This window comes from Camelina sativa, chromosome 16, assembly GCF_030686135.1.
Source record: "Camelina sativa cultivar CO46 ecotype springtype chromosome 16, ASM3068613v1".
NCBI lineage: Eukaryota > Viridiplantae > Streptophyta > Magnoliopsida > Brassicales > Brassicaceae > Camelina > Camelina sativa.
In genome coordinates this window covers 18,167,168-18,289,063 of record NC_141895.1, presented here as the reverse complement: position 1 = coordinate 18,289,063, position 121,896 = coordinate 18,167,168, and the positions used below count along the sequence as shown (strand labels likewise).

At 36.5% G+C, this 121,896-nt stretch overlaps 15 protein-coding genes, 2 long non-coding RNA genes and 5 pseudogenes across 29 annotated transcripts; 14 read left to right on the top strand and 8 right to left on the bottom strand.

Annotated features, from left to right (window-relative positions):
• Positions 1 to 414: 414 nt before the first annotated feature.
• On the bottom strand, positions 415 to 3,426 carry LOC104750611 (uncharacterized). Of its 2 annotated transcripts, none has more exons than XM_010472433.3 (2): positions 3,053 to 3,426; positions 415 to 1,848 (listed from the first exon to the last, which is right to left on the bottom strand). In XM_010472433.3, exon 2 carries the CDS (start codon positions 1,830 to 1,832, stop codon positions 828 to 830), a length of 1,005 nt encoding a protein of 334 aa, XP_010470735.2. In that variant the 5' UTR covers positions 1,833 to 1,848; positions 3,053 to 3,426; the 3' UTR covers positions 415 to 827. The 2 variants fall into 2 exon arrangements, with proteins under 2 accessions (XP_010470735.2, XP_010470736.2); XM_010472434.3 differs by lacking the exon at positions 3,053 to 3,426 and adding an exon at positions 2,345 to 2,483.
• A 5,592-nt stretch (positions 3,427 to 9,018) lies between these two features.
• Positions 9,019 to 10,974, top strand: LOC104750610 (putative WRKY transcription factor 9). The gene is made up of 5 exons (XM_019238028.2): positions 9,019 to 9,432; positions 9,521 to 9,655; positions 9,745 to 10,035; positions 10,116 to 10,229; positions 10,504 to 10,974. The coding sequence occupies exons 1-5, from the start codon at positions 9,226 to 9,228 to the stop codon at positions 10,813 to 10,815; spliced, it is 1,059 nt and encodes a 352-aa protein (XP_019093573.1). The 5' UTR covers positions 9,019 to 9,225; the 3' UTR covers positions 10,816 to 10,974.
• A 114-nt stretch (positions 10,975 to 11,088) lies between these two features.
• On the bottom strand, positions 11,089 to 14,314 carry LOC104750609 (uncharacterized). The gene is made up of 8 exons (XM_087492170.1): positions 13,369 to 14,314; positions 13,152 to 13,251; positions 12,735 to 12,791; positions 12,477 to 12,594; positions 12,132 to 12,214; positions 11,983 to 12,044; positions 11,852 to 11,909; positions 11,089 to 11,454 (listed from the first exon to the last, which is right to left on the bottom strand). Exons 1-8 carry the CDS (start codon positions 13,629 to 13,631, stop codon positions 11,392 to 11,394), a joined length of 804 nt encoding a protein of 267 aa, XP_087348296.1. The 5' UTR covers positions 13,632 to 14,314; the 3' UTR covers positions 11,089 to 11,391.
• Positions 14,315 to 18,584: 4,270 nt separating this feature from the next.
• LOC109129509 (uncharacterized) lies at positions 18,585 to 21,090 on the top strand. Its single transcript, XM_087492731.1, has 11 exons — positions 18,585 to 18,644; positions 19,308 to 19,396; positions 19,503 to 19,566; positions 19,667 to 19,746; positions 19,838 to 19,964; positions 20,211 to 20,311; positions 20,414 to 20,453; positions 20,539 to 20,579; positions 20,663 to 20,765; positions 20,890 to 20,925; positions 21,046 to 21,090. The coding sequence occupies exons 1-11, from the start codon at positions 18,585 to 18,587 to the stop codon at positions 21,088 to 21,090; spliced, it is 786 nt and encodes a 261-aa protein (XP_087348857.1).
• A 1,612-nt stretch (positions 21,091 to 22,702) lies between these two features.
• On the top strand, positions 22,703 to 26,164 carry LOC104750607 (conserved oligomeric Golgi complex subunit 5). The gene is made up of 3 exons (XM_010472431.3): positions 22,703 to 23,975; positions 24,293 to 24,766; positions 24,966 to 26,164. The coding sequence occupies exons 1-3, from the start codon at positions 22,881 to 22,883 to the stop codon at positions 25,884 to 25,886; spliced, it is 2,490 nt and encodes an 829-aa protein (XP_010470733.2). The 5' UTR covers positions 22,703 to 22,880; the 3' UTR covers positions 25,887 to 26,164.
• Positions 26,165 to 26,400: 236 nt separating this feature from the next.
• On the bottom strand, positions 26,401 to 26,925 carry LOC109129714 (uncharacterized). Its single transcript, XM_019238503.2, has one exon. The coding sequence runs from the start codon at positions 26,779 to 26,781 to the stop codon at positions 26,578 to 26,580; it is 204 nt and encodes a 67-aa protein (XP_019094048.1). The 5' UTR covers positions 26,782 to 26,925; the 3' UTR covers positions 26,401 to 26,577.
• A 1,463-nt stretch (positions 26,926 to 28,388) lies between these two features.
• On the top strand, positions 28,389 to 29,922 carry LOC147925700 (uncharacterized). The gene is made up of 2 exons (XR_015583391.1): positions 28,389 to 28,841; positions 29,427 to 29,922. It is a non-coding gene; the product is annotated as an uncharacterized LOC147925700 (long non-coding RNA).
• A 2,588-nt stretch (positions 29,923 to 32,510) lies between these two features.
• Positions 32,511 to 33,787, top strand: LOC104750606 (uncharacterized). Its single transcript, XM_087490044.1, has 2 exons — positions 32,511 to 32,723; positions 33,356 to 33,787. Exon 2 carries the CDS (start codon positions 33,369 to 33,371, stop codon positions 33,627 to 33,629), a length of 261 nt encoding a protein of 86 aa, XP_087346170.1. The 5' UTR covers positions 32,511 to 32,723; positions 33,356 to 33,368; the 3' UTR covers positions 33,630 to 33,787.
• Positions 33,788 to 37,013: 3,226 nt separating this feature from the next.
• Positions 37,014 to 38,153, top strand: LOC109129508 (uncharacterized). The gene has a single exon (XM_019237770.1). The coding sequence runs from the start codon at positions 37,014 to 37,016 to the stop codon at positions 38,151 to 38,153; it is 1,140 nt and encodes a 379-aa protein (XP_019093315.1).
• Positions 38,154 to 39,552: 1,399 nt separating this feature from the next.
• LOC147925699 (uncharacterized) lies at positions 39,553 to 41,820 on the bottom strand (annotated as a pseudogene).
• Positions 41,821 to 42,416: 596 nt separating this feature from the next.
• LOC104750605 (BTB/POZ domain-containing protein At1g67900) lies at positions 42,417 to 48,015 on the bottom strand. 3 transcript variants are annotated; one of them, XM_087489887.1, is made up of 6 exons: positions 47,661 to 48,012; positions 47,507 to 47,584; positions 44,621 to 44,813; positions 44,467 to 44,536; positions 43,146 to 44,390; positions 42,417 to 43,064 (listed from the first exon to the last, which is right to left on the bottom strand). In XM_087489887.1, the coding sequence occupies exons 3-6, from the start codon at positions 44,677 to 44,679 to the stop codon at positions 42,546 to 42,548; spliced, it is 1,893 nt and encodes a 630-aa protein (XP_087346013.1). In that variant the 5' UTR covers positions 44,680 to 44,813; positions 47,507 to 47,584; positions 47,661 to 48,012; the 3' UTR covers positions 42,417 to 42,545. The 3 variants fall into 3 exon arrangements, with proteins under 3 accessions (XP_087346013.1, XP_010470731.2, XP_010470730.2); XM_010472429.3 differs by lacking the exon at positions 47,507 to 47,584 and having other exon boundaries at positions 47,661 to 48,015; XM_010472428.3 differs by lacking the exons at positions 47,507 to 47,584; positions 47,661 to 48,012 and adding an exon at positions 45,267 to 45,628.
• A 10,748-nt stretch (positions 48,016 to 58,763) lies between these two features.
• LOC147925698 (uncharacterized) lies at positions 58,764 to 62,551 on the top strand (annotated as a pseudogene).
• Positions 62,552 to 64,155: 1,604 nt separating this feature from the next.
• Positions 64,156 to 65,624, bottom strand: LOC104750604 (uncharacterized). 2 transcript variants are annotated; one of them, XR_015583502.1, is made up of 4 exons: positions 65,154 to 65,624; positions 64,562 to 64,629; positions 64,438 to 64,475; positions 64,156 to 64,327 (listed from the first exon to the last, which is right to left on the bottom strand). It is a non-coding gene; the product is annotated as an uncharacterized LOC104750604 (long non-coding RNA). The 2 variants fall into 2 exon arrangements; XR_761679.3 differs by having other exon boundaries at positions 64,438 to 64,472; positions 65,154 to 65,623.
• A 2,976-nt stretch (positions 65,625 to 68,600) lies between these two features.
• Positions 68,601 to 70,207, top strand: LOC104750602 (uncharacterized). 6 transcript variants are annotated; one of them, XR_015583499.1, is made up of 6 exons: positions 68,608 to 68,912; positions 68,994 to 69,150; positions 69,459 to 69,521; positions 69,625 to 69,683; positions 69,782 to 69,872; positions 69,967 to 70,207. XR_015583499.1 is itself a non-coding variant. In XM_087489886.1 (4 exons), exons 1-4 carry the CDS (start codon positions 68,776 to 68,778, stop codon positions 69,999 to 70,001), a joined length of 420 nt encoding a protein of 139 aa, XP_087346012.1. In that variant the 5' UTR covers positions 68,601 to 68,775; the 3' UTR covers positions 70,002 to 70,207. The 6 variants fall into 6 exon arrangements, 2 of the variants coding, with proteins under 2 accessions (XP_087346012.1, XP_087346011.1); XR_015583498.1 differs by having other exon boundaries at positions 69,964 to 70,207; XR_015583501.1 differs by having other exon boundaries at positions 68,609 to 68,912; positions 69,471 to 69,521.
• A 311-nt stretch (positions 70,208 to 70,518) lies between these two features.
• On the bottom strand, positions 70,519 to 71,460 carry LOC104753675 (agamous-like MADS-box protein AGL103 pseudogene; annotated as a pseudogene). Its single transcript, XR_015585488.1, has one exon. The product of XR_015585488.1 is annotated as an agamous-like MADS-box protein AGL103 pseudogene (transcript).
• A 217-nt stretch (positions 71,461 to 71,677) lies between these two features.
• Positions 71,678 to 77,603, bottom strand: LOC104701408 (uncharacterized). Of its 2 annotated transcripts, none has more exons than XM_087489883.1 (13): positions 76,926 to 77,603; positions 76,224 to 76,674; positions 75,517 to 76,135; positions 75,338 to 75,378; positions 75,144 to 75,212; positions 74,795 to 74,895; positions 74,608 to 74,686; positions 74,377 to 74,475; positions 73,857 to 73,922; positions 73,708 to 73,757; positions 73,529 to 73,610; positions 72,973 to 73,067; positions 71,678 to 72,198 (listed from the first exon to the last, which is right to left on the bottom strand). In XM_087489883.1, the coding sequence occupies exons 1-13, from the start codon at positions 77,324 to 77,326 to the stop codon at positions 72,069 to 72,071; spliced, it is 2,283 nt and encodes a 760-aa protein (XP_087346009.1). In that variant the 5' UTR covers positions 77,327 to 77,603; the 3' UTR covers positions 71,678 to 72,068. The 2 variants fall into 2 exon arrangements, with proteins under 2 accessions (XP_087346009.1, XP_087346010.1); XM_087489884.1 differs by having other exon boundaries at positions 77,017 to 77,560.
• A 1,601-nt stretch (positions 77,604 to 79,204) lies between these two features.
• On the top strand, positions 79,205 to 81,211 carry LOC104750600 (uncharacterized). Its single transcript, XM_010472420.2, has 2 exons — positions 79,205 to 79,730; positions 79,940 to 81,211. Exons 1-2 carry the CDS (start codon positions 79,659 to 79,661, stop codon positions 81,056 to 81,058), a joined length of 1,191 nt encoding a protein of 396 aa, XP_010470722.2. The 5' UTR covers positions 79,205 to 79,658; the 3' UTR covers positions 81,059 to 81,211.
• A 1,526-nt stretch (positions 81,212 to 82,737) lies between these two features.
• Positions 82,738 to 84,095, top strand: LOC104750599 (uncharacterized; annotated as a pseudogene). Its single transcript, XR_015583495.1, has 2 exons — positions 82,738 to 83,136; positions 83,447 to 84,095. The product of XR_015583495.1 is annotated as an uncharacterized LOC104750599 (transcript).
• A 6,588-nt stretch (positions 84,096 to 90,683) lies between these two features.
• LOC147925697 (uncharacterized) lies at positions 90,684 to 93,533 on the top strand (annotated as a pseudogene).
• Positions 93,534 to 100,549: 7,016 nt separating this feature from the next.
• On the top strand, positions 100,550 to 101,440 carry LOC104753672 (uncharacterized). The gene is made up of 3 exons (XM_087492728.1): positions 100,550 to 100,609; positions 100,726 to 100,962; positions 101,081 to 101,440. The coding sequence occupies exons 1-3, from the start codon at positions 100,550 to 100,552 to the stop codon at positions 101,438 to 101,440; spliced, it is 657 nt and encodes a 218-aa protein (XP_087348854.1).
• Positions 101,441 to 103,705: 2,265 nt separating this feature from the next.
• LOC104750598 (uncharacterized) lies at positions 103,706 to 105,918 on the top strand. Its single transcript, XM_010472418.3, has 2 exons — positions 103,706 to 104,166; positions 104,504 to 105,918. The coding sequence occupies exons 1-2, from the start codon at positions 103,765 to 103,767 to the stop codon at positions 104,978 to 104,980; spliced, it is 879 nt and encodes a 292-aa protein (XP_010470720.1). The 5' UTR covers positions 103,706 to 103,764; the 3' UTR covers positions 104,981 to 105,918.
• On the top strand, positions 104,996 to 105,918 carry LOC104753671 (uncharacterized). The gene has a single exon (XM_010475891.2). It carries the CDS (start codon positions 104,996 to 104,998, stop codon positions 105,773 to 105,775), a length of 780 nt encoding a protein of 259 aa, XP_010474193.1. The 3' UTR covers positions 105,776 to 105,918.
• Positions 105,919 to 121,896: the final 15,978 nt, after the last annotated feature.

Genomic DNA, 121,896 nt, shown 5'->3' with positions numbered 1-121,896 from the left:
ACAGTCACCCTCCTCCTTCCATTAATCCATTTATTGGTTCTGTAATTTGCCCAAAGAATGGGGACACGACAAACCTCGATAGCGACCAGTAAAAAGTTAAGAGAACGATAGAGTGAAGACATAGTAAGAGTGATGCCCCCACCATTTTGTTTATTGACATTTTCCGCTTCGCCATTTGCTTCTCTCCCACCAAAATAAAAACCAAACGGAGTGAAGATTCCTCAAATCCTAACCCGACCCAAACTCTAGTATCAAGCGGACTAAAGCATCCGAAATAGTTAAACTTAAATCACACACTAGCACCAAGATAAGATCATGTTATAAAGAGAAACAATGAGAAACCAAACACATGTTTAGTTGGTAGTCTTAGAAGCTTACACCAACGATACAAGGTAAGTCTCGAAACCAACAAACAAAAGCAAACAGATTTCATTCAACTAAGGGCACATGGAACTTATAAACAGACAGAAGGAAACATCCACCATTCCATAATTCGTGAACAGACCTCATTGGTCATCATCACTAGTTATGCTTATTCACAAGGATAGATATATGTGAAATTTTTCTACCCAGAAAGTTACATCAGAATACAGTAAAAAACATGGGATTGCAAGCCTGCTTCTCTGGCCATTAAAAGAGCACATGAAAACAAATTCGAGTCACATTCCCAAATTCTCCAATGGTGAAAGCAGAAAGGCAAAAAGCCTTTTTTTGTGTGTGTTTGTTTTGAACTTACGGAAACTACATTTGTACCTAACCATACCATAAAACTTACCTGAAACCCAGAATGAGACAAAGGGTTTTGTTTTGAAGTAGTGTAATCTCTCTCATCTAGGAGGAAGACCTGTGTTCTGATTAGCTTCTCTATCTCTACGTCTTCTACCTGAACGTCCCAGCAGAATGCGTCCTTGTCGCCTCATTCGACTTGCCAAAGAGTTACTGTTACTATGCCTCTCTTCTTCCCCCTCTTCCTCCTCTTCTCCGGAGAAATTCAGCTCACTTGTTCCGTGGTTAATTGTAGTCGAGTCATTCGAATCTGAATCAGAGCGCCTTAACTGATTCCCTGGTGCCCCAAAAGCATGCAACAAAAGGAAAACATTCACAAGATTCCTACCAATTCCAGCATCGATCCCACCATGATCATCACCCTCATCTGAATCTGAACCGTCAGCATTGTTCCTTTCTATCACGTAATCCCCAAACACCATTGAACCAGGCATGGTCGACCTAATCGTGCTCATAACATCATCTCTGTCATGCTCAATCTCAAGCCGTCTCCAATTCTGCTCCACATCAGGATCCACTTCACGCGGCTTTGCAGTAGGGTGGTCCATTTTCATGTGTTTCCTCAGCTCTTTGAAGGTTCCAGCAAACACACAGTTCTCCTGCATACAGATCCTCTTCTTAAGATTCAAAAAGTCACGAGCAGGCTGTACAATTGTCCAACCTTTCACCTGGCCTCTACAAAGTGGGCATGTGAGATTCCCAAGCTCAGATTTATTGATCTGATGGTGACTCGATGACTTTAGCTTAGCTGACGCTTTCTTGTACTGATCTAAGCAATTGGAATACCGGAAACTGGTTCCACACATGTAAGGACGACATCCCTTGTCATGTGATGAGCAGAGGAGAAGAACAGCGTTGTGCGGACACTCCATGCAAACCGAGCATATAACATTCTCCCAGTCCCTCTTCTCTAGACACTTTGAACAATCTTCTGCAAACATGTTCCTTCCCACAAGCCGATTAGAAGATGGAAGTTTGTATGGCCTTGCTCTAGCCCTGAAGCGTCGCAAAGGAAGCCTGCGTCTTGTCCTCCTAGCTTTGGCCATAATCTCAAATTCAAACCTGTACAAATACTAAAAAGATTAGGAAAAAAATATATGGATACAAAAGTTTGTAACAATACAAGGAGATATCTCTTTATGAAATATGCCGCACTCTGATTTAGGAATTAGGTAACAATGATGCTTCTTGAATATAGCCAGCTACATATGCATTTATAACAGATATTTCACAATCTCGCATCAATGGCAAAGAAAACCCATAAATTTTTACAGAATCACAACGAATCAACAGGCATTGATGTTGACAGCAGTAACAATATCAACCTATTCCTCGGAATAAATGTATTCAGTATATAGTCACTCAAACAAAGATGGCTAGATGACAGTTACTGAATTCATATATCACTGGATTTGCATTATGAACAAACCATCTATGGAAATACAAATGCAATGCAATCTAATGAAACTGAAATCAAAGTATGGTAATTCAAATAGATAGAGATAACACAATGACTAGACCAAAACGACAAAGAGATCAAATAATCGAAGCAATATACCTCACTACTCCCAAGATAACACAATAACTAGACTCTCAGCAACCAATTCCAAAACTCATAGGACAAAAAAAAAGCAGATGAAGAGACGAAGTCGCATCTCAACAAATACAAGTTAATAAGATCACATAAAGTGCAATATAAAAAAAAAAAAAAATAAATAAAGATGTGCCTACATGTTACAAGACAACCAAAAGGAACATGCTTCACCGAACAACTCACGCGACATGACAGTGAATCAATTATTAAACAAAGGAGAAACCTTAGAATCTAATCTAATCTAATCCACATGGAGCAAAGACCTTTGACACATCTCAGATCCAGAGAAACTTATATAAAAATATAAGCAGGGTTAAAACAAAAAATATAGAAATGTTCTCATAACACCGATCCTTATTTCCCAAGAAATAAAAAAAAATTGAAATACCCAAATGGATCCTGACAAGTTCTATTATACAATTCCAACGAATTTTCAACGACCCCATGAACCAAATCCGAAATCGGAAAAAAAGTCATAGCTACAAACAAAATCCGAAATTTCCAGCAACCCTCTTTTAAGTTCGAATTCGAAACTCCCAAAATTTACATAACATCTCGATAATCTAACACGAACCCACCAAAATCCGTCGAGAGAAACACCAACCCAGATCGCTAATTAGACGAAAAGAGTAGAAACGAAGACAAGGAATACGAACACACGGAAGACTTCACCTTTTATTAGAGATTAGGGTTTCGAAACACAGCGTAAGAAGACGAAGAGGCTTGAATCGATCGAGCGAGAGAGGTAAGGTAAGGGTAAGGGTAAGGGTCAACGAAGAGGTAGAGAGAGGGACGAGGAAGACGAGTGGGAGTGCGAGATTCGCGTGGAAGCGTCTCCACAGGCTCCACCAAAGCTCTCGAATCGGAGTTTCTCTTTCCTCACGTCACGTGTAGTGGAGCTAAAGTATCCACGCGTCCTTAAAAGTGCGTAAGACTGACGCGCTCACCCAAAGGTTTTAAAAAGGCCTTCTAAAGGCCCTTGATAATTTGGGCCTAACATCGAATCATACAAATTCCCAACTTTTATCTATACTTTAAAGTTCATCGATCACCTCTTTCAAGTTTCACCAATACTTTTGAATACCTTTCCATTTCAATTTAAACAAACGCCATATTCCATGGTTTAGATTTCGGTATTGCTTGTAGCTCCCCTAATACGAGATACGTTTTGTGAAAGTGATGATTTATGTTTGAGAGTAAGGTTCCATTGTATAAATTATAGATGAGTAAGTGGTAGTATCTTATGAAGTTAGAAATTTGATTTTTTTTTTTTTAAAGAATTATGAGAAGATTCATCATTTAAAAGAGACATTTTTCATTTCATGTTAGTTTCTTTTTCTTTTAAATTAACAGAATAAAAATTAGGATTTAAAAATAAATCTATAGTAATGTATAATAAGCAAAACCAACCTTGAATTTTTTGGCCTCAATGGAGTCTCAACCCCATGAACTGATGATGCACAACCACCATAATTGAATCACTTAACTAAAGAGATTCAAAGAAATGTGGCCGCAATCAAAATGATATTATTAGCAGCTGAAAGCCTATACTTCACCAACTTAGACCAAGGCTGACTCTATGTCAATTCATGAAATTCAAAATCATATCATTATAATCTAAGTTATTAGTCAATCAAATTTCTTATCAGCTTTAAAGCGGGATTTGATTTGGTATTTGTTGATAAAAATATAGTTTAGGAAGAGCATATTTCTGAGTGTTCGAAAAAAGTCTGTAATAACAAAGGCGTACGTATGTTACGGTTAACCGCGACACTTGGGTAAATTTTTTAGATTAATGTTATTACATAAATTTTTAAGTATGCCCTTGCTAAAATATTCTTTATTGCCCCCATTACTCTATTTTCATCTTAGATACACGTTTTTGTGTTGTATATAAAATATCATAAATATACAATATAAAAACTTAATTTTGTTTATATTTCATTTGTTAACAAGCCCATATTCTATTAATAAAGTAAAATTTTATTACTTATGTTAAGTTGACAAAATTAATCAAATGTTTTAACTGACATAATTTAAAAAAATAATAATAATTTAATATTATTATCCCGGATAAAATATTTTTTTGGATCCACCACTCTGTAGTAGTAATATATAATAGATTTATTGAGTTTGATGTGAAGTTCACGAAACTTAACAATTAGTACGATAGGAAAAATACTGTACAATAGACTTAAATGGTACTAAGTTCATATTGGTCTATCAAATCTCCATTCGAAGAGCATCTCCATCGGTGAACCCTACAAAATTGAGATTCTATATTGATTTTATTAATATTTTAATATAATATTATTATCTAATTTAATTAATTATTTTTGTTTGTAAATTAAGGAATCAGATGGTGACAGATAAGCAAGAGAGAGTTTGGAATTGTCTCACTATCGATCGATACAATTTATTATTTGAGATGAATTTATTTTTCATCCAATTTTTTTCATCTAAAAGTACAACCATTTGAAAGTTGTATCGTCTTTTGTTCGACATCTCTCTCGTAGTAAGTCTCCTCCTTTGTTTCTCTCACACTCTGATTGACTCTATATGGTACTTCAGTAGTCTTGGCTTTGTATATGATGGAATACCACAAGTGCAACGCGGCATATCCATACCAGTTCAATGGCGGCGGTTTCCACCTGCTTACATTAGAGGCGACACCGTTACAAAAATACTTTTACTAATCTCTGCCTTGAGCTCAGGTTTCTGTATAGATTAATGATATTTTACATAAATGTTTAAGTATGCCCCTGCTAAAATATTCTTTATTGTCCTCATTATTCTATTTTCATCTTAGATACACGTTTTTGTGTTGTGTATAATATTAAAATATCATAAACAACAGAAAAATTTAATTTTGTTTGTATTTCATTTGTTAACAAGCCCATATTCTATTAATAAAACAAAATTTTATTACTTATGTTAAGTTGACAAAATTAATCAAATATTTTAAGTGACATAATTTTTTTTTTAAAAAGAAAAAATTAATTAAATATTATTATCGTGGATAAAAAAGTTTTTTTTTTTGGATCCACCACTATATAGTAATATATAATAGATTTATTGAGTTTGATGTGAAGTTCACGAAACTTAACAATTAGTACGAGAGGAAAAATACTGTACAATAAACGTAAATGGTACTAAATTCATATTGGTCTATAAATCTTCATTGGAATTTTAACTCCCCCCGACCGCCACCTCTTAGTGGGCTCCTTGTCCAATCTCAGTCCATGGGTTCATCTTCCTTAATGGGTCTCACGTCCTCTCACTAGGCCCGTGAACCCATCCATATCCGACGGCCGGTTTGCTACGTCTGGGATGCTTTAAAGACTTTGTTATCGTCCCTACAAATCACCACATGATCTTTCCCTTTGTTTTGTACTCACTCATACAGTTCCGACAGTCACTTCCCGGAAGGTCACCCATCCTAAGACTACTCCAACATAAGCACACTTAACTGTGGAGTTCTCTCAGGATCCTTGACCGAGATAAGTGCACTTTGGTGACATAGGTGGCCAAATCAATTCTTTTAAACATCTCTGTATGTCCCTGAAACAGGGGTGTCACATTTCACCCCCACTAACAGATCACAACGTCCTCGTTGCGCACCAAGACTATCACCCCCGATGGTGTGAGCCCACTCGACTGGGTTCGGCTCTGATACCATTTGTAACGCCCTGACCGCCACCTCTAAGTGGGCTCCATGTCCAATCTCAGTCCATGGGCCCACTTTCCTTAATGGGCCTAACGTCCTCTCACTAGGCCCGTGAACCCATCCATATCCGACGGTCGGTTTGCTACGTCTGGGATACTTTAAAGACTTGTTATCGTCCCTACAAATCACCACATGATCTTTCCCTGTGTTTTGTCCTCACTCGCACAGTTCCGACAGCCATTTCCCAGAAAGTTACCCATCCTAATACTACTCCAGCATAAGCATGCTTAACTGTGAAGTTCTCTCAAGACCTTTGACCAAAAAGATAAGTGCGTTTTTAGTGACATATGTGGCCAAATCAATTCTTTTAAACCTCTCCGCATATTCTTGAAACCGATGTATGACACGAATAAATGAATATGGCTATTATTATCTATCACGTTCTAAGTGATGCAATTTTTCAAATGGTTGTATTTTTAGATGAAAAAAATTGGATGAAAAATAGATTCATCTCAAATAAGAAATTGTAAACTCAATTATGTACTCATCTCTTTCATCTACAATGGGATGAATAAAAAAAAAGAAAAATAAGAAAGGTGTTTCTCAACTGAACAAAAGATAAACAAGATAGACTATTTGTTTCTATCTTTTTCATCAATTTGTTTCTATCTCATCCCTTTGAGAGTTTACGTACTATTTGCAGTAAAAAACAATGGATTTAACAACTTCTACATTTCAATTCGGGGATGAATAAATAAAGAATTTGTTGTAACATCATTAGAATGCAGCAATAAAGAAAAAAGAGAGGAGATTACGGTATTAATTGGTGTAAAAACAAAAAAATGGTGTAAAGAATCTAAAGCTATGGGATTTCAATTAAAAGTTGACTTAGGGACACAAAGACAGATCGATGTACAATGAGGAGAAGAAAAACTTACAAAGGGACGAAGCGAGAGACATGTATTTGACCTTTTTTCTTGTTTGTAAAATATAAAATTTGAACGGGCGATATGGCTGCGGCGCCGCTTGCTCTCCTAATTTGTCCCACGTCTCCTCTGCCAAAATTCTATTTCTTTACGACATTTTCTTCTATATTATCAACAAAAAGGTTCTTTTGGCAAGATAAGTAGTAACGTAAAAGTATGCATGTTGCACAAAAGAGAATAAAAAGTATGCTTAGTTTTTTGATACATGCATAACTAACTGACTTCTACCATAATATTATTTCAGATATACATTTTTCATATAGGACTAAATACTAATATATAGATTAGATGATTTAAAACAGTCATCTAAGATATAATGGAGGTGCAGAGCATGTAATTCAAGAAAATCGAGATATGTATTAATATTTAATATATCCGAACAGAACTAGAAAAGATTATCATATGTACACAGTCTATATAGATATGCCTAAGTTAATATTTATGTAAAAAAAATTAAGATTATAATAGTCACGAGTTTGATTCGGTGATGTAGAGATGGCTATCTAATCTTTTTACCCAATATGTAGGCTAAAACTTTTGTTAAGAAAAAGAAAAAAAAAAAACTGATTATAAAATGAACGTGTGAGTATGAAAATAATTAAAGTTGTCAGTCTTCTAGTTGACTATTTTAAGATCCGATCCCAAGGCAAAGTATCTTGTTCTCCTGGGTTTTTTCGTACGAATTTAAAAATTAATAATGTGAATTTCACGTTAAGATATAAAAAAAATAAATAAACAAACATGTCACATAGGGAGACCTCTTCTTAAACGCACTTAACTAATGACATGGCTTTCATATTCGTTGTATACTATAGTTTCCGACGTTCTCGCCATCAAATTATGGACCGACACGTACATAAGATTAAAAGAATCTATCAAACTTCATCAAACGAAAAAATCGAAAACAATAGAAATGAATGAATATATTAGGTCAGCTAGTAGGATAAATAAAATTAGGTATCTCTCTTGAAGACGAATTGTTGACATATCTATTGGACAGGTTAAAATTTGTGGGATTGTTCAGTCTAACCTTTGAACGTATAGATGTTTCACCAAACTAATTAAACCTACTATGCTAATATACTATACAGAAAATTACGACTTACATTGCACTCTACTGAACATTTTTCGCCAAACATAAGCTCTTAGGTTTAGCATGGGGCAACTATTACCAAACTAAGCTAAATCCACATCAATTTGCGCAACCATATTTATTAAATTTATAAAACCTATATGAATTTCTACGTAGATCTGCCACTGACTGGTTGCTCATCAAAAGTTCGAACAATTCGTTATTAGTTTTCCTAGCGTGGATATGGAGCAGCTGGGAGGGCTGCGCTTATGTAATTAAACTTTGGCGGATACACAACGTCATGGTGTTTATTTCGTCAATTACTACAATAAGCTTTTTTTTGTTCTTTTTAACTTTCAATCTCATCACAATACCAATTTGACTTTAAGAAGATATCTATTGAAAATTTCAAAACAGCTTCAAAAAAAAAAATTCAAGGTACAGTAGAAAGAATGCATATTATATAATAAGCTATCTCGTTATAAAGATTTTGGATGCTTAGATTGTTTTTTTTTTTATTGGTATTTCATCTTTAAATAACTCTAATTCGCAGAGATTATATATTCCATCTAGTAAGTAACAAAAACATCAATATTAAAAATACAAAGGTCGATGGTCTTCTGTATTTCACATGTTACCATCCATGTGACGGGAAATTTCGGGGACCCTAATGCCCAATATACTGAAATTACAAAACAAAAAAAAATGATATGAATTGTTAAAAACTGGATCTAATTATCTTAATATTCTTATGATCACTTAATAAACAAACTATATAAGAGAAGGCCAGGGAGGAATATATATATATATGTATACACTTTTCTATGACTACTAGGATGGTAACCAAAGTCATGATTCCATCGTAACTCCGGTTTAAGTGCTTTAAAGACCAAAATCAATCCTTTTATGAAGTAACATGGATTAGTTTCTTCTTAAAGATAAAAACTGATTATTTAAAGAAAGTCAAAGCTAGCTTTAGAGATGCGTACTATAGTGAATAATACAAATAGTAAACGAACGATATATTCTGATGAGAAAATGGGATTTGACTTTAGCAAATCAAAATCCAAAGCTAGCTAACAGACAAATTAAGAGTTTAGATTAATTTGCAACTCCACTGATGGGCATCGATCTTTCTCTCAAGTTCGAGGCCGAGGAAAAGGACAAAGATGAAGAAGGATCAAAATATAACTGCAATGAGAATAAAGAAGACGAAGAACATGATGCTAGTGGCGGTGATGAAGATGAACAAATGGTGAAAGAAGACGAAGAAGAAGATTCTTGTTTAGGTTCAAGAACCCGGGAAGAAGAGAACGAACGTGAAGAGGTACGTACGTACCTATACGTATGTATCTTATATATCCATCCGAATTTTTTTGTGTGCAAATATGTTAACATCTATGGATGGAGATCAGATCTTGCAGCTACAGATCCAGATGGAAAGTGTGAAAGAAGAGAATACTAGGCTGAGGAAGCTTGTGGAGCAGACTCTTGAAGATTATCGTCATCTGGAGATGAAATTCCCGGTTATCGATCAAACCAAGAAGATGGTGAGAGAATCTTACGTCTCATCCACGTTACATTAGTGGTAATAAATTGATATTTAACATGAATAATTTGATTGGTTTCTTTAACCTAGGGTCTTGAAACGTTCCTTGGAACAAAAGGCAAATGGTGTGTGGATATAACAAGTAAGGCTCGAAAAAGAGGACCTGAGATATGTCCATCCGTGGAAAGAGAGTTAGGGCTTTCGCTATCTCTACAGAAAAAGCAGAAACAAAAAGAGAGCAAAGAAGCTGTTCAGTCTCATCATCATCAGCAAAGTTACAACAATAGCAGCTTAGATATGAACGCGCCACGTATCATATCATCTTCTCAAGGGAATAGAAAAGCCAGGGTGTCTGTGAGGGCGAGATGTGAGACCGCAACGGTTCGTGTCTTTATCTCTTATCTTGCTCTCAATTTAGATATTGGTAACATGATCTTTTAATAAGAAAGATGAGTGTGTAGATGAATGATGGATGCCAATGGAGAAAGTACGGTCAGAAAACCGCAAAAGGGAATCCATGTCCACGAGCTTATTACCGATGCACCGTGGCTCCAGGATGTCCCGTTAGGAAACAGGTACGAATACGATGTGTGAAAAGTGCAATTGCACATACCCTCAAAGATACATTCTATATTCTTTTGTTTGGGGACCATTTTAGATCAAGTTATTCACAATTATATATGTAGTATTTTATTGATCTTCCAACTCAAAATCAGTTTGTAACAAGTGAATTCGCCTTTATATTAATTTATGTCCAATGTAAAAGTCATAGCATGTCATAACTACATTTGAATGAAATGAAATATGTATATAGTTAAATAGTTAATTATGACTTGTTGCATTGTGAAGGTGCAAAGGTGTTTAGAAGACATGTCAATACTGATAACAACCTACGAAGGAACACATAACCATCCACTTCCGGTGGGAGCAACAGCCATGGCATCTACTGCCTCCACTTCTCCATTCTTGTTACTCGATTCCAGCGACAACCTCTCTCATCCTTCCTATTATCAAACTCCATCAATCATAGACTCATCTTTGATCACATACCCACAAAATAGCACCACTAACAAGCGAACCATACGAAGCTTGAACTTTGATGGTCCATCTAGAGGAGATCATGTTTCATCTCCCCAAAACCAATTAAATTGGATGATGTAGAGTTCCCATGTCTCTCAATCGTCAACTATGCTTATTCCTTTGGTTCCATTATTTTACTATTAATTCAAGTCATAATGGATTCTTTGCCTATTTCTTGTTCTTGTTTCTTAACATTTGTGTTTGGTACATAGAAATTGAAGGTTTGAGACTGTTTTAATTCTTTCTAATGTTAGTAACGGTGGTTGAGCATGTTAAAAAGAAACGTGCACCAAAATAACACACCAAAAAGATCAAAAGATTAAAGATGCAAACCTCAACACGCTCTTCTCTATCTTTGCAATAGAATCCTTTTTATACATATCGTTGAGAAATCGTCCAAGACATTAATTGAACTAAATTGATCTAATAGAAACCTAGTTAAAGAGGGTTTTTAGTTTGGAACCTAATTGAACCCATCCATTCTTTATATTATGTCCTGTTTCAACATCCGACGCAGCATTAATAAATATCGTTGATGTTACGAAAGAATAACATTTCTACAAACTTCGCAACATGTGATGAGCTTTTTTTTGTGTCTCCTCCAGCTTCTTCAAGATAATTTACAGATAATTAAGGAAACCAGATGATTTCCTTATGTCACCCCAAAGGCTCCTGCTTCGAATGGAAGCCATCACTTTGCATTGAGTTGAATGACAACACCTGGTACAAATCAAGGAAACCAAAGTCAAGGTCAGGTAAAACTAACAGCACGGGTACACGAACCTAACCAAAACCCATTGAAAAAAAGACATGAAAATGACTAAACCTACTCAACTATTAGGAAGCTATTATTCTTAGGCTCTTTGTACTCTTAATAGACTAATCTTTTCAAACAAAAACATTGAAAAAAGTGGTCTTAAGACACTCAGGTAATTAGGAGCACAATAATTCTATACTTTGAGCCTTTAGACCAGAGATCTGGGGTTAGAAGTCGAACTACAGTAAGGTCAAAAGTAAACAAGCAAAAGGGTGATGTGCACATTTTGACAATTAACACAATTTGACTGGTAATGCAAAAGTGAGCAGCCTATTAACTTATCAAAGTTGAATTACTCACCGAGAGATCATCATTGATTGTGGGCAATGGTGGCATCAAGCAAGGCATATTATTCATGCTGCCAAATCAAAGATATCAGTACACCAAGCTCCACCCAGGTTACAGAAAATGTTAAAAAAATATCAACTTACTCATCTTGGATGGTGATAAGGTTGTTCCTTGCCTGACGAAAGAGATCTAGGTTATCCTCTACCTGTGTGCAATTATCAGGACAGAGCGCTTTTAGCAAGAAGCCAATACCACATTTGCATTCCTTTGAACAATGTAATCTAGAACTTACCTTATACGAGGAGAGATTAACTCTAATTTGACTAAAAGCTCGTACATTCTGGTCTAAGAGATTTCTTGCATAACCACTTAAATCTGAGACAGAAAAATGAAAGAATCAGTAAGGAAAAATAGGCAAGACTAAAGTTTACTGCCACTTCAACCAAAATCCATATGCAAGAGAGCTTAAAGGAATCATCTTTACAAGGTAAGAGGATCAGAGAGAGGACTTCAATAAAGTGTCACGATATAAACATACAGCAGGCGTTATACTCCTTTACTAGATGTATGTCATAAAAAAAGACCTGGAGTAGGCAAATTCGGATGGAAATCTCTCAGATAAAAGATAGAAGTTAACCTTCACATGTAATTTGTTTACTGGAGCTTGTAGAGGGCATTGAGAAAGGGTACGAAGCCATGTTATGAGGCAAAACAGAGGGTATGCTCGACTTAGAAGACGATTCCACCTGCTTGTCCTGAAGAAATATAAATCTTTTTAGAAAGCACCTTAGGACTAAAAACCTCAATTTATCAAAAGATATCAAAGTCGCTTTCAATTGTTGTTCAAAAGTCTCACTCATCAAAATTGAGCAAATGGAAAAAAACAACAACATACCTTGCTGGAACTTGTTCTTCTTCCACAATTTAATTCTTCTGATTTTCTTCTCTTTCTCTGCGCAAAAAAAAAAACATTCAGTATATCAAAACTCCAACTTCAAAGACTGTTATCTCCCATAGTCTCATCCCAAGAACTCAAGTAATACAACTCAAACGACAACCAAAAATTCCACAAAACCATTTCATTCTGTCTAGTGTAGTTTCAGTTTAGGAATCTATGTATGCTCTATTACATGTATGAAATGGAACATATAGAAACTGTTCCCCGAGTGTCATTTTTCTTTGATACACACATATAATAGCATGGTGTAAGCTTAGAACTACATGACTGCAGCAAAATGGTCACAACAAAGCTACAAAAACCGTGGAACGAAAAATTAAAAATGGCCAGATATGTGAACAAAGAGAAGCTTACTGTCATCCATCTACACCGCAAAGCCACATCTCGAACGCTTTTGTTAGGCAAAGTACTAGCAATCTTAATATACTTCATGATATTTGGCTTATCCTTGTACCTGCAATAAACAGAATCAATCCTTCAGGTCATATCAAAAATTCAACAACAAAAAAATATCTCAGCTTCCCTCACAGGACACAAAAAGCCAAAAAAAAAAAAAAAAAAAGAGGCTCACTTCTCAAGGCCATCCTCCAATTTGTATTGTTCTTCAGTTGACCATTCACTAACCATGGAAGTATCAAGCTTGGGACCAGAAACTAAATCAAGAGGATTCGAAGAACTTCCAGGAGAAGTAGCAGCATTGATCATACTCATCCCCAAGTAAGGACCCATAGGAATCATCTCAGAAGAGTTGTTAGTTTGGAAATTAAAAGCGTGACGGCTCATCATAGAACTCAAAGACTCGAACCCAGAATTAGATCGAGTAGCCATCCACATAATCAAACCCTATAAACCCCTTCACACCATCTAAACCCAAATTTTCCAACTTTAAAAAACAAAAGATTGTAACTTTAACAATCAAATCCAAAACACCCCAAACCCTCCTTTTATCAGATATTAAAAAAGATACAAACTTTGAGCAAGTGAATCATCTTACGCCATGGAAGAGAGCCAAACAAAGCTTGAAACTTCTTCACCTTCTCAATCCCAAGTCTTTTATTTTGTTTGTTTGTTAATTTCAAACGAAGAAACCAAAAATTTGATCTTTTGTTTACCAAATCACAGCTTTTTTTTTTTTTTAAGTTTGTGGAATTGCTTTTGGGTTTTTTTTTGTTTTTTCTCTTCTCCTCTATGTATTTGACAGCAGCCTTCTCAGCTTCTATGCCAATGGAGGATGTTTTTTTTTTAGACAAATAATAGAAAAAAAAAAAAAAAACTTTATGACTTTTCACCAAATTTCATGGAGAAAAATACTATAAACCTACTTATAAAAGATAAACTCAAATTAAAATCTACAAGATTTACTATTTTCCAACACTAAAGGAATAAAATTGTATGTAAAATGAGAAAAACAAAAGAGGATTTTTTTTTTTTTTTTTTTAACTGTAAAGCAATAAATGGGAATACAAATAAAGATTCTCTTCCTAATTGAAGGGGAGATAAGACTAAAGAACATATTCATATTTTTTTTTCAATTGTTTGGAATTTATTACAAAATTGGAAAAAAAAATGAGAAGTAAATAAAAATAAGAGATGGTTGGCAGATCGTGGAATTTAGTAAACAGTGCGAATCCCAATAATAAAGCATTTGATGCCTTTTCTTCTTATACCTTACCTTTTTTATTCCCCAAAGTTTTTTTTTAGTATCAAGTAGACATAAATTTTTTTGTATTTATGGTTATTAATAATGGCAATGTATGTCCTCGTTGTCGAAAGCACAAAATATTTGAATTTGATTCATGTTTTTAATTTTTTTTTTTGTTTATAAGGCAAAATTAATCTTAGGATCCCAATAATTGTGGGATAAACTGATCCGTTCGTACAATGCTTTTACAATTATATGCGACTATAGAAAATAATTGGAGTCAATATGTTATGTACGTATTAAAAAGCCAACGCAATTGGAGTCTTCGGGTCGAGTCAGTTGGAAACCTCGGTTTAAGAATTATTAATTTTGCGCATAGTGAACCAAAGTTTTGCGTGAAAAAAACTATAAGTTTTAAAAAAAAGACTAGAAAATAAAAGCATATAAATTTCTAGTAATCTATACTATTAAATGGGAATCATACTTAAGAATTAAAAAAAAAAACATAACATATATTCATGTTGTCAAACAGACCCATTTACTTATATTAAAAAAACAAAGTTAAACTTTCCTAAAACAATGGTAACAACTATTAAAGAAATAAATGATTAAATTTTTTATAATTGGTTATAGATTTTGTATATATATTTTGATAAGGATATAAATCATAAATAATTAATTTTGAATATATTAAGTTTTCCAAATATATTTCTAAATTAAATATTAAACTAATGATTTTCTCCTTAAATTTAATTAGAACATACCGTCACTATAAAAAAAACTAAAGCCAACAAAATTACAAAATGAAATTTAAAATATTATAAGAAAAACGAAATTATTTCTATTAATAATTGCTTGAATTTCTATAGTTATTAAAATTTTATAAAATAATAAGAGATTTCCGCAATTAATAACATACCAAAAATGTAACTTATTATTTAACAAGATTTCCATAACAAATTAATCTAATTAATTTTGAATAGTATTTTTAAAAATAACTTAACTTAAATTTAAATAGATTATTTATTTTAAGAAATCTTGAAATAAAATCAGTAATTATTTACCAAATTTCTAAAATTTAGGAATTATTTCTAAAACTAACCTTATATATTTACTTTCATTGGTTTAATAGGAAATCTAGACAATTAATTCAAAATCCAAATCGAATTATCCATATAGATTCAAACATATTGTATATGCATTAACTGAACACTAAATAAGTTTTTAAAAGATTTTATATAGATTTTTTAGTTTTAAACGTAAAGGTAAAAATGTTTACTCTTTCGAGCTTATAAATAGAGTAATCAACCTAACATTCACATATCATATACACCACTCTAGCACTATTTCTGTTTGTAACTTTGTATCTCTTTGTTTCTGCAAAAAAAAAAAACAAAAAAGTGTCTATGTATTAAGTTTATGATTTATGATTCTATGTCCAAATTATGATTTATGGTTCTTATGATTTGTTAAATTTATAATTTTCTGTTGTGTATATAAGCATATACAAATGAAGATCTTTTTCGAAAGCATATATTTTTCTACTGTATATAAGGGAGGATTGTGGTATGAACGTGTGTTCATCCAATTGACATAGCATCTGCAAAACAAAAAAATTACATTTAATTGCTTAACAAAAGTCCACATTTTTTATATGAACCCAGTAAGTCACAAAATACTATATTAGTGTTTGTTTTCTTCAGTTTTTCTATAGATTTATTTAAGAAACCTTTGTAGGAAATTCTTATTAGAGTATGTAGTTGAGCTTTGCATTAACATTAATTAACTTTCGAAACCGGCAAGGGGTACCTATACATAAACTATATAAGTACAATTAATCTTCCATGACTATATTGTAATCAGCTGTATGTATTAAATTATATTATTTTTTATATTTATTTTTTTTTGTTAAAAAATTTATATTATTTTCTTATTTTTCCAAATATATGATGTTAAGAGTCATTATTAAAATGACACTATAACTTGGGATGTATATGGAAAAGAAAACAAAAAACACACATGGCAGTAAAATTTTATAACATTAGCACCTTGAAATTTTTCTATAGACTTTTAAGTCATGGTTACCTTGAATTTCTAACGAAATTTTCAAGGTAACGATGACTCATAGTATAAAAATTTCTAATCCAAATCATAAAGTACTGATTAGAATTCAAACACCCAAATATTCATAAATCAAAATGACAAAATTTTGTGTTAATGATGTTATACTATATAAATATGTTTACACATACTAAATAAATAATTCTTACTATTTTCAATTGAACTAGCATAAATTCAAAATAAAATAAAAATAAAAATACATAAAATGTGTTCTGTAACAGTTAAAAATATTTATAAAAAAACATAATCTAATATAGGTGAAACATATACTCCCTCCATTTCAAAATAATGTATAGGATGTTTTAACTAAAAAGAAGTCTTTACTTTTAACAAGTTCAACCCATCAAAAACAATACTGCATAATATAAAATACTAAACTAATCTAAAAGTTGTATAGAAACTTGAAAACCTCCTATATTATGAAACAAAAAACTTCTCTAAAACATCTTATATTTTGAAACGGAGGGAGTATAAAATATTAAGAATAAAGAAGTCAATTAATTTTGTAATATTTTTATTAAAACATATGACATATAGATATACTATGAATTATATTTATGTTTATTTCATACGGGAGTTCGAGAATTTATGTATTCGTCCGGTCCCCTCCCGTTTTCAATCGGAAATTTGTCCCATATCCGGAATGTCCCATATTGGGAATGCTTTCTGTTATGCAACGAAAATTTGAGAACGGGTGTAGGACATAATGGAACATGACAAAACGAAAAGAGAGTTACGACCATCCCTAATTATTTGTATATGTTTCAAACAGGTTTTCATCGCTGTTAGAGGTTATATATCCAATTTGATAGTTCACAAATTTTATAGAATCTAACCAATCATTTATTTGATTTAGTTTGTTACCAGTCCCACCGTTATGTTGTTCCAAATTTTTAGATACTGGTGAAATCATTATTATTTTAAATTTTCAAACATTAATAAACCAAACCAAATATCAAATTAAAATCCCAATTAGTATAAGTTTGATTATATATACAAAATTAATTTTTTTTATAAACATAATCTCGTACGTACGTGCGTGTCCCAACCTAGTTTATCTTTAATTTCAAATATATATGTTCATTTTTTTGCCGCTGTGAATTTTTATATGATCTCAAATTTGAATGAACAAAATTCATTTATCAATCGAAATAGTGATGATTACTAATTAAATAAGACATAAAACCATATAAACGATCGAATACATGGAGTAATAAAAGTTTATAACTATGTTTATAGGTCATGTCAAATAAATTTTCCCAACATCACCAAAATAATATATTGTTGACACGATTTATATATTGTTTGAAGTCACATGAAACCGAAAACCGTTTTCGTTCATATAATCCCGTTAGCTAGGGACCGATTGGGCGGTAGAGACATCACACTATAGAGAACCGGCGAAGAAGCTAGAATTTAAGTGCATTGATTATATATACAAGATTGCACCCAAAAGAAAGCTCTTTGTATGATGATTATGGTAGAGATGATCGTATAATCCGAGATCCAGATAGTAAGGAATGGGAATATACGAAGAAAATCTATCTACAAGGAAAAAACGTGAAGCTTGACTTAAACGTTAACACTCGCTTGTGTGATTTCACCATTAAAAGGAGATTTTAGAGAGGTGGTTTCCTAGTTTACTTGTGTTACCTAGAGAGATAGCATAGAGAGAGAACCTATCGACTGTATAGAAAGTGATAACAAGAATATAACCAAAACCATTAAAATAAAATAGAACTATGTTTATAGGTCATGTCAGATTATATCATGCACTCACGATTGATTTAGCCGTAAAATCAACTCTCCAAGATAATTAGAATTGGAAACAGAGAACGTTTTGATCATTATAGCCAAGCAATAATAGTATATCCTACCGCCTTAACCTTTTGCTTCCTTGTAGATACGGATGTGGCTCTGAAGAGGATCAAAATAATGAGGAAGCAGAGGTATACAAATATATCACTTCCTTGTGTCCTATTTTTGCAACACAATTTATCAGCAAAATGGATTAGTTTATATCTATGTTCTTGGTTGCTCTTGCAGTTGCGGAAGGAAGTCGTGAGATTACGAAACCTGCTCAGGTATGTATGCCTCTTTTACTACAATTCAGAATCATTCAGGTTTCATGTGTATGAACTTTGACATTTCTTCATTCATATATATACTCTTAGGAGAATGAGTGGTTTAGACGACGATGCGACTTTCACTGAGCTGCGAGCACTTGAAAGTTGTCTAAAGGATGTCAGGGTCATTGTGGCGGAAAAAAGGTGAGGAAACTTGTTCATTTAGGGAAGAATGTAATTAACTTCCTTCTCCTCCTGTTATTTTAAAAGGCTCAAAATATCTTGTTTGACTATGTATTCTAGAATAAGGCAAAGCTAATTGAAGATCAAAGGCTGCTCAAACAGGTCAAAAAGTTTTTAACTCGTAAAAGTTACCTAGTGTCGTTTCTTATTCAATTTCCCTGTAACATTCTTGGTTTGTGAATCTTTGAGGAGCCGATCAGTTTTGTTTACCCTTTCCAGTCTAAAATTAAAATGTAGGAGTAAGACAGTCAATGTTGAGTGTATTTTTTTCTTGTTCTAAATAGATAGACTCCATGTTGTTCATTCAACGTTTGAACCTTTCTTACATCTTTTCGCAGTTTTTTTCTTTTCTTTTCTTCTTCTTGGCTTCTTAAGCTTCCCCCCCCCCCCTGCATTTAGATACTTTACATAAATCGCAAACCCTATGGTTTCTTGCAGAAGAAGGAAACAGAGGATGAGAATGATGGTCCAAGGAGAGGGGTTTCAAGGAGATGGCCCAGAGGGGTTTCGGCTCCCTCTAGGAGCAGGTAATAATATCTTAAATCCTTTTATATATCTCTCAGACTCTGTGAGAGATGATTCTCTTTTTACTGTGACATCTTGCTTAAACCAATCGTACGTGTAAATGTACAGCTCTGAAGATAAAAGACAGGAGGAAGAACAAGATGAAGAAAAAATACCGAAGGAGGAAGCACAAGTGCGTCCATTATTATACTCTCTTTCAAGTCCTCTCTCTTCTTCTTGCCTCAGAGACAGAGATTATATATTTAAAATGCATGCTCATGTTTTTTTTGCAGCTGAGAATGGAGAGGAGATTCGAGAGACTAAAGTCTGAATCCTTGCAGAGCAAAAATGAGAGATTGTGGCTTTTCAAGGAGTAATAATAATAACTCATTACCATATTTCCAACTTATTGCTCTCTATACTTTTTCATTTTGGGGTTTCATTTTCTTTGTTCATCCTCACAGGCATATGAATTGTAGAGAGATCGAAAATATGAATTCCTACGTCGACCTGTGCTCACTTGAAACTGAGATAATACGTGCTTTGATTGATGTGAGGGACCAAATGAAGAGACCAGGACAGGAAAAAGAGGTATAGATTTATCAATATCAACCTCCCAATCCTTGAGATATAAAATCCATATTTCCGCCTTAGACCGATCGATCAAACTCATTGCACACACTCTCTCTTTCTAGACTCTTGCAACTGATTCCTTGTTTAGATTCTTGTTTTATAAATTTGCAAGTCGGATCTAAATGATCAAATGGCTCTTTTTGGCTGTCACACACAAGAGGACACTTAACTTAAAAGAAGCATAACATTTCATTCTTCCATTAGGCTGTGGAAGAGAAGATGAAGCCGCAGAGGAGGCGAAGAGATGTGACGAAGCAACACGTGAGAGTGCTCTGCGATTTCTGCGGATCATCCAGCAGTAAAAGGTAGTTCTCACAATAACATAACATTTTCACGAACAATGGTTCTGTTTTCTAGGGTTTTCTTGTGTTGAATTACTTCTTTCATGCATTGTGATCTCTTTCTAGATATGAACAATTTCCACACAAACAAGAAGTTGAATTACTGGTTCGTTTTCAAAGTCATGAACCTTATTCTTATATCTTTCTCGGGGTTTTTTTTTTGCTCACATCATTGTTCTTCTTACACCTAGTCTTTGGAGAGTGAACTCAAGAGATTATGGCTTCTGACCAGGTAATATACATACAGAACTTGTCCCGTTTCTTGTTTCTGATGATCCATGTTCATATTATCTTTCCTTTTTTATGCATTCCTAGGAGAATGACTGGTAATGATTTGGACGGTTTGAATTTCGCTGAGCTTCAATCACAACAATCCCAACTAAGGGAAGCCTTGCCCATTGTGAGGAACCAACTAAAGGTTAATAACACAAATTTTTATTTATGGGAAAACAGAATTATATTAGCTTACTTCTTTCTCCTATGACTTAGTGAAAAAATATATTGTCATTCTCAAACACCTTGTTATTTTATGACATGAGAAGATAAAGCTGGAAGAGGAAGAAACGCTGCACAAACAGGTAAAATATTTTATACAGTCCATTAGTTAGGACTTCGTCTTTGTTTTTTCGTCCCCTTATAGATTCATGTTTGATCTTGCATTGTTCTCCAAATTTGAATGACTGGTAATATTTTTGCAGAAGAGGGAAGCATGGGATAAGGATGAAGCTGCGATGAGAAGGTAATCTCCTAGCAAAAGAAATAAGTAAAACAATTTGGTTAGAACAATTTGTATATGTATTAGGTAATCTCTGATTGCCAGTCAAATCTGCGTAGGATCGATGAGGATTTCAGGACTTTGCATCCCTCATTTCACTATTTATAGTCTTACTTAATTTTGTTATTTATTGGCGTATCCTTTGTTTTGGACTCGACGAGTCTCGTTAGTTTTGAATAAAGTAAACATTGTTTTCCTTCCAAAATCTTATATGTATTAAACTTTAGTCGATCGTGGGGATGACATGTTAACATTTTACTTATAATCTTATTATGCATAGTTAAAGTATGAATCGTATAATGTCAATACAACTGGTCCAATCGTTTTTGCGGTTCAACAAAACAACGAACACCGGACAAATGTAATAAGAGATAGACGATTGTTTAACTATTATTTTTTTAAATTATAGTTACATATAGAGAAATATCCTAAAATACCACTAAAACAAGTTTTATAGACAACTATAGCATACATTCTATAAATATCCAAAAATAGTACTATTTAACATATTAAAATATTTAAAATTAATTTTAGAATTATTTTTTTAGGTTTGGTTCTCAATTTCACATTTAGGATATAGTTTTGATGGGTAGCCGGATAGGGTTTAATATTTTAAATTTAGGATTTAATTTTGAAAGATTAATTGATACTATTTAAATTTTTTTAGAAATGTTGTGCTAAGTTTGAAAAAAACTTATTTTGGTACTATTTTAGAGAATCTTATATATATATATATATATAAATTTATTTTTAAGTTTATATAATTATATTTTGGTTGTTAATTTTGAGACTTGACCCTAGTATACCGCTAGATAGTTTTTTTTACATGATCTTAATTTAATCAATTTAATATTATATATGTATTATGTAATATTCTCATATTAATAAAACAAACAAATGAAATGATGAATTATCTAATAAAATGTTCAGATGTTAAAAAAAAAAGAAATGATAGAATTATCCGTATTAACTCGCTATTTGACCCATCCATAATAAATTATTATCAATCTAGAATTGGATATCTTTTGAAATTGTCAACATGTAAATCATCAAAGGTTTGCATTCTAGAATTTACCTGTGTTGTACCATAAGCCAATTTTTTTTCTTTAACAATTATTAATCTTTAAGAAACTATTGCTTATCAATTTAGTAATCCATCTTACCATTTTAAAATTCCATACCCAATAATATATAGATTTAAAACTTGTAATTAAAAATGAAAAACAGAAATTAATTTTGTTCAGATATTTTAGGAAAACATTTATTTCTATATCTGATTTTTGCTTATTTCAAATTTTTTAAAAATGTCTTAATTACAATCGCATGAGATGGAAATAGTGTTCAATTCCAAATATTTTTTTGTCAAAATTGCTGTCAAAATGTTAATATAGATGAAGAAAGATTTTTTTTAAAGGGTACCCGTTCCGTCGCATTTAATTTTAAGCTTTTTCAAAGTTTTAATTTCTAATGCCAAAAAAATACTACAGCAATAATAAAATCTACTATATCGAAGTTATTGATGGGTCTGGGTTCGGGCCTAGGCCCACCTACATCATCCGAAATAATAATGGTTCGTCGATAACCAACAAAATATCACAGACAGACCGGTTCTTCTTTCAGAGTTTTTTTTTTTTTTTTTTTTTTTTTGTGTTTCAGAGAATTTAACTTTGAAAAAATGAGAGTATCGTCGTCGCTTTGATCTGCTACTAAAATCGCCATTTGCAAAATTCAAAACCTTGTAGAAGAGATTCAAAAAAAATGGCACTACCTCCTTCGTCTCCTTCATCATCTCCATCTCTTCAACGTCTCTCCACCTTCAAAAACCCTCCTCCTTCTTCACTCTCCTCCGGCGCACCACCGCCGCAACAACCACCGTCTTCTTCGCCGCTCGATTCTTTCGCCACCGATCGAATCCTCTCCCCGTTTCTCTCCTCTTCCTTCTCCTCCGCAACTTTCTCGTCCGAAGCTCTCGCTTCTGGATCTCCCGCTTCCACCGCCGAGCGTCTCCACCAAGCCATCGCCCTCCTCGATGCTCAGCTCCGTAATGACGTCATCTCTCGTCACCCTGAATTGCTCGCTCAGCTCTCTTCTCTTTCCCACGCCGATATCTCTCTCTCTTCTCTCCGATCCTCTGTCTCTTCACTCCAATCTTCAATTCGCCGTGTTAGATCCGATCTATCTGAACCGGTCCGGTCGATCCGATCCAAATCCGTTCAGCTATCTAATCTTCACTCCGCTGCTGAGTTGCTCTCTCACTCCGTTCGCACGCTTCGTCTCTCTAAGAAGCTTCGAGATCTAACGGATTCCCCCGATCCAGATAAGATCGATCTCACCAAAGCTGCGCAGCTTCATTTCGAGATCTTAACCATGTGTAAAGAGTACGATCTCTTCGGCATTGATGTTATTGATGAGGAAATCAAGTTTGTTACTGAGATTGGTGAGAAATTGAGGTCTGAGGCTATGAAGGTGTTGGAGAGAGGCATGGAAGGGTTGAATCAAGCTGAGGTTGGGACTGGTCTGCAAGTTTTCTATAACCTTGGAGAGCTCAAACCTACGGTGGATCAACTGGTGAATAAGTATAAGGGAATGGCTGTGAAGAGTGTAAGCGTTGCTATGGACATGAAGGCTATATCTTCTGGCTCAAGTGGTGGCTACGGGCCTGGTGGGATTAGGTCTAGCGGAGCACCGCACATTGGTGGTGGTGCTAAAGTTAGGGAGGCGTTGTGGCAGAGGATGGCTAGTTGTATGGAACAGTTGTATTCACTTGTAGTAGCTGTGTGGCACTTGCAGCGTGTACTGTCCAAGAAGAGGGATCCATTTACTCATGTCCTTCTTCTTGACGAAGTCATCAAGGTTCGGAATTTTTACTGGTTATTTAGTCCCCCATTGTTGATTCCTTCGTTTATAGTGTTGATGTCTCGAGGGTCAAGCTGCATTAGATGATTGAGATAAAGAGAGTGTTCCTGGATGAGTTTATACTGTCACCTTTTAAGTTCCGTCTCAAAGATTCTATCAATGCCCTGAGGGGCGAGCTGCATTAGATCATTACATGTTTTTGCATTAAAAAGTAACTTGGGAATGTGTTTCTGTGATGTCAGGGATGTTGATTAAATTAGATTCCTGCCTGATTTTCTTGTTTTATTGCTGACATGAAGTGTTTATATGCACAGGAAGGTGATTCTATGTTAACCGACAGAGTCTGGGATGCACTTGTGAAGGCGTTTACTAGTCAAATGAAGTCTGCATACACAGCTTCGAGCTTTGTAAAAGAAATATTCACAATGGGATATCCAAAGCTCGTTTCTATGATAGAAAACCTCCTTGAAAGGATTTCTTTTAACACGGATGTGAAGGGAGTGTTACCTGCTATTAATTTAGAAAGGAAAGAACAAATGGTTGCATGCATTGCAATATTCCAGACTGCTTTCTTATCCCTATGCTTTGGCCGCTTGTCAGACCTTGTGAACTCCATATTCCCTATGTCGAGCCGTGGGAGTTTACCTTCAAAAGATCAGATCTCACAGGTATTATCACACATTCAAGATGAGATTGAGGCTGTTCATCCAGATGCTCGTTTGACTCTTCTAGTTTTGCGTGAGATAGGAAAGGCCCTTAGTAACCTAGCTCAACGAGCTGAGTGCCAGGTATGATAAACTTCTTTTCTCTTTTGTTTTTCTTCTCACTTGGTGGTGGTCATTGGTACCCACTGTCCTTTAAGAGCTACACATCTTCCTCTGTGAAGCAAATGTTAACTAGCTGCATAATTTGGTGCTAAGCTGTGTAAGGAAGTTAGACTGCTATGTATGCTTCTATGTCTGACACACAGCTACACTTATATGGCAGATTTCTACAGGCCCTGAGACGCGCCAGATATCAGGTCCTGCAACTTCAACACAGATCAGGAACTTCACATTATGTCAGCATTTGCAAGGAATCCACACACATATCTCATCCATGGTAGCGGACCTTCCTAGCATTGCTGCTGATGTATTGTCTCCTAATCTGGCTGCAATCTATGATGCGGCATGTGAGCCAGTTACACCTTTATTTAAAGCAATGCGAGACCAGCTCGAGTCATGCATTCTTCAAATCCATGATCAAAACTTTGGTGTTGATGATGCTGCCATGGACAACAACGCTTCCTCATACATGGAGGAGTTGCAGAGATCGATTCTTCACTTCCGCAGTGAGTTCCTATCTAGACTATTGCCTTCCGCAGCGACCGCCAACACTGCAAGGACAGAATCGATCTGCACTAGACTAGCAAGACAAATGGCTTCTAGGGTTTTAATCTTCTACATCAGACATGCTTCCCTTGTGCGACCACTTTCAGAATGGGGAAAACTCAGGATGGCAAAAGACATGGCGGAGCTGGAACTAGCAGTGGGACAGAATTTGTTTCCCGTAGAACAACTCGGAGCACCGTACAGAGCTCTTAGAGCGTTTAGGCCGTTGATCTTCCTGGAAACATCACAAATGGGATCATCTCCTCTCATCCAGGATCTACCACCAAGTATCGTCCTACATCATCTCTATACAAGAGGCCCAGACGAGTTAGAATCACCAATGCAAAAGAACAGACTGAGTCCTAAGCAGTACTCACTGTGGCTTGATAACCAAAGAGAGGATCAGATCTGGAAGGGTGTTAAAGCAACTTTGGATGATTATGCAGTGAAGATCAGGTCGAGAGGGGACAAAGAGTTCAGTCCAGTTTATCCTCTAATGCTTCAAATTGGATCTTCTTTGACACAAGAAAACATATAAGCTCCATGTGCTTTGCTACCGAACCAATAATCTTTCTATTGCGGGTTAGTGGAACTACATCTTTTTCGTCTCACGAAATTTTTCTTTAGTTGTAGTTACAATATCTCTCACATACATGTCATGTAAATCGAGATTCATACATCATACCGTGCTTGGTGTCTTTCAATGACTTCCATAATTTGTTTGAAGAGATGCTCTTTGCTTTTGTTTGTTTATGTCAGAGACCGAACCCTCTTGGGCTAGTTTCTAATGTTTAATTGTTGAAGCAAGATTTATTATAGAGTAGTTTTTTTTCTTTTATTTCTTTTCGATATTGTATATCAACATAGTTCCAGGCCAAGAGCATGATAAATGTAGTCTTCTTCACTGGCTTGTGTTCAAACTGATCTGGTCCGACTTCCTCATGACCTGGTCCAACTTCCCTAAAGTCTGATTTTGGCTTCAACCGGGTTAAACTACCGATTCCGAAAATCAAAACCATAGCAAGGTAGATCGAAAGAGAAGTGAAACAGAGTTTTAGTACACAAAGAGGGTAGACGTATCCATCATATTCATACCAAAGAGTATTTACATAGCAAAATATATACAACAAAACCTGTCAACTAACTATTAGAAACCACATCTAGCTCCTTTTTTTTTTTTTTTTTAATCTTTCTCTCTCTCTCGATATTACAAAGTCAACAACCATGGATCAATATCCAACGGAAATAGATCTCTCCCCTAAACCAAGAGGAGAACGTGAACGTTGACGCCTTTTGATCTCGCTAAGAACCCTCCTCATCTCCGGCTGCTGCAGGGACGGTTGCCTTATCTTCTCAAACTCTTTCTTTATCTTCACCACTTGGCTATGTATTATTGGACCTTCCTCGTTTCCATTATTGGTCTTGTTCTCCATCTTTACTCAAACCCGACACTAAAGAAACAGAAACAAAAGAGAACCTCTTTATAAACTACGTTCTTCTGTGTACAAGACAGGACGACACGAGTTTTGTGTGAAGTAGAAGCGAAGTTAGGTTTGGTGGGCAACGCCAGATTAGTCTCAACTCCAGAATATAAAACAAAGTAAGGGTTTTGTGATTTCAGAGAGACGACTCTTTCTATCTTTACCTATCTCTTGTTTTATAAACAAAACGAAGGACGGTGTTCGGTGAACTCTGGTTACGTGTCGGTAACGTTGAAACATTTGTGAAGAGTCTCCTAACGTATATCGTTAAATTTGACCTTTGTTTTAATAAGTTTGTTATTGGAAATTGGATAAATTAAAGAGTCGGGTTGTTTTAAACGTTGAGAGACTAAAAAGGCTGCCATGTGGACGGGCTCAAGTCGTTGGTCAATTAGAAGTTTCTAGTGGATATCCCTTTTGAGACGTTTCTTTTGATCACTCGTTAATGCAAACGCATTACACTCGTGTGTTCCTTTTTTTTTTTTTGGCTTTAAAGCTTACACGTTTCGATTACCATTATTTTTCCTCGGCTTTGGTCCATATCATCAAATTGTCCACTTTTGACATTCATGGAATCGCCCCATACAAGGTGCTAAGTTCCAATGTCTTAGACTTATCTCAATAAGACAATAAGCCACGACAAGTTTTTTTTTCTTTTAATCACAATAACCACTAGGAAAATAAAATTGCTAACTTTAGCAAATCTTTTGTATTTCATAACTACGGCCGGGGATGCCACTTGATCGAGAGAGTCCATGAGATATATTAATTGTCTAGACTACAAGATGGACTGGAGCTATAGTTTAGTTTGGTATCAGTCTCGAGTTTCTCTCTCGGGATATGACACAAATGATTAGATGTGATCTAGACTATAAGCTCCAGTCAACAAAAACCATTTGTTTTAGCGGATAAACTCTTGCGAAGGTTTGATCAATCATTAGGTAATTTTTTTTGTATTGTGTCGTGTACAATGTTCTTTCTTTTATATTTTTGACCAACAGAACATGAAGATTCGTATTATCCAAAGATGTCGATGTGGCAAGTATAGGTTTTACAAAAAATAAATAAATCTCTTCTGACCAACTAGATTCCAGTATCTTGGTTGGTCAATTGGTTGTAAAAAATTTCGATGCGTTTTAGGGACTTTAAAAAAAAAATTTAGTCGTTTTAGTTATCATGTCTTTTTCCAACATTATTAGGTTCAACAAGTTTTGGGTTTTAGTTTTAAAAATATGGTATCAATATAATAAAACTTCTTGTTTTTAACCAGGACTCAGCTTTTATATTGAAGCATAGACTGACACATTAAAAAAATCTGTAACTAATCAAATTATAACAATTAATACAACTCATCTTTTTTTGACATATCAGAAAAATCTATAACCAATCAAATTATAACAATTAATACAACTTATCTTTATTTGACACATCAGAAAAAATCTGTAACCAATCAAATTATAACAATTAATACAACTCATTTTTTTTTTGCGAAAGACACATTGATTTCTTCTTCTTTCTATCGTCCAATTTTAGTATTGTATTTTTTTTTAGCCAAAACTGATGGTAATAGCGGCGAAGGTCTTAGCGGATTCGTCGGGAAGATTAACTCAAGTATCTGTAGCTCCCATATCGGCCTCTCGACAAAGCCGCCTCCTGGACTTCCTGCTCCTAGAAAGGAAGAATCGTCGTAGATCGGTGTAGGAATGGGGAATTAATCGGTTGTGGTGCTTCTAGGAGGGTTTACATGGGAATGAACCTCGATTCCGACGAGCTTCTTTTAAGTGTCGTTTGCGATTTCTTCTTCTTTTCTAATTGGATTTGTAATTTAGATTTTAATTGATTTGTAATTGGCAGCTCTCATATGATGTTGTTGTCGAATATTGCAAGTTACAATATTGCAGTATTGCAAGTTAAAATCATAGAAGAAACAACAATAACGAGGGTGAGGAGGAAGGAGAAAAAGAATTGTAGAGGTGCATGCGTCAATGTATATATCTCCTCTTCGATTCTGGGTAAGTGAATCTTCTATCCTTTTTCTCCAGATTCAGAATGACTTTAATTGATTAGTATAAAATTTTGAATTTAATTCATGTGCTTTGTGTTCTCAAAGAGGTAATGCTAACGAAGCAACTTACCTAAATAATTTTTGCTTCTCCAGAATGTATTTGAAGTGAGGATAAATGATGAACCTTTGAGATTTGAGATTTGGTTTTTTAAATGACTTGCTTGATTTTCAAACTCTTTGTGTAATCTCGAACTCTCCAATCAAAATTTCCATTTAGTTCTTCATTTTTCAGATCTCAAGTGGGAATAAGAGATAATTATGGATCACAAATGAAATCTAAATTAATTTTATTTTATTGTTGACTAGCCAACTTCTGGATTTTTGTTTGTGGAGTTAGTTTTTTGTTGTTGCATATACGCCAATGCGAGGTCAATGCATTTTTATGAGATTGAATTCCTTTTTTCCTACTCCTTGGGTCTGGATTTGGTTCGACAGATGTTGAGTTTCTTTATACGGAACATTAATTTCTACTTGTTGCAGCAATATAATCTTTTGAACTTATTTTTCATCCACATGCTTTGATTACAACAAGAAGTGTATTTGGTGAAAGGATCTACTGAAATGTCTTTACATATGGGGGAAGATACAAAGGCAACCGTATATCCAACATCAAACAACACTTGTTTTCTTGAAAAGCCAACAGAGGCTATGGCTGGAAAAAAGAGAAGGAGAATTATGGAGGTAAGGAAACACAAGAAGTTATGAAAGATGAGGATATGTCTGTACCAAAGAAATGGAGATAGATACTGAGATAAAAAAGATGATCAAAAAGCTGTGACGGAAGATACAAAGTCAGAGGTTAAAACAAGTGGAGACAATGCTGAGAATGAAAAAGCTGTGACGGAAGATAAAGAGTAAGAGGTTAACTTGTGATTGTAGGCAAGACTTATCCTTTGGAAGAAGAGATGTTACAGTTTTACAAATACTAAAAATGCAGACTAAAAGACCACAAGAGTAAAGAACACTTTTATCTTTGTTCGAAAAGCTTCACGATGGAGCAAGAATAATAAAGATGTTTCTTTGATGAAGAGATTGAAACTAGGAACCCATAGGTCAAACTCTTTTCTTCATTTTTATTTACTCGTAGTTTTGATGTTACATCATGAACATTTTTATTTACTCGTAATTTTGATCAAGTATAACTTTGATGTGATTACGAATATGCGATAGAGGTGGATATTAAAATACTTTTTGGTTTGATTTGAGGTGGATTTTGTTTCATTTCAGTATGGTTTTAGCTTTTTGGGATCTAGAGTTTTTTAATATATAAATATTGTCTTTTGACAAATTAGATTTTTTAAGGTAAAAAAAAATTGAGAAATGATAATCAATCAACAGATTGACTTCTTTTTTTGTTATTATTATAAACAACATACAAAAATAATCTTAAAAATAATTAAAATAAAAACAAAATACAAAAACAATCTCGCGGCGTGGATACTATCCTAGTAGTAATATAAAAATAAAAGCATGAATGGATGTATTAAAAAAGTTGTAGTTATGAGAAGTTCGCCCTAGCCTCCTTTTTCTCTCTGGCACAACCACCGAGATCTGCTCCCCCGACGGTGCTGAATCCGATCGGTGTCTCTGGGTCTTGGATTCTTCATCTCCGTGGCCTCCTCTTTCTCTGTAGTCTACTCGCTTTCAGTTTCAGTCCTCCCGGAGATATGCTGAGATTCCAGATCTCATCTCCGCCGTTGCATCAGCTTGAACCATCCTTTCCGCCTCCGCACCTGGCTACTCCCCTCGGTGAATCCTTTACATCGAGTCCTCACTGCTTTGGTATTGATCGAGAGATCCTCCAGTGTCCCCCTAGGCTCGGTCTTCGTCTATCACACCACCCCCTTAAGCCGTCAATTATCACATCTTATCGCTCCTCAGATCCAAATCCTCTCACCAAGTACTTTGCTTGGCTGCAGCTGGACGAAAGCTCTGTCTTGACGCTGGCACCGGTGAGCCACTTGACGAAGAAATCGTCCTCCTTGGTGGCCTCTACTTCTCTCTCGGTAATCCTCTGTCCCAGGTCTATTCCCCAATCTTATATTCAAACCCTGGAAGATAGTTTGCGATGGTTAAACTATAAGTATAAGTCATCCCTGACCTGGAATTGTCTTAGACCCCATGACCTTAATTGCATAATCAGACCAAATCGATTAGTATTTGTGTATCCTGCTTGGTCAAGTCGAGTTACACTCGGTAGCAGATCCCTAGATGCTTCGGTTGTGGTTGAATCCTCCTTGTGTCAAGACCAGTTATTTTGCTTGGTTTGGAAGCTTGCAGTGCAGCTCTTTGATATTGATGTTGATCTGCCAATCGGTTTATCTCTATTGTTGGCTCTCCCTGTTCCTTTATCCTACATATTACCGTTAGGCCAACTGTTCCAGTGTCAACTTGTAACTAGGTCTAGTCTGAATCCCACTCTTCTCCTTTCTAGACAATGGTTGCTTAGCTTAAGCATACCGCTAGTCCGAAGACTGCTAGTGAACCTTAATCAGCATTTGTTGCTTTATTGGTCCAAGAGTTTGCTAAGAATCCTGTTACTAGAATCATTTAAGGATGACCCTCTAGAAGGAGATAGTTTGGGGAAGCTTGGCATTATGATCCCACCTCTAAGGAGTGGGGGTTACCGATTCTTCACCAACTCTCTACCTATACCTTGCCTAAGCTCAAAGATCTTTAAACCGATATTCAACTACTTTTTGAAGTCCCCTCATATTAGCTTGAAGACTAGTGGCATTATGATCCTCACTCCAAGGAGAAGTGGTTACCACAACCTCTTTAAGTCCTGTTCTAGCAACCTTAGACTAACAACTACATTTGTAGTAACCGGTTATCAGAGCCTTAGCACCCCTGCTCGACCCTTTGGCAACTCAGCCGTGCTAGTTTCATCTCTGCCCAGTCTTCGAAATCTCAAGATAGTGGCTCACTACTCCTTGGACTTGCTCATGGAGTCTACATCGTTTTGTCTTGATCTCACAAGTTCCATTTTGCTCCTAAGCAGGTGGTTCACATCTCTCAAGCTTTTCACATCGAATGCCCCTATCTATCTTGTCATTTTATTGCTCTATGCTTTGATTTAGCTTACCATGTAATATACTTTAAATTATCTTTTTCTTGTATGTTACTTTCTGCTTGAATGAAATGATAACATCTCTTTGATCAAAAAAAAAAAAGAATTAATGTATTAAAAATGTGATCATTTTAATATTCTGATGTTTAAAGTTTTTTTTTGTAGTTAAATAAAGATAAAGTAGAGTTTCATTTATGATTAAATTTATCCCAAAATATCAAAGAAATATTTTAAAGAAATGGAAATTATTTATTTGACATAGAAAATCGAAAATTTTATGTTATTTAAGAATATTTTCTTTTGATATCTTCGAATGTAAATATCATTTTTTGTAGTTTTAGTTTATAGAAGAAAAATATTCAAGTTTGTGTTTATTATACAAACTCAGTTATTTTTTTAACACGATTCATGATCTGATCGGACCCGACCCCTACCACCGGATAAATCTCGGGTTTAGACACGCCGCTAAAGACAATAAAGGAGCGGGACCACTCAATCACAATGATCAATGATGGGCATTTGGGATAAGAATGGTTGAAACAAAAAAAAACATTATGGAAAAAAAAATATTAAAAGTGTACAGTTGGCTTTTGATGTTGTAGTGCATCATCATTCCCCCGTGGTGACCCAAATTAAAAACACAAAGGAAGAAGAAGAGAATATAAATTTGGAAGAAGAACGATTCAGAAAAACGAATAAAAACTCCTTTTGGATTGTTTCCTCTTCAACTTCAACTTTGATCATCCACACAGATCAGAGGTAGGTATGTCGATCCATTACTCTAAATGATCCCGCTGATACGTATTATATATTCTTTGTTCAGATTATTATTACTTAATTAGGGTCTCCATATATCTTCTTCGATGATGTGGTTTGTTGTCTTGAGATGTGTAACCACCAGTTTTGCAATTAGGTTCAAACATTGCATCCATAATATCAATCAAACCTCTTGTGATTTTTTTTTTTTAAAACATCCCATCTCTGTGCTAATTGCTATCCTTGTTTAAGTCATAATTTAGACGTTAGTCTTAAAGACTTTAGTTACGACCAATTGATTACGTTAAATAATCAGAACTATAATACCAAAACTGTCAGTTTTTCTTTGTAAAAACAAAACCAAAAACTAATTAAGCTCAAACATTTTTTTACACTTTCGCTTCTCGCTTGGGTAAAATCTCATTTTTATTCTACTAAAACGTAACGTAAAAGAAATATACTATAAGCAAAATATTTATTTACAATCTCTTTAATAAGTGGTCTAGTAAATCATTTTCACTACATGGTTTAATAATTATACCGCATTAAGGAAAACCCTGTTTTAGTGAAACGCCTTGGTAAATGGTTTCTCATACATAATACATTAACTCTTTATATCGCTCATGACTCATTAGTGAAAGCCAAAAAATGGGAAACGACAAAGGAACTATGAAGGTTGAAATTCCTGCTGATGGCAATTCTACGGCCGAAGCGGGTGGCTCCGGTGGGGTAACCGGTCAGACAAGCATGAATAAGACCAACTGCCTTTGCTCGCCAACCACTCACCCTGGTTCTTTCCGGTGTAGGATGCACCGGAGTCTTTCACTACCACGTACCAAGTGTATCGAGGCTGCATCTCTATCGGATCTTTCATCCAAGCCAGTGGATTACCCTGGAGCCGCTAAATAGATTCATCCATGATACATGGATCAAGGGCGTTGCAATTGCTTGTTGTAACTTGTAATTTAATCAATATGTGGAGCATTAGGTTTTTTTCAACAATATGCATTGTAACCTTGAGCTGGTCTTTTCTAAAAAAGATGAATAAAAACTCAAGTTCCATTCTCTTTGGGAAGAGATTAAAACATGTTCACAAGAGAAACTTGGATGCAACTTTCAGGGAGCTGATCGTATTAGAAGTTTAGAAGTAATTAGCTTACTCTTAAATATAAATAGTACATATCCGAGGGTTAGTGAGTAGAGACTAGAGACTGAAGTCGAACCTTATTTGTAACTTTATATGATTAATACTATGAAATATCTATATACAAGAACGTCCCAATCTTTTAGCGTATTGACTATATATATTTTGGTCTCTTAAGTCATCTCAAAGGGCAGATAATCAAATTAATAAGAGACAGTTACAAAACAGACATGGCTTGGTGCTAGATTGGCAAATCAATCAAAGTACTACTCATGAGTCATGACTCATCTTTCAAAAGACTACAAGGCCATGACAACTTTGAGAAATGCTTGTAAATTTATTTTCTTCCAAAAGGTGAAAAAAGTGAAAAGAAAAAAAAATCTTTTGATTGAAAGAGAAACAATGATCGATGGATGTGTCATAAAATGTGGAAGAGGAAATGAATATGCTTGTTGGTTTAATTTTGAAACAGTCGAAATCGTTTTATCACGAAGAGCCCATGTTGTCTCTTTAATTTGGGCGGTGCTATGTTTTTTCACTTTTTGTTTGGTGAATGTGAAAACACCATAGTGTATAATGAAGTCGAATTTGTAACGAATTTTCCCATATTGGTAGATATAGCTAGTATACACACTATTTATATCAGATGCCAAATCCGATCTATTTTCTCATACTCAAATAAGTTTTGGATCCAACCAACACTCTCTTTATGTTTTACCAAAAATAACCAAAATTTTATATTTATCTAAGTTTTTTTGTCAGTAATACTGCAAATTTGATTTTTTGATGGTGATATAGCGACGACTCAAATAGGAACTACTAGATTACATGTCTCAGTCAAATAAATCATTTTTTCCCATAATTTTTCTTTCTGATAACAGATTATAAATTAATTAAGTTTCAACAAAGTGAAATTATCAACTGATTAGTGATCGAGTTCGATAAAAGGTTCCAAAAAAGGGTTCCGAAAACTGATCGAGGATAGCTGGAAAGAAGAGAACCATTCGGGCCCTCTAGATTTACATACTAAGATTGTAAAATGCCGTAAAGCTATCTCCCGATGGAAGAAGAACAACCCATCCAATTCAGAAAGAAAGATCGATGAGCTTAAAACTAAAATTGATGAAGCCCAAGGTTTGGACTCGGTTACAACAGAAGAGGAGCTGCAGTTAAAATGGCAACTTTGCGCAGCTTTCCGGGACGAGGAGATCTACTGGAGACAAAAGAGTCGGGCAACGTGGATGCGCGAGGGTGATCGGAATACCAAATACTTCCATGCGACCACTAAACAAAGACGAGCCCGAAACCGGATCCTTAGTATTGAGAATGAAGAAGGAAGCCTCGCGGAATCGGACGCAGATATTGAAAAGGTGGCGATTAGCTTCTTTGAAATGCTCTTCTCCGCTTCGAATATAAGTGGTATTGAAGAGGTCCTCCAGTATGTTACTGAGAAAATCTCCCCGGAAACGAATAGTATGCTCACTCGTGAACCATCGGATGGCGAGATCAAGAAAGCATTATTTGGGATAAACCCAGACAAAGTCCCTGGACCAGACGGAATGACAAGTCTTTTCTACCAGAAGTTCTGGCATGTGGTAGGGAAGGATATCATCTCTATGGTGCGGGAGTTCTTTGAAACGGGGATTCTTGACCCAAGGCTTAATCAAACCAATATTTGTCTGATCCCGAAGAATGAGAGACCGAGAGCTATGACGGAATTCAGGCCGATAAGCCTTTGCAATGTGATCTATAAAATCATCGCCAAGGTACTTAGCAACCGGATGCGGAAAACTCTCCCGAAGGTTATTTCGAAGACACAATCGGCCTTTGTGGCTAGGCGTTTAATCACAGATACTATCCTACTGGCGCAGGAAAATTTCCATGCTTTGAGGACAAACCCTACGTGTCGCTCAAAATTTGTAGCCATTAAGACGAATATGAGCAAGGCCTATGATCGGGTAGAGTGGTCCTTTCTAGAAGCGGTGATGAGGAAGCTGGGTTTTGATAGGAAATGGATTGGCTGGATCATGAGCTGTATCACTACCGTCTCTTACAAAGTCCTCCTAAATGGAGAGGCAAAAGGAAACATAGAGTACCGTCTAGGGGACTACGGCAGGGAGATCCCCTCTCTCCCTTCCTGTTTATCATATGCATCGAAGCTTTGATTGCCCAACTTAAAGGGGCTGAAGAAGAAGGTCGCCTTACGGGTCTAAAAATTGCACAAGGAAGTCCCCCGGTATCACACCTGCTATTTGCTGATGATAGTCTTTTCTTCTGCAAAGCGGATATCCAGCAGTGTACTGAGCTTTTGAAAATTATTAATAGCTATGGCTTGGCATCGGGTCAACAACTAAACCGTGAGAAGTCGGGCATTCTTTTTGGCAATAGAGTTCCATCGGCCACGAAAACAGAGCTCAAAGAGGCCATTGGTATCACAAAAGAGGGAGGCATGGGAATGTATCTGGGATTACCAGAATCAATTTGTGGATCTAAACAACAAGTATTCTCCTTTGTACACGATAGACTGAACTCAAGAACTAACGCATGGTCGGCAAAGCTCTTATCGAAAGGAGGTAAAGAGGTTCTCATAAAATCGGTAGCTCAAGCTTTCCCGTCTTACGTTATGTCCTGCTTCTTGTTGCCTCAAAATATCATCGGTAAACTTAGGGGAGCCATTGCTAAATTCTGGTGGAGTACCAAGTCTAATAGTAAGGGCCTTCATTGGATTTCTTGGGACAAAATTTGTGTCCCGGTGGATAAAGGAGGTCTAGGCTTTCGAGACCTCAAAGAATTCAATCTGGCACTATTAGCAAAACAATTATGGCGACTGCTTAGATATCTGAATTCACTTCTCTGTCGAGTTCTTAAAGGACGCTATCTCCGGTATTCGAACCGATGGATGTAAAGAAGGCAAATTTTCCATCCTTTGGGTGGCGTAGTATTATGGCGGCAAAATCTCTGCTTCAAAAAGACCTCTGAAAAAACGTCAGGTCAGGTTTCAGCACACGAGTCGGGGTTGATAACTGGATCCCCACAATACCTGCTAGGCCGGCGAAGGAAAACGGTGGACCTAAAGACCCTAATCTCTACGTAATCACCTTATTGATTTCGAGAAAAAGGAGTGGAAACATGAAAAACTGCACGATCTAATGGATCCTCAAGATATTCACTTGATATTAGGTTTAAAACCAAGTAAAACATTTATGTTGGATGATTATGTCTGGATACATACGAGGTCAGGCCATTACACGGTGAAATCGGGGTATCGAGTTGCAACAGAAGAGACTATAGGGTGTCAGGAGGTACTTGAGCCAAGTCTAACAAAGTTAAAGAGTCAAGTGTGGAAGCTTAAGTCGCCGAGAAAGATTAAACATTTCATTTGGCAGGCGATATCTGGTTGTATTGCCTCCTGTAGCCGGTTAGCTGATCGTCACTGTGGAACAGATAGAACATGCCCGAGATGCGGTGCTTATGAGGAGTCAATAAACCACGTATTGTTCGAATGCCCACCAGCCCTCCAGGTATGGGCATTATCGCATATTCCGACAGCCCCGTGTTCATCCTTGTACTCAAATCTTGATTTCCTCTTCTGGGGTGCAACGGACCAAGGTATCGAATTTTCTCTGGTAGAGGTGTTCCCATGGTTACTTTGGTACATATGGAAGTCCAGGAACGATAAGGTCTTTAATAACAAAGACATACTGCCGCCGGACATGCGAGACACTGCATACTCAGAAGCTGTCAACTGGAAGCTAGCTCATGAAATGGGAAGAGCAGAGATAGAGGAGGATGAGACGGAGGAACCAGTCGCGAGGGCAACACAAGGCGATGCACGAGTGTGTCGTTTCGACGCTTCTTGGAAGGATACCGATGGTACAACAGGTCTGGGTTTTGAGCTGAAAGGTGCCCCACAAACGGTATACGGTATCAAAGGACCCTCACGACAACTTACCCCCCTCCAAGCTGAGCTGGACGGACTGCTTTGGGCGATGGAGACGGTGCTCTTAAGAGGCTATGATAAAGTGAGATTTGAAACAGACTGTTCAAGTATTCCCAAGATACTCGATGAGATGGAAGACTGGCCAGCTTTTGCTACGGAGCTGGAAAACTTCACTAGGTTGAGAAAAAGTTTTTATGTTTTTTCAATCACACATATTGCTAGAACAAGAAATGTCCGTGCCGACTGCCTTTCCAAGAGCGCTCGAGTACGTGGAACAATTTTTTCCCATGTTAGCTCGCAGATTCCGGAATGGTTGGCTCATGAGGCTAACCAATTCGATCTAGCGTAATAAAGTATGGTGTTTTGAGGTAAAAAAAAAAAACTGATTAGGGCAGATCCATAAATGGAAGTTGTTGTTGAACAAGAATGATTTGAAATCAAGAATTCTTGTTAAAAATAATTGGAGGTTAGTACAAAAACTTGGAAACTTGTTTAGTGAGAGAGAGACCATGTGATATGTGACATTATTATAGAAAGTAAATCGTGATATGTAATCTTAATGCATATCAAATCCAAGTTTGTTAAGATATCTTGTCTAAACAAATAAGTGCAAATTCTTATTCAAAAATGTAAAATATTTGGGTCGGCGTTATATATCAACCTCTACTTACTCCATTCTTAGCATTACAACATGTACTTTTTAACTCTTCATAAACCAACACAAACTTATAATTTCTGTACAAAACAACATAAACTTTTTTTAAAATTAATAATCATACACATTCAATCAAGACTGAGATTTACGATTACTAAACCATATTAAACCAGAAAATCGCGATTACTGTTTCACGTTTGCCTTCACCATACGATGTTGATTAAATATTCCGTGACGGTAACAGTGTAGCTTATTAAAAAAAATTGATTTGGGGATTTTGGGTTCTCCAAAAATCGTATCTCAAAAAAAATCATGAGCTACTCTTCGGAGTCTCCGTTTAGCTAATCGAGAAGCTACTCATGGTGTTCCGACGAGTTGTTGGTGTGGAGAAACCTTAGCCGAGATTCTGGAGATGGTTAAATGCAATGAGTACATTCATTTTTTCATTTAAATTCTTGATTGAACTGATATATTGAATGGATTGTATGTGTATTAGAAGAAGAAAGAGGAACATTTGTTCATTTTGGTGGATGATGCTTTGTTAGACGAAATAAATGTGGTTGATGAGAAGTGTAAGAAAGTAGCAAATGATGTTAGTGAGTGGAAGACAAATTTGGAGCTTCAGAAATAAATCCTTGAGAAGAATTTTGACAAAAAAGTCATGATTGCAAATGAGGAATTGGGTGATAGTTATGATAGCTTCGAAGACAATAGGTGTTGCTATTGTAATTGTGAGATCTCTTATATGGCTATGTGTAAGAGTCTGTATGTGTTGATCAATTTGGATTGAATGTGGTTTAAGAGACAAGTGGTTTAAAGATAATAGCATAACAAAAGGCAAAACAAAAACCTGCAACACATTCTGAAGAAAATATAGCCTGCAACATATTCTGAAACAAAAAACCTGCAACACATTCTGAAAAAAAGAACCTGCAACATATTCTAAAACAAAAAAAAAATCTGCAACACATTCTGAAAAAAACAGAGCCTGCAACATATTCTAAAACAAAAAAAAACTGCAACACATTCTGAAAAAAACAGAGCCTACAAAATATTCTAAAAAAAATCTGCAACACATTCTGAAAAAAAAAGTCTACAACATATTCTGAAACAAAGATAACTTGCAACATTTTCTGAAAAACAAAAAACCTGCAACAGGTATGAAAATAAAAAAAACCTGCAACACATTCTGAAAACATCCTTATCAATATCTAAGATTGTCTCATAAGCATGTTCACATGGAATCCATGTAATTTGCCACTTGCAGCAAGAACACTCCCTTTTACCGGTTATCAAGTTCACAAAGTGTGAGTTCCCATCCAAAAAAACATCAAATCGCCCGTGTGTTCCTTTTGTGATTTCACAGAGCATAGCATGTTCTTTCTCTTCCTCCAGAATCTCTGTTGCATATTCAGACAACCTCTTTTTCCATTTGGTTATTTTCAAATTTCTCTTAGTAATCCTTCTCATTGCCTGCCTTCTTATAGTTTCCAACATTGGAACTAATGCCTTTGCCCTTGCTTTGACAATTGTGGAGTTAAAAGACTCTGTTGCATTGTTGTCCACATCCTGACAACTGCTTCCTACCCTATAGTAGGCTCTTGACCAGCTCTTTGGATCATCTTTCATCACATCATCATACAAAGATAAATCATATGCTCTAAGCTTGTTCAAATTTGCTTGAAATTGTGCATGGTTGTAACTCCAAGCTAATTGCCACACACGTTCTTTAAGCAAGTCTTTCTTACCATGCTTAGTCTTCAGGTTATCCACCATGTGCTTCACACACATCCTGTGTTCAGCATTTGGTAACTCACTCTTCACAGAACTCATAATTATAGAAAATAAGCATTAGCAAAGAACAATGATACAAGACAAATTAAAGAATTAGGGGAACTAACATGAAAACTTACTTTAGAACGATCTGATATAATGACATAATCCTTCCCATCCTTTAGATTCAAATCATCTTTTAGTAGTTTCAGAAACCACATCCAGTTGTCAGCATTTTCAGTTTGTACAGCTGCCCACGCAATTGGGTATATCTGATTGTTAGCATCATGAGCAATAGCAGTCAATAGACAACCTTTGACGGCTTGTTTAAGAAAAGTTCCATCAATCCCAATGATAGGCCGACAATAGTAGAAACCTTTTTTCATTGCTCCAAGAGACACATAAAACCGGTTAAAAACATCTTTAACCACTTCACCATCAGCAACTGGAATTGTATCAACTATCGTTGTGGATCTTGGATTTGAATCAATGATTTCAGCCGCATAACCTCTAAGGTGAGCAAAATGCTGAGCATATTCATCTTGCAGCCACTTCAAAGCTAGAGGTCTTCCTCTCTGCACTTGTCCTATAAAACTCAGTAGGTTTCATTGCTCTTTAATGTGTCTTTGAATATCAAGAGGCATGTATTTAGGTTGCATCCTCAATTTATCCATGAAAAGCTTCCCAATCACAGGACTCTTCAATAACTTGCATTTCCCATTAGGGGTGCATCTATGATAACCACATTTAGTTCTCAAAACCCACAATTGCCGATTCTTGTCGAATGCGCAGTAGACTTTCCAGTCACATGTCTTATCCTGAGCACATCTAAAACCGATTTTGTCCTTCCCCCATCTATCTTGTCTAATGTTTTCTCTCGACCTCAAAGCATGATGTAACACAACCTCTTTGAACTCAAACCCTGTGAAGAATGTTCTTCCAATGGCTAACTTATCATTAGTTCCCATCCTAATTTTCCTATCTCTAATCACAACAGGATCTTCCTCTTCATCTGAACTCTCTGGGATGGTATTCCGATTAATCCTAAACTCATCAAACCAGTTTGCTACAGAATCCTCTCCTTCAAACTCAAACCTGTCCACTATGTCGTCTTTATCTTCAACCTTCTCTTTCTTCTGCTTCACCTTCCTCTGCCTTTTGTCCTCATTGTCTTTTTCATTTTTAGACTCATCTCTCTTTCGTTTTGCCTTGCCTCATTCCTGGCTTCACGATCTTCGTCGTCATCACCAGCCTCAATCATGGCTTCAACATCTCTGTCGGCATCACCAGCCTCATTCATGGCTTTAACATCTCCGTCGTCATCACCAGCCTCAATCATGGCTTCAACATCTCTGTCGTCATCACCAGCCTCATTCATGGCTTTAACATCTCCGTCGTCATCACCAGCCTCATCGCTACCACTATCTCTTTCGTCTCCACCATCACCACTTCTATCTCCATCATCTCCTCTATCATCTCCATCTTCCCCGCTATTATCCTCATTGACTTCTTCGAAACCATCGGGATCTCCATTGTAATCAGGATCATCTGGATCACTCTGATATAAACCCAACGTTGTGACCGTCATCTCTTCTCTCTGACTTCCTGCGAAGAACCCTAATTTTTACTCAAAATTGTGATCACTCCGAACAAATGTTGTGACCGTCACAGAATATTTAATCAACGTCGTATGGTGAAGGCAAACGTGAAACAGTAATCGCGATTTTCTGGTTTAATATGGTTTAGTAATCGTAAATCTCAGTCTTAATTAAATGTGTATGATTATTAATTTTAAAAAAGTTTATGTTGTTTTGTACAGAAATAATAAGTTTGTGTTGGTTTATGAAGAGTTAAAAAGTACATGTTGTAATGCTGAGAATGGGGTAAGTAGAAGTTGATATATAACGCCGACCCAAAATATTTAGAAACCTAGAGTTTTTCCTAGTGAACTATGAACATGATCTTTTCTTGTTTGGTGTAATGAATACGACAACAAGGAAAAAATTGGAGATATGTACTAATGAAAACCAGTAGCAGCCAACAGAGAGAGAAGAGGAAGATTTTTGACTTTTACTCTTTACAAATCTTTAGAATAATCAAAGTTCAAAACCAAAAACATATCCTCAGGTCATTTTCTTTGACCTTTCTTGGAACCTAAACATGTGTCTCATAAGAATCCAACTATGATTTTTAATTTCTTATAACAATATTATTTAACATCTTGGAGATTTCAATGAAGTTACAAAGAGTGAAGCGAGGTTTTAACATTTTCTTTCTTTTACTCTAAGATACCTAAATAACAGTTTTGTAAATTTAGTTTTTGACGTTGGAGTTTCTGTTGATGGACAAAAACTTGCTGAACATCTTCTTGGGACGGCCAGGGATTGCACAAAAGGCCTTAAACCGAGACGGAGTTCTTCCTCCATCTTGGTTCATAAACCTCTCGTCTACCTCTTCATCTTCAGCTAGCTTGCTTCTTAGCGTCCCTGAGAGCTTTGATTTAGGTGATTTGAGACCCGAGACGCTCCATTGATCGTCCGGTGCTGCCATGCTTGTTGTCGTGCTGAAAGCGGCTGCATTTGGGTTAGAAGGGTCGATGTTGTGTGCGGCTAGGAGTGCTTTGATGTTGCTTGGCAGTTCGGTCATCTTGCCTTCACCGTTGTTCGTTGCTGCAGCGGCTCGTGCCTGCTCGTAGAAGAGGACTTGGACCACTACTCTCAATGGAAGCATCTCGTTCTGCGCCGCCTGCATACACGCTTCCATTGACAGTTTCTTGCAGTCCAATACTCTACAAACTCTCTTCCTTTCTGATTTATTCAAGTTCTTGTGAGCCTGCATCAACAAAGACAAACATAAATTAGATTAATCGCAAGATCATTCGTTTAGTATATGAAACAGGGATGAGAACTGAACCTTGAGATATATGTCAATGGCTCTGTAGAGATCATCATGATCAAGTCTTGAAAACTCAGGGACACTCTCAGCTAAAGTAACAAACTTCGAGAGCGGTAGATTCACGTCTCTAGCAATCTGTTGGAGATATCCATCCACAAGCTTAGCTACCTTAAGCTTTGAGCTATGAGAGGCAGAGGATGATCTCCTACTCTCTTGGAACTCAAGATCAATATTCTCAGCCGAACGAGATCTTCTTCTTCTATCCATCATTCCCTTTTTACCTCTTATAGGGCTTGTTGGTGGACTAGCCTGTCCTTGGACCATAAACTGTTCCAAGATAGTCGCGACAATGTCCACATCGTATAACATTTCTGATTTGTATGACATTGGAGGTATTAACAAATCGCTAACCGTTGCTTCTTCTAGCTGAAGAGCTACTCTTCTCGCTAGTTCCATCTTTGAGGACGTTGATGCGTTTAAGATATTTGCTGCTTTCAAAAGTTTAAGCAAGAAACTGCAAGAAACCGCGCCTTTCTCAGCAGGAAGCAAGCTTATAATGGATTCCAACAACAACCTATTCTTCGATGAAGTATCCGTATCCGAATCTGAGTCTGAATCCGCCTTCTTACCGACTAGTTTCTTGTTTCTTTGTAAAGTAGGAAGCCATTTAGATGCGTAAACTCTAAGGGCATCACCGATAAGACTTGCCTTTACCTTGCCACCAGATTTAATAGCAATCATAGCCCTCCAATAAAGATCTATCCCTAACTCCGCGATATCTTCAGCCCACCATCCTCTGCTCAAAGCAGCGGCTCTGTTAGAGGACATGTCATCATCCCTAACCCTCCTTGAATGACTATGTGAGAGAGACACTTTGGATGGGTGAGACAAAACCTTAGAGGCTATAGCTTCAATGCACCTACTGGTGATGGCTAGATCTTCAGACCACAGAGGAAATGCCTTTGTGGTTTGAAGTGTGACTATGGAGTCTCTCCATCCATTAAGGATACAAGAGTTCAAGAAGACTTCAAGCTTGTACACCAAGTTACCTTTCTCAACCTCCTCTGACATCTGAAGATACTCTGCTGCACATCTCGCGGCTACGATGTTGTAAGCACTGACGGTTATCGTTATTCCGTAGCAGAACTTGGCACAGAGCTCAAAGGCCTCTACTCCTCCTGGGAACTCTGGAAGTTGGATGATGGATTCTGGAGACTCAGAGCACATTCTCTGAAGCCTCAAGCATTTGGAGAGTAGTGGAAACTATAGACAAGAAGAAGGACATTCAAATGACTATCTCCAAGAACAAGAACAAGAACAAGAAAGGTTTAGCTATTACCTTGTGAAGAAGATATCTGCTTCCTGACACTTCAATTGTAAAATCACTGGAAACTTCAGAAGACACACATCTGCAAGTAACAAAGCAACAATTTTCAGCTTTTTACTTAACATATATAACCAAAAGATTTTACTAAATTTATTTACTATTTTACCTTAAATCCTCTGAAGTGTAGAAAGTGTCAGGACGAGATCCAAGTTTCATAAACTTCATAGCTGATTTACGATAGTAATGAGCTTGAAGAGATCTTCAGAAATTGTTATGCATAATGGAGAAGCTCCAAAAAGGGTTTCTTTTGCTAAGACACAAAACCTTGAAGAAGAACAGGTCCGACAAATCTCTTCTGTCTGCAAGTTCAGACAAAAAACAGATCAAAATGTTGTCTGAGAGTTTTGTTTCTTGGAGGAAAAAAAAGTCAGATTTTTTTTTTTTTTTTCTAAAGGGATTTTGTCATTGTGGTGAGTGGTTTTAGTTAGATATATAGAAAAAGGAAAATAAAGAAAAATATATAAACCCAGAAAAAAAACTGAGGCCACCAAAACTAAAGTTCATGTCCATTCAATCAAATTCCTTATACCCAATCTGATATGGACATACAAACAAAAAGAATCAAAATCAATGCAATATAAGAAAAAAAAAGAGAGAGATAAAGAAGATAGAAACTTAGATAATCCTACACATCACAACCCACCCAAAGTTCCATCAATCACAAAAAGATAACCAACAAAACTCACACACCATAACAAGCATGTTCGTCAATTCCCATGCATAAACCAGAAGGTAAAAAAAAAAATACTCACTTGGATCTGAACCAAACACTCAATTAAGATATCTTTGTGTATGTTTTCTCTAGCTAGTAGTAGCTAAGGCAATTTTCCCAGAAAACCCTCTTCACCAATCATTCAAAGATTAAAAAGAGAGATAACAAAAGAAAGCAGAGTGATCTACTTTACAACTTTTCTTTGTTTTTCTTGTTTTATGTTAAGTTCTTTATTCTTTAATATATATTTTATATTCTAGGTAGGGATTTTGTTGATACAAAAATATTATTATTAACTTTGCTGATGTTTTTCTTTGTTTTTTTTTGTAATTTGTATTTTGGGGTAAAAAATGGTGCTAAGGGCTATTCGCCAGCGTGCAAAGCGAATCACCAATCCCACGTGCTTCTGCTCATTCCCCACCTTCTCTCTTCCTCATCATTGCATCTCCACATTTTTTTCACTCTTCTTCACACTTACATTTGTATAAAAATATCTCTAGTATTTAAACTGCTATAGTGATATTGATATGTTAGAATTTACGTGTATGGTGATGATACAAAAGTCTTCTTATTTGCGAAAAGAAAATTCCAACTTGATGTAGCGAGGTCTCGATTTTGCAAAATAACTTACTTTTTTGCAAAAAAAGATAAAAAAAAAAAAATACTAATAATCATTGTTTTTTTAGGTTTAACGTACGAGTAACATATAATTTGCATGCTAATAGACACGATAATGAATGTTTTGCATACCTAGAAGAATAGTAGAAAGACTTATGATTATTTGATAGTATATCGTGGACTATTGTTAGGTTAAAATTTATGATTCAATAAAGTTGAATTGGCTCCAGATAAAAAGTTTGTAACACTATTGGGCTCTTGACTTTATTGTTCTTTTATGACTTCATTTTCGAGTTTTTTTTTTAAAGGGTTAATTTCATTTTCGAAGTTCGAACTAATGTCTTCTGCAATGCTTTAATATTTTAAATTAACACGTTAGTTTTAATCTGCGAATGTTACTAGCTAATACAAATAATATATTGAAACTGGATTGTTTTTCATAATTAGTGTGAACAGTACTGATCAGTGTATAAAAACATACAATGGGATGTGTAAATATATAACCAATTAAACAGAAAAACGTGATATATGTATTTATTTGCTTGGTGATATATAACATGTATATTTATGAAAATGACATGACAGGAGCGAGAGTGTAAATACTAAATTGATATCAATAATATTATTGTTCTATAATGAAATTGCATGGTCCACATCGGTTTACGTCCAAGTCATATAAGGGACTAATTTGCCATTTACGTTCTCCTCCTAATTTACATTTTTTGTCGTCGTTCTTACCTCTTAAATACATTTGACATTTCATGTAATTTACTTTTTGTTTTTATTTCTTTTAATTATAAAAATAAAATTAAAAATCATTAAACCATTATAAAAAGATTGGATTTTAAGCAGCCATATAGTCCATACACCTCATCTTATCAAAGAGGTTATAATATCAAAGTGCGACAATGAAATCGACAATAACCTCTTTTTTCGTAGTCTTTAATGAGTGTACACACTTTATGAAGAAAGTAGGGAAAAATATATAGTATATGCATTGATAAATATCATAAGCAAATAAAGATGTATGTGAATGAAAGGTGAAGGATGAATAACAAATGTCGCATTGTCGTTCTCACATCTTTTTTTTTTAGATATGAATATATGAAACATAGAGGAAAATGGCGAGTTTACCCATGTATGCGTTATAGTATTATCAAGACTAAAGTGTAGGCATGCTCATAGCAAATCATTGAGAGTAGATTACTTTTGAAAGAAAGACAAAATTAGTAAACTTGATCATCTCTCTGCAAATAATTACTTTTGACTGAAATAATGCAGATTGCATTCTACCCTTTCTTTTGAAGTTTACAAAAAGAACAAATATATCTGCATAATAGTATAAGATTGATTCGTGTGAATTCTGGTCAAGACTAAAAGTTAGGGAGTCTAACATTAACTATACGGTCTAGAGACATAGGTCCTATATTTGATGGTTTGAACACTTTTAACAGTTCAAGTGGAGTTCACTTATATATTAATATATCATCTTTCCGTTTCATTTGATTCTTGTCACATCGAGGTTTCTATTTCATCATATGTCTATATTTAAGGGGGGAAAGTTATAATATACATGATCTCAATCTTAGTAGAAATCGTAGGTTTAAAGAAAGATAATATATATATATATATATATATATATATATATATATATATATATACCTTTTCTCGATTAAGCTTCCCCAACACATAACATTTATTGGATGATTAAGATCAAAAGCATTCCACTTTGATGCAATGCTTCAAAATATCATCACAAACCAAAAAATTCAAAAAGAAAAAAAAATCAGTTTTCAAAAACGTTAAGGAAACTTACAATGGCCAATCGTATGTAGCTATATTTGTTGTTGTTCCCTTCCCAGAAAGGTTTTGTTGTACAAACTATGGTTCAAAACTTTCTTAAAAAAAAAAATTCGTTCAGTGAAAAGATGTATGGACTTTGGTATAGAATCTCTCGATTAAACGAAAAAAAAACTTATAGTGTGGAGAGAGATGATGATGTAGAAGAAAGTTGATCTTTGTTTTTATTACCAAATGAGGAGAAGTGTGCGTTGAAATGAAGCTTAACAAAAGATATAAATATATATAAATTGTGTGTCTTTGATAGAGCCAAATTGATATATATGGCTTAATTTAGAAAACACAAGACTTATGATACAAACAACAATGTCTCATGACTTGTCAGAGTCGGTTCGTTTAAACTCCCAAACTAGCACCAGTGGTTGAGGGAACACAAATATAAAACCCGTCACGGCTTAGGACCGGTATTGTCGACCTATGAGTGTGACGAGAGACTGTCTTGGATCAATCAGTGGCCACTTAAGGACGAGGGCTAGAGGAGGGGGGGGGGGGGGGGGGGGGGGGGCAATGGCATTGTGGATATTAACGTGGTATAAACAAGGGTGTTTTGGGGATTGCACGAGAGGTTACTGTCGTGATGTCAACTCTACGTGTGAAAGAAGACGAAGAGATTTTGTGTGATTTTTGATTTTATTTGATTAAATGTTAATGTAACCCGAGTGGGTGTCTTTGGCCGACAGTGCCTGCTTTGGGTGGTCCCTTTGTGGCTGTGGGATCCAATATGTCCCAATTAGAGATCCTCCACGATTGGAGCTGAGCTGGATTTTGTACTCCTCCTTGTATAGATGATAGATCTCATATTTTATTTATTTAGTTTTGGCCAAATTTGCTGTCTTACCTGTGAAGGAGATAAAATGGATATATGATGATTTAAGTTGTTTGGAAGCATTTAGAAGACGAATTTTTAGGCCTTGAATGGTAATTAGTTTTTAGATGGATTTTGGTTTTTGATTTTTTGAAAATCTATTTTTTTTTATCATTCAAGATTTTTAAAAATTGGATTTTCTAAAAATTAGGGAACTAGTTTCTAAGTAGGTTTTCCAAATTTCAAAGAGAAACTAAAAACCATAATTTTGAGATTTTGTGGAAAACCTTTATTTTCAGCATAAGTTTTTATTTATGAATTTTTGATTTATTAATTTTTAATTATACAGCAAAAACCAAAAAAAAAAGTTTAAAAACCAAAATCCAAAAACCAAAATCTAAAAACTAAAAAACCAATGAAAAACCTATTGTCATTCATAACCTTAATTTTTTTTTTTTTTTTTTTTAGCCTTAATTTGGTTACTAAAAAAATGTTTGATAAATAAGCTTAACAATATATCTTACCACAAAATGATTTTGCACGCAACATTTAGTTGCCCCAAGAATATGAAGTGACTGAAACTAGCTAGCTCAAACAACATCATGCTCCTCTCGTGGAGCCCGTTCTCGCAAACTCGTGAAGTGAAGGATATAGGAGAAGAGAAACGATTTTGGCTAAAGCTTATGCTTGGACGAATCATTTAGCGACATGTATAAAATTGTTTAGGTGAATCACTATGACGTGTAACTACTATATGTAGGTGAACCTGTTATTTCTCAAACTATACTGGTGCGGGGCGGAAGCTACAAGCGGAAGAGAATAAGCTTTGTTTGATAGGTGATGTAACAAAGCAAGAGAAAATTGGTGAGATGATGTTCTGTTTTGTAACAATGGAACAGAGCAAGAAGAAGATGGTGAAAACGTGAGGGGTAAACGTGAAGATGAAGTTGGGTAAAGTCGAGATCAATTCGAAGGTAAAAAATAATCGTAAAAGTAAAAAATATCTTGATATTAAAATAAATAGAAAATTAACTAAATCCTAATAGCTTGATGGGCAAGTAACAAACGAGACCAAGCCCATCAATGAATGACGGTTGCGCTGCATCAGGCCCTCCGGGTGGGAAAAGATTAGACCCTGAATCCAAGCCCTCATTATCACGATGAGTGTTTGGTGGTGTAAATTCTTGAGAAGGAGTCGATGGAGTTGAAGATGGTTCTTAAGAAGGTAGAAGAACAATTTTGTGAGTTTCCCAAACAAATTCATATGTTTTTCTAACACCATCATGAATTATTTTACAGTCGTACTCCCAAGGTATTCGAAGAAGCAAATGGTTAACGTCCATCTTCGCGATGTCGAAGTAAAAACGATCCTTATATATAAATGGGGCCAATAGAGAAGGGCACCAACGATCGGTGAGTATCACGTGTAGCTACTCTATCTTGCATCCACGAATGAGTATGAAGTGTTGGATGGACCTCGACTGGTAATCCAAACTTTTGCACTGCTGACTCGGCTATCGCATTATGATAACAACCCGAATCGATGATGAATGTGCAAATCCGTTCCCAAATTGTACAGGTGGAGCAAAATATGTTAGTACGCAACCAATGTTCTTCGCATTGCTGGGGCGTTAAACAAATTCTGTGAGACATGAGGGCCACTCCAACATCACCATGAATCCTGTAAAGTAAATTCCCAGCTTGGTCCTTCTCACCAAGCTCATCATCAAAGTCATCTTCCTGGTGTATGTTTGTCTCATCTGCAATATGACCACGGGGCTTTTGGTTAGGACAAGCAGTCTGACGATGCCCATGTTTGCCACACGCGTAACACCGCAAAGCGCTTGTTCCGCGAGCTGAGCGTCGTAAACCGTGCTCCTCCTCTGGTTGTGTGCTACACATATCAGCAACCTTGTTTTTTATGCTCTCGCGTGAAGCCGAAGTTAATGACGTGTTAGTCTGGTCACTGGTCCGAAATGTAAAGGAAGAAGCATTCCATGATGTATCACGTGTAGGTGAAGTGTGTATAGTGGGCCAAAAACCAGTCCAACAAGTCCAACAAGGTAAAGGCCCAAGTCAGAAATCAAATCAACATCCTCAAGTCAAGACAAAAGAGATTGTACCTGCAAACTCTGTTCTCCACAACCGTTATGCAGCTCTTGACGATAAGGACGATGACTAGTCTGTTCACAGCTGGATATATGAGTCACCAATGTCTAGAATGTTCCCAATGTCTCTATATAAGACAATGTAACTGCATCCTAAAAGTGTATCAAAAGATAATGATAAAGAATCAATATTTATTCATATTCTTCTCTGTTTTTCATGGTATCAGAGCTATTGTAAACCTTCATAGGGGTTTCAATGGCTTCTGAGTATCCTTTTCCTGATAACATTCATGTTACCAGTACTGTTACTATCAAACTAAACAACTCAAACTATCTCCTTTTGAAAACTCAATTTGAGTCTCTCTTGTCTTGCCAAAAGATCATCAGGTTTGTTAATGGTGCTGTCACAGCTCCGCAGCGTACTATCTCGTCAACAACTGACAACACAGAGCTTCCTAATCCGCGGTATGAATCATGGTTTTGCACAGATCAGCTTATCCGTTCGTGGCTTTTTGGAACTCTGTCCGAAGAAGTACTCGAGTATGTTCACAATCTCACTACCTCGAGAGATATCTGGTTGTCTTTAGCTGAGAACTTCAATAAGAGTAGTATAGCTAGAGAATTTACCCTCTGTCGTAGCTTATGGGTTCTAGAGAAAAAAGACATGACCTTTGCTGCTTATTGTCGTGAGTTTATAGCCATCTGTGATGCTCTGAGTTCAATTGGTAAACCCACTGATGAATCTATGAAGATATTTGGGTTCTTGAATGGTTTGGGTCGTGACTATGATCCCATCACAACTGTTGTTCAAAGTTCCCTCAGCAAGGCCTCTCCTCCAAGCTTTGGTGATGTTGTCTCGGAGGTTGAAAATTTTGACGTTAAACTTCGGTCTTACAATGTTCCTGATGGTGTCACATCTCATTTGGCGTTTCAAGCTCAACAAACAGGTTATGGCAACCAGTCAAGAGGAGGATATCGTGGTCGACGAAGGTCATCAGGGCAAAACAGAGGACGTGGTGGTTACACTTCTCGGGGCAGAGGGTTCTCTCAGCATCAAACCAATCCTCGAGCCACCGGAGAACGTCCAGTTTGTCAAATTTGTGGACTTGTTAGCCTCCTTGCTTCCGACTGTTGGAACAGATTTGATGAAAATTATCAACGTCTTGATGTTGCTCAAGTGTTCTCCTCCCTGCAAGTCTCCGATGCGAATGAATGGGTTACAGATTCTGGTGCTACTGCACATGTCACTCCCTCTGCTAACAATCTGCAGTCTGCAACAACATACACTGGTAATGACACTATTTTGGTCAGAGATAGAGCCTACCTTCCTATAACACATGTTGGATCCACCACTATCTCTTCTTCTACAGGTAAGATATCCTTAAATAATGTTTTGGTCTGCCGAGATATGCAAAAGTCCCTTGTGTCTGTCTCAATACTGTGTGATGATCTGCCTTGTGGTGTGTGGTTTGATTCTAATAAAGTCTGTGTTGTTGACATACCCACTCAGAAGGTGGTGGCAAAGGGTCCTCGAAGTAGTGGCTTATACACGTTGGAGAATCAGGAATTTGTTGCTCTCTTCTCTAATCGTCAATGTGCAGCTTCTAAAGACACTTGGCATCATAGACTTGGGCACTACAACTCTCAAATTCTCCAACAACTAAAGACCAACAAGGAAATAAGTTTGAATAAGAGCAACACTACCTCCATTTGTGAGCCTTGCCAGATGGGGAAGAACAGTAGACTTCAGTTTTTTTCTTCAGACTCTAGAGTTTTGTGTCCTTTGAATAGGATCCGCTGTGATCTTTGGGGACCATCCCCAGTTGTATCAAACCAAGGCTTTAAATATTATGCAGTTTTTGTGGATGATTTCTCTCGTTTCACTTGGTTTTATCCTATGCGTACTAAGTCAGAATTCGTCTCTATATTCAAAGTTTTTCAGAAACAAGTTGAGAATCAATTTAAGTCCAAGATAAAAGTCTTTCAGAGTGATGGAGGAGGAGAGTTTACCAGTAATGCTCTGAAACACTACTTGTCTGAGAATGGTATCTTGCATAGAATTTCTTGTCCCTACACCCCACAACAAAATGGAGTTGCATAGAGGAAACACATGCACATAGTAGAGCTTGGTCTAACAATGTTGTTCCACAGCCATACTCCTCTGCATCATTGGTTAGAAGCTTTCTTCACTGCCAGTTTCATCACCAATTTGCTTCCCACATCAACACTAAATAATTGTAGTCCTTATGAGGTTCTCTTCAATCAGAAACCAAACTATTCTATGCTCAGAGTCTTTGGTTCTGCATGTTATCCATGTCTTCGTCCTATGGCTGCTCACAAATTTGATCCAAGATCTCTCCAATGCATTTTTCTTGGTTATCATACTCAGTACAAAGGGTACAAATGTCTCTATCCTCCGACAGGCAAAGTTTACATATCTCGTCATGTTGTATTTGATGAAGACTCTTTTCCCTTTCAACAACAATACAAATCTCTAATCCCAACATATCAGACTCCTCTTCTTCAGGCTTGGCAGTCTGCTTCAGTATCTCTTATCTCAACGTCTACTCAACGACAGGATCCCATATCACCAGTTTATCCTAGTCAAGAGAAGATTGTACCTCCAAGTCCAGCTCCTGAGAATATTCCTGCTGACGTCGTGGATCAGGAGAATACTCCAGCTCACAGTGACTCTGAGACCTCTTCGACTGCAGAAACTGACAACTCTGCTGTTGAAGACAATATACAGGAAGATCATATAGAAGAGGAACAAGTCAATAATACTCATCCTATGACTACAAGGGCAAAAGCTGGGATTCATAAACCTAACACTAGGTATGTTCTCCTCACCTCTCGTTTTGCTCCTGAAGAACCAAAAGATATCACTGCTGCACTACTACACCCAAGATGGAATGATGCTGCTAATGATGAAATTGGAACTATTCACATGCTACACACCTGGGATCCAATAGAACCTACAGAAGATATGAATATCTTAGGGTGTAAGTGGTTTTTAAAACAAAAATCAAACCAGATGGATCTGTAGACAAACTCAAAGCTCGTCTAGTTGCTAAAGGGTTCAATCAAGAGGAGGGGCTGGACTATCTTGAAACATTTATTCTAGTGGTTCGAACAGCAACTATAAGAATGGTCCTTGATGTTGCAACTTCAAAAGACTGGGAAATCAAACAGCTTGATGTATCGAATGCCTTTTTACATGGAGAATTGCATGAACCAGTATTTATGTCACAACCTCCTAGATTTGTTGACACAGAGCGACCATCTCACGTTTTTCGACTCACCAAAGCCCTCTACGGTCTTAAACAAGCCCCAAGAGCCTGTTTTGACACCTTTAACAAGTATATGATCGAGTTTGGCTTCACATGTAACAAATCAGACCCCTCAATGTTTACATATCACAAAGATGGTAAGTCCATTGTTCTCCTCATGTACGTTGATGATATGCTCCTTACAGGAAGTGATCCGGCTCTGTTGCAAGTTGTTCTTAAGTCTCTGAACCAATGATTCTCCATGAAAGATCTTGGTGAGCCTAGCTATTTTCTAGGAGTTGAGATCCAGAAGTGCTCCACTGGTTTTTTCCTTCATCAGACAGCCTATACCAAGGATATCCTGCATCAAGCTGCGATGTCAAACTGTAATGCAATGCCTACTCCGCTTCCACAAAACTTGGACAAACTGAATCCTGAACTGTTCACGGAGCCAACCTACTTTCGAAGTCTCGCAGGAAAGCTTCAGTATCTCATCATTACATGACTTGCCATTCAATTTGCTGTCAACTTCGTGTGCCAAAGAATGCATGAACCAACAGTTTCAGATTTTGGTCTACTCAAAAGAATTCTCCGATACATCAAGGGTACTTTACATATGGGACTACACATACGAAGGAGTTCTAATTTGTCCTTGTCTGCATTCTGTGATAGTGATCATGCAGGTTGTAAGAAGACTAGGAGATCCACCACAGGGTTCTGCATTCTTCTTGGTCCTAATCTCATCAGCTGGTCATCAAGACGGCAAGAAACAGTCTCAAATTCGTCTACAGAGGCAGAATATAGAGCACTTACAGCCACATCTCATGAGATAATTGGATTTCATTCCTGCTTCGTGATCTGAGAGTCTCTCAGCAGTATCCTACCTTGCTCCGGTGTGACAACCTCTCTGCAGTTTATCTGAGTACTAATCTTGCTCTTCACAAACGCTCCAAACATTTTGATACTGATTACCACTACATTCGGGAACAAGTCGCCTTGGGAAATATTGAAACATAACATGTTCCATCACAGCTCCAATTGGCAGATATTTTTACTAAGTCCCTACCTCGACGTGAGTTTGAAGATCTTAGAACCAAACTCGGTGTTGGTGTTTCACCCACCACGAGTTTGCGGGGGAATGTAGGTGAAGTGTGTATAGTGGGCCAAAAACCAGTCCAACAAGTCCAACAAGGTAAAGGCCCAAGTCAGAAATCAAATCAACATCCTCAAGTCAAGACAAAAGAGATTGTACCTGCAAACCCTGTTCTTCACAACCGTTATGCAGCTCTTGACGATAAGGACAATGACTAGTTTGTTCACAGCTGGATATATGAATCACCAATTTCTAGAATGTTTCCAATGTCTCTATATAAGAAAATGTAGCTGCATCCTGAAAGTGTATCAAAAGATAATAATAAAGATCAACATTTATTCATCTTCTTCTCTGTATTTCATTACGAAACTGTTGTTTGAACGAAGAGACTCGTCTATGAGCTTCTGACACGATGGCTGGATCAAATTGAGCCATAAAATTTAGAAGTTGCATTCTTAACCCTCCAATGAAGCGTGACACTAATTGTACGTCGCTGTCAAATTTTTTTGTACGAGTTAATAATAAATAAAATTCTTCAGCATATTCATCAACGGATCGAGAACCTTGCTTCAGATTTTGCAAGCGGTTATACAAAAATCGGTCGTAGTTATGGGGTACAAACATAGTTATGGTCGTAGTTATAAATATAATAGTTATTGATATTTATATTACTCATAAACAAATATTATGACAAAGTTATGCTAAGCGAGAATATTAAAAGAATGGTTATAATAAGTAAATGCAATTTTCTGATAAGATAATTTTAAAAATAAAATAAATTTCATCTTGAATGAAAATTTATCAGCCAATATTTATAATAAAAATACACAACTTCTAGAAATAAAATATGAAATAATTAAATTATAGAATAATGTTAGATATTAAATATTAAAATTCATATTATTTAGATTCAGAATAAAACGAAAAAATTTATGTCAGCGAATAATGATTCATTAATTTGTTAGTTATCTAAGAAGAGACAAATTCAAAAGGCGTAAACGTTTAGATAAACATAACTATTTGAACGAAAAGTTGCAAAATAAGATATGGTGAAAAGACATAACTCTATAATGAACAGAAGGAACCATATGATTTTCTTTTATGGTAAAAAGCACAACTCTACAATGAACAGACGCAACTGTATGATTTAAAAAAAAATAAATATGAAATATCACTTCACATTTACTACAATTAAAGCGTCCAACAAAAATGAAAAATATATAAGATAACCATATAGCTTGAGGATATCTTTTAAGATCTGGACTTTATAGTAATGTTAATGCAGCATCCACTTCCGATATATACAACCCATATAAACTGCTTTTAAATAGAAGACATTTTTATTACCATATTCAAAAGTCAAATCCAAAAATTCACTATAAAATTCATCTAACTCTTGGAAAAAGCTCTAAGTATTTTCATTAAATTTTTATATTTAAAACTTACTAAAAGTTGTAAATTAGATTCATCATTCCAATTTTGTTAAATCAAGAATTGGAGGAATTTCTTTACTTTTAAAAGAATGAATGCTAGAGAATAATTTAGAAAGTTGTGAAAATCGTTGATATTAAAATTTTATATTATTTTGTGTCGTGACAAAAAAAAATAAAAAATAAAAAATATTAGAAGACATTTTATTAAACTAACATTATAATCTAAACAAATGTTATGTAGAGAATTAATATTTGTAAAACAATAAAATATATTAGAAATTACACATTTTAAGTGATATTATTGTTCTGCATATTGTTATTTATTTTTGAGACAAATGTATGGCTATTTTTGTTGGCTTTTGAATTGTGTTTTAAAAAATCTCACCACTTCAAATTAATAAGAGATCTGGGAAAAAAAATTGTTATTTGTTTTTCAAAAATTATCCCTATTTTAGCAAATGAAATGGATTCAAATTATTAAAGAAAATATTTGAAAAACTGATTTAATAAACCAAATGTAAACCAATTTTTTACCAAAAATGTAAACCAATTCAAACCTTTCGGCTTCATCCGAGCATCGTGTCTCAACAACCTTCTACTGTCCTAGCATTAAGTCTCATAATCTTCTTCTTGCGGAAGATTGTCTCCATGCGCTTCTTCTTCCAGAAAAAAGACAATGGACACAGAGGAAAAATCAAATAGAGAATACAAATTGAATTGAACTGGACTTAAATAGAAGATGAAACTGTTACAAATCGTGCTACAGTTTTTTTTTTTAACATGCTACAGTTTTTGTTGTGGAGTGCACAAATTTAGGGATTAGGTGTTTTTACTCTTTTTTTTTCTTAGTTGCACGATCATGTGTACATTTGTTTTAGATTTTTTTTAATTATAAATAAAATTTAGTCTGATTTGGCTTAATTTTATTGGATATGTGATTTGTGCTTTATATGATAATAGATTCGAATAAACACAACTATACAATGAACGGTTGTAACTTTATAACTTTTCGTGAAACACACAATTGGATTTTTCAACAGATTTTTTTTGGAAATTATCCAAAAGGTATGATTGAACAATACAAGCATTTATTCAGATTAATATTATATTTAGATTTGACGTTTGAGACATCCATTAGACTATTACCAATGGAGATGCTCTTACAAGCTCTAATTAGAATATTATATAATTTTATTTTTAACGTATATTACAGTTTTATATTGTTTGTTTGTTATATTTGCATCATTATTTTGTGAAATATGAAGTAGTAATTTTAATATTACAATTGTGAACAAATAAAAATTATTAATTTATCATATGTATAAATTTAGTTTTACCAACCCGCCAATGTAGAAATTAAAACACACATTTTTATTGATTGAGTAATATATCTTCATTTTAAAAAATTCAAATCACAACATATGCAGAAAAAATTCTGCATTTTATTAATCATATGTATTATATGAAAATTCCAAAAAAATTGTAAATAAAAAAAAATAAAGATGATAGGAGAATCATAATTTGAAATATTAACAAAATCTTCGAAATTTAGTTATTAAAAATAATTATATTTTGTACTTGGATAGAAAATCTTAGTTTTTGAAATTCTGATTGGTTTATATTTTTAAAAAAATATTTAGTAATTTTCGTCTATAATTTAGTAGAGAGAAAATATATTTTTTTATTTTTCTAGATTTTTTTATATTTGATTTATCAGTGTTTTTTATTTTTTTATTAATTATCTTTATTTAATTAATTAACTAAGCTTAATTAAATTTTTCTAGTGACAATTAAATGTAATTTTTTACACAGGTTAGTTTTATATTTGTACTTCCTAATTAATATTCAATTAATATAGTAGGATTTATTTATTACCAAAAATCCGAAAAGTTGACCGGACCCAGACCCAAAATGGGATACCCGACCGCTCACCTCAAGACTTAAGTTGGCGAGAGAACAAAACACAAAAGTTACGGTGCACATAAACCCAACCAATAAAAGCCCAGCCCAGGTTATTGTTTTATGAATGGATTTGTACGTTAGTAATTTGCTTCTCGCTCCCAACTCATCCTGGAAAATAAACAGGCGCTGTTTTCACCTTCCCCATGGCCAGTTCTAGCAAGGAATCGGCCACCAAAGTTAATTTATTTGGTTTGTTTTGTGTGGCTCTGAGCTCCTATTTAATGTTGTTATGCTTGGCGGAAGAGGATGTTGCTTTTAATTTTTCTATGTTTTTGCTTCTCTTTATTTATTAGGTAAGCGAAATCCTGAAGATGATTTGGAGACCAAACCGTTTCTGAAGAAACATAAGGAAATCTCTTATCAAACCGAGGAGGAGAAGCTAACCTAAGATGGTCACGGAATCCTCTTTTTCTTTGAGAATAAATATTCTTTACACTACTCGTGTATGTGTATGTAACAGGAGGAAGAGACAACCAATGGGTTTGCTGATCAGGTTGAAGAATTTTTTAAATATTGTACTGTTTGTTAGATACATATTGTTCAATTTTTCTATGTTTTTAAAAATCTTGAGACGAGGCTACTTTCTGTGTGGTTCCTTTTCTCCTCATGGTCAATAAAGCATTCTTGTGCTAACACACTTTGGCTGTTAAATTCAATCCAGGAACCTGCCGTAACAAAAAAGACGCTCTTTATTTGCGGTCTCCCTCCCCAAATTAAAATATCAGATATGTAAGTTAACATTTCCACTTTCCTTCCTCTTGTGGGAGCAAGTTAAGTTTTCCATGACTGATATTTTTGCTTCTCCGCTTTTACAACATCGATTTCTTCAAAAATGTTGTACAAGTTGTTCGTGTTCGACTCTCTGTAACCCGCAGGTGTCTTCATTTGTGCTATGGCCATGTTGAGCTTGCTTCTGTTAACGAAGCAAAGAAGGTAGAAGAGTCGTTTTCATAGTAATGATGAAGAAAGTTATATAACTTGTCCAGTACGATTGCTGGTTAAATCTTTTATCCTGTAGGCGCTGGAAAAGAAGAATGGTGAATATTTGCTCGGTTATCAGATAAAACTCTTTGCCGTTAAAAAACCTTCAATCCGTCCACTACCCAAGTAAATTGATTTTTTCAATGTTATTTCTTATGGCTAGAGTTTTGATACTGAAATATCACACAAGACTAACGCTTTTTATTTTTGTTAATTTAGGTATTGCATAGAACACACCCTTTGGTACGGGATTTAACTATTTGCCTCTTGAGTTTGTTTTCTGGAGCACGCACCTTGGGTGAAAATTAATTTTTGGTATACATGAAGAGATCACTGGGTTTTTTTTTTTCTTAAAAAATTCAGCTACAAAGACTACCTTGGACGAGAAAGCCTTCCTATAGAAGAAGATGAGACACCTCCCGATTTTGTTGAGGTACGCACATGTTCTTAGTATCTTCAAAATATGCTACTAGTTTCTGAAGATACTCATTCTTCAGCTGAGGTCACTTTGTTTTTTTTAAGTCCTTTTCTCCTTCACAGTTGTACTAACACACTTGGGTGTTAAATTCAGGAAGTACTCTTTGTTGCCAATCTCTCTCCCCAAACCAAAATCTCAGATATGTAAGTGGCACCTTAATTGATTGAACTTCCACTTTGCTTCTCGGAGCAAGTTTTCCATTACTGATATTTCTTCCTCCACTTTTACAGCCAAGACTTCTTCGAAGATGTTGCAGTTGTTGTTAGTGTTCGACTTATTGTTAACCACGAGGGCAAGCATGTGGGCTATGCCTTTGTTGACTTCGCTTCTTCTAACGAAGCAAAGAAGGTGGGAGTAGTACTTTTGTAGTAATGATATAAAAACGTATTTAACTAGTAATGATGAAAAATATTTTTTTACTTATGATGAAGTAGTTATTTAAAGGCACGATTGCTGATCAAATATTCTATACGCTGTAGGCGCTTGAAAAGAAGAATGGTGAATATTTGCATGATCACAAGATTTTTCTTGAAGTGGCTAAGACACCTCCATACCCTCCACGACCCAAGTAAATTGTTTTTTCCATGTTATGGAGATTCTGGCTGTGACTTATTATTGCTAGAGTTTTGATACCATTACAGAATAGTAACGCTAATATTTTTTTGGTAATTAGGTACAACCTTGCAGAGAAGCTTTGGTAAGGGATTTAAAACTATTTGCTTTTTTGAGTTATGTTATCAGCTGACGTTTTTGGTATACATGGAGTGATCACTATAGGGTTTTTGATATTTCAGCTACGAAGACCACCTTCGACGACAAAACCTTCTGATAGAAGAAGATGATGAGACAATGGAAGTATTTGACAAAACTCCCAATTTTGTTGAGGTACCTGTTCTTATTATCTTCTTTAGTACATGTCTAGACATCTTCGACATTTAATAACAGAACTGTTGCCACAAATTCGGAAGTTGTCTTATTCTGGGGATGAATCTGCTTTTTGTTGTTATGCAATTTAAGTCTTTTCTCCTTTAGAGTCATACCACTAACACACTTGGCTGTTAAATTCAGGCAGTTGCTGTAAGAAAAAAGACACTCTGTCTCCGGTCTCTCTTGCGAAGCTGAAATATCAGATATGCAAGTAGCACCATTAATTTTGTTTTCCTTTCGTTCTTGGATCGAGTTTTTCATGACTAATATTTTATCCTCCATTTTTACAGCATCAATTTCTTCAAAGATGTTGGACAAGTTTTTTGTCTTCGACTTATTGTAGACTACACGGGCAACCATGTAGGCGATGGCTTTGTTGATTTTCTTCTGCTAACGAAGCAGAGAAGGTGAGAGTAGTTTACAGTAATGATTGAAAATAGATGAAAAATATTAGTCATGTGAAAAGTAGTGTATACTTATATGATACACTAGTATTCATTTGAAAGTACGATTGCTGATTAAATCTGTGATACTGTAGGCACTGGAAAAGAAGAATGGTGAATATTTGCACGAACATAAGATTAATCTTGACGCGGCTAAAAATGCTCCATACCCTCCACGACCCGAGTAAATTGGTTTTCTTTGTTATGAAGATTTGTTTCTCTAACTTATTGCTAGAGTTGTTTTGATGCCGTTACAGAAGACTGACTAACGCTATTTAATTTTGCTAATTAGGTATTGCATAGATCACAAGGTTTGGTAAGGGATTTAACTCTTTGCATCTTGAGTTCGTTGTTATCAAGAGTGCCCATTGGTGGAAGTTTTTGGTTTACATGGAAAGATTTATTTTTGATATTCCAGGTATGAAGACTACCTTCGACAAGAAAACCTCCTGATAGTGGAAGATGATGAGGCAGTGGAAGGGTTTGATGAAATTCTCAATTATATTGAGGTACATTTATATCTTGGTCAGAAGAAATGTGTAGCATTTAATAACCCAACTGTTTCCTCAAAGTTGAAAGATGATTTATATTCTGGGTATGCAATTTAAATTCAGGAAGTTGCTGCGAGTAGAAAGACCCTCTTTATTGGCAATATCCCTTCCGATACTAGTATACCAAAGATGTAAGTAGCACCTTTAATTTCCTCTTTCGTTCTTGAGTCATGTTTTTCATTGTCTAATATTTTATTCTCCATTTTTACAGCCTCCGTTTCTTCAAAGATGTTGGACGAGTTCTTCTTCTTCGACTTATTGTAGACCACAGGGGTCAGCGTGTGGGCTGTGGCTTTGTTGAGTTTGCTTCTGCTAACGAAGCAGAGAAGGTGAGAGTAGTTTATAGTAAAGAAGACATATTGAAAGTATGATTGCTGATTAAATATTTTATGCTGTAGGCTCTGGAAAAGAAGATTAACCGTCAGTTTTGTCTAGACGTGGCTGAGATAGCTCCATACCCGCTCCGACCCAAGTAAACTGATTTTCCATATGAAAATTTGTTTCTCTAACTTATTGCTATAGTTTTCATGTCATCACAAAAGGTTTATGCTTTTTTTTTTTTTTAATGTTATTTAGGTACAACCTTGCAGAGAAACTTTGGTGAGGGATTCTAGTACTAGTTGCCTTTTGAGTTTTGTTATCAAGGTAGAAGGCGAGATGACAAGGGTTTTTGATGTTCCAGGTCGAAGGTAGAAAGCCTTCTGATAGAAGAGGAAGAGGAAGAAGAATATGTGGAGACCAAGCCTATGATGGGCGGAGTCTGCTGTAACAAGGTTATCTTCTCGTACGACGACTGATAGAAGAAGAACAATCTGTTTCCGTTTTTCTTATTTTGTTTGTTAAGTTTTTGTTTTAACGTACGTAAAAATATGGTTAAATTATGAACGGTCTGTTGTTAAATTATTAGGGTAACCCCAATGGAATGGAGGGTTATATTTTTGGGCCTCTTAAAATTGTTAATTAATATATTATGTACTCTTAGTTGAATAAGAAGTTTGGGAATTTTAATTAAAATTTTCCCCTTCAATGGTGGTGGGTTTTAATTTTGTGTCTCTTAATTTGATTTTTTTTTTTTTTAATATTCAGAACTACATTTCATATTTAGAATAATACCACAATTAAAACAATACCACAATCAAAGTCAAAATCCTTTCTTTCATATTCAGAATTACATTTCAAAACTCAAGAGAGTGAGAGAGACAAAACCTTAAGTTGAGTTCTCCTATTCTGAAACCAGAACTTGATTTGTCTATGAGCCAAACCCAATTCTCTGCTAAGTTGATTCCTCTGGTTCTCATGAGGATGAGGACACTCCTTGAAACTCCTACAAGTTCGATAATTCAATGATTACAAAACAGAACAAAGAAGTTGCTCCAAGAAACACAAAAAGAAAGATGATTGTAGTACGATTCAAGGCGTTGAATCTGTTGAGCGGTATGACGATGATAACGTTTCTTCATCCTAACAGATTCAGAGCCGTCGTGATGTTGGCTACCACCACCGTCACCGCCGCCGGGTGTTCGTAGATGAACCTAGGAGTGGAATGCTGCAGATCCCAGATTACAAGCTTCTTGTCTATTCCATCAATTGCAGCCAAAGGGATAGTTGCAGAGCTTGGTGAAAACTTCGCACATTCAACTGAATCCATGTGAGAAGTCAAAGAGCTTACAACCTGTTTGGTAAGATTACTCACAAGTTAGTTGATATGTCAAATAGATTTTAGAAGCACCCATTTCATCCAAGAAAATGGTAGATCCAAGGCAATGTAAATAGAAAACTTTCAAGAAAGAACAAGTCTGAAATAAGTAGTAACACTTGATAATTGAAATGAAATATATCATGTGAAATTGGTAAGAGCATCAAACTAAAGTACAAACCTTTCCGGTGACTATATTGACAATGTGAACTGAACCGTCTTTTGAGCCACTGATAGCAAGACTTGAGTTCGAGTTAATGTCTAAGCATGTCAACCCTTCTGTATGATATGGATGACCTACACACAAAATAAGAGGTTAGCGTTTCACACCATTTAGACTCTCACTTATACAACATTCCAACACAACGTGTCATCTCTATCTTGATAGCAATTCGATTACACCACTACAAAAAATTGTGTATTGTTAGCATCGGAAAAACGCTATTGAACAATATCATAGCGTTTTAGTAAACGCTCTATCATCGCCCGTGATAATAGGTCTGACACATTAGATAGAGCTTTACAACATGCTATTGTGTTTCATCAAATATAGCATTTTTCTATGCAATCGTATATTCAATAATAGCAATTGTACTTTGCTAATAATTGTTACAGTAAATTTTATTGAAAATTAAAAGAGAAACATGCCATAAGTTTAAAATTTGGTTTTGGATAATTTAAAAATTAAAAGAGAAACATGCCATAAGTTTATAAAAGTTAATTTTTATTATATTTATATGAAACAGGGATACAAAATATCTATATTACAAAGTAAAAATACATAATTAAAATAATTTCAAACAACTCTTGTATTTAAACTTGTAAATTTTCCACACTCTTGAAACTTCTTTGATGTCACTACGTAATCAGCTTCAACCTGCAACAAAATAACACAAACACATGAAGAACAAAGAAGCATTAATAATCTAAATTTATAGAAAATAATATAGCAAAGTGATATGCTTTTAAAGAGCATGTTTTGAGTACCTCGGGTGAGTTGAGCCTTGAGTCCTTTAAGCCACCTACTGCCCCAGTAATTTATGAACACATTAAAAATTAAAAAGTCTGAAGATACAAGAGACTAAGGTAAATATATACTACTAACACGTACCATGGAGTTTGTAGTTACTCCGACATAACCAGCTTTACAAGTCTCAACCACAATAGCTGACATTTCATCTAAGAAACCCACCAAAGAAAAAACAATCTTGCACATAAGAACTCAAGAATTCTCAAAAGATGAAACAAAATAGCAGTTCAAAGGTTTTAAAGAGAAACACACATCCACTGTACATAAATATACAATGAATTAAAAGGGAGGAGAGTTTCTCTGTCGACTGCCGCACATAGCACAACACCCTTTCATAATATATGAACAAATCAAATCTAGAACCACTCTTAAAAGCTGTTCACTCTCCACGATTTCAAGCATAAGTAACCAAACACGGAATCAACAAAACTAAGATAATTCACAGATTTCACAAAACCATTAAACAAACACATGACTTGAAATTAAAACCTATCGAAACCTACAACAAATAAGAGAACACAATTCAATCACTGATCAACCAACCCTTAAGAATCAAAACTGAGATGAACAAGATTAATTATAGATAGAAACACTCCCCAAACAGATCTAGAAACCATGATTTTGATTTGATAACTTTGAATCGCTAGCGTGGTTAAGAGGAGATCCGACGAACCTGTGGCGAGTGATGTGGTTGTGTGGTCTTGAAAGATCCGCCCACTCTCGTAATTTGGAGACTCTCCTTTCGCGTTACTCCCAAATTCCAGATTATTGGTGAACCCTAAATCAAAATCTCAAACACCAAGAAGAATTAAGGACAAACTCACTGCCTAAGATGTGGAAACGGCAACAGATCTAAGAAAAGATGATGGAGCCATGGAGGCAACACGGACAAAGACGACGGGGACAGAGGAAGAATCCGAGAAGCGATGTTTCTGGATTCGGATCTGAGGAATTGGAGAAGAAGGACTCGGAGGAGATTCAGATGATGATATGGCTGGAGTGTGTGAATCCGAGATCTGAAGCGGGATTGTTGTGCTAGGGACGAGAACAAGAATTAATGGGAAGATAAAGAGACTCTGTGTTGGTTTTTTTTTTTCTCTTAAAGAGACTGTATGTTGAAAGAAGGAGATAAGATTATGTATTTGTGTGCGTCGTTTAAGTGTTTAGGTCAAATTTTTTATCTTTTTTAAACTTATTTTTACTTTTTTTTGGACGGATAACTTAAGTTTGGAGAAAATTTTCATTAAAATTTGGACGAACAACCAAATTTTATTATTCATAGCGTTTATTTTAGAAACGCCATAAAAAAATAGACGTAAACCAACCATAGCATAAACACATAAAACGCTATACTAAAGTGCTATCAATACTCGTTTTTCTTGTAGTGCACTTATCTTGAATGCAACCCTCGCTAGCAAGAACAGTCTCAACAAAACATTAACTGATTAGGCTAATCAAGCATCTTACAGAATTAGGCTTATCAATCATCTTCCAATCGTCATCTGCACAAATTTGTCTATCCAAACGAATTCTATCAACTAGAGGAAACAAAATCGCACAACATAGGCACTACATCGGCTCAAACTAAACTAAGAAGAGGTAACAAGATCAATGATAAAGCTCAATTCAAAGCCGAATAACAAAGTAAACATTGGTTAATCAAATCCTCTCAATAAACTAACCTATACTGACTCGGCGTGATCACCCAAGTTCTTATACTCCGAATTCGCTTTCGTTCTGCTTCATAGCCATGCTTCTTCTACCGCGGATTTGAGAGAAGAAGAAGAAGAGAAATCTGTCTATTAATTTATTGTTTATTAATTAACAGATTAATAGAAGAATTTTTTTTTAATGTTCGATCGATTTTTGTCTTCCTCTTCCTCTCCCTCTCTCTGTCTCTCTCTCTCGATCGAAGTCGCGAAGATGTTGGGGTCGGAAGATATTTTTGATGCTCGATTGATTTTTTTTTCTTTCTCTTCCCCTCCCTCTCTCTCTCGATTGAACTCGGAGGAGATTGAATTCGGATATTGCCCATCTCGGCTTTTTGATTCCGGTGAGTTTTTCGATTTCTAATCTCCTCATTCGAATCTTTTCTTTGTTTTTGGTGTAAATTGTTTCGAAACATTGGATTGTCGTGCATATGATTCTCTATTTTTATCGGTGTTTGTGTGATATAGTTTTGAACTTTCGAATTGGGTTTGGTGATGGTGGCTTGAAGGTGTTTCATGCTTGTTCTTTTCACAATTGGCTGAATCCCAAACTGTGAACTCACAATTTCAGAAATGCAATCGGTTGTGTTTGTTTGTTTTTTTTTCATTGTTGTGTATTGGAATTATGTCTTGAAATTGCTTACCGAGAGTAATAGGTTCACCTCCTGAGTGAGCGTCATACCTGTTTTGTTTGAAACATGGTTTAGTCAGATACCATTCTGAAGTCTTTGTGCTATTCAATTGGCTATGATGTCTGCGTGATATTTTGACTTACCGCTTGGTACCAACAGCATCAATCTCATCTATGAAGACTATTGATGGTGAAAGGTGTTCTGTTCAAAAGTGTGGAGCTAAACTTAAAAGATTCGGTTTTACTTTAAGAAACGTAAAAATGAATCTTTGTGTGACTCTTATGCTGCAGGATGCTTTGTCTCCAAAAGAAATTGATCCTGCAAGAGAAGCACTGCAAAATGGCTGATCTTGTACTCTGCTTGGGTACCAGGTAATCAATGACTAAGAACTTTCATGTTTGTTTCCTTAACACTTTGATCATTTAGCCAAGCACATCAGAAATGTTTAAACAGTGGGAAGTTAATTTGTCATGCTGATGCTATTCTTGCAAAGGCAGCCGATGTTTTGCGGAGACGTCAGGAAGAAGAGAAAAGCTCTGTAATTCTGGTTGCAACTATTGGTGTAATCTATAGGTGGTATAAGACATCTTCACATCTGCTGCAATATTAGCTTTGAGAGGTTTGGGTTAGAGGAACGGTTGCAGCGAAGACAGGAGAGTTCGCTGCCAGTGTCAATGACCATGGATATGTTTGAGGAGGAGTGTCGACGGTGAGAGTAACGGTGAGAGTGACGTTGTGGTGGAAATGGAGTTTGTCGGTGGGTCGATGATCCGTTGGAATTATTCGGGTCTTTAGAGGCAAAACAAGTGTTTGAGATGAAGAAGAAGAGAACAGGATGAGAAGTTTTTCAGTGATGGCTTTGACTGATATTTTTCACTCTAGTTCATGTTATTCTCCTAAGGTTTGGTTTCTAAATTGCATCGATTTCTTTTTCTATTTATGAATATATTCATGTGATTTACTTGTCGGTATGTTATTTCATGTTTGGATGATGTTTTTATCGATGAGAGTGATGGCTTTGATGGAAACGCTTCTTCTCTGTGCTACGTATTCATGGGTTTCGTTCTTCCTCTTCACAATTCTTTTACTCTCTTTTTTTGTTCCTTACATTCCTTTCTTCTTCTTCTTCTTCTTCTTGCAGGTGTTTTGGAAGCAACTATGATCGGATCATTGCTTCTTCTTCTTCAGGCTAAGTTTTTAGGATTTCTCACAGGTTCCTTGTGATTGTGGTTTTTCATCTACTTTCTTCTATGTCTATGTTATCTCCTTGGTGGTTTTTCTCTTTTCCTTGGAGATATGATCAGTTTTGCTTCCCCTTTTCTCTTTTTGTCTTGCGGATTTTGTGATCTGCATTTTTTCAATGGTTTAAAAGCTAATCACTTCTGTTTGGGATCAGTCAAAGCCATCACTGATCAATCGTAGATGAAAATGAGAACAGGATGAGAAGTTTTTTATATTATTGTAAGTTTGTGTGTTTCTTGCAAAACAAAACTGAGTATAAACATTTATAAACATATATCTGGAATGCAATAATTTCTTATTCTACTTTAAATTTTTTATTTTCAAAAACAAAAAAAAAAAAATTCAAATTAAGAGACTCAAAGTTAAAACTTACCATTGGAAGGCAAAATTTTAGTTAGGATTCCCAAAGTTCTTATCCTACTAAAAGTACAAAATATAGTAATTAAAAATTTTAAGAGCTCCAAAAAATATAACTTCCATTGTGGTGCCCTTATAAAAGCTCCTTACAAGTTGCTTAAGTATTAAAACAAATTAAATATAATAGTCACAGATTAATTTTGCAGGATCGATGGTTTACATAAGATATTTTGCATTCATTTAGAAAATTGAGTGTGTCAAGGTGTGATTGGCTGGCGAGAAAAAAAGATTTTTTTTTTTTTTTTTTGTTATTGCTCGTTCCCCTCGTCTCTCTCTCTCTCTCAAAGCACGGCGAATGAAGACTACTGAAGAGTGTGTTTCAGGGGATCAGATCATCCTCAACCTCCCAAAGAATCAACTTTTAACAGGGGAATTAGGGTTTTTAATTTCGAAGATGAGTGCCAAAACTTCTTCTGTCTTGATCAGATTGTTGTCCGTATTTCCATCACTTTTTCTTTTCTTTATTGTTCGATTTTGTTAGAATCAAACAATCGATTTTTCAATTCGTTTCAGGTTCCAGGTAATGTTTGTTCTTGATTTGGCAAACATGACAATAAAGCTCGGCAGTGGCCTCCGTCAGGTTTCATCAAATATCTCTGCCATGAGTATAGGTGGCAAATTAAGTTACTCCAAGCCTAATAAGTATTGGGTCGAAAGTTCTCATAAACGGGTGAGCTCACTTCATTATGAGATGATGATTCAGTCTTTGCCTTTTTGGTTTGAGCTTGTTGTGGATTGTTTTGTCTCTGCACGGTTGGTTCTGTTTTGTTGATTATCTGTGTAAAGTCTCAATTATGTGTGGCCCATAATGGTAAATTTGTAGTAAATGGGTATAGCATGCTCAAGTGAGTGAAAAGGCGCTACAAATCATGTGTACCATCATGGTTTTCACATCTTGTCTGAGTTTAAGGTTCTGTTTATGTAATGAGTTTGAGATTCTGTTCTTGTTTAAGTTTGAGTCTTTCCTCATGTCAAAAGAGTTGGATACAGTGCAATTCAGTTGATTGGTATCCCAGCGCACAAAGATTGATGAAGCGCATGGTAAGTATTTCTTGTCTCTCTTCTCTCTATGTACTATATAACCTTTGATTTAAAAATTTAGTTGATGAAGCACATGGTAAACATACTCTAAATCTATATACAGGCCTAGGACTTCTTGTCTTTTTGGACATCGTGCATTCTTATGCAGCCGCTGATCAGATGGTTGGGCTCACCGTTTTTGTCTAGAAGGAAAGTATCTTTCACTTTTTTAGTTTATGAATCTGATGTTGTTGCAATTGGCTTTTGTATGTATATTACAGAGTATCAAGCTGATGGTTACCAATTTCACTCGCTTGCTTCAATTATTTACACGCACAATGGTTTTGCTTCTTTTAACAACGATTTGGACGAGTAAGACGTCTTTATTCTTTAGATGCTATGCTTTTGTATAATTTGGATTTTGGTGACAGTGGGTGAAATTGTTGATGTCTGTCTTGTGCAGCAGCTATTGCAATCATTATGTTGACTGAGATACTTTGATGTACCTCATTTTGGCCAATGAAATTCTGCACGTTCTACAGCTGTTGCAAGTGTTAGTTAGTAAAATTACTTAAGTGAAATATCAATGTGTTTTTCAAATATGATGTATATAGATAAAAAGGTGTGTGAGAGAGTAACATGTAATGAGTTTAAGGTTCTGTTTGTGTATTACATTTTTTTTTTAAGAATCCCAAATTTAACAACCATCAATGGACTCATGATATTTTAAAGTTTCTTAATAAGTTCTTAATCTAAGTTTTTTTTCAAAATTAATAATAAAATATGTTTTAGGCAACTTTGCTTAAATTCAATGAGATCAAAGACTTCCGATTGGTTAGAGACATCATCACTTACCTTGTTTGGAACAACCAACCTTTTTATATATTTCAAAAGGACTTGAGATCAGTGATAATTGTGTGTGTCTCCGATCGGTGAAAAAGTGATGATTCAAAGGACTCATATATATTTGCAGGTAACTAGAAACGAGATGAATTAGCTCGAGATTTGATTAAATCGATTGATTAAAAATAGCCAGTTAAGGCTTTAGTATAGATGATAGCAGTAGAGAGAGAGTACAGATTGCAGCAAGTCACCAAACAAATAATAAATCATATTACAACACACTAGACAGAGACATAATCCAACAAAAAATCATATTACAACACACTAGACACTTACACAGACAAAGAAAAGAGAGGTTGTGAGAGATCATAAAGAGGAGGACCAAAAGCTCCAAGTGAGCCCGAATTGTAGTTTCCCACATCAGGATTCATCAGTAGTTCAGGCGGAATCATCGGCACAGATTGCCGCCCTTGGTTCATCAAACCTAATGGGATTTGCGCGACATTCCCGTTCTCATGGTTAAGCAGAAACATAGAAAACTGGTTTGGTTGTTGTTGTTGTTGTGGAAGCAGATATTGATTGATCGTATTCCTAGTACTACTACTCGGTCCTTGATTCATGTTCCTCTGTTTCTGAACTTCAACAAGATCCCGGAACCTATCTTGTAATCTGGTTAGGTTACGTTCCAAAGACTGAACCAGTCCCGTGAGTTGCTCACCCGAGTAATTATCAAACCTAGGGTCCCAAACTGGAAACTTGGATACACGTCTCGGTCTCACCAGTTTCTTCTTCTTGTTGGAATTTGCGAGAGACCGGTCAAGATCAACGCTTCGTTTGCGTCGTTTCGTCTCGCTCAATGCAACGTACCTTCGAGCGATGGCTTCGACCTTGTCCCTCTCTTCTGAATATGTCTTAAGCGCTCCATCGGCTCCGTAACAGATCACGCAAACTTCGATTGCACATAGCACAGAAAGCTCGCGAGCTTTCTTAAACACAGTAGCTTGTCTTTTCATTAAGCTTGTAGCTCTCTGAATCTGATGAGAAGAAGAAGAACTAGCAGGTTTCGTTGTTTTCATCGTAAGAATTAGAAGAATTAACAGAATTAGGTTTTCGTTGTTTCCTTTCTTTAAACTTCGGATATTACAACATATATATAGAACATATAAATAAAGCCTCGGCCCAATATGCAGGCCCAAAGTTAAGATTAGAAAAACAAAAAAAAAAAACCATGATGATGTGTTCGTAACCACACGCGCGTTTATCGAATCTGAGAACACACATCTGGTTCAGTTATAAACCAAACCTACTCCAAACTTTCTAACAATAGCGATGCATGATCCAAATAAATGTGACACTATTTACTAAAAATTAGGCTTACAAATCTTGTTTTTTACTCGTTTTTTCACCTGTACAGACTATTCTTAAGAGCTGGGTCTGCCTCTCAACATGAATTACATAAATAGATAGGCACAATTATATATATATGTATACCCTCTGTGGCTCTCATCGCAAACACATGACTGGTTTCGAATTGAACTTCCATATAAAGAATTGAATATAACTTCTCTTTCCCAGCAATGAGAGAGAGTATAATATCAAAGTCTTTCTTCAGCTGCTTCTCTTCATTGCAACTTCCACCAAACTTCTTCTTTTGTACCACATAAGCTTCTTCTTTTCTCTTGCCTTGAATGCGAAATGCATATTCAGATTCTCTGTTCTTCCGGTTCATTTTTCCTTGAGCAAAGAGTTGTCTACTGATGCAGCACGAGCTGCTTGGAACTGCATAGCGTACTTTCTTTGAAGCTCTCTTAGTTTGTCCATCAATTCTTGGAACGACGGTCTACACTGCGGTTCACTGCATAGATATCTCAACTCACATTAGCTGCTGCTACATTTACTTTATAACATATTTATCAAACGCAACTGTGAATGACTTTAATAGCGTGTATCAGCTAACAGTTTGGATAAATCTGTAAAAGCGAATCACTATTTCTTGATGATTATGTTCAGATCTACAACTTTAAGTAACCAACTAACTGCCTATAGTGGTGTCGGTTGAAAGAAAAACTATACAAGATCTAAAATGACACAAGACTCACACCAATCATTGTACCAAACTATAGCCTTCCTATGGGGCCATAAAAATGTGGAAAAATTTCAACACAAAAAAAGCATAAACCTTGAAGTCTTTACACTCGCTAATAAAGCCTTGAACAGACTAACTATATCACTATATGTGTTTGAGACCCATGGAAATTGAAGGATCGAATTGCGGAGTAAATATCTTATCAAACTTTTGTTTACTCAAGAGTTCCTAAACAGTAATCAATTATTCCAAAGTTTTACTTTTACCTAATAAGAATCCAAACTCGATTAATTCCAAATTCAAGGGTTTGCAACATTCCTACATTCGTAGTTTTCCTATTTTCTATGTTCATTCATGATGCAAAAAATGAGGTTTAGTTCATTTACTGCAGAAAAGCAGAGCGTGACATATTACAGATTTTTGTTTTTATGAATACCAGGATTTGGTGCCTCCTATATGCAACCACTATTGAAGACCGAAGCGTAAGTGAGGCTACTTGTCTCTAGCAAGGTATTCATAATGTTTAAAATATGTTAGTTGTACCTATGCCAGCAGCTTTCCATTAAAGAAATCCACTGAGGGTCAACGTCCTTTGGAACTTCCAGCCTCTGGTTCATGAACCCCACTGCTCCAATCACCTGCAAGTTTCTCAATAGACTTCTCTTCATATTTGTTTTACTGTGTGAGTGTAATATATACAAGAACAAAGAGGAGACAGTAAAAAGCAAGCTTTCTTCAGCAGAACTCATGTTTAGCATGTTGCAAAACAACCTTTGAGTTGACCAGAAATATCATCAACTCACTTTACTTGCACATTTTATAGGTAGTTTACTATAGTAAGATAAAACATTGGTACTAAAATAGCCAAAATGGGTAGTCAACTTACTTAAACTATGTACATCTTTCTTTAAATATGGTTGATGGAAACTAAATGCATATTAGAGACCAATTAGCTGTAGTATTTTGTGACGTTAAAATTCTTCTTACTAATATGGCCTTGTATATCTTCTGAGTACGATATGGCTAAGTTTTGGATTTCCCTAATCTAATTTTCATTGGGAGACGATGTTGACATATTTCCTTCAAGTGGAAAGTATACCTGCATAGCATTTAGATTTTCCCATGGGATCTTCTCTGTTACAAGCTCCCATAGTACTACTCCAAAGCTATAAACATCGGACCTGCCATTTACAGAGTAGGAAGAGCATCGTTAGAGTTGAAAGCTAGATCAAACAACAAGCAAAGGAAGTTAATCAAGCAAGGAAAAAGAGATTATACTTTTCATCAGCAGCCTCATTCCGAAGAACTTCTGGTGCCATCCATTGCGGCTGCAGAACAGATAAAAAACAATGAAATACATTGTGAGAAATTGATTTCATAGAAAGAAAAAAATGGGAATCAGTTCAGTAAGAGCCTATGTAAAGTACCGTTCCCCTTCCGTTTGTAGTGAGATACGTCTCATGCTTGATGCGAGAAAGACCAAAGTCAGCAACCTGTTAGAGTTGCGCGTTAAGTTAACTATGACAAACACGCTTTTTACCTTAAACCTATTTTCTGGTTTATTCACAAAGGCGAATCATTATCAAAAGCTTCATTTCGGAGTATAGTTGTATGCTTTTACATTTTACTTTAAAGTCTAATTATCAGACGATTGTTTACATACAAGATACAACTCAAGTTCTTAACCCTAACAACATTATTTTATTGACCTAGACTACTATATCAACTCATCTCACGAAGAAAATTAATCAAACTAGTTGTTTTAATTGGGGACATTCAAATCCAGTTCACCCACCAAACTCATGTCACCTGCTAAACCTGGTGAGAGTAGACAGTATTTTGTTTTTCTTGTTTTTAGCTCCATCAGAAGTACTATAGGTATAAGTATAACGTTACTGATTGCCCCAATTAAGGGAAACTATATGACTTCAACAATGGAAACAATACCTTCACGGTCCAGTTTCGATCAACCAGTAGGTTTGACGACTTCAGGTCACGGTGAATGATGGGTGGACTACAGTGGTGAAGATAATTCATGCCACGAGCCTGTGGGAAAGACTGAATCAAAGAGCGGAAAAGAAAGATATGCAAGGCAAATGCAATAAAGAACCAAAAATAGAGCAGCTTATACTTAGAAAACCGTGGAGACAACTGCAAAATCATGTGTATAATACTTACAATGTCTGCGGCCATATGGATACGTCGCCTCAAATCCAGTTTTGACTTGTTCCTCTGCAGCAAACGAAAGAGACTTCCACTGCAAATAATTTCGAAAGATTTAGACTCTAGAGTGAGTCAGTGTTTTGGCCCCGGCGTCCAAAATCCGTAGTGATATGTAATATTCGCTAAATAGAAGGGGTCAAACCGTGGAAGAAACTCTGACACTATACAAAGACGCTGAGGTGATGCCACAGCTCCCATAAACAGAAGAACGTTTGGATGTCTAAGTCTTTTCATCAACGATACCTTCAAGATAAAAACAAGTCCAGCATAAGAAAGAGTACATAGGCTAATAATCTCTGAAATGATTAATTTTTCCGGGAAGACGCAATTTGGAAGAAAAATTCGTACAGAAAACCTGTGGTAGTTTGGGAACGATTTTGGTGTATGTAAATATGAAAGACAGAAGGCAGGTATTACTCGCTTAAACCAAGTAAAATCTTAATGGTCTTTTACCAAACATGCTTTAAAAAAGCGAGAGGAAATAATAATACCTCTTGTCTAAAAGATGTAATGATCTCTTCTGAATATTCTTGTTTGGAAAACACCTTTACAGCCACATCCTGCATTGACATTAGCAACTCTCAGTAATTTACTTTTTTTAAAAAAGTTTAGTGAATATTTCATGGAGGCTTGTACAAATCAATGATGCATATTTCTACAACGTCAACAGATGACAAGAACGTACAGATCCAAACCACAGACCATGATAGACAGTTCCACATGAACCTGTATGTATAAAAAAGGAAATTATAACGAGCACGTTAGCAGACCAGAAAGAAGAAATCCACAAAAATATGTATGATGTCTTGAAGGATTGATATGTCTTTCACAATAGAGATCATCTTTGTCAAATGAGTACATCACCTTGCCCGATTTGTTCTCCAATTGTCAAATCCTCCCATAAGATTTCATAGTCCAAACAGTCGCTATCCATATCAACCTTGTTCATAACACCGCTGCTGGTACTTCCACAGCTGCTTGCGCTATTCACATTAGTAGAACCCACAGCCTCGTTATTGGCAGGCTTATTACTTTCACATGTCTGGCTTTCAGACTTACTATGGTGAGCTTCTTCGTGTTGTTGTACATTCTGCACCCACGGCCACACAGAATGGGCACGCCTTCTTTCCAAATCTTCCTGTTGATTCCCTTTCCATGGCCATGAGAATCCTTTCTTTACCATCCATTCTTCAGTTTTTGAGGTAAGTGTCTTAGGGACAACAGAGTTTCCAACATTTTCATCACTGGAATCTGTGGAGGGTTTCGAAGAAGACTTCTCTTCGTTACATAAGAACACACCAAAAGGAGGTTGGATCAAATTCCCTCTAGGTGTGCTAGGGCCACTTGTAGCTGCATCCTCAGCAGCATCGAAGAAACCCTGATCAGACTGATGACTGTCCACATTCCCACCCTCGTGGTGTGCAGCGTTATAATTATCACCTGCTCGCATTTTTGACTTGACCTTGTTGCCCACCTTGGATGCCTGAAATTTACACTAGAGTAGTCAAAAGATGCAACGGGGTAGAAGAAGAAAAAGGTGAAGAATTTGCAAAACCTAGAGCTGCACTAACCAAATCTGAAATCTTAGATGCTATAGCAACTTGTATAGGCTGCTGAGAATCAAGGCCAAGTTTCGATACAACAGCATCTTTGGAGTCAAGACCAAACCTAGATGCAACACCATTGGCCCCCCGGGTAAAGCTCGTCTCCCCTTCTTGCCACCTTGTTTTAGCTGGAGGAACCTTGGGTCGTTGAAAAAGCGCCGAATCGTTCGTGATACATATGATCCCGATAAGAGAACCATCATCATCATAGAAAGGAGAAATCGTAGTCACAACAGAAAATCTCTCTCCTGATTTGTTCTTGACAGGAAACTCTCCAGTCCAACTCTCTCCACTACTGCAACGCTGAAATATATTTTGCGCAACAGCAGCGTCCTGACCATCTACAAGTATATTAATCGAGTCCTTACCCAGTGCTTCTGCAGCTGAGAAGCCATATAGCTTTTCCGCCATCGAGTTCCTAAAACAACCATACCAACACGAATTTGAGAACCTATACTAAAAACGATACCAAGACTATCAAAATTCTGAATCTGAACATATCAGGTAACTAGAGTCTACTACACTAAACTCAAATCTATCAATTCTAAATAATCAAACTCAAAGCTCCTGAAACTATATGAATCCAATTCACAATCCTAGCAGTTGAAAACTCAATCTCGATTGCACAAAAAAAAAAAAAAAAAAAAAAAGCCAAATCTACCTACTCACCAAAAGATAATTTGGCCATTAAGATCGAAGACATGAACAGCTTGAGCCATAGACTGCAAAATATTCAAATACTGTTTATCGTTGAACTTGCCTGCCGATGGTCCTCCTCCTCCTCCCTCGCCGCAACCACCAGAAGAAGAAGCTGGGGGGGCTTTGGCTTTCGTGTGACTCTCCTTCCGTAACGGAGAAGCGTGACGGAATGATGCGGCGCCAGTTTTTCTCCATAAGGGAGTTCCGTCTCCAGTGTTGCGCCTCGAAGGACGTTTAGGAGAAGAAGAATGCGAACGACGCTTGATCTCAGCTGAGACTTTGAGCTTAGACATCTCTCGTTTTAGATCCTCTTGGCTTTCTTCTAGCTCTCGTATCTTCTTCAACAGCTTATCTGCTGGTGGATTCTCCATTTCCAATTTGATCAAATCTGAAAAAAGCTGAGAGATATTCAGTTTGAAATCTGGGAATTTTTGAAGACTAAAGAGGGGAGTCAACAATTTTTGGAAACCTTTTTTTCTTTTTTTCTTTTTTTCTTTTTTTTTCTTTTTTTAAAGCTTTATCTTTTGTTTTTGCTTCTTTTTGAATCCTAATTTACAGATTTTGTTGTTCTTACAATTTTTTTTTTTTTTTAAAGAAAAATTCTCATTTTTTCTTTTATTTTCTTTGTTTCATATATTTCTGTCAAGTTGTTTAAAAAGAAAATAAAAATGGTTTTTCTATAAGTGATATAAATTTATGGAATTGACCAAAAGTATTTTAAAAATAAATATATGGAGAAAAAAAAATACAAGTGGTAGAGCGGTTTGTACAGTACTTTTTGTTTGTTGTTTATTGATTGGTAGTAATTTTGAAATCCTACTTGGAGAGATTTGGTGTATTATGAATTTATGATATTAGTATATATATATATATATATATATATATAGATCCAGAAGTTTTAGCCTTTTTAGATATAACCGATTAAAATTGTAAAATAATGATAGATTTGTGAAAATTTCTAATGGCCACCTAATAAGAGGAAAGCTAAATTACAGTTCTTTTTTTCGATAGAGAAAAATGAATTAGATGGTGTTATTGAACCTGATGTGATGGTCAAAAACATTTTAATATTTATTAGATCACCCCAATTAATACATCACTAATTAATGCATAAAACATACAAATATATTTGTAAATAAAAGAAAATTAGAAACAAATTCTTACTTCTTGATTAATATCAAATAAAATCGACTTTTTTTTTTTTAACTCTAACCCTGCTTACATCTAATAACTTTTTATTTTAGGTCTTTGAGTTAGAGTAAACAAAAAAAAATCAATTTTATTTAATCAAGATTATTATTCTGCCTACTTTTTCAGAGTTTATTATGAAAATAGATATTTCTAATTCTTATATACTTTTTCTTAATATAAATACTTTAAACTCTTTTACATATGAAAAATTGTTTACATAATAGTATTATTACATACAGATTGTCCAAAGTTTAAGATTAATTAATTTATATTTAAAAGACATCGTCTAATGTACATACATATGTGATGTTTTGTTTTCGATTCTCAAAAATAATCACATCAAAATTTACAAATGTGGTAGCAAAATTCTGTGAATATAATATTATGATTGAGTAATAAAATTAAGTAACTACTAAATTCAAAAGAAAGTATAATTAAAGAATTAAATTATTATTAACACAATTAAGTACTTACGATCACCACGATAGATTAGAATCTTATAGAGAAAGGTAACAAAAAATCAATTTTGTGGAATCGAAAGAGAGTTAATCACAATTATGACTATCTGAGGATCGATTAGAGTCAGCTTTATGGCCTTAACAATATATGTTGTGAATAAATCACATATAAAAAACTGATGCAATCTTTATGGAGAACTAATCAGCTAAAAGTTTATAAATAATAATTAAAGAAAAACTAAACATATAATTTATCACACCAAAAACTTTGTAGGCGTTTATTTTACTTCTTCATTAATCTCAAAAATCGTTTTTGTGTGTTAAGCACACTAGTCCAACTCTAACTCCTGATTAACGTCTAATATAGGTCTAATCGATTTTTTTTAGGCCTCTGTGAGGTGGGTACCCTACTTTTCACAACTTTATTATAGAATCAGAAATTTCTATAGACTTTTTTCCCTAATGTGAATACCTATAAAAAACTGCTGACATGATATACTGATTGTGCAAAGTTTAAGATTAATTAATTTGTAAATTACAGTGGAAGCCACGTGGTTGTTGAAGAGATAGTACATAAATAAGTGATTCTCAACTTTTTCTCTGTAAACCAAAAAAAAAAGACACACGACAAAAACTGGAAGTGGGGGTGACTGAGTCAGAACGCGTGGAGGAGAGAGATATCATTCATACTCAACCAACGGAACTAACGTTGAAACTTTCCTCATTGACCAAACTGCCCTTTTCTCTAGCTCTCTTCTCGAGACAAAATCGCATATCAATCATCCTCTCCTCACCGAGTCTCAACTAATTTACCATAAAACAGACACAGCATAATCACATAAAAAAAGCTCTGTTCTTGTTCTTTCATTCTTTAATTCTTTTTTTTTTAATAAAGTTCCACTCTTTTTTGGTAGGAATCGTCGAGACTTGTGTTTATTTATCTCTTGTCGAATCAAAGTTTCTATTTTTTTTGTGGAGGAAAGAGGTTAAAGTTTGATTCTTTCTTTTCTAATCTCCGGGGATCGAAGTTCTTGTTCAGAAGAAGAAGAAGAAGATGTGGTGGATGATGGGAGAGAACGTTGGTCACTATTGTTCTAAAAAGTCCGATGATTTATGCGGTTCTCAGGTTTGTGATCTCTTCTTCTTCCAATAAAACAAGATCTTTAGTTTAAAAACGAACCCTTTTGGCTTCTACTCTCGATCTAAAACTATAGATCTTGAATTAATTTGATCTATCTATACGAACTTTATCCATGTTGATAGGTCAATAAGTTTCTTGGTTCTGTTGGCGGGTGATTTAGTTATTGACATGTTGTCTTGTTTGGTCTGAAACAGGAATCAGATCGAGGCTTTGGTATATCAAGACTCTGTTGCATCTTGCGTGGTGTGGATTTGAAATCGATCTTGTTTCTTTTAGTAATCGTACCAATGTGTGTTCTTGGTGTATACATCAACGCCCTCAAGATTTCTTATTTCTTAAGACCCTTGTGGGAATCACCACCAAAACCATTCCACGAGATCCCACATTATCACCACGAGAACGCTTCAATGGAATCTCTCTGTAAACTCCACGGTTGGGGAACCCGTGAGTACCCTCGCCGTGTCTACGACGCTGTTCTCTTCAGTACTGAAGTTGAACTCTTAACGATACGGTGGAAAGAACTGTACCCTTACGTTACTCAGTTTGTGCTCCTTGAGTCGAACTCGACCTTCACAGGGTTACCAAAACCGCTTGTTTTCGCGGGACATAAGGATGAGTTTAAGTTCGTTGAGCCGCGGTTGACTTACGGGTCGATTGGTGGAAGGTTTAAGAAAGGAGAGAAGAACCCTTTTTACGAAGAGGCTTATCAAAGAATCGCATTGGATCAGCTTTTGAGAATAGCTGGTATTACTGATGATGACTTGTTGATCATGTCTGATGTTGATGAGATCCCAAGCAGACACACTATAAATCTCCTCCGTTGGTGCGATGACATACCGCAGATTCTTCACCTTAGACTGAAGAACTACTTGTACTCTTTCGAGTTCCCTGTGGATGACAAGAGCTGGAGAGCATCGGTGCATAGGTATCAGACGGGTAAGACAAGGTATGCGCATTATAGGCAGTCTGATGTGATCTTAGCGGATTCAGGGTGGCATTGCAGCTTCTGTTTCAGAAGGATAAGCGAGTTTGTCTTCAAGATGAAAGCTTATAGTCATTACGATAGAGTGAGGTTCGCTCATTACTTGAACCCGAAAAGAGTTCAGAGAGTTATATGCAGCGGAGCTGATCTCTTCGACATGATCCCCGAGGAATACACGTTTAAAGACATCATCGGTAAAATGGGTCCGATTCCTCATTCTTACTCGGCTGTTCATCTTCCCGCGTACCTACTCGAGAACGCGGAGAAGTACAAGTTTCTTCTTCCGGGGAATTGCTTGAGAGACGAGGAATTGGTGGTTCTTTGTAACTAATATGATATGGACACTACTACTACTACTACTAACTCATAATTATTGTTTATTCTTTTTGGTGAGTTATATTTTTTTGAAAGAGTTCATGGCGATTTTATTTGGTCACTTTCTTGTACATATACTATTAATTTATATCTGATCTCTTTGGGGTTCTTTTTTCTTTCCAATACAAGTTTATTATATACGGTACAATACAAGTTGAAGATGGTGGTGAGCGTTGTATATTCCACGTTATAGCATATGCTTTGCACGACGAACAAGCCAATTAACAAAAATACGCAATGTATTTCCTATTGATGAATTTTATACCAAAATGAGCACTAACCTGACCGGCCAATGGCACATGGCAACGTTATTGGAAAAGTTTAAGCGAAAAATATTCTTAGAAAGATGATACGATTATTTAACGAAATAATATTGATTGATCCTTTCTTGGAAAAAGAAGGAAGAATGAAAGAGTGTCGTTTGATTAAATCAAACCGACTTTTAGTGTTTGGCTACAAATGATTGATACCTTTTAGAAACATGTATACATGCATGTTTTCTTTTTGTCAACAAAAAAATGAATACATGCATGTATACATGTTTTCTTTTTGTCAACACATATATTTGTGTACACAACATGGTTACTATATAAAGAAAGGGATATGGAACGAACAATCTGTAACACATTATCTATCTTTTCATCCATGAATGCTTTATGATCATTATTTGATAACTTGTTATTCTCCTTTCGTTTGATCATTATTTGATAACTTGGACCGTTCGTTCATTATCATTAGATGACCTCTTTAGATGTAACAAATGAGAAAAAACCATAAACACGAAATCTATCATCAATATACACATGGTTTTTCTTACAGCCGATTTACCATATATTATGTTCTTGGAAAAGTTTTTAAGAACTGACAATAGAAAACATTAATTAACCAACGATCATGTAACTCACAGGGTCAGGATCCTGCTCCTGCATATAATTAACCCAATAAATAAAGAAGAAGAGGTGGTCATTGGTATATTATTGTTTCTAAACATAAATAAGTCGTGAGTACCTTAAGGATGAAGGAACTATGCAAGCTTGGCCCCTAATAATTAGTCTTGATGAAGGAACTAGTCTAGAGCCCTGAGTCCATATCACACCATTTCATACGATGTGTATTTCTTACAACGTAGCATGTCCACGTTAAAGGGGGGGGGGGGGGATGGAGTAGAAGGGTCGTACGCATAGGGTTATGCCTAAACACCTGTAGAACTAATATGGTCAAAAATATAAAACAAGTGTTTGATGCTACATAGTTCACTTGAACGAAATAATACATACGCTAAAAGATGAATGACAATTTTAATATGTAATTACATGATAAAACCAAAATCAAAACGGTAATAATTAGAACTAGAGTAGGTTTTATTTTTAGTTTTACTATGATGCCTCCGTCAATATTTGAGTCAAATAAGAATTCGAATTTCGCTAGTGAATTGGACTGATCATTAATTAAAAGGAACGGAATCAGAACAAATATGTCTACTCAACTTTCGGTATGGTGGTGGTGGTGGTGGTAGAAAAGAGAATAAGATTTCAAATCATGCCATGATATTTACGAATAATTGCCAGATGGAGTCACATGAAATGAAACATTAATTTAAATGAAAACTAGACAACTAGCTCACAACAAGAATAGTATATATACAGAAACGCTTGAAAGATGTTAATCACTTATCTACTACAAAGAAAAACCAAGTCAAGTACATATATAAAGAAAAATGCTTGATAAGCTTGTTGGAGGGGTCGCTGAGTTCGGCCGTGGCCGCGGTGGCTACGAGTACGAGGAACGCAAGGAGTTCGCGTCTCATGTGGAGTCGGAAGGAGGCTACTTTGACCGTCAAGCCCGCTATGACCACCGCATGAGGCTTCCGGGCAACAATGGCCGTCCACCCATGTCTCACATGTCTGTCTGCGAGGAAGAAGACTCAGACGTGGAGGAGTTCTTTGAGAGCAGTAAGAGCCACCACACTAGCAACAACCACCTGCAGCACCACCAACAGTCACCTCATCTCAACTTCATTCACCTCACCACAACGTAAGTTATCTCTTTTGGTGTCGCGACCTTACAAATCATGTTATGTATACTGTTATTTATATATGTTTCGATAATTTCTTAAAGTCCTAAGACTTCATGCTAAGATTTCGTAAAAGTATTGATTCTGATTCAAACAAACACTTTTCTCGTCGAAAGTTATGTGCAAATACACTAATTCTCACACCTCCTTGAGAGCATAGGCAAAGAAACCATTTGTTTTTCTACGTGAAAAAAATACAAAAGATGCAAATGAGCATATTCAAAAACTTATTATTTTTTAAATATAATATGGTTAATGATCATTTTGTAGGGAAAGATGGGTAATGGATGGCAGGGGCAGCATGAAGGTGCATACCACGGCAGGCACGGGATGAAGCACCATGGTGCGCAGGGGGTTCAGTACCATAGGGAGCATGGGATGCAGCAACACGAAATGCACGGTATGCAGCACCAGGGCGGACACGGGATGCAGCACCAGGGCGGGCACGGGATGCAGCATCAGGGCGGGCATGGGATGGAACATTATGACCAGCACGGGATGCAACACTACGGCGGACAAGGGATGAAGCACCATGACAGGCTTATGGCTCCCCAGTATCCACCACATACAGTAGTGGCCGTGAAGGCTACCGAGAATTGGCGGGTAAGCAACAACCGCAAAACTGGCTGGGGGAGTAAGGGACTCTAGATTACACCTAAATACTCTGCCGGTTCAAATAAGAAAGTAATGATTATCTATTCCAAGTAATAAATGTATATGTCATGTATGTGTTGATGGGCATGTTTCAATATCGTACCAAAACTAAATATGGGACTTTTAACCCCCCAAAAAAGTGCTTTTGTTTGATGATCTCATGATTACTAAGGAGTGTTGTTGTTGTTGTTGTTTCTTATGTTTAATAAAAGTGATGTATAATATCATTGGAAGGAATGATTGCACAAAATTAAGTTTGAAAGTACGTTGTGGTGTAACATAAACCCTAGGGAATTTATAAGTTAAACTAATTTGATATGTCTTTTATGCGTGATGTCGTCACTAAGATCACCAACTAACGACATGTATACAGAAAATGTAACTTATATATATACATAAATATAACTTATAAATATACAGAAAATATCTTATTATATAAAGTATAGTTTCAAATACAATAATTATATTTCTACAAAACAATTCAATTCTATGTTATATTGAACTCTTGGCCTAATCCTAAAAGAAAAAAAAACTCTTATTACATAAAACATTATGTAGTCTCTTATATGTAGAAACCGCTGATGCGGAAAATAGAGATTTCTTTATTCAATGGCGAGAACGTAGAAGGCTGGATACAACGTGTGGAGCAGTACTTCGAGATGGAAGATTTCTCGGAGAAGGAGAAGCTCAAAGCAGTCCGTATGTGCTTTGATGGCTATGCGTTAATATGGTATCGGTGGAAAACAGATCATAATCCGTTCTTGGGGTGGGAGCAGGTGAAGGATAGGGTTTTGGAGAACTTCTCTGTGGCACACGATTTATGCACAGGAAAAAGGCTCTTACTAATCCGTTAAGACAAGTCCACCGGGAAGTATTGTAAAGACTTCATTGCTCTAGCGTCCAATGCTTTGGAGGTGATAGAGAAGGTGCTGGAGTTGGCGTTCATGATTGGTATCAAGCCGAAGATACGTGCAAGAGTTAAGATGTTCGAGCCTTGGGGTCTTAAAAAAATGATGAGCCTTTCCAGAAAGTTGGAGGAGTTGTCAGGCAAACCATCACCGGAATCATCGTCAGATGGTGGGGGAAGAACGACACCACAGTTAGGAGGTAAGAGAACGCAAAGCACGGGCAAGACAATCTGCCACCGTATTTGATGCACGCGGGATCCATGAGATATTGAATAGTGGGAAGGACTCCAGCGAGTTAAACTCATCGAGCAAGTTGGAAAAGGAAGGACAGCCAATCTTCAGGGACTGCACAATAGTGAGTAACTCAGAACAATCAGTCTCGAAATGTTGACAAACGATCACTTCAGCACGTATCCGCTCCATGACCCACAACAACGCTTCTAACTCCGAATGTAGGGGGGAGGGGCTCCGTCTTAGTCACTTAGCCCCCAACAACAAAGTTCGCTCCTCACCAACGCAACACCACTAGCCCAATCCTGAATGCACATTGGTTGCTTTCCAAAAACCATCAATCTAACAATCAAGTGAAGAAACTTGGACATCCAAAGACGGAGATGGAGCTGACATGACCGCCGTAAAAGAGAGCGCCTCTTCCCAGACTAACTTATCACCCAAAGCCTGAGCAATTATATCATTCACATCGATCTCTAAACCTTGAACTTTTTATTTATTTATGACCTTCCAGATTGCCCATAAAATCCATGGTAATTGAAGCATTTGATCGGAATTCCTCTGTTGAGAGGCACCCCTCCAGAAAATAAAATCCAAATTTGAGTACACCGATTCATATGGTAAACCCTCTGACGAGACCAGAGTTAGAGATAAATCCTAAACTTCACACGAGCGAGGGCATTCAAAGAAAACATGATTAATAGTCTCAACTGCAAAGTCACACTTTTTACCCCAAATATCACAATGTACAACTCTGTATATCAATTTATTTTTATAGATAATTTTTACTTATTAAAAATATTTATTTCATATTCTTTGTTAAATTTAATTTTATTTTGAAAAATCTAAACCCGCAGTCACGCAGCTCCTAATCTAGTATATTATAAATCATCATGTTAACAACAATAAACTAATTTGATATGTCTTTTATGCGTCACTATCACCAACTAACGACATGTATACATATATTATAACTTATAAACAGACAGAATATATATATTATAAATCATGTTAACAGCAATGAATAAGAAATCATGTTCTTTTTAATGTTTTTTTGTTAATTGAAATAATTAGAATGATGAATTTTTTTTGCACTTATGGATAAAACATTCAAAAAGTACAGAAATGAACATTTTGTATATCAAATTTTATTAAACGTTGAATTGTGTAGCTGAAATCGTCAACGATAAAACGAAATAGCGTTGATATTAAAATCCATCTTTAATTTTGAACTAGGATATATCCCGTGCTTAAAACACTGGTCAACATTTTTTAAAAAAATTATAATAAGAAAAATTATTTAAAAAAAAAATATTTTGTTTGAGATAAAATTTATTTTTCATTCTTATGTAAATCTATTAGTTTATTTGAATACTAATTATTTTAGAATATTATAGTATTTTATTTTTGACGCATTATTACAGTTTTACACTGTTTATTTGTTGTATTTGCATCATTATTTTTTGAAATATAAAATCGTAATTTTAATATTATAATTGTGAGCAAATAAAAATTATTAATTTATCATTTATATAAATTTAGTTTTACCAACCCACCAAAGTGGAAATTAAAACACATTTTCATACATTGAGTAATATATCTTCGTTTTAAAAAATTCAAATCACAACATATGCAGAAAAAATATGTATTTTATTAATTATAAGTATTATATGAAAATTCCAAACAATTTGTAAATAAAATAAAATAAAGATGATAGGAGAATCATAATTTGAAATCTTAACAAAATCTTCGAATTTAGTTATCAAAAATAATTATATTGTTTAAATTCTGATTGGTTTATACATTTTTTTTAAAAATAATTAGTAATTTCGTCCATAATTTATCAGAGAGAGAAAATATTTTTTTAGATTTTTTAATATTTGATGTGTGAGTGTTTTTTATTTTTAATTAATTATATTTATTTAAATTAGTTAATTAAGCTTAATTAATTTTTTCTAATGGCAATTGAATGTAATTTTTTATACATTTTAAGGTTAGTTTTATATTTGTACTTCTTAATTAATATAGTAGGATGAGTTGATATTTTCTCTGAAATAGCGTGTTTTAAATCAAATTGAGTCGACAAAATGAAATTCAATATAAAAAATATGAAAGAAATAGAAAATATACAATATATATATATATTATAAATCCATCAATTGATGTTTAAAAAACTGAATAAATTAAACCTGAAAATCTACATATCTTAATGTGTACAACAGTTTAAAACTCTCCTCTTAAATTTTTTTTTGTCAACGGATAGAAGCAAAAATACATATTACTATCATAAATTATGATCTAGCGAACTTTACATTGTCAAATTTTTTTTTGTTTCCTTTAAAAAAAGGTCTTCATAGACTAATAAGTTTAAAACATTATTGCACGTTAACAGTAAAAATATGAGTTTTCTTGCCATTTAAAACGTTAACGGTTTAGCTAATTAAGCTAGATAGTTAAATAATTCTTTAAAAGAAAAACATTTGGTTTTAGATGTCGAAACTAGAGAAGGGTTTAGGGGAAAACTCTTTATTATTATGTTGTCTTTCTTAATCAATGATAGAAGGGTTTATATAACACTAGGTCTTAGGGTTTACAAGAATATTAGGGTTTATAATAACCGACATAACAAAGCCCAACATGGGCTTGTCGGCCCATACACCAATACTCCCCCGCACGGCAAACGTGATATGCAACACGCAAACTTTGCAATAGAAAAGCAGAACACGTATGTCGTGGACACTTGTCAAAGGACGGAAAATCATGTCAACAAACTCCTTGGCATAAACTTTTATCTTAAAAATAGGGGTGGAACTTTAGCTCGTCTTTGGTCTTCGGTAAAAGGGAATAACAACATCCCATGGGTGCAAATCCTGCAATCTGCACAAATAATTGTCCTCATCTTGGACAGTCCACAAATCGGACTAAAAAGAAATTGACCTAAAACATGAGCGTTCCAAACAACTCCCCGTAATGGTAAAACTATTACCAAATAAAAACTTAGAAAATCATAACCAAACCCATGTAAACCATGAACCCTAGAACCCTAGAACCATCACCAATTGTTTAAATAAAAGTAAACCCCAATTAAATATTGCAATAAAATAAGACCCAAAACCAGTAAAAAAAACCTATGGCAATACTCATAAGCACCAACCCAAAATTCGATTAATTAAAGAAACAATAATAAACTAAAACCATGCATGTGTATGTCAAACCACACATCAACGTTGCTTCAGGTCATCTTCGTCGGGTTCGTCTTCATCACCACCATCGTCTTCACATCCCATGATCATTGGGATCACAAGAACACTAACGCGGAAGCTTTAATTTAGATCCACAAGAATCGTCTGCTCTGATACCATGTTAAATTAGGGTTTGATATGGGTTTCCAACTCAAAACCAATTGGCAATGAGTGGAAAGGCCCTAACCCTTTATATATTACTCAAGTCCCTTTACATCTATCAGATGTGGGATCTTTTCTCCACACGCCCCCTCGAAATGATGGCTCTTTTAGCCATTAATCTCGACAGAATCCATCACTCCCCCTCGAGATAATGTTCTCTTTTTTTAGCTATCTCGATGGAATTAGGCCTTCCTTTGGGCCATCAATTAATGGGGTAATCTGGCCTCTATCCGGGTCGGACTAGTTAACGGGCCAGCGTGTGTAGGCTCTGATACCATGTTGAAACTATAGAAGGGTTTAGGGGAAAACTCTTTATTATTATGTTGTCTTTCTTAATCAATGATAGAAGGGTTTATCTAACACTAGGTCTTAGGGTTTATAAAAATATTAGAGTTTATAATAACTGACATAACAAAGCCCAATATTAATATCGGCCCATACACCAATATTAGACTACCACTTCCACTTGTGTAAGAAAGATTCTTCTAATTTTGCAAAACCGCTAGTGAATTTATGTAGTGCAGTAGGATACGTCAATTCAAACAAATTTAAAAATAAAACTCATAATAAATAGAACTAATTTCCAGTATCAATACTGATCTTCGATCAAAACTCAGCCAATTAGGTATAGGAATTTCTCAAATGAATAGGACTGATCTTTAATTAAAAAGAGGCACGGAATGAGAACAAACGTGTCTATCCAACATTTGGTATGGTTGTGGTAGAAAAGAGAATACGATTCATATCCTACCATTATATTACAAATAATTTCGAAATGGTATCATATCACTATAAAGAATTGTATATATAGACAACCACCTGAAAGATTTTAATCTCTTATTCATCAAAGAAAATTAACACAAGTATATATACATAAAGAAAAATGATTGGTAAACTTGTCGGAGGGATTACCGAAAGAATTGGACCCTTACGTATCTTTCAAATCCAATCAACGTGTGCTAGTTGGAGGGATCTACGGGTTCACAGCAGGGTTCGGAAACGACAAGAAAGATAAAAATATCAGCAGCAACAACACGAAAACAAAAGGAAGCGACTATGACCACCACATGAGGCTTCATGCCAACCAGAGCCGGCTACAGATACAAGCGAAACAAGCACTTCCTTGCGGCCGCTTATTTATTAAAAAAAAAAATCGGCCTTAAAATTCTGTAGGTATAAGTAGTCTAGTAAAAAAAAATTCGACCTTAAAATTCTGTAGGTATAAGTAGTGTAGTGGTAGTGTTTAGGTAACTCTCAACTTCACTTCCGTTCGAATCCCCATATTATTTTGAGAAGATTTGAAGATTGTATTGTACTGTTGAGAACAGTATTTTTTGTTTTTTAGCATAAACAAAAATATATGGAGAAGAACAGTATTTATATAATTAATTGTAGCCATAGAAAACATAGTGTCGACTCTGAGGCCAACCATGGCTCTCCATCCAACCAAGGCCCTCCAGCCAAGGCACTCATTTACTACGATAAAAAAGGATCACGTCCAGACTAAGGATTATAATCAGAATTAGAATCAGACTTAGAATCAAACTCAGAATCATAGGTAGACGTTAAACAATTTTCATCCTACTAAACAATTTCATTTTTTTAAAAATTTGATTAATATATGGCAGGAGCAGCATGAAATTGCATACGATGAGACACACAAGATGTATCATTACGTCGGACAGGGGATGCAACACCATGACACGAGGCTTCCAGCTAACCATGGACGCCCAACCAAGCAAGACCGTCCAGCTAAGAAACTCATTTATTACGATAAAAAGGCTCAAATCCAGACCCGAAATTAGAATCAGAATCAAAGACAGACGTGAGACTCGCCCTACCAATTTTCATCCTATTAAAACAGTTTCATTATTTTTTAGTTTGATTAATGGATGGCAGGGGTAGCATGAAGTTGCGCGCATACGATGACACGCACATGATGCATCACTACGACGGACATGGGATGCAACACCACGACATTAACAAAAAAAACTGCACTGCTTTGGGACGGGCATGAATTATATACAAAGCACTATTGGCGGGGTGTTAATATGAAGCACTACAACATTGACAAAGGACTGCAATGTATTACGGGGTTGATTTGTAAATATTACATTGTATCTAGGTTTCCTTATTTGTCTAATACCCTAGGGTTCTTACGCTTGTGTATATATACTTTGTATCATCCTAATAATAAGGCTGAGCCGTTCTATTCCTATCTTCACATGGTATCAGAGCCAAACCTAGATCCAAAACTTTGATAACCTTTTGCGAGCGGTTTCGATCATGTCAGAAACGGAGAAGATTACGATGGGTGAAGGGAAAGGTAAGGAGATCGTAAGGGTGTCTAAAATATCAACATCCTCGCCTCTTTACTTGCATCCGTCTGAAGGGTCTGGAAGTTTGATTACTACGATACAATTGAAAGGGGATAACTATGAAGATTGGTCAAAGCATGTGCGGAATGCCTTGCGTACTAAACGGAAGTTGGGTTTTATTGATGGGAGTTTGGAGAAACCGGTTGTGGCGGAAGAAATCGAGCAGTGGTAGGTTGTTAATTCAATGATTGTGGCATGTCTGATGAATACGGTCGAGCCAACGTTGAGAACAATGATTTCGATGGTGGATGATGCCCACATGTTTTGGGAAGATTTAAGGTTGCAGTTCTCGGTTGGGAATGGACCGAGAGTGCATGAACTGAAATCCGAGTTAGCTAACTGCAAACAGCAAGGAGATAGTGTGATGATTTATTTTGGGAGACTAAAGAAGATGTGGGATGAGCTGGCAGGTTACAAGCCTTTGAAATCGTGTTCGTGTGGTGAACTTGCTGCACAACTTGAACAAGAAAGAGATGAAGAACGAACACATCAATTTTTGATGGGTTTGGATGATGTACGGTTTGGTGGAATACGCTCCACTCTAACAAACATGGAGTCGATGTTGAAGTTGTCTCAAGTTTATCAGCGAGTGGTGCGAGATGAAAGACAACAAGGTATCACTCGCAACAAGGAAGAACGTGTAGATGCGGTTGGTTTCGCTGTTCAAAGTGGGAACAAAGGCAAAACATGGGAGTTTCAATACCGTGACAAGGACGTCACATGTACACACTACGGCAAATACGGTCATGCTATCTCCAACTGTTTTCAGATCAAAGGATATCCAGACTGGTGGGATGAACGTGGTAAAAACTATGGAGAAGGAAGAGGAGCCGGAAACAGAGGAGGTCGAGGACGTTTTGGGCGAGGGGGAGGGATGGTTGGAAGCTTCGATCGAGGGAGAGGTTTGCATCTGGCTCGTGCAAACGTGGCTCAGACTCATCCTGCGAAGGTTGGGACTGCGAATTCAGCACTTGCTCAGCCCGTTGCAAACTCGGCAGCTACTACTCGTACAGAGTTCGATCGAGCTTCTCTCCCGCAACTTAATGACGAGCAGATTGCATCTTTGATCAGTTTTCTTAATCAACAGAAAACAACACCTTTTGCATCCAAACTTTCTGGTAAGATGGATATGATCATAGATTCTGGTGTGTCGCACCACATGACTTCGAATATTGATCTTTTGAGTGATGTTCAAACAATATTGCCATGTGCTATTTGTCTTCCCGATGGGGATCGAGCTATGGCTGAGAAACAGGGGCAGATGTGTTTAGGTGGCTACATATGGTTGAATGGAGTTTTGTATTCTCCAGATTTGACGTGTTCTCTTATTTCTGTTGCCAAATTACTTAACACGACTAAAGGTTCCGTTACTTTTACTGAGGAAGTGTGCGTTTTTCAGGACCGTACTTTGAAGATGATTGGTGCGGGTGAAGAGTGTGATGGGGTCTACAAGTTCCAAGGGATCCTTGGCGGACAAGCAAACAAAACAACAAGCAGTGATCAATGTGAGTTGTGGCATAGACGTCTTGGGCATCCTTCTGATCGTGTTTTGTCTTATTTATCTAGTATTTGTGGTGTTGAAAAAACTGTTGACACCGATGGGGGTTATGATATTTGTTATCGAGCTAAACAGACTCGGGATTTTTTTTCTGAAAGCAATAATAAAGCTAGTGCTATTTTTGATTTAATCCATTGCGATATTTGGGGAGCTTACCGTACTCCGTCTATGTCAGGAGCTGTTTATTTTCTAACCATTGTGGATGACTATTCACGTGCTGTTTGGATTTATTTGTTGCTTGAAAAACGAGAGGTGTCCGTGTGTTTGCAGAATTTTTGTGCTATGGTCACTCGTCAGTTTGATAAAAAGGTGCGTGCAGTACGTTCTGACAACGGTACTGAGTTCACATGTTTAAATCGTTATTTTGATCAGGAAGGGATATTGCATCAGACGTCTTGCGTGTATACACCGTAGCAGAACGGCCGTGTGGAACGGAAACATAGGCATATTCTTAACGTCGCACGCTCCTTGATGTTTCAGGCTTCCTTACCGGTAAAATTTTGGGGAGAATGTGTTCTTGCTGCAAGTCATCTTATCAACAGAACTCCCACACCGTTATTACAAGGGAAAACTCCTTACGAGATGTTATATGGCAAGCCACCCTCATTTGATGGTTTGAAGGTGTTTGGATGTTTGGCCTATGCACACAAGCTTTCTCGGGATAAGGATAAATTTGGGGAAAGGAGTCGCAAATGTGTCTTCTTAGGCTATCCGTATGGGAAAAAAGGTTGGACTATGTACGACTTAGAGACGAATGATTTCTTTGTTTCTCGCGATGTGCAGTTTCAAGAGATGGTGTTCCCTTTTGCCACAATGTCTCCTACCGCGAGTGACATTTTACCATCTCTTTCAGCTCCGCGGTTGTTTTCTGATGATGATTTTCGACCAACACCACATGTGTTAGTGGAAGAAGGGGAACAAGTGTCACCTATCTTGCCCTCCGTTGAACATCGCGATGAGTCTCCCCGTACGGTGGCTGACGACAGGGGGAGCGTTGATGCTGCGACTCCGGTTTTGACACAGGAACAGGGTTATGAGGTTTCATATCACTCACTGACAAACGACCTTGCCCCATCACCCTCTTCTACCCCCGCCACATCTTCTAACTTAGGTACGGTCACTTATCCTATTGCTAATTATGTCACCAATGAGCGTTTTTCTGCAGCTCATGCGGTTTTCCTAGCTGCTATCTCGGCTGAAATTGAACCTGATACATATATATGATGAGGCAATGCAACTCCAAGTGTGGTGAGATGCTGTTAAGTTTGAGGTGGATGCTTTAGAGGACCACCATACATGGGATGTCCGAGACTTACCACCGGGAAAAACAGCTATTGGTTGCCGTTTTGTATTTAAAATTAAATATAATTTGGATGGTACAATTGAGCGTCATAAAGCACGGTTGGTGGTTATGGGAAATCGCCAAAAAGAAGGGAAGGATTATAAAGAGGCTTTTGCACCTGTTGTCAAGTTAACCACGGTAAGAATGTTTCTCAAAGTAGCTGCTGTTAAGAACTGGATTGTGCACCAGATGGATGTTCATAATGCGTTTCTACATGGAGATTTAGAAGAAGAAGTTTACATGAAACTTCCACAAGGTTTCAAAGCCTCAGGTCCAAATCAAGTTTGTAAGCTCCGCAAGTTGCTATACGGTTTGAAGCAGGCACCTCGGTGTTAGTTCTCCAAGCTTACAAATGCTCTTCTCGCATATGGTTTTTCACAGTCTTATGCGGATTACTCATTGTTTGCTTTAAAGCGCGGGAAGATGTGTCTTTATGTGATTGTATATGTAGATGATCTTGTTATCGGTGGCAATGACGCAGATGCTATTTGCCGTTTTAAGGGGTATCTTAATCAATTGTTTCATATGAAAGATTTGGGTACTCTTAAGTATTTTTTGGGGATTGAAGTGGCTCGGTCATCTAAGGGCATTTACTTGTCTCAGGGAAATATGCATTGGACATTATCAATGAATGTGGTTTGTTAGGTGGGAGACTTGTGTGTACGCCTATTCTTGAAAATCATAAGTTGGAAGAAGATACGGGTCAGTATTTTGACACTCCGGAGCGATATCGTCGTTTGGTTAGATGGTTGGTGTATCTGACGATTACTCGGCCAAAGCTTATGTACACATTTCTTGTACTGGCTCAGTTCTTGCATCAACCTCGGTTGAAACATTGGTGGGCTGCGCTGCGCGTTGTTCGTTATCTCAAGAACAATCCTGGTCAAGGGATTTTATACACTGCGAATGGTGACTTACATGTCTCGGGTTTTTGTGATTCGGATTTTTCCACATGTCCAATATCTCGTCGCTCTCTCACGGGATTTGCTATCTTGTTGGGTGGGTCTCCTATTGCTTGGAAGACTAAGAAACAGAGTGTTGTGTCTCAGTCTTCTGCAGAAGCAGAGTACAGGGCTATGGCTTTCACGGCTTCTGAGCTCACCTGGATATGTGGTCTACTTGCTGATTTCGGTGTATCTTCGACAGAGCCTTTTAGCCTCTATTGTGACAACAAAGCAGCTCTGCATATTGCGGCTAATCCTGTCTTCCATGAGCGAACAAAACACATTGAACGTGACTGTCATTACGTACGTGACAAGATTCAAAAGGGTTTGATTGCCACGGAATATGTTCATACTACTCAACAGCTTGCAGATATCTTTACTAAAGCTCTTGGTACACCAGCGTTCGATTATCTGCGTCGCAAGTTGGACATTTGTGATCTACATGCGCCAACTTGAGGGGGAGTATTAGGGGGTTGATTGGTAAATATTACATTGTATCTAGGTTTCCTTATTTGTCTAATACCCTAGGATTCTCACGCTTGTGTATATATACTTTGTATCATCCTAATAATAAGGCTGAGCCGTTCTATTCCTAGCCGTGAATGTTACTGAGAATTGGCGGGTGATCAGCAACTACACCTAAATACTCTCTGCCGGTTCATATAAGAAAATAATTATTTTGTATCCCAAGCAATAAATGTATAAGATGTATGTGTGTGATAGACATGTTTAAGTATCGTACCAAAATTAAATAGGGAACTTTTTAATAAAAAGTTCTTTTGTTTGATGACCTTATAATTATGATTAAGTACTAAGGTGTGTTGTAGTTGCTACTTATGTTTAATAAAAGTGATGTATATGTCTGCTACCCAACTTCAACCGTGCCTCCCGCTGAACCGCAACCTGATGAGCCGCCTAGAATGTGTGTGTGCTCTTGTAAGAAATGTAGGAAGCGTCGAAACCGGTAAAAACGTTTGGGTTAAAGGTATTTCTTTTTGGGCTAAGTGTAAAGGTCGGATAGGTTTTTCTTTTTGTTTAAACGGCTAGAATATCCTAAAATGAAGAACTATTATAAAACAAAAAATTTAGTCTATTAGCAGTCTTCTTATTCCAAAATTTAGTTTTGTTTTATTCTTAAATAGTTATTCTTTGCTAGTTTATTTAGGAGTCTTCGTACCATAGGCAGCTTCCTTATACCATTATATATGTTTTTTGATGTTTTCTCTCCGTTTTATAATGTGGGATATTTTAGATAAAATAATGGTATAAAGAACACTGGCCAAACCTGAAATGATCTAAAGGAAGAAAAGGGTATCAGATTCAGCCTAATCGTCCGTTTTAGATCCTTAAACATGTCTTATATATAGTCCTTTTGATTATGTAATTAGATGCAATTCCCATCATAATTTTAGAACAGAAATGGGACTTTTATTGAACTTATCCACATGCCTTTTCCCATATGTTCTTTAATATTTACTAAAGTTGCAAACATGTCATATAGGTATCTCGGTGAGAAACCCAATAAATTTCTCATCCATACAATGTTTAATATAATTTTATTAATTAGTTATATTTTATACTATATGGCATATTATCAATAATATTAAAAAACAATTATGAGTATTATAAATATTAATATAGTTAGTTTCAAAATATTTTTTCTAATTCTCATTATTTGTTTAAACATACTAGTATTTTTATTGTATCAATTGATATTAATTTTAAATAATATGAATATATAATTTAAATTTATGTATAATGGAACTTGGTGTATAGTTAATTTTATTTTATGATTTATTAAAAAAATAAAAAATAACAACAAATAAACTTTTTAACAAAAATTTTAAGTATTTGTGGAGATAATTTATTATAATAAATTTTAACAACTTAGAAAATGATATGTGTTATATGATGAGAAATCTTGAGAATTGATTCTTTCTTTTTTATTTCTATTAATATATATATATATATATATTTTCATTTATTTTTTGGTAAGAAACTATATTAGAATTTATCAATGCACATGGTTTAAGTGCAGTCTATATACCTTAATTAGAAACTATCCATTATACTATACCCCCTGTTTTAAAAATCTGCCTAGGCAGTCGTGTAATCGCCGGTTACATGGTCGGCGGCAATGAGCCACCGTGAGTTCACCATAGTCGGCCAGAAAATCGGTAGTTTCAGAAAAAAAAATTGATTTATTTGAATTCTAATTATGATTTTCTTTATGGATCTATCATATAAGAACTGAAACTATAAGAATAACAAGCTTGAATGACTAACAGTTGCAAAAGAAATGAAGAGGCAGCTTAATTTAGGGTTTACAGATCGAGATTCATTAAAGATAAGCATATTTTCGTCATTTTGCTGCATTAATGAAAATTGTCAAAAATAAAAAACGGTGACAGCTGGGCTTGAACTTGAGATATCCGGGTTATTATGACAAAAAAAAACCGCTGAACCCCTTTTACATCTTGATAATAGCCTACATATTTAGTATATTATAGATATATATATGGATAAAATCCTTAAAACTAGTCCTCGATTACTCCCCGATTTAAATCCGATTTTCTGATTAATTGCTAGGCCCTGGCTCACCGTCCGACTAACGGCTAGCTATTTTTAAAACAGGGACTATATCTATCGGCCTCTTCTTGCCCAAATAAGTATTTTTTGGGTTAAATCTCGCAGTTGGGCCTTCCGTCGGAAACTCTTTTGGAGTAACATACGACATATCTCTTTTCGACGGTTCGTTGGGTATGGTTTCTTAGAGAGAGTGTAGGAACCAAGTGTTGAAACAAGTGTTTGGGCTACACAGTTTTGGACCGTTGAAACAAGTGTTTCATCACAAGGCTTGACGATAATCTCCATGGTGTTTTAAGCATGGGAATTTGTTGTTTGACAGTGTGCAATCATTCAGATATTTAGGTGGGCAATTTTCGTTTAGGTTTAATAATGGTTTAGTGATGTTTTAGCGTTTGGGGAGTACAACTGCAACTGACTTGGTCTTGGTCTACAAGATTAGACCTAAACACTTTTACTCGCGCGGGTCCAAAGAACAAAACAAAATGTTTTTTTTTTGCATAATGAGCCTTCTTCCAAATATATCCATATTAAATATGAATGAAAAAATCTAACTCAAATAAAATTAAAATAAACCCGTTACATAGTGCTAGACTAGGTTTGGTTTCGAGTTTTATTACCGCTACAAGAAAACATGCGTTTAGCGATTATCACTTGTGACTCTTTATTCAGTCGCAAAAAATAGCGACCACTTAGCGATTCATTTACGACTGTTTCCCGACCAAAGTTACAGAAGAAGCAAAACAGTTGCACATTTACAACGGAAACAATATAGTCGCAAAACAATCGCAATTTGAGACTGTTCAGTGACAGTATTTTATAAAAAACAAAGAGTCACAAATTAGCAACGATTTCGCAATGTATACTCCGGTCACAAGTTTATTTATCGATAACTTGCTAACTCCTTTTTTTTGCGACTATTGTGCAACTTAACTTTGCGACTAATGTGTAACTTATTTTGCGACTGTTTAGCGTCTAACACATGAATTAGATACTATTTTACGACTGTTTAGCGTCTAACACCTGAATTAGATACTGTTTTGCGACTTCTTAGTAACTCTTGATTTTTTGAATTTGAAATTTCACATTAGAGAAATGTTAACATGTTTCTATACACATTTCCAATTTGAATTGATCAATATCAGTCATATAAACTTTGTCAAAGCTTTCCATTACAGTATTTAGACACAAAAATTTCATAATATCTAAGTCATTGTAAAGAGTTACATGTTATTTCATAAGAAGGTTTCTAATTTTATGAAAATTGAAAACAAAGATATGAAAACAATATTTAAAGGTCATAAACTATTTCATATACTCTATAAGACAATCATGAGTCCATATTGTTGATTGATATCAATAGAACTGGTCAAAAATGATACATTCCAAAAATTTGTATTGTGACTAAAGTCGGAGAGTCACAATACGGTAATAATTTGCGACTGACTTGTTACTAATTTTGCGACTCTTGCAATTTGCGACTAACTTGCTATTAACTTTGCGACTAATGTGCAACTTATTTTGCGACTACTGTGAAACTCTATTTGATAGTTGTCTAATTTTTATTATTTTTTGCCAAGGTTTAGGTGCGTAATATTCCCCCTTTGATTTAAGTATGTGTCTCTTTTGCGACTACTTTGCGACTCCTCTTCGTTAATTACTAGGCAAAGAATCCATTTAGGGTTTCTTTATCTCTTTCTATTTTTTGACTAAGAGTTGGAAACCTCTCAAATCTCTCTTCTTTCTCCTCTCAAATCTCTCCTCTTGTCCTCTCAAATCGATCAAATCTCTCCTCTTCTCCTCTCAAATCTCTCCTCTTTCTCAACTCTCTCTAATGGTTGGTAGGGGTCGCGGAGGCAAATCCGCTGGAGGTGTTAGGGGTCGCGGAGGCAGATCCGTTGGAGGTGTTAGGGTTTACAATGGTGCGAGTACAAGGGAACCCAGTTCTGCCGCAGTTAATCGGGCCTCCAACAGTGCTTCTTCACGCGGAGGTCGAAGTGGTGTCGGAACGTCGTCTCACTCCTCGAATCCATCAGCCTCTCAGTCCGTGACTAATTCAAATAGAACTATGCCGTCCCAGTTTCCGCCGAGGACACAACAATCGCCTCCTGCTCCACCACCGCGGGTTGCTTCTCCACCACCGTGGGTTGCTTCTCCACCACCGTGGGTTGCTTCTCAATCACCGCAGGTTGCTTCTCAATCACCGCCGGTTGGTTCTCAACCACCACATCTTGCTCCTCAACCACCACTTCCTGTTCCTCCACTCATACAAGAACAACGAGACCTAAACATGGAAGAGGATTACGAAGAAGAAAACCCTAATCCCAATCCTGCCGAAGAAGAAAACCCTAATGCTAATCCAGCTCAAGAAGACTACCAAGATTTGTTAGATGTTATGCTAGCTCTTCCAGGAAGACAACATCTCCCAGTTCTGTCTGTCGATCAGATCCCCGACGTTGAGACTCTATGGTAATTTCTCTTTGCTCTTAGTGTTAGGTTGAGACTCTGTTTTTGTTTGATTAAGTTTAGGTTGAGACTGCTTTGTTTGATTAAGTTAGAGGTTGTGTTTGATTGAGATTTAGATTGTTTGTTTTGAGATTGAGATTGAGATTTTTTGTTTTGTTGATTAAGTTGAGATTGAGATTGAGATTGTTTGTTTTGTTTTGAGATTGAGATTGAGATTGTTCTCTTTGCTCTTAGTGGTAGGTTGAGATTGATTGTTTTGTTGATTTAGTTAGAGGTTGTGTTTGATTATTTGGTTAAGACTGATTGTGTTTGATTGTTTGGTTGAGACTAATACTCTGTTTATTTTTTATTAAGTTTAGAGAATTTATGCTTAGTTGTCTTTAAGTTACATCCGCTTAGTGTTTGATTGTTTGGTTAAGACTGATTGTGTTAATTTGTATTGGTTAAGACTGATTGTGGTTAAGACTGATTGTGTTTGTTTTGTGACAGGTTTAACAGGCACAAAGGAAAAATTTCTCGGGTGATTGCTGGAATATTTAGAAGGAAATTCGCTGGTCCTTACAACAGCTGGAAGGTTACTCCTAAACCCATTCAAGAGAGATATTTCAGGACATTTGCGGTAATGTCTTATAGCTTTCAAAGTTTTATTATCTCTCATAACTGACTTTTAGTATCATCACTAACTTAACTCAATTGTAATATGTAGCGGAAGTTCTATTGGGAAACTGGGATTACTGAGCTTGTTAGAGAGGGGTTCTTAAAGATAGCCAAGAAACGATTGAAAGGCATTGTTAGTCAAGCTAAAAGCAGTGGTAAACAACCTGTTTGGATTACCAGTGCAGAACTGTGGGCTGAGATGTGTGATCACTAGAACGAACCTGACGTAATGGAGAGGAGCTCAAATGCCTCACAGTGTAGAAACTCCGATCGTGGTGGTCTTGGAGTCCACAAACACCTTGCTGGTCAGAAATCATATGTGCAAATTCATCAAGAAATGGTAATTTAACATTGCTTCCATGATTTTAACACTCTAAACACCTTGCTTCCATGGTTTTAACATTTTACTATTTCTTTGTAGGAGGAAGAATTGGGCCGTCCGGTATCATTTGCAGAAGTGTTCATGAAGACACATACTCAAGCTGACGGATCGTTTGTTGATCAAAAAGCTAAACAAGTAGCTGAAGCTTATGACAAAACCTTAGAGGAGAAATTGTGTGAAGTGGACGATGATGATCCAGAAAATTCAGGGAATTCTTCTGAACGTTCAAGTCATCGTAATCTCAGCATTGAGGAAAAGAATGAAATCTTTCTAAAGGTACTCTCAGCATTGCTTTCTTAATCCACATTTTGGTTTTCATTATCCGCATGGTTACTTTATTAATACTTGTTTCTAGCCTTGACTAACGAAATGCTTTTGTTTTTCTTTGTTTTAGTGTACTCAAACAGATGAGAAGGGAAACCTTTTTGGTCTTGGATCTATGGTTGAGACACTTAGAAAAGGGAAAAGGAAAGAAAGCTATGCAGAATCTTCTCCATCAACACCAACACTTCTCGAGCTTCAAGAACAACTTCGCAACAAGATAGCTCATCTAGATGCTGAGAATGCCCGACGTGATAAGGAGCATCAAGAATCTCAAATGAAGACCAACGAGCTTCTCATCTATATGAAAGAGAAAGATCCAGGATTTGATACTTTTATTGCTTCCTTGCGACCAACCGCACCTGAAGACTCCACACCTGAAGACATCATACCACCAGCCACCGGGTCAGGTACTCACCAGCCACCACCTTAGACACAACACCAGCCACCACATCCCCTTTCTCCATTTACTCAAGTTCTAAACATTGTCTTTTCTAAAAAAAACATAAATTTTAATTTGCTTTAGGATGATCTTTTTGGATAATGAATGCTTATGATACAATTATGCTAATCTTTTTGTTTGTTGAATGATTATGATATCTTTCTTAATGATTTGGTTTTGAATTTTAATTAATTGTGATTCTTTCAAATTTGAGAATCACAAAACAGTTTATTATATGCTAAAATGTCACCAAATTGCGACCAAATTTATTTCTGTGAAACTATCAGATAAGTGGCAAAATGGTTACTAATATACGAGGACTACTTTGCGACGACAGATACAGAGTCTTAAAATGGTCACACAATTTAATCACTAATTTGCGACTGACTTGTAACTATGTTTACGACCGAAGGTTCCTAATATAAAGAGTCTGTAAAGCGTCGCTTATTGGCGACTATATAACGGCGTCGTAATCCAGTCATAATTTTGCGACCATTTTAAGACTCCACAAATTTGCGACCATTTTTTTACGACCATCTCAAATAGTCGTTTAGTAGTCTCAAAGTAGGTGTTTGCGACTGTTAAGCGACCAATATTGGAGTCGCTAAACGCATGTTTTTTTGTAGTGTACTATGCTTCCATAAATATTCAGCCTATTGGGAATTGGAATCTCCCCAAGGTGAATGGGACAGATCTTTAATTAAAAAGACCAACGGAATTAGAATAAATACGTCTATTAAACTTTCGGTATGGTGGTAGAAATGAGAATAAGATTCAGATCATATATACCATGATATTAGGAATAAATAATAATCTCCAAAGGGAATCATATCAAACATTAACTTAAATGAACACTCGACTATAATACACGGGTCATCATCTGTTCTACTGTTAAATTGTTGGGAAGAAGATCCTTGTGGTTCTGTCTAAAGTGAGCCTTGACATCTTTAGTCCATCTGACCTTCATAAAGTGTTCTCCATATCGCGTAATGTGGCCATGTTACTCATGTTACCCACATTATCTAGCGTTTGGGGAGTACAAGTAGAAAGTGTCAAGTTGGTCCTCCAGGTCTCATGTTATCTCATATGGCGTGAAAGGAAGGCCAGGCTCTTCACCAACATCTCGACATCTCCTCTTGTGGTTCAAACCGGGGTGGATGGCACGATTCGTGATCGCCTGCTAGCTCTACCAGGATCAACATCCTCCTCCTCCGCCTTTTTAGCTTCTTACTTCTGTTGTATTAGTTTCCCTTTCTAATCTTGTTCTTTTTTCCTTTGTACACAAAAAAACAGAAAATTGGTATAAAATTTAACCTTTTACCAAAAAAAAAAGTAGAAAGTGTCATCTGTCCATAGATAGTATTATACCTAAACACTTTTTAGAGTCGGGTCCAAAACAAAAAACTAAGTTACACAAATTTTAGTCTCCAAATATAACTGAAAACTTTAACTCGAAATAAATTTGATATAAAATCAAAATACATACTGTTAATAGGTAGAACTAGTATTGGCACGGGGAATTCGAGAAATTTAGCATAGTTTCTCCAGATCCCAAAATTAGTCTTTAGACTTAGAAAGCTTTTTCAATCACATGAGTCATCAAAAAAAAAGGTAGAACTAGACTAGGTTTAATTTCCAGTTTTATTATTATGCTTCCATATAACATTCAGTCAATTTGGGACTGGAATTTTCCAAGCTAATGGGACTGATAATTAATTAAAAAGATCAAATAAGATTCAGATGATCATACCATGATAATAAGAATATAATCCCCAACGGGAATCATATGAAACACTAACTTAAATGAACACTACTATTTCACTACAAGAAAGTGTATATAGAAACACCTGAAAGATTTTAATTAATCAATATTCGTAACAGAGAAAATAAACTAAATTATATTTATAAATTTCCCTAAAATTAAGTGATACGAGAAAAGATGAATAACCATTTTTCCCAACATAATAAAATCAAAATCAAAGCCTCAAAATAGAAGTATAGAACTAGACTATAATTAATTTTTAGTTTTACTATTATGCCTCCGTCAATATTTGAGTCAAATAAGAATTCGAATTTCCAAGTGAATTGGATTGATCATTAATTAAAAAGAACGGAATCAGAACAAAGATGTCTACTCAACTTCGGTTTGGTGGTGGTGGTGGCGGTAGGAAAGAGAATAAGATTCAAATCTAGCCAAATGGAATCACATAAAGCACTAATTTAAAAGAACACTAGAGTACAATAACACAATAAGAACTGTATAAATACAGAAAGGCCTGAAAGAGGTTAATCACTTATCCATATAAAAAGATAAAATGCTTGATAAGCTTCTTGGACGGATCGCTGAGTTCGGGATGCAGGGATACGGCCACAAGGGTTACGGGAGCGGCCGTGGCTACGGGTTTGAGGAGCGCAAGGATTTTGTGTCCCATGTTGAGTCAGAAGGAGGCTACTTTGACCGTCAAGCCCGCTACGACCACCGCATAAGGCTTCCGGCCAACCATGGCCGTCCACCCATGTCTCACATGCCTGTCTGCGATGAAGAAGACTCAGACGTGGAGGAGTCTTTTGAGAGAAATCAGAGCCACTACACTAGCAAAGACTCAGACGTGGAGGAGTCTTTTGAGAGCAATCAGAGCCACTACACTAGCAACAACCACCAGTACAATCAACAGCCACCTCAGTGTAACTTGATCATGCCCCCATCTCCTTACAACGTAAGTTATCTCTTTTGGTGTCTCGACCTTACAATATATGTTATGTGTTGTTATTTCTATATGTTTCTAAAGTGTCTTAAACTATGTTAAAGTCCTAAAACTTTTTTTTTATAATGAAAGTCCTAAACTTTTATGCGAAAGTTTCATTTAAGTAAAACTATTGATTCTGGTTCATATAATACACTTGGTATATATATATAAGGCTGATTTTCGGAAAACGTATGATTTTTGTTTTTTTTTTCTACATTAACAAACATACAAAAGAAGCACAAATTTTTTTTTTGCCTATGAAACTGTATATTATTTTATTTTAATTTGGTAGATGATCATTTTGTAGGGAAATATAGCAAAGATGGGAAAGATGGGTAACAGATGGCAGGGACAGCATGAAGAAACACACCAGAGCGGGTACGAGAAACACCATGGTGGGCACGAGGTTCAATACCATGGTGAGCACGAAATGCAGTACCACGAGATGCAGGGTATGAAGCACCAAAGCGGGCGCAAAGTTCAGCACCATAGCAACCACGAGATGCAACACAACAAGATGCAAGGAATGAAGCACCAAAGCGGGCACGAGGTTCAGAACCATAGCGAGCACGAGATGCAACACCACAAGATGCAGGGGATGAAGCACCAAAGCGGACACGGGGTTCAACACCATAGCGGACACGGGGTTCAACACCATAACGGGCAAGAGATGCATGGGATGAAGTACCAAAGCGGACACGGGGTTCAAAACCATAGTGACCACGAGATGCAGGGGATGAAGCACAAAAGCGGGCATGGGGTTAAGCACCATAGCGAGCACTAGATACAACACCATGAGATGCAGGGAATGAAGCACCAAAGCGGGCATGGGGTTCAACACCAAAGCGGTCACGAAGTTCAACACAATAGCAAACAAGAGATGCAACACCACAACATGCAGGGGATGAAGCACGAAAGTGGGCACGAGATTCAACACCATAGCGGGCACGGGGTTCAACATCATAGCGGGCACGAGATGCAGCACCACGAGATGCAGGGGATGAAGCACCAAAGTGGACATGCGGTTCAGAACCATAGTGAGCACGGGATACAACACCATGAGGTGCAGGGGATGAAGCACCAAAACAGACACGAAGTTCAACACCATAGCGAGCAGGGGATGCAGCAGCACGAGATGCAGAAGATGAATCACAAAAGTGGGCACGGGGTTCAACACCATAGCAAGCACGGGATGCAGCACCATGAGATGCAGGGGATGAAGCACCAAAGCGGGCATGGGGTTCATCACCAAAGCGGGCATGGGGTTCATCACCAAAGTGGACACGAGCATGGGATGCAGCACAAGGGCGGACACGAGATGGAGCACCAGGGCGGGCATGAGATGCAAATGTACAACGCACATGGTATGAAGCACCAAGGCGGGCTTGGGATGCAGCAGTACAACGGGCAAGGGATGAAGCACCATGACATGCTGATGGTTCCCCAGGTTCCACCATGTCATGTGTACATGAACCCAAACCATGAATGTAGTGGAGGTCGTACATTAGTGGTCGTTAAGGCTATTGAGAAGTGGCGTCTCAGCAATAACCAAAAAATCGGGTGGAGTAAGGGACTGTAAGACACCACCTAAATACTCTGCCTGTTCAATTAAGAAAGTAATGAGTATGTATCCCAAGTAATAAATATATAAGATGTAATGTGTGTGAAGACTATGTTTCAGTATCGTACCAAAACCAACTATGGGACTTTTAATCCCCAAAATAGTGTGTTTGTTTGATGATCTTATGATATTTATGATACTAGGATTTTTGTATCTATCCTAGAAGGTTCAATTAACCTTATACAGTTGTAGTACTTAAGGTGTCAATCCAAATGGGATGATGCTAGTCACTCAAGATACAAACAAGATATCACAAGTCAAACCAATTCAAAGGGAGTGTGTATTTCTAACAATCCTAGAATGATCAAAATGCAAAACGGAAATAAACTAGATGACTAGAAACGAACATGGATGACAAGAAGCGAAAATGAAAAAGTAAAAGCTAAAACGATTCTAAGCATGAACTAAACAGCAAGAATAAAAACAATCTTAGGAATGCAAATACAATCAGAAAGATAGAGGTACTAAGGATGGGAGTAATTGATGTCGGCAAAGTCTCCTAGTCTACAGATTGTTTAACATGCCACAAACAAACTATCCCTGAACAATGAACGTGAAACAACCGTTCCCGTTTTTTTTTTTTTAAATATTAATTCACTAGTGGTCCCATACCCACTAACAACCTAGCAACAATCACAACAGCGGATAACAAAACAATTCCATTAAACCAATAATGCAATAACAAAGTTCCAACATCCTACAATGTTCTATCAACTCAACACTAGCAACCTAACGATAGCTAGACCACAATCATTCAAGCCTCTAGAACAACTCCTCCTCATCGCCCTGATTCCACGATCACACTTGCCTTTACCTGCACCACAAACACATATTGAGATGCATGAGTATTATTAAAAATACACAGTGAGGCCATTCTCCCATCTACTGGGCTATACACACAAGCAACTGAGATTCTATTGTTAAGTTGAACCAACAAACACAATCAACACATCAAACAAGCAACTCACAAACGATTAAAAGTGGTTTCGACCGACACCAGATTGGTGTCGATCGACGCTAACACAACCTGGTGTCGATCGACGCTAGCACAAAAGGGTGTCGACCGACACTACACTGGTGTCGATCGACACTGACTCTGCAGACGCGATCTGCATAAATCCGAACGTCGAACCTCCATTCCAAATCACTACGATACCGTCTCAAACTCTCCCAATCGCCTCAGGAACCTATGGGAATCACCAAAACAACAAACCCAAGGAAGCAAACACCACAAATAGACAAAGAACAACCAAACAAAAGAGATCTCAAGCTTAGATCAGCCATGGTCAAGCACTCACCTCTTTTACAGGAAGATTTGAATAAGAAACGGTGGAACCAACACCTTAGGAAGCTTCTCCTTCGTTCCCAATAACAGCTCTCCCTTCCACAGCCACAGATCTCTCCACAAACACCAAGAACAAGACAAAAGTCTCTCAAGAACACTCTCAAAGGCTCTCCAACACTTTCTCTCCTTTTCTCTCTTTTTCTCTCTTTTCTCACACAACAGCGACAAAAGACAAAAACCTAAACCCCTAATTCGTCACTCTCACTTAAATACTTGGTTTAGGGGTTTCTAATTGAACCAAACCGAACCAAACAGCAATTAAAACAAACCAATTGAAATTGGAAATGATGGTGTGTCGATCGACACTCAGACCAAAAATGCAAATTCTGGTTCGCGGATGTTACAATTCTCCCCCACCAATAAGGATTCGTCCTCGAATCCCGCAGCACCGTCCATTCGTCAAGGACCTCCGTGCCACCGTCAACATGGCCCACACATCCCCCGATTGGACTTAAATACCGTCAGCCAAGGTTTCCTGTGCAACTGTCGCAACAGCCCGCACACCTCCGACTAAACCCCGAGGTCTCCCTCTAGTCAATATACTCACATCCAAGACCCTATTTCCTTGCAACTCAGTGCTTCCCCCGTCCGTGGTTGCAACCAATGAATCATGCCGGCTCACTATCAGGCCAACCGCCTTAAGCTACGACATCCAGGAAGTCACACACACACGCTCCCTCCGCTCTCGGGTCACAACCCTCGAGACATACCGGCTCACTGCCAGGCCACCTCCTACAGCTACGGTATCCAGGGAGTCGCTCACACCCACTCCCCCTGCTCTCGGGTCACAAACCTCGAGACATACCGGCTCACTGCCAAGCCGCGGCTCACAGCTACGGTATCTAGGGAGTCTCAAAAATCTTGGGTCGTCACCCTAAAGCGCGCTCTCGGATCGTCATCCGAAGCAACATACCACTCCCACTCTCCGGCCACAAAGTACATCGAGCTATCGGTATCACATGAGTTGGGCCCTCACGGCCTTGAGCAAACAAGTCTAATGCCATTGAGTATCTCCCGACTAGATCTACCTCAACACTTTCCACAAAAATTTTCCTTTTTAGAAACTTTCTAACTCTGGAAACTTCCTTTTTGTGGAAACTTTCTATTTATGGAAACTTTCCAAAAATAGAAACCCGAGCTATTTCTCTTTTTCCCATGACAACAACAGTCAAACATAAAGAAAAGTACTCATCTTATTAATCTCAAAAATGTCATAATCATTTCAACCCCAACGAAAATACATAAGAAAAATAAGATTCCACAATCCAATCCATCAACCCGCTCTAGCCAAAGACTACCGCTTGGACCTCAAGTCGTCCTCTAGCCCAGCTGCAACCTCAACCAGCTCCGCTCTCGTAGCATAGCTCATCACTCTACACCGAATCCTCAGATCATCCGGCATAGCCAATAAGAACCTCCGCACCTGAGCCGATTCTGGCTCCCAAGCCCGGCCTGCATACCCCACAAGCCGTCTGAACTCAGCATCCAGCTCCCGCACCGTACAGTCCCCCTGAGTCAACCCCAAGAACCATGCCTCCATGCGATCAAGTGCCTCCTGTGGAAAATACTTGGAGTTAAACTCCCTCACAAAATCCACCCAAGTCATATCCCGCTGCACCCTCCGTGCTGTCACCGACCTCAACCACACACGTGCATCACCTGACAAGTAGTGCACTGCCAAATCCACCCTAAACTGGTCGGGACATCGAAGCGACCGGAAAAGATAATCCATCCGCTCCCTCCCCTCATCCGCTACACTCAGATCCGTACCTCCCGAGAAAGACCCCGCTCCCACTCGCTGCAGCTGCACCATCATCTGCACATACTGAGCGTCCACTATCTCGGCCCCCGGCTGCACACCTGCCTGCAAACCCTCCACCGACTGCACCGCTGGAACCTGCCCACCAACCACTGGCGGCACTACTGGAACCTGCCCACCAGCCACTGGCGGCACCGCTGCTGGAAGCCGCGCCAAAACCTGAGTTAGCAAGCCCACCAAGACATCCTCCTTGCCTGGAGCACCCTCTGCTGCAACCCTCACACCCGAGGCAACACAGTGACCGACACCAGGCCCATCCGCCCTGCCGTCACCTAAACCAGCCTGGTCTCCAGACACACTAGGATGAACCTGAGACTCCGCTAACTCCTCACTAGCCATGCTCTGGATCACACTCTCACTGGTCTCGGGAACCTGACCTCGTCCCCGACCACGACCACGACCACGTCCACGACCACGACCATGGCCATGACCAACAGCAACCTCACCTCTAACCATCTGTATCACCAAGAACAGAAGGCTAAACAACAAATAATTCTAATCACACAAGAACACAACTCACCGTGGAATCACGAAATAGGCTCGAGGGGGATGTTCTAGGACCTCATGCCAAACACAATTGACTAAATCACATAATCAACTCTAGCATGAAATCCCAAACAACAATAGTAAAAGCACAGTGAACCCTAGTCCTAGAAACGTAAAGGCTCTGATACCAAAATGAAACAACCGTTCCGGTTTTTTTTTTTTTTTTTTAAAATATTAATTCACTAGTGGTCCAATACCCACTAACAACCTAGCAACAATCACAACAGCGGATAACAAAACAATTCCATTAAACCAATAATGCAATAACCAAGTTCCAACATCCTACAATGTTCTATCAACTCAACACTAGCAACCTAACGATAGCTAGACCACAATCATTCAAGCCTCTAGAACATCCTCCTCCTCATCGCCCTGATTCCACGATCACACTTGCCTTTATCTACACCACAAACACATATTGAGATGCATGAGTATTATTAAAAATACACAGTGAGACCATCCTCCCATCTACTGGGCTATACACACAAGCAACTGAGATTATATTGTTAAGTTGAACCAACAAACACAATCAACACATCAAACAAGCAACTCAAAAATGGTTAAAAGTGGTGTCGACCGACACCAGATTGGTGTCGATCGATGCTAACACAACCTGGTGTCGACTGACACCACACTAGTGTCGATCGACACTGACTCTGCAGACGTGATCTGCACGAATCCGAACGTCAAACCTCCATTCCAAATCACTACGAAACCGTCTCAAACTCTCCCAATCGCCTCAGGAACCTATGGGAATCACCAAAACAACAAACCCAAGTAAGCAAACACCACAAATAGACAAAGAACAACCAAACAAAAGAGATCTCAGGCTTAAATCAGCCATGGTCAAGCACTCACCTCTTTTACAGGAAGATTTGAATAAGAAACGATGGAACCAACACCTTAGGAAGCTTCTCCTTCGTTCCCAATAACAACTCTCCCTTCCACAGCCACAAATCTCTCCAAAAAAACCAATAACATGACAAAAGTCTCTCAAGAACACTCTCATAGGCTCTCCAACACTTTCTCTCCTTTTCTCTCTTTTTCTCTCTTTTCTCACACAACGGCGACAAAAGACAAAAACCTAAACCCCTAATTCGTCACTCTCACTTAAATACTTGGTTTAGGGGTTTCCAATTAGACCAAACCGAACCAAACAGCAATTAAAACAAACCAATCGAAATTGGAAATGATGGTGTCGATTGACACACCCATTGTGTCGATCGACACTCATACCAAAAATGCAAATTCTAGTTCGCGGATGTTACAGAACGTCACTACTTAGCTAATCCAATCTCTTGGCAGAAACTACTCAGACTCAAACACTTCCAAACATAGCTCTCGCTAGGGAAACATGATCAAGCAGGCATGACAAACAAGTTCATTCACGTCAACAAACACCCTAGACACCTAATTTCTTAGGCTAAGAATGTAAATCTCTGGCACTATTTCAATAAACACTGTTTGAGTGTGGAAATGTCTAAGACCTAGTTCCAATTGATCAGAGAGAAACTAGTATGTCTAACTCTAATCTAGAAGGTAATTATACAAATCTAAGCTTAAACACCCTATATACTAAGATTCTCTACCTAATCTATCACATCCTCAAGAACTCTAACACTACTCAGATCCATAAATCAACATCACCAAGAATACAAACACAGGAAACATTAAATCAAGCATAATCAGATAGATAAAAATGAGATGACAACTTTGTAGAAGAAATCAAATGCAAAACTAAATAAATTCAAAGATATCTGGATTACAAAATCATAAAACGTTTTAGGTGGCTACAGATAAACCTTAAGGTAAAAAGCAGTTTTGTCTTGGGTAAAGACTTAAAAGAGTATTTATAGCAAAACATGGAAAACCCTAAAACATAAGACGGCAAGATAGAGAGGCGGTTCAGGAATCTTCTGAAGAGTGCGAGACAGGTCGTTCTAGTCGCATGTCTAGCATGGTCGGTCGAGTCGAATGTCATCCCTTCCAGGCATGGTGGGTCGAGTGGGATGACATCCATTCTATGTGTGATGGGTTGAGTAGAATGTCATCTCTTCTAGGCATGCTTGGTCGAGTCGCATGTCATCTCTCACAGGAGCATCGGTCGAGTCGCATATCTGGAGTCGCATGTTTGCAATGGTTGATCGAGTGGATGTTGATGCTTCTTCCTGGGAGCGCGTCCAAGTTGCATGGTTGGTCGAGTGGAATGTCATCTCTTCCGGAAGCATCGGTCGAGTTGAACATCGTCTCTCCCGAAAGCCTCGGTCGAGTGGAACATCGTCTTTACCGGGAGCGCCGGTCAAGTCGAAAATCTTGGTGTATATTCATCCACTAAAACGGTGATAAATCTTGAACCACGTCTCAGATTGACTTGAAATGACCGGAAGTGGAAAGATAACTCAATTCCCTACAACTATAAAGAACATGTCAGAAGCTGAATTCAACCGAAAGATTTTCATTTGACTCGATCAAAGAGGTGGAAGGACGTCTAAGTCAGGTCGAGTCGCTAGTCATGCACAACTACAAGTCGAGTTGCTGCACTGTTGTCCTGCTACTTGCTTGCTTTTGAGGCTTTTCACATCTCCTAAACACCTGAAACAACTCCAATATGCAAGATGCATGCAAGACCAATGCAAAAATTATCTAGACATGCATATTATGCAAAGAGACTAAATCAATGCAGAATAATGAGTTAAGAGAGTAAAATGAATGACAATTGCAATATAAAAGAATGTAAAATATATACATATCACTTTACGACACAAATCGTCAAAAAACTAGCATTATAATGTGGGCATTGTTCTAGATCAGCTAAAAATTGGCCGCAACTCTAAAGAAGGTAAAATCACAATGCAATCATTAGATCTCAAAAAGACGAAACCACGATGCATAAGAAGAATCAATAGCCAACAAAGCTCCGGCCGGGATGAAACCAAAAAAGCCAGCGGGGATGAAACCAAAAAAGCCGGCAAAAAACTACCATATAACTATGTTTGTTTCTATTATGTATTGACAATAATTCGTACGAAACTACCTTGACAAGATGTCTACTTAGTGGACAATCAACTCAGTAGACAACAATTATCATTGGCAGGATAAATGTGACAAAATACTTATGCCATAAATGCCAAATGTGATATTTTTGAAAAACAGAAAACAATTTGGCACTTTTGGAAAGTTTTACAAAATATGGCATATATCGTTAAAATCCTAATAAAAAGTATATGTATGAAAAATTTGGTAAAAAATAATGATTATAATTTTAGTAGAATAAAGCCAGATTTTCTATTAATATGTATGGACACGTACTTTTGCATACTTCTATCTCTTTCTATCCATTCCCTTCTTTATTTTATAACTAAAATTTATACATTTAAAATATTTTCTATCAATATAAATTCTTGAGCTCAAATATAATATTTTAATCTTTTGTGTATAGATCTAGATAAACATTAAATTTACTTTACTAAGTAATATATATATATATATATTGTTGAAGATAATGTTTTTTTTGTTATATCTATTTGCGCGATTTTTTAGTTTAAAATTTTTATTCATGAAAATCATTAAATATAAATATAATCATTTAAAAATTAAAAGACAAATCTATATAAATGCCATACTGATTTTACTAATCTATATATAGCATATATTGTCTAGTGTCACAAAAAAGTGACTTAAGAACCTCACCAGAAGAGTAAACAATATTGTCGACAATCTTCTGACATTTTATCCTTAGAATAGTTTATTCCATATTCATGTCCCATGAAAACATACTTTCAAAAGTTCTAACGTGGAATGTCGATCCTAATTATAGAGATCATTTAAACAAATCGATATTCCACATTAAATGCAAATATACAAAGTTTTATGAACATTTTTAGTGTTATGTCGCTACAACGGGGTTGTCCAGGTACATCACCTACCATAATAGAATTCCCAATCAAGTCAGGAATGCTTAGATGGTGAAACGGTTAAACCCGTCAACGAATATCGGTTCACTAATACAAGTTACATATTTTCTAAAACCTCATATGTTATTTTCAGATGTTAATTTATTGATGCAGCCTCAGGTTTGTCTTCTCAAAAAAAAGAGAGTGTAATTTAAACATATTGTTTCAGACAATTTTGGGTTAAAAGCATTTGATAAAATTGATAATATCTCATTCTTGTTCTATATATATATTTTCATCATGATATAGAATTGTAGCTCCTGTTGATAATATGCATTCTGAGATATGCTACACAAATCACATGTCATTTTTTTAACGGTTTAGATATCATTTTTTATATATTTTGTGACAATGCAATTGTAGCATTGTTTTCCCAAAAATAAGTGTGACGCTGGCCATATCTTCGTTTTAGATCAAAATTTTTAAGTTGAGTTGAGTAAATAATTTTTTTTTAACTGAAATTTAATAATAAATATTTGTAATATTTGTTTCTTAGAAATTCATGTTTCACTTTTATTTTATTTTTATGTTTAGATTTTTATAACTACAATTGCATTAAAAAAAAAAATACTCTAGAGGAACAAGTATTACAAGATGATGAAGTTGATCTAGTAGAGGAAGGAAGACATGATGATCCTCGGTTTTCAGCATTCTTTGAAGAAATTAACAATGGAAGCCAACTTGGGGATGAAGCAGCATGTGTTGATGAAGCAGCAGATGAAGTTGAGGAAGGAGTTGTAGATGAAGATGAATTTGAGAGGCAATGTTTTGATGCTGAGCATCCAGATCATGTGATGGACACAGGCGATGAATGGGATGCATATGACAAAGAGGAAAGAGTGAATACAAGAGATAAATATACCAAGGATAAAGAACCTTGTTTGTGGTTATTGCAGAAATTTCATAATGGAGAAGTGTTCAAGGATCAATTTTTGCGGTATGTGTTGAAGAATAACTACGATGTGAAGCTATGTAGATGGGGTTCATCAAAGCTGGCCTCTATATGTAGCCATGAGAATTTCAATTGGAAGATATACTACTCTGCTCATAAGCGCACAAGTAAATGGATAGTTCAAACCTATGTCAATACTCATAACCATGGTTAGAGTGGGAAAGCTAAGATGTTGAAACAAGAGGTTATTGCAAGGGTGTTTAGAGATGAAGCAAGACGAAGAGCGGGATTGAGGTGGACTGACATCAAATATGAGATAATGATGAGGTACACACTCTCAGTATCTAAGTGGATATGCCAAAAGGCAAGAAGAATGACATTAGATATGGTGATAGCAACCCAAAAAGAACAGTTTGCGAGACTCTGGGATTATGAGGCTGAACTGAAGAGGTCAAATCTGGATACACACACATAGATCGTGACCATCCCTCAAGCGTCTAGTAAGCAACAGTTTGAAAAGTTTTACATTTGTTTTGATGCTTTAAGAAGAACATGGAAGAGTTGATGTCGGCCTATCATTGGACTTGATGGGTCATTCTTGAAATGGGAATTGAAGGGTGAGAATCTGGCGACTGTTGGGAGAGATGCAGATAACAAAATTTATCCTATTTCTTGGGCAATAGTTAGAGTGGAGGACAATGACTAATGGGTGTGGTTTGTTAAGAATCTAAAGAAGGATTTAGATTTGGGTTTAGGTAGTGGTTTGACGGTGATATCCGATAAGCAGAAGGGGTTACTTAATGCTGTTTGTGACTTGCTTCCTAATATAGAGCATAGACATTGTGCTCGACACATATATGCGAATTGGAGGAAGTCACATGGTGACTACTCTAATGAAGGTTATTTTTGGGCTATTGCATATAATCTAGTAGAAGGAGATTACCGGTTTAATATGAGAGCTTTGAAAGCTTATGATGAAGCTGTACATGATGATTTGATGAAAACAGAACCGCATACGTGGTGAAGAGCCTTCTTTAGTGGGCATTCTAGTTGTGAGGAAGTTTGCAATAATTTATCTGAGAGTTTCAACAGAACAATCAAAGACGCAAGGAAGAAGCCAGTTATAAATATGCTTGAGGATGTTAGGAGGAAAGCCATGAAGCGTATATCAAAGAGACGTGATAAGACTGGGAAATGTCAAACTAAGTTCCCACCTCACATAGTGGCAATCGTTGAAGCCAATTGTAAACATGCGAGGTATGTTCATTTCTCAAAAGTAGTTAGAATGTCTATGAGGTGTTAGAAGGAAGTGGTAGCTTTGTGGTCAATCTTCTTCATAGGAGTTGTGCTTGTAACCAATGGAATCTCACAGGCATACTTTGTCCCCATGTAATGTATGTCATAACCGAGAACAATCATGATCTAGGAGAGTAAGTTTTGTTAATTACCCTTTAAATTTATACTTTTTTTAACCAGAAGACTGACCAAGTGTTGTTTATCCTTTTCCTTTGTAGCTATGCCGATAGACATTTTCTGACAGCTGTTTGGCAAGCCAACTGCAAAGGCAACATACAACATGTAAATGGAGAAAGATTGTGGATTGGAACAGACAAAGGATCTATTGAAGTGCCTGACAAAAAAAAAAAGGGTGGGCGCCCTAAGAAGTATGCTAGGATCAAAGAACCAGGTGAATCATCAATCAATCCGTCCAAGGCTACAAGGGAAGGAAAAATTGTAACTTGTACAAATTGCAAGAAACCAGGTCAAAAGGCTTACAAAGAAAGAAGAGGAGAGAAAAAAGAAAGCTATGAATGAGAAGGAGATATGGAGAGGCCATAAGTTATTTTATTTTTATAATTTACATTTATTTTATAAATTATTTACTACAATCTGTGACGATTTCTCTTGTGTGCACCAGGGCTACAACATATTTCCCCCCTAAATTTGTAGTAAATTTGCTACAAGATTACCTTGGTATCTATTTGTCATTATCTAGCTACGTTTAGTTACTAATTTGCAACAAAACCTATTATCTAATAATTCGTCACTAATTCGTAACTTTTTGTAGTTAACATTTGTTATTAACTTTCTGTAGCAAAAAAACGTAGTTATATAATCAAATTTCTCTAGTGTGCAGTAGAACCTCAATAAAATCATATTCAGTAAATTAATAATCGCTATAAATTAATATAAATTAAATCAATTTCTCTAGTGCGCACTAGAAATAGGGTTAGTGTAATTTTAAACACAATTTGATAAAATAATAAGATAAAAATATTTTTGAAAAATCCTTTATAAAAATATGGTCTCATCAATAAATAGAAAATCATAATTATATAAAACTATCAAAATATATGTATATACAGTATGTTCTGTTTGTCTCACTATCTATCCCCTATATAATAAAACGGAAGTACACAACTTTTTTTGTAGACTATATAATATAGGTTATAAGATTAATTATTTGATAGGTTATAGGTTATATTGGTTGTAACCATTAGTTAAATCTCGATTTCAAATCATCTTAAAAAGGATATTCCAAAAAAATAAAATAAAATCTCCACATCATATTTAATTAACCATATATAGGCAACAAAATCTCAAAATTAATCATTCTTCCGCGGATTAAGAGTGATTTTCAATTATACTAACAACAAAATCTCAAAAAATATTACAAGTCCTCGTATTTAGCATATGATTTTATTGCATAATGTTTTATTCACAACAACTTTTAAAAAACAATCACATAAATTATATCTTATATAAAAATTACAATATAAATAAAAGAAATTTCAATCCGTGCTCTTAATCTAGTTTATGTGTATTTTGGTTGCATATTCACAAGCATAACGGATGATGTTGTCTTGTCCCTTTTAGGTTCCGTCTTCTCCTCTCGTTGCTGCGATGTATATAAGATATACATAAAATAATGTTATTTTATGAGATTTGTCTCTTCTTATTATAGAAGTCGGTCGCATATATTGTTGTGTTAACTGTGTTAGGTTACCCTACTGAACCTAATATATAAAGAAGCACAATGACTTTTGACAATATACATATTCACGCCGATACCCTAATCCAAGATAAAAGTGTTTGTCACACTTTCTACGGTAGAGGCACGACGACGTCTGGAATGCTTAACTACAAACTATTCAGGTATATCTACAATCTAGTGACATATATTTAACTAGGTAATAGCCCACACGAAATGCGGGTAATAAAATCGTTGAAGAAAATAAATCTTAAACCTTAAATAATTTTTAAAAATATAAAAAGAAATTTTATTTCTTGAAGTAAATATATAAATAATTTTAGTTAGAGAAAAAATCATATTTATATTTACCTTCATACACTTATTTATATTTTCATATTTTTCTATTTTTAATATATTATAACAATTATTACAATAATCTAAAGCTAAATTTTATCCCACCAAAATCATAGTTGTCAAGTTTAAAGATTGTATAAGAACACAAAACAAAGAAAACTCTCTTTATTAATCTCAAAGGAAACTAACTCAAAACCTTTTAGAAATCTCTCAAGCTCTCAAAACACAATCTCTCAAACTCTCTCAAGAAAACTCATAAGTTGTGCTACACCTTAGCACCTCCTTATATATAAACCATATTTCCAAAACACTTCTGGAAAACTAACTTTAGATAACTCCTAAAGAAAGTAAAACTAACAAATTTGATTTGTATATTTAGATCCTCCTAAATATACTTAGCTTGATCTCTAAGCTACTTCAAGCTTATAACAATATTTTCCCCTTTAGCTTGAAGTCTTCTTTTGAAACTTCTTGAACTCCAATAAGATCTCTCATCTCTTTGAACTTAATCCTCCCAAGTGCTTTAGTCAAAATGTTAGCATTTTGCTCAATACCCGGAACGTGTTCAATTTCAATTTGTTCATTCTCCACACACTCTCAATGAAATGAAATCTCCGATGGATGTGTTTGCTACGTCCGTGAAAAACTGGATTCTTGGTAAGAGCAATAGCGGACTTGTTATCAACTCTTACCATGACCTTCACACATGCATTCCCGATGATCTCTGCAAGAAGCTCTTGTAGCCAAATGGCTTGTTTGGCGGCCTCGGTAGCTGCCATGAATTCAGCCTCACAAGAAGATAGTGCCAAGACTTGTTGCTTTTGTGAGTTCCAAGTGATCGGACATTCATTAAGATAAAAAATGTGTCCACTCGTACTCTCTCCATCATCTTTGTCCACACAATGGCTACTACCACTATAGCCTACCAAACCTAGCTTAGCTCCTTGCCTAAACAACAGACCGTGACTACGTGTACCTTGGAGATATCTCAAGACCATCTTTAGTGCCACCCCATGTGATTCTCTTGGTGCGTGCATGTACCTACTTAACACACCCACACTAAACGAAAGATCAGGTCAAGTATGAAGTAGGTATCGAAGACACCCGATTTTCCTCCTGTAATCCTTCTCATCAATACGATCCTCTGTTTCAGCTTTTGACAATTCCAAACCAGAGATAATTGGAGTACAGACCGCATTACACTCACTCATTCCAGCTTTTTCCAGAATCTTCATCGCATAACGTTCTTGGCTTAACATAATCCCATTGCTTCCTTGAAATACCTCAATGCCAAGATAATATGTGAGTTTGCCTAAGTCACTCATCTCAAAATTTTCAGCCATACCTTTCTTGAACTCAAGTATCGCACTTAAATCCGTACCCGTAACAAGCAAATCGTCGACGTAAAACACTACTACAAGAAGACTTTGCCCCACCTGCTTTCTGTACAATGATGGCTCTTTAGAGCATCTTTCAAAGTTTAATCCTCTGAGAATCGAGTTTAACTTTGTGTTCCATGTCCGAGGAGCTTGTCTTAATCCATAGAGAGCTTTGTGTAGTTTATACACTTTTCCCTCACTTCCTTTTGTCAAAAAACCCTCAGTTTGGCACACATAAACATCCTCTTTCAATTCTCCATGTAAGAAAGCAGTTTTTACATTAAGGTGATGAACTTCCCATTTGTTTGTTGCGGCTAAGGCGAGAATGAGTCGGATTGTTTCGATGCGAGCAACCGGAGCGAATACCTCATGAAAGTCTACTCCATGTCTTTTTATATAGCCTTTTGCCACAAGTCTTGATTTGTACTTGTTTATGGATCCATCAGAATTGCGTTTAATTTTAAACACCCACTTCAAACCGATTGACTTCACACCAACAAGAGGATCAACTAAGGTCCAGGTTCTGTTCTTGAATATCGATGAGATTTCCTCTTCACATGCATCTCTCCACTCTTTAAGTTCATTTGCTTCTTTGAAATCCTAGGGCTCGTCGTTAATGGATAATAAAAGATGTTCAACATCAATTTTTGCAAAGAGTATGTAATCGTTTAAATAACCTGGTCTTGCACTATGTCGTGTGGATCGACGTAACACCAGTTTGGACATTTGGTTTGCTGGTTCAGGAGAACTTAGATCGAGTGGAATTGGTTTAGGCAGCGGGTCTTCTTCCTCGATATCTTCTTCTTCATTATCTGCTCTTTTTTCCTCTGTTCTTCCATTGTTATCTCTGATTCCATTGTTCCCATATTCTTCAAAGCTGATTGTGAACTCTCCTGGTTCTTCACGAGTCTCAGAATTTGTTGTGCTCCAATTCCATCATTTTTTTCGTCGAAGAACACGTCTCTACTCACCACGATTTTACGAGCTGTTGGGTCTAAGAGTCGGTAAGCCTTAGAACCGACTCTTAGAACCAGGCTCTGTTCCGAGATATACAAGCGGTTTTGACCTATCATCCAATTTTTTCAGGTGTGGTGCTTCAAACTTTGCATACCCTACACATCCAAAGACTCTTAGATGTTCCACATTCGGTTTTCTTCCTTTGAGTGCTTCATACGGTGTTTGATTGTTCAAGGATCTTGTTCCTACTCTGTTTATGAGATAGGTTGAATGCCTCACTGCCTCCCCCCATAAGTAATTAGGCATGTTCATGTGTTTTAAAATGCTTCTTGTCATCTCCAACAAAGTTCTATTCCTTCTCTCAACAACTTCGTTATGCTGTGGTGTGTATGGAGCAGTTAGATGTCTAAGAGTTCCTTCTCTCTCGCAAAATAGTTGAAATTCTTGAGACATAAATTCTCCTCCTCTATTGGTTCTTAACGTCTTGATGTTGGTTCCACTTTCTTGTTCAACCGATTTCTTGAAGCACTTAAACTTTTCAAACGCCTCACTCTTCTCTCTTAAAAGTATTGTCCACATATAACGAGAGTGATCATCTATTAGCACAAATATGTATCTCTTCTGTGTAGCTGTGGAAGGTGAGATAGGTCCACAAAGATCACCATGGATGAGTTCCAAAGCTTGGGATGCGCGATAAGATGTTGCCTTAGGAAAAGTTTGTCTTGTCGGCTTCCCAAGTAAACAAGATACGCAAGCTTCGTTTCTGATCGGCACACTAGAAATTCCAATGACTAAGTCCTTGGCCACCATTGCTTTCATAGTCTCAAAACTAATGTGTCCCAACCGACCATGCCACAAAGTTGACCCACTTATCGTTTGGATTTGAAGACACTTCTTGTTCTCGATCTCCATAGCAACCTTGTACAACCTATTACGTGATCGCTTAGCCTTTACCTGTAAAATTCCTTCACGATCATGAAGAGTGAGATGGTCTTCTCTCATCCTAACATCACACCCTGACTCAATAGCTTGACCTAAGCTTATGATGTTGCTTTTGAGATCTGGTATGTAAATAGACATCTGCTAGTAGTTTCTTTTCTCCGTCTCTAGTTATGAACAAAATTGAACCCTTCCCCTTGATGTCAACTCGAAAATCATCACCAAATTTAACTTTTCCTGTGATTGATTCATTAATTTTGCAAAACCAAGCTCGATTTCCTGTCATGTGGTTACTAGCACCATTATCTAGATACCAATCTTTGTCTGAACGAGACTCAAACTCAATCGGCTTCACATTCTTCTCGTTAAGATACACTACCTCATGCATCATGAGAGATTCAGCTTCTTGAGTGTCTTCACCAGCACTGTCTTGTGTCTCTTGAAGCTTAATCAACTTAAGTAACCAATCTGGGCAGTCAGATGCCTAGTGTCATTGCTTATCACATCTGTAACACGTGATTTTTGATTTATCCCTCTGTTGGTAACCGAACCTTCCTCTGCCTCTGCCGCGGCCTCGCCATTGACCTCGACCTCTTCCTCCGTCTTGAGGTGGCTGCGTGTAGGAGTTAGCATACAAAAGTTTGCTCTGATCTTCTTGTGTATCTTCTTCATCGTAGACTCTTTCTTCATAGGTTTTTAATCTTCCTACGATGTCTTCAAAGCTCGTTGTCTTCAGGTCAAAAACTTGTTCAAGAGATGCGATGATATGCATGTATTTCTTTTGTGGCAAGCTCTTGAGAAACTTCTTAACTATCTTCGATTCTTCGATTTCTTCACCCAACGAAGCTGATTTTGTCGAAATTTCAGAGATTTTCCCAACAAAGTCATCGATTGAATCACCTTCTTTCATCTTCAGCCTAT

Excerpts from the sequence above, each read along its gene's own strand:
- LOC104750607 (XM_010472431.3), top strand. The coding sequence starts at position 22,881 with ATGGCACTACCTCCTTCGTCTCCTTCATCATCTCCATCTCTTCAACGT. Across the intron at positions 23,976-24,292 it reads TTCTTGACGAAGTCATCAAG|GAAGGTGATTCTATGTTAAC; the intron begins GTTCGGAATTTT and ends TTATATGCACAG. Across the intron at positions 24,767-24,965 it reads CTCAACGAGCTGAGTGCCAG|ATTTCTACAGGCCCTGAGAC; the intron begins GTATGATAAACT and ends CTTATATGGCAG.
- LOC104750605 (XM_010472429.3), bottom strand. The coding sequence starts at position 44,679 with ATGAAGTTTATGAAACTTGGATCTCGTCCTGACACTTTCTACACTTCA. Across the intron at positions 44,537-44,620 it reads TACACTTCAGAGGATTTAAG|ATGTGTGTCTTCTGAAGTTT; the intron begins GTAAAATAGTAA and ends TGTTACTTGCAG. Across the intron at positions 44,391-44,466 it reads GCAGATATCTTCTTCACAAG|TTTCCACTACTCTCCAAATG; the intron begins GTAATAGCTAAA and ends TCTTGTCTATAG.
- LOC104753672 (XM_087492728.1), top strand. The coding sequence starts at position 100,550 with ATGCCTCACAGTGTAGAAACTCCGATCGTGGTGGTCTTGGAGTCCACA. Across the intron at positions 100,610-100,725 it reads AGTCCACAAACACCTTGCTG|GAGGAAGAATTGGGCCGTCC; the intron begins GTCAGAAATCAT and ends ATTTCTTTGTAG. Across the intron at positions 100,963-101,080 it reads AGAATGAAATCTTTCTAAAG|TGTACTCAAACAGATGAGAA; the intron begins GTACTCTCAGCA and ends TCTTTGTTTTAG.
- LOC109129508 (XM_019237770.1), top strand. The coding sequence starts at position 37,014 with ATGGATCCTCAAGATATTCACTTGATATTAGGTTTAAAACCAAGTAAA.
- LOC104750610 (XM_019238028.2), top strand. The coding sequence starts at position 9,226 with ATGGGCATCGATCTTTCTCTCAAGTTCGAGGCCGAGGAAAAGGACAAA. Across the intron at positions 9,433-9,520 it reads AAGAGAACGAACGTGAAGAG|ATCTTGCAGCTACAGATCCA; the intron begins GTACGTACGTAC and ends GATGGAGATCAG. Across the intron at positions 9,656-9,744 it reads TCGATCAAACCAAGAAGATG|GGTCTTGAAACGTTCCTTGG; the intron begins GTGAGAGAATCT and ends TCTTTAACCTAG.
- LOC104701408 (XM_087489883.1), bottom strand. The coding sequence starts at position 77,326 with ATGGAGAATCCACCAGCAGATAAGCTGTTGAAGAAGATACGAGAGCTA. Across the intron at positions 73,758-73,856 it reads CTACAAACGGAAGGGGAACG|CCGCAATGGATGGCACCAGA; the intron begins GTACTTTACATA and ends TCTGTTCTGCAG. Across the intron at positions 73,611-73,707 it reads AATGAGGCTGCTGATGAAAA|GTCCGATGTTTATAGCTTTG; the intron begins GTATAATCTCTT and ends TGTAAATGGCAG.
- LOC109129509 (XM_087492731.1), top strand. The coding sequence starts at position 18,585 with ATGTTCTTGGTTGCTCTTGCAGTTGCGGAAGGAAGTCGTGAGATTACG. Across the intron at positions 19,747-19,837 it reads AGATTGTGGCTTTTCAAGGA|GCATATGAATTGTAGAGAGA; the intron begins GTAATAATAATA and ends TCATCCTCACAG. Across the intron at positions 20,454-20,538 it reads AACAAGAAGTTGAATTACTG|TCTTTGGAGAGTGAACTCAA; the intron begins GTTCGTTTTCAA and ends TCTTACACCTAG.
- LOC104750598 (XM_010472418.3), top strand. The coding sequence starts at position 103,765 with ATGCTTGATAAGCTTCTTGGACGGATCGCTGAGTTCGGGATGCAGGGA. Across the intron at positions 104,167-104,503 it reads TGCCCCCATCTCCTTACAAC|GGAAATATAGCAAAGATGGG; the intron begins GTAAGTTATCTC and ends ATCATTTTGTAG.
- LOC104750602 (XM_087489885.1), top strand. The coding sequence starts at position 68,776 with ATGAAGACTACTGAAGAGTGTGTTTCAGGGGATCAGATCATCCTCAAC. Across the intron at positions 68,913-68,993 it reads TCTGTCTTGATCAGATTGTT|GTTCCAGGTAATGTTTGTTC; the intron begins GTCCGTATTTCC and ends AATTCGTTTCAG. Across the intron at positions 69,873-69,963 it reads TTTAACAACGATTTGGACGA|CAGCTATTGCAATCATTATG; the intron begins GTAAGACGTCTT and ends TGTCTTGTGCAG.
- LOC104750600 (XM_010472420.2), top strand. The coding sequence starts at position 79,659 with ATGTGGTGGATGATGGGAGAGAACGTTGGTCACTATTGTTCTAAAAAG. Across the intron at positions 79,731-79,939 it reads ATGATTTATGCGGTTCTCAG|GAATCAGATCGAGGCTTTGG; the intron begins GTTTGTGATCTC and ends GGTCTGAAACAG.
- LOC109129714 (XM_019238503.2), bottom strand. The coding sequence starts at position 26,781 with ATGGAGAACAAGACCAATAATGGAAACGAGGAAGGTCCAATAATACAT.
- LOC104750606 (XM_087490044.1), top strand. The coding sequence starts at position 33,369 with ATGGGAAACGACAAAGGAACTATGAAGGTTGAAATTCCTGCTGATGGC.
- LOC104753671 (XM_010475891.2), top strand. The coding sequence starts at position 104,996 with ATGCAGGGAATGAAGCACCAAAGCGGGCATGGGGTTCAACACCAAAGC.
- LOC104750609 (XM_087492170.1), bottom strand. The coding sequence starts at position 13,631 with ATGTGGATGGCTACTCGATCTAATTCTGGGTTCGAGTCTTTGAGTTCT. Across the intron at positions 12,792-13,151 it reads TGCGGTGTAGATGGATGACA|AGAAAGAGAAGAAAATCAGA; the intron begins GTAAGCTTCTCT and ends TTTTTTGCGCAG. Across the intron at positions 12,595-12,734 it reads GAAGAACAAGTTCCAGCAAG|GACAAGCAGGTGGAATCGTC; the intron begins GTATGTTGTTGT and ends ATATTTCTTCAG.
- LOC104750611 (XM_010472433.3), bottom strand. The coding sequence starts at position 1,832 with ATGGCCAAAGCTAGGAGGACAAGACGCAGGCTTCCTTTGCGACGCTTC.